The sequence below is a fragment of the Bidens hawaiensis genome, unplaced genomic scaffold (assembly GCF_021521415.1).
Source record: "Bidens hawaiensis isolate Kalapana, Puna unplaced genomic scaffold, B.hawaiensis_p1.1 tig00007515_1, whole genome shotgun sequence".
Lineage (NCBI taxonomy): Eukaryota > Viridiplantae > Streptophyta > Magnoliopsida > Asterales > Asteraceae > Bidens > Bidens hawaiensis.
This window is the reverse complement of record NW_027491526.1, coordinates 930,270-1,074,448: the sequence shown is the minus strand read 5'-3', so window position 1 is coordinate 1,074,448 and position 144,179 is coordinate 930,270.

Here is a 144,179-nt window from a genome sequence, read left to right as displayed (position 1 = left end):
TGTTGATCCGATTCTTTCTTAGGGTCATAATATATTGTATGGCAGTCTTCTAGACCCAATTTATGATCCGATTCAGCGGTTCGACCCATACTCAGTTTTTTTCTCCGGCTCGTGTACTACCCCCTTCGGCAATACTGGCAAATTTCGAACAGGCCACGGGATGGCGTGAGGGCATAATTGTTGATCCGATTCTTTCTTAGGGTCATAATATATTTTATGACCCTAAGAAAGAATAATCTGAGGATGGGTCGAACCACTGAATCGGATCATAAATTGGGTCTAGGAGACTGCCATACAATATATTATGACCCTAAGAAAGAATCGGATCAATAATTATGCCCTCACGCCACCCCGTGGCTTGTTCAATATTTTGCCAGTGTTGCCAAAGGGGGTAGTACACGAGCCGGAGGAAAAACTGAGGATGGGTCGGACCCCTGAATCGGATCATAAATTCGGTCTAGGAGACTGCCATACAATATATTATAACCCTAATAAATAATCGGATCAGTAATTATGCCCTCACGCCACCCCGTGGCTCGTTCGAAATTTTGCCAGTATTGCAAAAGCGGGTAGTACAAGAGCCGGAGGAAAAACTGAGGCTGGGTCGAACCACTGAATCGGATCATAAATTGGGTCTAGGAGACTGCCATACAATATGTTATGACCCTAAACAAGAATCGGATCAACAATTATGCCCTCACGCCATCCCGTGGCCCGTTCAAAATTTGCCAGTAATCCCGAAGGGGGTAGTACACGAGCCGGAGGAAAAAAACTGAGTATGGGTCGAACTACTGAATCGGATCATAAATTCGGTCTAGGAGACTGCCATACAATATATTATGACCCTAAGAAAGAATCGGATCAATAATTATGCCGTCACGCCACCCCGTGGCCCGTTCGAAATTTTGCCAGTATTGCCAAGGGGGTAGTACACGAGTCGGATGAAAAACTGCGTATGGGTCGATCCACTGAATCAGATCATTAATTCGGTCCAGGAGACTGCCATACAATATTTTATGACCCTAAGAAAGAATCATATCAATAATTATGCTCTCCCGCCACCCCCGTGGCCTCTTCGAAATTATGGTCGTATTGCCAAAGGGGGTAGTACACGAGTCGGATGAAAAACTGCGTATGGGTCGAACCACTTAATCGGATCATTAATTCGGTCTAGGAGACTGCCATACAATAGTTTATGACCCTAAGAAAGAATCGGATCAATAATTTTGCTCTCTCACCACCCCGAGGCCTGTTCGAAATTATGGTCGTATTGCCAAAGGGGGTTGTACACGAGCCGGAGGAAAAACTGAGTATGGGTCGAACCACTGAGTCGGATAATAAATTCGGTCATGGAGACTGCCATACAATATTTTATGACTCTAAGAATGAATCCGATTAATAATTATGCTCTCAAGCCACCCCGTGGAACGTTCGAAATTTTGCCAGTATTGCCAGAAGGAGTAGTACACGAGCCGGAGGAAAAACTAAGGATGGGTCAAATCACTAAATCGGATCATAAATTCAGCTATGGAGACTGCCATACAAAATTTTATGCCCTCACGCCACCCATTTCCAGTTCGAAATTGTGGTCGTATTGCCATAGGGGTAGTACACGAGCGGGAGGAAAAACTGTGTATGGGTCGAACCATTGAATCGGATCATAAATTCGGTCTTGGGGACAGCAATACAATATTTTATGACCCTAATTAAGATTCGGATCAATAATTATGCCATCACGCCACCCCGTGACCCGTTCGAAATTTTGCCAGAAATGCCAAAGAGGGTAGTACACGAGCCGGAGGAAAAACTGCGTATGGGTCGAACCACTGAATCGGATCATAAACACGGTCATGGATACTGCCATACAATATTTTAAGACCCTAATAAAGAATCGGATCAATAATTACGCTCTCACGCCGCCTCGTGGCCCGTTCGAAATTTTTGTCGTATTGCCAAAGGGGAGTACACGAGACGGAGGAAAAACTGCGTATGGTTCGAACAACTGAATTGGATCATAAATTCGGTCTACGAGACTGCCATACAATATTTTATGACCCTAAGAAAGAATCGGATCAATATTTATGCCCTCCGGCCACCCCGTAGCCTGTTCGAAATTTTGGTCGTATTGCCAAAGGGGGTAGTACACGAGCCGGAGGAAAAAACTGAGGATGGGTCGAACCACTGAACCGGATCATAAATTCGGTCTAGGAGACTGCCATTCAATATATTATGACCCTAAGAAAGAATCGGATCAACAATTATGCCCTTACACCATCCCGTGGCCCGTTCGAAATTTGCCAATATTGCCGAAGGGGGTAGTACACGAGCCGGAGGACAAAAAACTGAGTATGGTTCGAACCACTGAATCAGATCATAAATTCGGTCATGAAGACTGCCATACAATATTTTATGACCCTAAGAAAGAATCATATCAATAATAATGCCCTCACGCGACCCCGTGACCCGTTCGAAATTTTGCTAGTATGGCCAAAAGGGGTAGTACACGAGTCGAAGGAAAAACTAAGGATGGGTCAGACCACTGAATTGGAGCATAAATTCGGTCTAGGAGACTGCCATACATTGTATTATGACCCTAAGAATGAATCGGATCAGTAATTATGCCCACACGGCACCCCGTGGCCCGTTCGAAATTTTGCCAGTTTTTTAAAAGGGGGTAGTACACGAGCCGAAGGAAAAAACTGAGGATGGGTCGGACCACTGAACCGGATCATAAATTCGTCTAGGAGACTGCCATACAATATATTATTACCCTAATAATGAATCAGATCAACAATTATGCCCTCACGCCATCCCGTGGCCCGTTCGAAATTTGCCAGTATTGTCGAAGGGGGTAGTACACGAGCCGGAGGAAAAAAACTGAGTATGGGTTGAACCACTGAATCAGATCATAAATTCGGTCATGAAGACTGCCATACAATATTTTATGACCCTAAGAAAGAATCATATCATTAATAATGCCCTCACGCCACCCCGTGACCCGTTCGAAATTTTGCAAGTATTGCCAAAGGGGGTAGTACACGAGCCGGAGGAAAAACTAAGGATGGGTCGGACCACTGAATCGGATCATAAATTCGATATAGGAGACTGCCATACAATATATTATAACGCTAAGAAAGAATCGGATCAGTAATTATGCTCTCACGCCACCCCGTGGCCCGTTCGAAATTTTGCCAGTATTGCAAAAGAGGGTAGTACACGAGTCGGAGGAAAAACTGAGGATGGGTCGAACCATTGAATCAGATCATAAATTCGGTCTAGGAGACTGCCAAACAATATATTATAACCCTAAGAATGAATCGGATCAGTAATTATGCCCTCACGGCACCCCGTGGCCCGTTCGAAATTTTGCCAGTATTGCAAAAGGGGGTAGTACACGAGCCGAAGGAAAAACTGAGGATGGGTCGGACCACTGAACCAGATCATAAATTCGGTCTAGGAGACTGCCATTCAATATATTATGACCCTAAGAATGAATCGGATTAACAATTATGCCCTTACGCCGTCCCGTGGCCCGTTCGAAATTTGCCAGTGTTGCCGAAGGGGGTAGTACACGAGCCGGAGGAAAAAAACTGAGTATGGTTTGAACCACTGAATCAGATCATAAATTCGGTCATGAAGACTGCCATACATTATTTTATGACCCTACGAAAGAATCATATCAATAATAATGCCCTCACGCCACCCCGTGACCAGTTCGAAATTTTGCTAGTATTGCCAAAAGTGGTAGTACACGAGTCGGAGGAAAAACTAAGGATGGGTCGGACCACTGAATCGGATCATATATTCGGTCTATGAGACTGCCATACAATATAATATAACCCTAAGAATGAATCGGATCAATAATTATGTCCTTTCGGCACCCCGTGGCCCGTTCGAAATTTTGCAAGTATTGCAATAGGGGGTAGTACACGAGTCGAAGGAAAAACTGAGGATGGGTCGGACCACTGAACCGGATCATAAATTCGGTCTAGGAGACTGCCATACAATATATTATAACCCTAAGAATGAATCGGATCAGTAATTATGCCCTCACGGCACCCCGTGGCCCGTTCGAAATTTTGCCAGTATTGCAAAAAGGGGTAGTACACGAGCCTAAGGAAAAACTGAGGATGGGTCGGACCACTGAACCGGATCATAAATTCGGTCTAGGAGACTGCCATACAATATATTATGACCCTAAAAAAGAATCAGATCAACAATTATGCCCTCACGCCATCCCGTCGCCCGTTCGAAATTATGGTCGTATTGCCAAAGGGGGTAGTACACGAGCCGAAGGAAAAAAACTGAGTATGGGTCGAACCACTGAATCAGATCATAAATTCGGTCATGAAGACTGCCATACAATATTTTATGACCCTAAGAAAGAATCATATCAATAATAATGCCCTCACGCCACCCCGTGACCCGTTCGAAATTTTGCTAGTATTGCCAAAGGGGGTAGTACACGAGCCGGCGGAAAAACTGTGGATGGGTCGGACCACTGAATCGGATCATAAATTCGATTTAGGAGATTGCCATACAATATATTATAACGCTAAGAAAGAATCGGATCAGTAATTATGCGCTCACGCCACCCCGTGGCCCGTTCGAAATTTTGCCAGTATTGCAAAAGAGGGTAGTACACGAGCCGGAGGAAAAACTGAGGATGGGTCGAACCACTAAATCGGATCATAAGTTCTGTCTAGGAGACTGCCATACAATATATTATGACCCTAAGAAAGAATCGGATCAATAATTATGCCGTCACGCCACCCCGTGGCCCGTTCGAAATTTTGCCAGTATTGCCAAAGGGGGTAGTACACGAGCCGGATGAAAAAACTGAGTATGGGTCGAACCACTAAATCGGATCATAAGTTCTGTCTAGGAGACTGCCATACAATATATTATAACCCTAATAAAGAATCAGATCAACAATTATGCCCTAACGCCATCCCGTGGCCCGTTCGAAATTTGCCAGTATTGCCGAAGGGGGTAGTACACGAGCCGGAGGAAAAAAACTGAGTATGGTTCGAACCCCAGAATTAGATCATAAATTCGGTCATGAAGACAGCCATACAATATTTTATGACCCTAAGAAATAATCCTATCAATAATAATGCCCTCACGCCACCCCGTGACCCGTTCGAAATTTTGCTAGTATTGCCAAAAGGGGTAGTACACGAGCCGGAGGAAAAACTAAGGATGGGTCGGACCACTGAATCGGATCATAAATTCGGTCTAGGAGACTGCCATATAATATATTATAACCCTAAGAATGAATTTGATCAACAATTATGCCTTCACGGCACCCCGTGGCCCGTTCGAAATTTTGCCAGTATTGCAAAAGGGGGTAGTAAACGAGCCGAAGGAAAAACTGAGGATGGGTCGGACCACTGAATCGGATCATAAATTCGGTCTAGGAGACTGCCATACAATATATTATAACCCTAAGAATGAATCGGATCAGTAATTATGCCCTCAAGGCACCCCGTGGCCCGTTCGAAATTTAGCCAGTATTCCAAAAGGGGGTAGTACACGAGCCGGACGAAAAAATGAGGATGGGTCGAACCACTGAATCGGATCATAAATTCGGTCTAGGAGACTGCCATACAATATATTATAACCCTAAGAATGAATCGGATCAGTAATTATGCCCTCATGGCACCCCGTTGCCCGTTCGAAATTTGTCCAATATTGAAAAAGGGGGTAGTACACGAGCCGGTGGAAACCTTGAGGATGCGTCGAACCACTTAATCGGATCATAAATTGGGTCTAGGAGACTGCCTTACAATATATTATGACCCTAAGAAAGAATCGGATCAATATTTATGCCGTCACGCCACCCCGTGGCTTGTTCAATATTTTGCCAGTGTTGCCAAAGGGGGTAGTACACGAGCCGGAGGAAAAACTGAGGATGGGTCGGACCCCTGAATCGGATCATAAATTCGGTCTAGGAGACTGCCATACAATATATTATAACCCTAATAAATAATCGGATCAGTAATTATGCCCTCACGCCACCCCGTGGCTCGTTCGAAATTTTGCCAGTATTGCAAAAGCGGGTAGTACAAGAGCCGGAGGAAAAACTGAGGATGGGTCGAACCACAGAATCGGATCATAAATTCGGTCTAGGAGACTGCCATACAATATGTTATGACCCTAAACAAGAATCGGATCAACAATTATGCCCTCACGCCATCCCGTGGCCCGTTCAAAATTTGCCAGTAATCCCGAAGGGGGTAGTACACGAGCCGGAGGAAAAAAACTGAGTATGAGTCGAACTACTGAATCGGATCATAAATTCGGTCTAGGAGACTGCCATACAATATATTATGACCCTAAGAAAGAATCGGATCAATAATTATGCCGTCACGCCACCCCGTGGCCCGTTCGAAATTTTGCCAGTATTGCCAAGGGGGTAGTACACGAGTCGGATGAAAAACTGCGTATGGGTCGAACCACTGAATCAGATCATTAATTCGGTCCAGGAGATTGCCATACAATATTTTATGACCCTAATAAAGAATCGGATCAATAATTATGCTCTCCCGCCACCCCGTGGCCTGTTCGAAATTATGGTCGTATTGCCAAAGGGGGTAGTACACGAGTCGGATGAAAAACTGCGTATGGGTCGAGCCACTTAATCGGATCATTAATTCGGTCTAGGAGACTGCCATACAATAGTTTATGACCCTAAGAAAGAATCGGATCAATAATTATGCTCTCCCGCCACCCCGAGGCCTGTTCGAAATTATGGTCGTATTGCCAAAGGGGGTTGTACACGAGCCGGAGGAAAAGCTGAAGATGGGTCGAACCACTGAGTCGGATCATAAATTCGGTCATGGAGACTGCCATACAATATTTTATGACTCTAAGAATGAATCCGATTAATAATTATGCTCTCAAGCCACCCCGTGGCACGTTCGAAATTTTGCCAGTATTGCCAAAAGGAGTAGTACACGAGCCGGAGGAAAAACTAAGGATGGGTCAAATCACTAAATCGGATAATAAATTCAGCTATGGAGACTGCCATACAAAATTTTATGCCCTCACGCCACCCATTTCCCGTTCGAAATTGTGGTCGTATTGCCAAAGGGGTAGTACACGAGCGGGAGGAAAAACTGTGTATGGGTCGAATCATTGAATCGGATCATAAATTCGGTCTTGGGGACAGCAATACAATATTTTATGACCCTAATTAAGATTCGGATCAATAATTATGCCATCACGCCACCCCGTGGCCCGTTCGAAATTTTGCCAGAAATGCCAAAGAGGGTAGTACACGAGCCGGAGGAAAAACTGCGTATGGGTCGAACCACTGAACCGGATCATAAACACGGTCATGGATACTGCCATACAATATTTTAAGACCCTAATAAAGAATCGGATCAATAATTATGCTCTCACGCCGCCTCGTGGCACGTTCGAAATTTTTGTCGTATTGCCAAAGGGGAGTACACGAGACAGAGGAAAAACTGCGTATGGTTCGAACAACTGAATTGGATCATAAATTCGGTCTACGAGACTGCCATACAATATTTTATGACCCTAAGAAAGAATCGGATCAATATTTATGCCCTCCCGCCACCCCGTAGCCTGTTCGAAATTTTGGTCGTATTGCCAAAGGGGGTAGTACACGAGCCGGAGGAAAAAACTGAGGATTGGTCGAACCACTGAATCCGATCATAAATTCGGTCTAGGAGACTGCCATACAATATATTATGACCCTAAGAAAGAATCGGATCAACAATTATGCCCTCAAGCCATCCCGTGGCCCGTTCGAAATTTGCCAGTATTGTCGAAGGGGGTAGTACACGAGCCGGAGGAAAAAAACTTAGTATGGTTCGAACCACTGAATCAGATCATAAATTCAGTCATGAAGACTGCCTTACAATATTTTTTGACCCTAAGAAAGAATCATATCAATAATAATGCCCTCACGCCACCCCGTGACCCGTTCGAAATTTTGCTAGTATTGCCAAAAGGGGTAGTACACGAGCCGGAGGAAAAACCGAGGATGTGTCGAACCACTGAATCGGATCATAAATTCGGTCCAGGAGACTGCCATACAATATATTATAACCCTAAGAATGAATCGGATCAGTAATTATGCCCTCAAGGCACCGCGTGGCCCGTTCGAAATTTTGCCAGTATTGCAAAAGGGGGTAGTACACGAGCCGTAGGAAAAACAGAGGATGGGTCGAACCACTGAATCGGATCATAAATTCGGTGTAGGAGACTGCCATACAATATATTATGACCCTAAGAAAGAATCGGATCAATAATTATGCCCTCACGCCACCCGGTTGCCCGTTCGAAATTTGTCCAATATTGCAAAAGGGGGTAGTACACGAGCCGGTGGAAAAACTGAGGATACGTCGAACCACTGAATCGGATCATAAATTGGGTCTAGGAGACTGCCATACAATATATTATGACCCTAAGAAAGAATCGGATCAATAATTATGCCGTCACGCCACCCCGTGGCCCGTTCGAAATTTTGCCAGTATTGCCAAAGGGGTAGTACACGAGCCAGAGGAAAAACTGAGGATGGGTCGGACCACTGAATCGGATCATAAATTCGGTCTAGGAGACTGCCATACAATATATTACAACCCTAAGAAAGAATCGGATCAATAATTATGCTCTCCCGCCACCCCGTGGCCTGTACGAAATTATGGTCGTATTGCCAAAGGGGGTAGTACACGAGTCGGATGAAAAACTGCGTATGGGTCGAACCACTGAATCGGATCATTAATTCGGTCTAGGAGACTGCCATACAATATTTTATGACCCTAAGAAAGAATCGGATCAATAATTATGCTCTCCCGCCACCCCGTAGCCTGTTCGAAATTATGGTCGTATTGCCAAAGGGGGTAGTAGACGAGTCGGATGAAAAACTGCGTATGGGTCGAACCACTGAATCGGATCATAAATTGGGTCTAGGAGACTGCCATACAATATATTATGACCCTAAGAAAGAATCGGATCAATAATTATGCCGTCACGCCACCCCGTGGCACGTTCGAAATTTTGCAAGTATTGCCAAAAGGAGTAGTACACGAGCCGGAGGAAAAACTAAGGATGGGTCAAATCACTAAATCGGATCATAAATTCGGCCATGGAGACTGCCATACAAAATTTTATGCCCTCACGCCACCCATTTCCCTTTCGAAATTGTGGTCGTATTGCCAAAGGGGGTAGTACACGAGCGGAGGAAAAACTTTGTATGGGTCGAACCACTGAATCGGATCATTAATTCGGTCTAGGAGACTGCCATACAATATTTTATGACCCTAAGAAAGAATCGGATCAATAATTATGCTCTACCGCCACCCCGAGGCCTGTTCAAAATTATGGTCGTATTGCCAAAGGAGGTAGTACACGAGCCGGAGGAAAAACTGAGGATGGGTTGAACCACTGAATCGGATCATAAATTCGGTCATGGAGACTGCCTTACAATATTTTATGACTCTAAGAATGAATCAGATCAATAATTATGCTCTCTAGCCACCCCGTGGCACGTTCGAAATTTTGCCAGTATTGCTAAAAGGAGTAGTACACGAGCCGGAGGAAAAACTAAGGATGGGTCAAATCACTAAATCGGATCATAAATTCGGCCATGGAGACTGCCATACAAAATTTTATGCCCTCACGCCACCCATTTCCCTTTCGAAATTGTGGTCGTATTGCCAAAGGGGGTAGTACACGAGCGGAGGAAAAACTTTGTATGAGTCGAACCACTGAATCGGATCATAAATTCGGTCTTGGGGACAGCTATACAATATTGCATAATGTCAGTAGTTCAGTGTCAAGTGTCTGTAATCGTGTTAGTTGGATTTGTGTTATGTATGTATGCGAAGTTCTCACAAGTTCGCTTGATATAGGCGAACTTGTGGAACAAGCGAAGTTAGGGACAACTTCGCCTGAACATGCTAGGCGAAGTTTTCGTGTTATATATAGATTAGGTTACGGCTGAGTTTGTAGTTAACAGAGAATTCATTGTTAATCGAGTTGTAACGAGTCAGAGAGTTTGTGTAATCAGTGATCATTGTATCACGTGTTTCCAGTTGCAATACAACGTGTCTTTGTTTATTGTAACGTGTGTTCGATCGTGTTAGCTCGTATCGTCTTCTACGCTCGTAACGTCTTACGTAGGGATTCCGCACCTACGTAGAACGAGATATTCCGTGCAGATCCGGCTGGGAACCTACAATTGGTATCAGAGCATTTGCTCATGATTGTGTGGTTCGGGATTATCACGCGGGTGTAGAAATCGTTTCGTTTGACTATTCGCGGGACGAGTTTACCGAGTTTTTGTGTCCTACTCACCTCCCACCATCATAAACAACCCATAACACCTTCGCATACCTCGCAAAATCCAGAAATCAAACCTGCAAAATCATCGAGTTCATCAGGCGAAGTTGCCGTCACTGTTTGTAGGGTTTAGGCGAAGATATAAGGTTAAGCGAAGTTATCCACAACTTCTCCTACCTCTCAAGTTCGCTTATCTCAAGCGAAGTTATCCAGAACTTCGCCTACTTCACAAGTTCGCTTATCTCAAGCGAAGTTATCCACAACTTCGCCGAATCATGCGAATTTAAAAAGGGGAGCGAAGTTAAGAATTAGCGAAGTTAAGACTTAAGCGAAGTTATCCACAACTTCGCCTACAGTACTGTTAAGAATAAAATTTTTATTTTTCGAGTTTCTTTGTGTTTCGTGAAAGATGACTTCAATAAATATTATGGAACTGGTGAAGATGGAAGTGGAAGCGGGTTCAGCTACTAAGGCACCGAAGATGCTTAAGGGTACCGATTTCGTGGCTTGGAAGGATCGGTTTGAACAGTATGTTAAATACCAAGATGCTAAGATGTGGGTGTGCATTCAAGATGGTTACATTCCACCAACTGCCTTGTATGAGGGTCGTGAACAGATAAAGAAATACAATAAGATGGAAGTAGAAGAAAAGAAAATGTATGAGGCTGAAAGCAAAGCTCATGCAGCGATAACTATGGCTCTTCCACAAGAGATTCTTCACACATTCAGGAAGTATAAAAGTGCTAGAGAACTTTGGGAAGCGCTTGAAAGCCGATTTGATGGTAATGTGGGGATTCGTGCATCAAAGATTAAACTACTTAAAACCCAATTCCCGGTGTTCAAGTACTTAAAGAATGAATCACTTGATGATATCATCACTAGATATTATCATCTGACGACAGAACTAAGCAATTATTCCATTGCTTACAAAGAAGATGAGATCGTGGAAAAGCTTCTTGATGCTCTCCCACCGAAATGGGAGATGTACACTGTCTTGATGAGAGAAGACAAAGAGTTTGCCGACTATGACTTGGAAACAGCAGTCAACAAACTACGAACTTTTGAACTTAACATGGTTCGAAAAGAGACACCAACTGATCAGGTTCAGGATCCATGAATGTATGGTGCAAAAGTTAACTCAAGTTCAAGTTCGAAGTCTGAATCATCTGCTTACTACTCAAAGGGAGACTCGGGCGCTAACTCAACACATGAAGGTCATGTATCTCTCAACATGAATGGTGATGTGTGTTTTGTAGCTGGTGGATCAAATGCTTCTAAACCTCAAGCAACCAAGAGTAGTTTTTCCCCAAGTGTTTCGAACAACAACTACTCAAAGATGCCCATGAGTGTTAAATCTGCTGAACAGCAGTTTGCTCTCTATGCATCTTTCATTGCTTCATATGAAAATTACATTAAGGGTAAGATTGTTGATCCTGCAACTTTGGACGAAGACTATGATCAGATCGATGCTGATGATCTGGAAGAGATGGATCTGCAGTGGCAGATGGCGATGATTGTGAGAAGAGTTAAGAGGTTTATGAAGAAGACAGGTAGAAAGTTTGTTGGTGAAAGACCAGGTTTTGATAAGTCAAAGGTGCGATGTTATAACTGTCAACCAAATGGACACTTTGCTAAGGAGTGCACAAATTAACCAGTTGAACGTAGTCAGAACAGGTCTACACAACAGAGTGGGGGTGGTAATGAGAATAGAGCCATGATATCCAGACAAAACGAGGAGTACAACTGGAATCTGCATGTTGAGGAAGTGTTCGAACAGGCCAATTTAGCGAACATCGAAACTGCAGGAAGTGAGAAAGTAACTGGAGAAAATGAAGCTTACATGGCAGAAGTGGCAGACCAGCTCACCGAGGTAAGTACTAAACTCCCTTGTACGAAATGTGAAAATCTGTCTGAACAATTGACAACTATAACTGATCAGTTTGTTAGTTTGGATGCTCAATTTAAAACATTAAAAGAAGATCATCATTTCACTAAAGCTAGAGAAAATAGTTACAAGGTAAAAATAAAAGCTAGTGAGAAAGATATCAGAAGTCTTAAAGCAAGTCTAGCTGAAAAAATACAAGTAATTGATCTTAGCTATGAAGTGTTAGAAGAGAAAACCAAACTAATAGCTGAAAGGGATAAACAGATAGCTGATCACCAGGTGAAAGTGATGGAACTAAACAGAAAACTTGAGCAATTTAGAAATTCCTCCGCTATACTTGATCACCTCGTTAGTGATCAAGGTTCTCCAGTTAAAAGGGAAGGAATTGGATATCATGAAGTTCCACCACCTTACAATCATAACTATACTTATGATCCTAGTAATCAGAAATCTGTTGATGTTGATTTTGGTCAGACAGTTCTGGTTAAGGTTACTATTAAAGAACCAGAAGTTTGTAAAGGCGAAACAAGTAAGCCTGTTTCGAGTGTTAAGATTTCGGTTCCTAGTCCTGTCTCATCAAACTCGGACAAGTCATCCGAGTCGAGTGAGACAAAAGAAGAGGCAGTATTACCAAAACGTGGAGAGGAACATATATCAAATGAAAAGAATTCTCCACTAAACCCGTATGTCCCACCATATGTGAGAGAAACAGGCAGTAATGCAGCCTCAACATCTAAAACAACTATTGAAAAGAAAGTTGAACACAGGAGTTGTTTCAGATGTAATCAATTAGGACACCTAATTGCTGATTGCCCTCTGAAGTAGAGATTCAGAGGTATGAGGCCTTCAAAAACTGAGAACAGAACTAACAGTAATCACTATAATGGTAAAAATGAAAACTTATCAAAGTTCAGAAATTGGACTAATCCAGGTTTTCAAAGAAAACGATCTCAGTTTTTCATTGCTAACAACCAAACCATAAGTAATAATTCATTTAATTCACGAAGGTTTGGATGGCCTCATAGTCAATCTACAAGAAGGTATCCTTTTAGGACTTACAGAAATTATTCTGATAGTAACTTTAGACAGCAAAAGTACGGGATGTATCGATCCAAGACCAATAGGTCTTGGGTCCCCAGATTTTAATCCTCTGCTTTAATTGTGAAGGAACAGTTGAACAGGGCTGCAAACAATCTATGGGTTGTGGATAGCGGCTGTTCCCGGCACATGACGGGTAACAAGAATTTGTTACACGAATGGAAACCTGTTCAAGGAGGAAGAGTGAGTTTTCCTGGAGAAAGTGGTGGAAGGATTACTGGAATTGGGACGGTGACTAATGGTAAAATGACGTTAGAGAAAGTGAATTTCGTTGAAGAACTGAAGCATAATCTGCTGAGTGTATCGCAGATCTGTGACAAAGATTACACCGTGCACTTTACCAAGAATGAAGCGATCGTGCTGTATCCTGGTTTCAAGATACCAGAGGATTGGATAGTAATGAAGGCTCCAAGGGAAAAGAATACGTATATTATGGACATGAGGTCGACTGAGATGGCAACAGAAGAATCTTGTCTTCTGTCAGATGCAATCAGAATCGAAAGTCAACAACAGGTGGATGTCAGTTTCTTGGAGGCAGATTAGTGTCATGGCAATGCAAGAAGCAGACCTCAGTCGCCATTTCAACCTGTGAAGCAGAATACATGGCAGCATCGAATTGCTGCTCCCAGGTTCTTTGGATACAACAGCAATTGCGCGATTATGGTCTGAATTTCACTCATACTCCTATTTGCATAGATAACACTGCTGCTATCTCAGTAACTAACAATCCCGTAAAGCATAGCAAATCTAAACATATTGACATCCGTCATCATTTTATACGGGATTGTGCTGAGAAGAAATTGATTGTGCTCGAAAAGGTTGATACATTAGATAATTTCGCTGACTTGTTTACTAAAGCGTTTGACAAAAATCGTTTTCAAAACCTTGTTGAGCTAAATGGGATGATCAATCCCGAGTAACCGTGTTTTGTGTTTTTGTTTAAAAAAAAAAAAACGTCACTATCGCTTAGAATTATGTCGGTTGCCTCAGTTTGAAGGACATATCTTCGGATATGTTTGGTCCTCATTTGTACTTGTAGACTATGAGGATAGCCATTAACCAGATGACAGAAAGTGACCGGGGCGGTTTATGATGTGTTTTTATTCTTTCGCTGAAAATTAGTCGTTCATACTTAGTTAGAATGACACATACTCGTATGTGGTTGGTCCAGCTGATCCATTGGATATTCAGGATAGCTGTTTACCTGAAGACTTCGACTTGATCGTGGCGATAGAAGTTATAAAATTTTTTTTTGGGAGATGAAATTATTTTTCAAGTCTACTACTTCGTAAGAAGTTCCTTTACTATGTTTAACAGAAAATTGATCCAACCTTGGAAAGTGATAGATATACTGATTCTGTGTGCTTAACTAGTGAAGTTATTAGGCCTAAAAGACTTTAGAACAGTCATTGTATGTCATGGTAGCTTCTTATGGTGCGTAAAAGTAGAAGTGATACTAACTAAATCTACTCGATTTTACGTGGAAACTCCTTAAGAGTTGTGGATGTCTCCATATATATCTTTCCGAATGATAGGCAGAAAAACGATTACCCAGTCATACACGAGCCCGTGAGTGTTCTGATTCCCGTGAAGATAGCGTGTCATGAAACTGCAGTGATCCAGATTCGGGACTTGCAGTTGTTTACTACTCTGAAGTTGTGTAAATACTTAAAAAAAAAAAAGGTGTGTTATTGAGACATTATAGAGTTCATAATGTTCATACTTCTCAATCAAGATATAAGAAAGAGAACGGGATGAAGAGTCTAAAGATCGAAGAGTACTAACTTTTAATCAGACACTACGGGTCGAGGTCAACTCGGGGTGACTTGGGGAAAGCCAAATACGCTTTGAGAATAGATAGGAGGCATCATAATCTCTGAGTTGTTGCCCATTTAAGTTTTGAGCTTAAGTGAACCTAACCCGTATCACAGAAGCGATGAAAACCATTTTAAGTTATTTACCTGCTTACAACCTGTTTCTTTATGTCATAATACAGCTGAACACGGATCTTTGTGACAGTCACTTAATTAGTATGATTCCTGTTCGGATCTTTTCTAAAACATAGTGGTCCCTGTTGAGACTGAAATTTGATCCCGTGTACTTTATTGTTAAAATTCTTTTTTACTTATGTAGTTGTATGATTTTATACCTGGTTACTTGGTCTTGATCGTATCATTTAACTTTTTAAAGGATGTTTTAAAACTTAATTGCAAATTGTTCAAATTATAGGGGTTTGTTTTGTAAAGTTTAATATCGGCGAACTTGTGCATAACTTCGCCTGCAATAGGCGAAGTTATCCATAACTTCGCCGGTATAACTCTGACCCTATGCTTTGAAGGAGTTCTTGGCATCTCAGGGGGAGACAAGCTGTAAGGGCGATGAGCTGAGGACTAAGAAGCGAAATGATCGAGACGATGATCCCAATGCATCGAAAGTTGCAGGTGGAGAGTTGCCAAGAACTGAACAAGCTCTTGGGACTTCCACATCTCAGGGGGAGTCGACAAGTGCGGCTGGAGGTACAGGTGATGATGTGGTGGTCGTGGAAGTTGAGGAGATGGATGATGAGTTTATAGGTGATGATGATGTAGTACCAGTTGAAGAGATAGAGAAGATTGGCGCTGAGATTGTTATTGATAGTGAGATTGAAGAGGGAGAGATTGTAGAGGAGAATATTGAGCATGAGATTCCGGATGTTGATAAGGCAGATATGAGTAAAGATATGGGAAGTGATGAGACAGAATGGGAAGAGCAGCCAAGATGGAAAGAAGGCTATGCTCAGTGGTTTGTAAAAACGAAGAAACCGGCGGTCCCTACTATGTTCAAGAAGAGTTACAACATTAGAGGCTATGCTGAATCGAGAAAGGGGATTATTTGCTGGATATATGATGCGCAGTTGAGGCTCTTTGTGATTAAGAGATATGATGGTGTTCAGTACTTCAAGAGGCTGTTGAGATCATTGAATACATTGCCAGAATGTGAAGTGAAAGACTTAGCCAGATTGGGGTTAATAAACAGGAGTGATGATAATATGGCTAGAGTTATTGGGAAGATTGTTTGGAAAGAAAGTATAAAAGAGAAGAAGTTCGAGCTGTTGAAACCACAGAAAGGAAAACTTATTGAAGATAAAGATAGAGGGATGAGAGCAGATGGCAAGCCTTGGATGATTATGAAGTATAAGCCGATCCGGTGTTTAAAAGAAGTGCCGATGAAACAAATGCCCAAGGATGTGCTGAAAGATCTGAAGTGGTGGTACGTTGATTGTGAAACAGCTGAGGCAGTAATGGAGGATGAAGATGAATAAGAGCTGATGAGAGTATATGATCCTATGCATTTAGTAAACTTGTCTCAAGCTGATCTGCAGGTGCTGAACGAGAAGAAAATATTTTATATTCCTGCTTGGAAAGAAGAAGCGAAGAAATATCAAAGAGTTGTTTCGGTTTGTGTACGAGAAGGCGTTCATGCTTGAAGATGAAAGATACAAGATTGTTGAAGATTACAAGACACGTGCTTGAAAATAGAGATATGAAGCTACTGCCAAGGGGGAGTCTGTTGGTGCATGATGTCAGTAGTTCAGTGTCAAGTGTCTGTAATTGTGTTAGTTGGATTTGTGTTATGTATGTAAGCGAAGTTCTCACAAGTTCGCTTGATATAGGCGAACTTGTGGAACAAGCGAAGTTAGGGACAACTTCGCCTGAACATGCTAGGCGAAGTTGTCGTGTTATATATAGATTAGGTTACGGCTGAGTTTGTAGTTAACAGAGAATTCATTGTTAATCGAGTTGTAACGAGTCAGAGAGTTTGTGTAATCAGTGATCATTGTATCACGTGTTTCCAGTTGCAATACAACGTGTCTTTGTTTATTGTAACGTGTGTTCGATCGTGTTAGCTCATATCGTCTTCTACGCTCTTAACGTCTTACGTAGGGATTCCGCACCTACGTAGAACGAGATATTCCGTGTAGATCCGGCTGGGAACCTACATTATGCTATCACGACACCCCGTGGCTCGTTCGAAATTTTGCCAGAATTGCCAAAGAGGGTAGTACACGAGCCGGAGGAAAAACTGCGTATGGATCGAACCACTGAATCGGATCATAAACACGGTCATGGATACTGCCATACAATATTTTAAGACCCTAATAAAGAATCGGATCAATAATATGCACTCACGCCGCCTCGTGGCCCGTTCGAAATTTTGGTCGTATTGCTAATGGGGAGTACACGAGACGGAGGAAAAACTGCGTATGGTTCGAACCACTGAATTGGATCATAAATTCGGTCTAGGAGACTGCCATACAATATTTTATGACCCTAAGAAAGAATCGGATCAATATTTATGCCCTCCCGCCACCCCGTGGCCTGTTCGAAATTTTGGTCGTATTGCCAAAGGGGGTAGTACACGAGCCGGAGGAAAAAACTGAGGATTGGTCGAACCACTGAATCGGATCATAAATTCGGTCTAGGAGACTGCCATACAATATATTATGACCCTAAGAAAGAATCGGATCAACAATTATGCCCTCAAGCCATCCCGTGGCCCGTTCGAAATTTGCCAGTATTGCCGAAAGGGGTAGTACACGAGCCGGAGGAAAAAACTGAGTATGGTTCGAACCACTGAATCATATCTTAAATTCAGTCATGAAGACTGCCATACTATATTTTATGACCCTAAGAAAGAATCATATCAATAATAATGCCCTCACGCCACCCCGTGACCCGTTCGAAATTTTGCTAGTATTGCCAAAAGGGGTAGTACACGAGCCGGAGGAAAAACTGAGGATGGGTCGGACCACTGAATCGGATCATAAATTCGGTCTAGGGGACTGCCATACAATATATTATAACCCTAAGAATGAATCGGAACAGTAATTATGCCCTCACGGCACCCCGTGGCCCGTTCGAAAATTTTCCAGTATTGCAATAGGGGGTAGTACACGAGCCGGAGGAAAAACTGAGGATGGGTCGAACCACTGAATCGGATCATAAATTCGGTGTAGGAGACTGCCATACAATATATTATGACCCTAAGAAAGAATCAGATCAATAATTATGCCCTCACGCCACCACGTTGCCCGTTCGAAATTTGTCCAATATTGAAAAAGGGGGTAGTACACGAGCCGGTGGAAAAACTGAGGATGCGTCGAACCACTGAATCGGATCATAAATTGGGTCTAGGAGACTGCCATACAATATATTATGACCCTAAGAAAGAATCGGATCAATAATTATGCCGTCACGCCACCCCGTGGCTTGTTCAAAATTTTGCCAGTATTGCCAAAGTGGGTAGTACACGAGCCGGAGGAAAAACTGAGGATGGGTCGGACCACTGAATCGGATCATAAATTCCGTCTAGGAGACTGCCATACAATATATTATAACCCTAATAAATAATCGAATCAGTGATTATGCCCTGCGCCACCTCGTGGCCCGTTCGAAATTTTGCCAGTATTGCAAAAGGGGGTAGTACAAGAGCTGGAGGAAAAACTGAGGATGGGTCGAACCACTGAATCGGATCATAAATTGGGTCTAGGAGACTGCCATACAATATGTTATGACCCTAAGAAAGAATCGGATCAACAATTATGCCCTCACGCCATCCCGTGGCCCGTTCGAAAATTGCCTGTATTGCCGAAGGGGGTAGTACACGAACCGGAGGAAAAAAACTTATATAGGTCGAACCACTGAATCAGATCATAAATTCGGTCATGAAGACTGCCATACAATATTTTATGACCCTAAGAAAGAATCATATCAATAATAATTCCCTCACGCCACCCCGTGACCCGTTCGAAATTTTGCTAGTATCGCCAAAGGGGGTAGTTCACGAGTCGGAGGAATAACTGAGGTTGGGTCGGACCACTGAATCGGATCATAAATTCGGTCTAGGAGACTGCCATACAATATATTATAATCCTAAGAAAGTATCGGATCAGTAATTATGCCCGCACGCCACCCCGTGGCCCGTTCGAAATTTTGCCAGTATTGCAAAAGGGGGTAGTACACGAGCCGGCGGAAAAACTGAGGATGGGTCGAACCACTGAATCGGATCATAAATTCGGTCTAGGAGACTGCCATACAACATATTATGACCCTAAGAAAGAATCCGATCAATAATTATGCCCTCACGTCACCCCGTGGCCTGTTCGAAATTTTGGTCGTATTGCCAAAGGAGGTAGTACACGAGCCTGAGGAAAAACTGCGTATGGGTCGAACCACTGAATCGGATCATAGATTCGGTCTAGAAGACTGCCATACAATATTTTATGACCCTAAGAATGAATCGGATCAATAATTATGCCCCCACGCCACCCCGTCGCTCGTTCTAAATTTTGCCAGTATTGCCAAAAGGGGTAGTACACGAGCCGGAGGAAAAACTGATTATGGGTCGAATCACTAAATCGGATCATAAAATCAGTCATTGCCCGTTCGAAATTTTTCCACTATTGCAAAAGAGGGTAGTACACGAACCGGTGGAAAAACTGAGGATGCGTCGAACCACTGAATCGGATCATAAATTGGGTCTAGGAGACTGCCATACAATATATTATGACCCTAAGAAAGAATTGGATCAATAATTATGCCGTCACGCCACCCCGTGGCCCGTTCAAAATTTTGCCAGTATTACCAAGGGGGTAGTACACGAGTCGGATGAAAAACTGCGTATGGGTCGAACCACTGAATCGGATCATTAATTCGGTCTAGGAGACTGCCATACAATATTTTATGACCCTAAGAAAGAATCGGATCAATAATTATGCTCTCCCGCCATCCCCTGGCCTGTACGAAATTATGGACGTATTGCCAAAGGGGGTAGTACACGAGTCGGATGAAAAACTGCGTAAGGGTCGAACCACTGAATCGGATCATTAATTTGGTCTAGGAGACTGCTATACAATATTTTATGACCCTAAGAAAGAATCAGATCAATAATTATGCTCTCCTGCCACCCCGTGGCCTGTTCGAAATTATGGTCGTATTGCCAAAGGGGGTAGTACACGAGTCGGACGAAAAACTGCGTATGGGTCGATCCATTGAATCGGATCATTAATTCGGTCTAGGAGACTGCCATACAATATTTTATGACCCTAAGAAAGAATCGGATCAATAATTATCATCTACCGCCACCCCGAGGCCTGTTCGAAATTATGGTCGTATTGCCAAAGGAGGTAGTACACGAGCCGGAGGAAAAACTGAGGATGGGTCGAACCACTGAATCGGATCATAAATTCGGTCATGGAGACTGCCATACAATATTTTATAACTCTAAGAATGAATCAGATCAATAATTATGCTCTCAAGCCACCACGTGGCACGTTCGAAATTTTGCCAGTATTACCAAAAGGAGTAGTACACGAGCCGGAGGAAAAACTAAGGATGGGTCAAATCACTAAATCAGATCATAAATACGGCCATGGAGAATGCCATACAAAATTTTATGCCCTCACGCCACCCATTTCCCGTTCGAAATTGTGGTCGTATTGCCAAAGGGAGTAGTACACGAGCCGGAGGAAAAACTGCGTATGGGTCGAACCACTAAATCGGATCATCCATTCGGTCTAGGGAACAGCTATACAATATTTTATGACCTAAAGAAAGATTCGGATCAATAATTATGCCATCACGCCACCCCATGGCCCGTTCGAAATTTTGCCAGAATTCCCAAAGAGGGTAGTACACGAGCCGGAGGAAAAACTGCGTATGGGTCGAACCACTGAATCGGATCATAAACACGGTCATGGATACTTCCATACAATATTTTAAGACCCTAAGAAAGAATCGGATCAATAAATATGCTCTCACGCCGCCTCGTGGCCCGTTCGAAATTTTGGTCGTATTGCCCAAGGGGAGTACACGAGACGGAGGAAAAACTGCGTATGGTTCGAACCACTGAATTGGATCATAAATTCGGTCTACGAGACTGCCATTCAATATTTTATGACCCTAAGAAATAATCGGATCAATATTTATGCCCTCCCGCCACCCCGTGGTCCGTTCGAAATTTTGCCAGTATTGCAACAGGGGGTAGTACACAAGCCGGAGGAAAAACTGAGGATGGGTCGAACCACTGAATCGGATCATAAATTCGGTCTAGGAGACAGTCATACAATATAATATGACCCTATGAAAGAATCAGATCAACAATTTTGCCATCACGCCATCCCGTGGCCCGTTCGAAATTTGCCAGTATGGCCGGAGGAAAAAAACTGAGTATGGTTCGAACCACTGAATCAGATCATAAATTCGGTCATGAATACTGCCATACAATATTTTATGACCCTAAGAAAGAATCATATCAATAATAATGCACTCACGCCACCCCGTGACCCGTACGAAATTTTGCTAGTATTGCCAAAAGGGGTAGTACACAAGCCGGAGGAAAAACTGAGGATGGGTCGGACCACTGAATCGGATCATAAATTCGGTCTAGGAGACTGCCATACAATATATTATAACCTTAAGAATGAATCGGATCAGTAATTATGCCCTCACGGCACCCCGTGGACCGTTCGAAATTTTGCCAGTATTGCAAATGGGGGTAGTACACGAGCCGGAGGAAAAACTGAGGATGGGTCGAACCACTGAATCGGATCATAAATTCGGTCTAGGAGACTGCCATACAATATATTATGACCCTAAGAAAGAATCGGATCAATAATTATGCCCTCACGCCACCCCGTTGCCCGTTCGAAATTTGTCCAATATTGCAAAAGGGGGTAGTACACGAGCCGGTGGAAAAACTGAGGATGCGTCGAATCACTGAATCAGATCATAAATTGGGTCTAGGAGACTGCCATACAATATATTATAACCCTAAGAAAGATTCGGATCAATAATTATGACGTTACGCCACCCCGTAGCTTGTTCAAAATTTTTTCAGTATTGCCAAAGGGGGTAGTACACGAGCCGGAGGAAAAACTGAGGATGGGTCGAACCACTGAATGGGATCATAAATTCGGTCTAGGAGACTGCCATACAATATATTATAACCCTAATAAATAATAGGATCAGTAATTATGCCCTCACGCCACCCCGTGGCCCGTTCGAAATTTTGCCAGTATTGCAAAAGGAGGTAGTACAAGAGCCGGAGGATAAACTGAGGAAGGGTCGAACCACTGAATCGGATCATAAATTAGGTCTAGGAGACTGCCATACAATATGTTATGACCCTAAGAAAGAATCGGATCAACAATTATGCCCTCACGCCATCCCGTGGCCCGTTAGAAATTTGCCAGTATTGCCGAAGGGGGTAGTACACGAGCCGAAGGAAAAAAACAGAGTATTGGTCGAACCACTGAATCGGATCATAAATTCGGTAATGAAGACTGCCATACAATATTTTATGGCCCTAAGAAAGAATCATATCAATAATAATTCCCTCAAGCCACCCCGTGACCCGTTCGAAATTTTGCTAGTATCGCCAAAGGGGGTAGTACACGAGCCGGAGGAAAAACTGAGGATGGGTCGGACCACTGAATCAGATCATAAATTCGGTCAAGGAGACTACCATACAATATATTATAACCCTAAGAAAGAATCGGATCAGTAATTATGCCTTCACGCCACCGCGTGGCCCGTTCGAAATTTTGCCTGTATTGCAAAAGGGGGTAGTACACGAGCCGGAGGAAAAACTGAGGATGTGTCGAACCACTTTATCGGATCATAAATTCGTTCTAGGAGACTGCCATACAATATATTATGACCCTATGAAAAAATCGGATCAATAATTATTCCCTCACGCCACCCCGTGACCCGTTCGAAATTGTGGTCGTATTGCCAAAGGAGGTAGTACACGAGCCGGAGGAAAAACTGCGTACGGGTCGAACAACTGAATCGGATCATAGATTCGGTCTAGGAGACTGCCATACAATATTTTATGACCCTAAGAATCAATCGGATCAATAATTTGCCCCCACGCCACCCTGTGGCTCGTTCTAAATTTTGCCTGTATTGCCAAAAGGGGTAGTACACGAGCCGGAGGAAAAACTGAGTATGGGTCGAATCACTAAATCGGATCATAAATTCGGTCATTGCCCGTTCGAAATTTTCCCACAATTGCAAAAGGGGGTAGTACACGAGCCGGTGGAAAAACTGAGGATGCGTCGAACCACTGAATCGGATCATAAATTGGGTCTAGGAGACTACCATACAATATATTATGACCATAAGAAAGAATCGGATCAATAATTATGCCGTCACGCCACCCCGTGGCCCGTTCGAAATTTTGCCAGTATTGCCAAGGGGGTAGTACACGAGTCGGATGAAAAACTGCGTATGGGTCGAACCACTGAATCGGATCGTTAATTCGGTCTAGGAGACTGCCATACAATATTTTATGACCCTATGAAAGAATCGGATTAATAATTATGCCCTCCCACCACCCCGTGGCCTGTTCGAAATTATGGTCGTATTGCCAAAGGGGGTAGTACACGAGTCGGATAAAAACTGCTTATGGGTCGAACCACTGAATCAGATTATTAATTCGGTCTAGGAGACTGCCATACAACAGTTTATGACCCTAAGAAAGAATCGGATCAATAATTATGCTCTCCCGCCACCCCGAGGCCTGATCGAAATTATGGTCGTATTGCTAAAGGGGGTAGTACACGAGCCGGAGGAAAAACTGAGGATGGGTCGAACCACTGAATCGGATCATAAATTCGGTCATGGAGACTGCCATACAATATTTTATGACTCTAAGAATGAATCAGATCAATAATTATGCTCTCAAGCCACCCCGTGACACGTTCGAAATTTTGCCAGTATTGCAAAAAGGAGTAGTACACGAGCCGGAGGAAAAACTAAGGATGGGTCAAATCACTAAATCGGATCATAAATTCGGCCATGGAGACTGTCATACAAAATTTTATGCCCTCACGCCACCCATTTCCCGTTCAAAATTGTGGTCTTATTGCCAAAAGGGGTAGTACATGAGCCGGAGGAAAAACTGCGTACGGGTCGAACCACTGAATCGGATCATAAATTCGGTCTTGGGGACAGCTATACAATATTTTATGACCCTAAGAAAGATTCGGATCAATAATAATGCCATCACGCCACCCCGTGGCCCGTTCGAAATTTTGCCGCAATTGCCAAAGAGGGTAGTACACGAGCCGGAGGAAAAACTGCGTATGGGTCGAACCACTGAATCGGATCATAAACACGGTCATGGATACTGCCATACAATATTTTAAGACCCTAGGAAAGAATCGGATCAATAATTATGCTCTCACGCCGCCTCGTGGCCCGTTCGAAATTTTGGTCGTATTGCCAAAGGGGAGTACACGAGACGGAGGAAAAACTGCGTATGCTTCGAACCACTGAATTGGATCATAAATTTGGTCTACGAGACTGCCATACAATATTTTATGACCCAAAGAAAGAATGGGATCAATATTTATGCCCTCCCGCCACCCCGTGGCCTGTTCGAAATTTTGGTCGTATTGCCAAAGGGGGAAGTACACGAGCCGGAGAAAAAAACTGAGGATTGGTCGAACCACTGAATAGGATCATAAATTCGGTCTAGGAGACTGCCATACAATGTATTATGACCCTAAGAAAGAATCAGATCAACAATTATGCCCTCACGCCATCCCGTGGCCTGTTCGAAATTTTCCAGTATTGCCGAAGGTGTACACGAGCCGGAGGAAAAAAACTGAGTATGGTTCGAACCACTGAATCAGATAATAAATTCGGTCATGAAGACTGCCATACAGTATTTTATGACCCTAAGAACGAATCATATCAATAATAATGCCCTCACGCCACCCCTTGTCCCGTTCGAAATTTTGCTAGTATTGCCAAAAGGGGTAGTACACGAGCCGGAGGAAAAACTGAGGATGGGTCGGACCACTGAATCGGATCATAAATTCGGTCTAGGAGACTGCCATACAATATATTATAACCCTAAGAATGCATCGGATCAGTAATTATGCCCTCACGGCACCCCGTGGCCAGTTCGAAATTTTGCCAGTACGTGCCGGAGGAAAAACTGAGGATGGGTCGAACCACTGAATCGGATCATAAATTCGGTGTAGGAGACTGCCATACAATATATTATGACCCTAAGAAAGAATCGGATCAATAATTATGCTCTCACGCCACCCCGTTGCCCGTTCGAAATTTGTCCAATATTGCAAAAGGGGGTAGTACACGAGCCGGTGGAAAAACTGAGTATGCGTTGAACCACTGAATCAGATCATAAATTGGGTCTAGGAGACTGCCATACAATATATTATGACCCTAAGAAAGAATCGGATGAATAATTATCCCGTCACGCCACCCCGTGGCTTGTTCAAAATTTTGCCAGTATTGCCATAGGGGGTAGTACACGAGCCGGAGGAAAAACAGAGGATGGGTCGGACCACTGAATCAGATCATAAATTCGGTCTTGGAGACTGCCATACAATATATTATAACCCTAATAAATAATCGGATCAGTAATTATGGCCAGTTCGAAATTTTGCCAGTATTGCAAAAGGGGGTAGTACAAGTGCCGGAGGAAAAACTGAGGATGGGTCGAACCACTGAATCGGATCATAAATTGGGTCTAGGAGACTGCCATAAAATATGTTATGACCCTAAGAAAGAATCGGATCAACAATTATGCCCTCACGCCATCCCGTGGCCCGTTTGAAATTTGCCAGTATTGCCGAAGGGGGTAGTACACGAGCCGGAGGAAAAAAACTGATTTGGATTGAACCACTGAATCGGATCATAAATTCTGTCATGAAGACTGCCATACAATATTTTATGACCCTAAGAAAGAATCATATCAATAATAATGCCCTCACGCCACCCCGTGACCTGTTCGAAATTTTGCTAGTATCGCCAAAGGGGTAGTACACGAGCCGAAGGAAAAACTGAGGGTGGGTCGGACCACTGAATCGGATCATAAATTCGGTCTAGGAGACTGCCATACAAAATATTTTAACACTAAGAAAGAATCGGATCAGTAATTATGCCCTCACGCCCCCCGTGGCCCGTTCGAAATTTTGCCAGTATTGCAAAAGGGGGTAGTACACGAGCCGGAGGAAAAACTGAGGATGGGTCGAACCACTGAATCGGATCATAAATTCGGTCTAGGAGACTGCCATACAATATATTATGACCCTATGAAAGAATCGGATCAATAATTATGCCCTCACGCCACCCCGTGGCCCGTTCGAAATTGTGGTCGTATTGCCAAAGGAGGTAGTACACGAGATGGAGGAAAAACTGCGTATGGGTCGAACCGCTGAATCGGATCATAGATTCGGTTTAGAAGATTGCCATACAATATTTTATGACCCTAAGAATGAATCGGATCAATAATTATGCCCCCTCGCCACCCCGTGGCTCGTTCTAATTTTTGACAGTATTGCCAAATGGGGTGGTACACGAGTTGGAGGAAAAACTGAGTATGGGTCGAATCACTAAATCGGATCATAAATTCGGTCATTGCCCGTTCGAAATTTTTCCACATGATGTCAGTAGTTCAATGTATAGTGTCTGTAATCGAGTCAGTTGGACTAGTGTTTTGTAATAAGCGAAGTTAGCTCACAAGTTCGCTGATATAGGCGAACTTGTAGAGTAAGCGAAGTTAGGGACAACTTCGCCTGAACATGCCAGGCGAAGTTGTCGTGTTTATATAATCTGTTAGGTTACGGCAGAAAGAAAAAGATTCATTGTATCGAGTTTACGAGTTCTGTAATCGGTGATTGATATCACGTGTTTCCAGTTGCAATACAACGAGTCTTTGTTTATTGTAACGTGTGTTTAATCGTGTTAACGTATATCGTATTCTACGCTCGTAACGTCTTACGTAGGGATTCCGCACCTACGTAGAACGAGATATTCCGTGTAGATCCGGCTGGGAACCTACAGTTGGTATCAGAGCTTTTGCTCGTGATTGTGTGGTTCGGGATTATCACGCGGGTGTAGAAATCGTTCCGTTTGACTATTCGCGGGACGAGTTTACCGAGTTTTTGTGTCCTACTCACCTCCCACCATCATAAACAACCCATTACACCTTCACATACCTCGTAAAATCCAGAAATCACACCTATAAAATCATCGTGTTCATCAGGCGAAGTTGCCGTCACTGTTAGTAGGGTTTAGGCGAAGATATAAGGTTAAGCGAAGTTATCCACAACCTCGCCTACGTCACAAGTTCGCTTATCTCAAGCGAAGTTACCCACAACTTCGCCTACTTCACAAGTTCGCTTATCTCAAGCGAAGTTATCTACAACTTCGCCGAATCAGGTGAATTTAAAAAAGAGAGCGAAGTTCAGAATCAGGGAAGTTCAGACTTAAGCGAAGTTATCCACAACTTCGCCTACAGTACTGTTAAGAATCAAATTTTTGTTTTTCGGGTTTCTTTGTGTTTTGGGAAAGATGACTTCAATAAATATTACGGAACTGGTGAAGATGGAAGTGGAAGCGGGTTCAGCTACTAAGGCACCGAAGATGCTTAAGGGAACCGATTTTGTGGCGTGGAAGGATCGGTTTGAACAATATGTTAAGTACCAAGATGCTAAGATGTGGGTGTGCATACAAGATGGATAAATTCCACCAACTGCTTTGTATGAGGGTCGTGAACAGATAAAGAAATACAATAAGATGGAAGAAGAAGAAAAGAAAATATATGAGGCTGAAAGCAAAGCTCATGCAGCGATAACAATGGCTCTTCCACAAGAAATTCTTCACACCTTCAGGAAGTATAAAACTGCTAGAGAGCTATGGGAAGCACTTGAAAACCGTTTTGAGGGTAATGTGGGGATACGTGCGTCAAAGATTAAACTACTTAAAACCCAATTCTCGGTGTTCAAGTATCTGAAGAATGAATCACTTGATGATATCATCACGAGATATTATCATCTGATGACCGAACTCAGCAATTATTCCATTGCTTACAAAGAAGATGAGATCGTGGAAAAGCTTCTTGATGCTCTCCCACCGAAATGGGAGATGTACACTGTGTTGATGAGAGAAGACAAAGAGTTTGCCGACTATGACTTGGAAACAGCAGTCAACAAACTACGAACTTTTGAACCTAACATGGTTCGAAAAGAGACACCAACTGATCAGGTTCAAGATCCGGGAATGTATGGTGCAAAGGGTAATTCAAGTTCAAGTTCGAAGTCTGAATCAACTGCTTACTACTCAAAAGGAGACTCGGGCGCTAACCCAACACATGAAGGTCATGTATCTCTCAACATGAATGGTGATGTGTGTATTGTAGCTGGTGGATCAAACGCTTCTAAACCTCAAGCAACCAAGAGTAGTTTTTCCTCAAGTGTTCCAAACAACAACTACTCTAAGATGCCCATGAGTGTTAAATCTGCTGAACAGCAGTTTGCTCTCTATGCATCTTTCATTGCTTCGTATGAAAATTACATTAAGGGTAAGATTGTTGATCCTGCAACTTTGGACGAAGACTATGATCAGATCGATGCTGATGATCTGGAAGAGATGGATCTCCAGTGGCAGATGGCGATGATTGTGAGAAGAGTTAAGAGGTTTATGAAGAAGACAGGTAGAAAGTTTGTTGGTGAAAGACCAGATTTTGACAAGTCAAAGGTGCGGTGTTATAACTGTCAACAGAATGACCACTTTGCGAAGGAGTGCACAAATGAACGTGTAGAACGCAGTCAAAACAGGTCTACACAACAGAGTGGGGGTGGTAATGAGAATAGAGCCATGATATCCAGACAGAATGGAGAATACAACTGGAATCTGCATGTTGAGGAAGTGTTCGAACAGGCCAATTTAGCTAACATAGAAACTGCAGGAAGTGAGAAAGTAACTGGAGAAAATGAAGCTTACATGGCAGAAGTGACAGACCAGCTCACCGAGGTAAGTACTAAACTCCCTTGTACGAAATGTGAAAATCTGTCTGAACAATTGACAACTATAACTGATCAGTTTGTTAGTTTGGATGCTCAATTTAAAACATTAAAAGAAGATCATCATTTCACTAAAGCTAGAGAAAACAGTTATAAGGTAAAAATAAAAGCTAGTGAGAAAGATATTAGAAGTCTTAAAGCCAGTCTAGCTGAGAAAATACAAGTAATTGATCTTAGCTATGAAGTGTTAGAAGAGAAAACCAAACTAATAGCTGAAAGGGATAAACAGATAGCTGATCACCAGGTGAAAGTGGTGGAACTAAACAGGAAACTTGAGCAATTTAGAAATTCCTCCGCTATACTTGATCACCTCGTTAGTGATCAAGGTTCCCCAGTTAAAAGGGGAGGAATTGGATATCATGAAGTTCCACCACCTTACAATCATAATTACACTTATGATCCTAGTAATCAGAAATCTGTTGATGTTGATTTTGTTCAGACAGTTCCGGTTAAGGTTACTATTAAAGAACCAGAAGTTAGTAAAGGCGAAACAAGTAAGCCTGTTTCGAGTGTTAAGATTTCTGTACCTAGTCCGGTCTCATCAAACTCGGACAAGTCATCCGAGTCGAGCGAGACAAAAGAAGAGGCAGTGTTACCAAGAAGTGGAGAGAAACATAAATCATATGAAAAGAATTCTCCACTTAACCCGTATGTCCCACCATATGTGAGACAAACGGGCAGTAATGCAGCCTCAACATCTAAAACAACTATTGAGAAGAAAGTTGAACACAGGAGTTGTTTCAGATGCAATCAATTAGGACGCCTGATTGCTAATTGCCCTCTGAAGCAGAGATTCAGAGGTGTGAGGCCTTCGAAAACTGAGAACAGAACTAACAGTAATCACTATAATGGTAAAAATGAAAACTCATCAAAGTTCAGACATTGGACTAATCCAGGTTTTCAAAGAAATCGATCTCAATTTTTCACTGCTAACAACCAAACCATAAGTAATAATTCATTTAATTTACGAAGGTTTGGATGGCCTCATAGTCAATCTACAAGAAGGTATCCTTTTAGGACTTACAGAAATTATTCTGATACTAACTTTGGACAGCCAAAGTACGGGATGTATCGACCCAAGACCAATAGGTCTTGGGTCCCCAGATTTTAATCCTCTGCTTTAATCGTGCAGGAACAGTTGAACAGGGCTGCAAACAATCTATGGGTTGTGGATAGCGGCTGTTCCCGGCACATGACGGGTAACAAGAGTTTGTTACACGAATGGAAACCTGTTCAGGGAGGAAGAGTGAGTTTTGCTGGAGAAAGCGGTGGAAGGATTACTGGAATTGGGACGGTGACTAATGGAAAAATGACGTTAGAGAAAGTGAATTTCGTTGAAGAACTGAAGCATAATCTACTGAGTGTATCGCAGATCTGTGACAAAGACTACACCGTGCACTTTACCTAGAATGAAGCGATCGTGCTGTATCCTGGTTTCAAGATACCAGAGGACTGGATAGTTATGAAGGCTCCAAGAGAAAAGAATACGTATATTATGGACATGAGGTCGACTGAGATGGCAACAGAAGAATCGTGTCTTCTGTCAAAAGCAACTGAATCGGAGTCCGAGTTATGGCATAGAAGAATGGGGCATATTCATCTTCGGAAAATGAACTACATTGTCAAGAATGGGCTGGTGTTGGGTGTTCCCTTGAAGAATTTCAACTTTGAAGACCAATGCTTATCGTGCAAAAAGGGAAAGCAACACAAGAAATCCCATCACACCAAGAAGGTTAATTCAATAGTCAGTACCCTAGACCTACTTCACATGGATCTCTTCGGTCCCGTGAATGTAAAAAGCCTAAGTGGAACATCATACTGCTTGGTGATCACTGATGATTTCTCTCGATACTCTTGGGTATATTTCCTGAAGTCAAAGGATGAAACGGTTCAGATGATAATAAATTTGATTACCAAAGTTGAGAATATTATGGGGAAAAGAGTTAAATACATCAGGAGTGACAATGGGACTGAGTTCAAGAACTATCAGATGGAGATCTTCTGCTTACAGAAAGGGATAGAACACCAGTACAGCGCTCCGTATACTCCGCAACAAAATGGAGTGGCTGAGAGGAAGAACAAAACGTTAATTGAAGGAGCCAGAACCATGCTGGCTGATTCGAAACTTCCTGTGGTGTTCTGGGCTGAAGCTGTTGCAACAGCCTGTTATATCCTTAATAGAGTTTTAACTGTTAAAAGACTGAATAAAACATGTTATGAACTTATGCATGGGAGAAAGCCCAACTTGAGTGGTCTTGAACCATTCGGGTCCCCGTGTTCGATATTAAAGACAAATTCTAAATTTGGTGAAATAGCCGACGAAGGTATTGTAGTCGGATATGTTGTTGGGACTCCCAACAGACGAGTCTTTAATACATCGACCAGCAAGGTTGAGGTGGTGTGTAACACTGATATCATAAGTTACAAATCACCAAAACCAAGCACGGGACCCTCTGGGGTTTTCAACTATGATAGGCTCTTTAAATCTTTTAACATACCTTACTTGGATTGTGCAGAAGTTGATGAAAGAATAGCTACGAAGATGCTTTACGATGAGGAAGACAATGTTGTGCAAAGACCGCTGTATGATGAATGTCAACCTTCCTCGTCAAATGCTGTCGATACCCCTGCTGCCTCTACTGAAGAGGAATTCTTCAATCCTTTTCACTCTCAACAACAATCACCCATTGATGAGCTATCTTCGAACCTGGAAGACAATCTGCAAGTCAGTGCGGTTCCGACTACGAGAGTTCATAAAAATCACCCTTTGGAGAACGTGATAGGTGATCTGTCCGACGGTGTACAAACAAGACAAAGCTTGAATGAGCACACCTGTGTTTACACAAGCATTAAAGATACAGGAATCATAAACGAATGTTTGTACACTTGCCTCATCAGCCAGATTGAACCAAAGAACTATCAAATGGCTCTTAAGGACAGCTCGTGGGTCGAAGCCATGCAAGAAGAGTTAGCCCAGTTCAAAAAGATGGAGGTATGGAACTTGGTTGCAAAACCGAAGAATGTGCATGCGATTGGCACCAAATGGGTTTTCAAATGCAATTGAGATGAGAAAGGGATTATTATCAGGAAAAAGGTGAGGCTGGTTGTAAAAGGTTTTAATCAGCAAGAGGGGATCGATTACAATGAGGTGTTTGCTCCTGTGGCGAGATTGGAAGCCATTCGATTGTTTTTGCATTTGCTGCACAAAAGGAGATGACGGTGTTCCAGTTAGATGTGAAGAGTGCGTTTCTTAACGGTAAGGTCGATGAGGTTGTGTACGTTGAGCAACCTCCGGGTTTTCCTGACCCAGACTTTCCTGATCACGTATACAAGCTAAGTAAAGCACTGTATGTGCTACATCAGGCCCCTCGTGCCTGGTACTCAACACTATCCGACTACTTGCTTGAGAATGAGTTTGAAAGGGGAAAGATTGATAGCACACTGTTCTTTAAGAGAAAAGGGAGCGACTTTCTTCTGGTGCAAGTCTACGTGGACGACATCATCTTTGCTGCATCAAAAGTCGCCATGTGCCAGGAGTTTGAGGCCGTCATGAAAAAGAGGTTTGAAATGAGTGCTATGGGTGAACTAACTTTCTTTTTAGGACTGCAGGTTGATCAGAAGAAAGATGGGATGTTCATTCATCAGACTAAGTATGTCCATGATGTACTCAAACGCTTCAAGATGGAGGACAGCACTCCATTTGATACTCCAGTCTGCGTCAACCATAAATTGGGTGCTGATTCAGACAACGATGCAGACGTGGACCCAACCCAATATCGGGCAATCATAGGTTCTTTAATGTACTTAAATGCTTCTAGACCTGATATTATGTTTGCAGTTTGTCTTTGTGCACGCTTTCAGGCAAACCCAAAGGAATCTCACTTGAAGGGTGCGAAGAGGATATTGCGCTATCTCAAAGGCAAACCTAAGCTGGGGTTGTGGTACACGAAAGGAGGAGACTTGGAGTTGGTCGCCTACAAGGATTCTGATTATGGAGGGTGCAATCAGAATCGGAAGTCAACAACAGGTGGATGTCAGTTTCTTGGAGACAGATTAGTGTCATGGCAATGCAAGAAGCAGACCTCAGTCGCCATTTCAACCTGTGAAGCAGAATACATGGAAGCATCCAACTGCTGCTCCCAGGTTCTTTGGATACAACAGCAATTGCGCGATTATGGTCTGAATTTCACTCATACTCCAATTTGCATAGATAACACTGCTGCTATCTCAGTAACTAACAATCCCGTAAAGCATAGCAAAACTAAACATATTGACATCCGTCATCATTTTATACAGGATTGTGCTGAGAAGAAACTGATTGTGCTCGAAAAGGTTGATACGTTAGATAATTTCGCTGACTTGTTTACTAAAGCGTTTGACAAAAATCGTTTTCAAAACCTTGTTGAGCTGAATGGGATGATCAATCCCGAGTAACCGTATTTTGTGTTTTTGTTTAAAAAAAAAAAAAACGTCACTATCGCTTAGAATTATGTCGGTTGCCTCAGTTTGAAGGACATATCTTCGGATATGTTTGGTCCTCATTTCTACTTGTAGAATATGAGGATAGCCATTAACTAGATAACTGAAAGTGACCGGGGTGGTTTATGATGTGTTTTTATTCTTTCGCTGAAAATTAGTCGTTCAAACTTAGTTAGAAGGACACATACTTGTATGTGGTCGGTCCAGCTGATCAATTGGATCTTCAGGATAGCCGTTAACCTGAAGACTTTGACTTGATCGGGGCGATAGAAGTTAAATTTTTTTCGGGAGATGAAATTATTTTCAAGTCTACTACTTTGTAAGAAGTTCCTTTACTATGTTAAAAGAAAATTGATCCAACCTTGGAAAGTGATTGATATACTGATTCTGTGTACTTAACTAGTGAAGTTATTAGGCCTAAAAGGCTTTAGAACAGTCATTGTATGTCATGGTAGCTTTTTATTGTGCGTAAAAGTAGAAGTGATACTAACTAAATCTACTCGATTTTACGTGGAAACTCCTTCAGAGTTGTGTATGTCTCCATATATATCTTTCCGAATGATAGGCAGAAAAGCGATTACCCAGTCATACACGAGCCCGTGAGTGTTCTGATTCCCGTGAAGATAGCGTGTCAAGAAACTGCAGTGATCCAGATTCGGGACTTGCAGTTGTTTACTACTCTGAAGTTGTGTAAATACTTAAAAAAATAAAAAAAAAATGTGTGTGTGTTATTGAGACATTCTAGAGTTTATAATGTTAATACTTCTCAATCAAGATGTAAGAAAGAGAACGGGAAGAAGACTCTACAGAGATGTGTACTTACTATTTAATCAGACACTACGGGTCGAGGTCAACTCGGGGTGACTTGGGGAAAGCTAAATACGCTTTGAGAATAGATAGGAGACATCACAATCTCTGAGTTGTTGCCCATTTATATTTTGAGCTTAATTGAACCTAACCCGTATCACAGAAACGATGAAGACCATTTTAAGTTATTTACCTGCTTACAACCTGTTTCTTTATGTCATAATACAGCTGAACACGGATCTGTGTGACAGTCACGTAATTAGTATGATTCCTGTTCGGATCTTTTCTAAAAACATGGTAGTCCCTGTCGAGACTGAAATTTGATCCCGTGTACTTTATAGTTAAAATATTTTTCTACTTATGTGGTTGTTTGATTTTATACCTGGTTACTTGGTCTTGATCGTATCATTTAACTCTTTAAAGGATGTTTTAAAACTTAATTGCAAATTGTTCAAATTATAGGGGTTTGTTTTGTAAATTTTAATATCGGCGAAGTTGTGCATAACTTCGTTTGCAATAGGCGAAGTTATCCATAACTTCGCCTGTATAACTTTGACCCTATATATAAGGATTTTTAAGGTCAAACAGTTCTTTATTTTCAAACAACCAGCGAACTTGTCTTCCTGTAACCCGGTGAACTTATCGTAACCCTAAGCGAACATATAGTCTCGATCAATCTGTGTTTTCATTCTCGATTACTATTCCGATTTAAAGGTGTGTACGGCTGTAGTATCATATTATCGCCATCATTGACGTTAATCATCGGTCGTTTCGACCCGTTTCATAACCTCCATATTTCGAAACCTAACCACCCGATTTTCAAACCTTTTTCACGTGGTCGTAATCACACTAATAGTCTAGATCGTCTCAAAAACATGTGTTTAAAGGCGATGAGCTGAGGACTAAGAAGCGAAATGATAGAGACGATGATCCCAATGCATCGAAAGGTGCAGGTGGAGAGTTGCCAAGAACTGAACAAGCTCTTTGGACTTCCACAACTCAGGGGGAGTCAACAAGTGCAGGGGGCGGTACAGGTGATGAGGTGGTGGTCGTGGATGTTGAGGAGATGGATGATGAGTTTATAGGTGATGATGATGTATTACCAGTTGAAGAGATAGAGAAGATTGGTGCAGATATTGTTATTGATAATGATATTGAAGAGGGAGAGATAGTAGAGGAGAATGTAGAGCACGAGATCCCGGATGTTGATAAGGCAGATATGAGTAAAGATATGGGAAATGATGAGACAGAATGGGAAGAGCAGCCTAGGTGGAAAGAAGGCTACGCTCAGTGGTTCGTAAAAACGAAGAAACCGGCGGTCCCTACTATGTTCAAGAAGAGTTACAACATTAGAGGTTATGCTGAATCGAGAAAGGGGATTATATGCTGGATATATGATGAGCAGCTGAGGCTCTTTGTGATTAAAAGGTATGATGGTGTTCAGTACTTCAAAAGGCTGTTGAGATCATTGAATACATTGCCAGAATGTGAAGTGAAAGACTTAGCCAGATTGGGGTTAATAAACAGGAGTGATGATAACATGGCTAGAGTCATTGGGAAGATTGTTTGGAAGGAAAGTATAAAAGAGAAGAAGTTCGAGCTGTTGAAACCACAAAAGGGAAAACTTATTGAATACAAAGATAGAGGATTGAGAGCAGATGGCAAGCCTTGGATGATTATGAAGTATAAGCCGATCCGGTGTTTAAAAGAAGTGCCGATGAAACAAATGCCCAAGGACGTGCTGAAAGACCTGAAGTGGTGGTATGTAGATTGTGAAACAGCTGAAGCAGTAATGGAGGACGAAGATGAACAAGAGCTGCTGAGAGTATATTATCCGATGCATCTAGTGAACTTGTCTCAAGCTGATCTGCAGGTGCTGAATGAGAAGAAAATATTTTATATTCCTGCTTGGAAAGACGAAGCGAAGAAGTATCAAAGAGTTGTTTCGGTATGTGTATGAGAAGGAGTGCATGCTTGAAGACGAAAGATACGAGATTGTTGAAGATTACAAGACACGTGCTTGAAGATAAAGATATGAAGCTACTGCCAAGGGGGAGTCTGTTGGTAGATGATGTCAGTAGTTCAGTGTATAGTGTCTGTAATCGAGTCAGTTGGATTAGTGTTTTGTAATAAGCGAAGTTAGCTCACAAGTTCGCTGATATAGGCGAACTTGTAGAGTAAGCGAAGTTAGGGACAACTTCGCCTGAACATGCCAGGCGAAGTTGTCGTGTTTATATAACCTGTTAGGTTACGGCAGAAGAAAAAGATTCATTGTATCGAGTTTACGAGTTCTGTAATCGGTGATTGATATCACGTGTTTCCACTTGCAATACAACGAGTCTTTGTTTATTGTAACGTGTGTTTAATCGTGTTAACGTATATCGTCTTCTACGCTCGTAACGTCTTACGTAGGGATTCCGCACCTACGTAGAACGAGATATTCCGTGTAGATCCGGCTGGGAACCTACAACGAGCCGGTGGAAAAACTGAGGATGCGTCGAACCACTGAATAGGATCATAAATTGGGTCTAGGAGACTGCCATACAATATATTATGACCCTAAGAAAGAATCGGATCAATAATTATGCCGTCACGCCACCCCGTGGCCCATTCGAAATTTTGCCAGTATTGCCAAGGGGGTAATACACGAGTCGGATGAAAAACTGCGTATGGGTCGAACCACTGAATCGGATCATTAATTCGGTCTAGGAGACTGCCATACAATATTTTATGACCCTAAGAAAGAATCGGATCAATAATTATGCTCTATCGCCACCCCGTGGCCTGTTCGAAATTATGGTCGTATTGCCAAAGGGGGTAGTACACGAGTCGGATGAAAAACTGCGTATGGGTCGAACCACTGAATCGGATCATTAATTCGGTCTAGGAGACTGCCATACAAAATTTTATGACCCTAAGAAAGAATCGGATCAATAATTATGCTCTCCCGCCACCCCGAGGCCTGTTCGAAATTATGGTCGTATTGCCAAAGGGGGTAGTACAAGAGCCGGAGGAAAAACTGAGGATGGGTCGAACAGAATCGGATCATAAATTCGGTCATGGAGACTGCCATACAATATTTTATGACTCTAAGAATGAATCAGATCAATAATTATGCTCTCAAGCCACCCCGTGGCACGTTCGAAATTTTGCCAGTATTGCCAAAAGAAGTAGTACACGAGCCGGAGGAAAAATTAAGGATGGGTCAAATCACTAAATCGGATCAAAAATTAGGCCATGGAGACTGCCATACAAAATTTTATGCCCACACGCCACCCATTTTCCGTTCGAAATTGTGGTCGTATTGCCAAAGGGGGTAGTACACGAGCCGGAGGAAAAACTGCGTATGAGTCGAACCACTGAATCGGATCATAAATTCGGTCTTGGGGACAGCTATACAATATTTTATGACCTAAGAAAGATTCGGATCAATAAATATGCCATCAAGCCACCCCGTGGCCCGTTCGAAATTTTGCCAGAATTGCAAAAGAGAGTAGTACACGAGCCGGAGGAAAAACCGCGTATGGGTCGAAACACTGAATCGGATCATAAACACGGTTAGGGATACTGCCATACAATATTTTAAGACCCTAAGAAAGAATCGGAACAATAATTATGCTCTCACCCCACCTCGTGGCCCGTTCGAAATTTTGGTCGTATTGCCAAAGGAGAGTACACGAGACGGAGGAAAAACTGCGTATGGTTTGAACCACAGAATTGGATCATAAATTCAGTCTACGAGACTGCCATACAATATTTTATGACCCTATGAAAGAATCGGAACAATATTTATGCCCTCCCGCCACCCCGTGGCCTGTTCGAAATTTTGGTCGTATTGCCAAAGGGGGTAATACACGAGCCGGAGGAAAAAACTGAGGATTGGTCGAACCACTGAATCGAATCATAAATTCGGTCTAGGAGACTGCCATAAAATATATTATGACCCTAAGATAGAATCGAATAAAAAATTATGCCCTCACGACATCTCGTGGCCCGTTCGAAATTTGCTAGTATTGCCGAAGGGGGTAGTACACGAGCCGGAGGAAAAAAACTGAGTATGGTTCGAACCACTGAATCAGATCATAAATTCGGTCATGAAGACTGCCATACAATATTTTATGACCCTAAGAAAGAATAATATCAATAATAATGCCCTCACGCCACCCCGTGACCCGTTCGAAATTTTGCTAGTATTGCCAAAAGGGGTAGTACACGAGCCGGAGGAAAAACTGAGGATGGGTCGGACCACTGAATCGGATCATAAATTCGGTCTAGGAGACTGCCATACAATATATTATAACCCTAAGAAAGAATCGGATCAGTAATTATGCCCTCACGTCACATCGTGGCCCGTTCGAAATTTTGCCAGTACTGCAAAAGGGGGTAATACACGAGGCGGAGGAAAAACTGAGGATGGGTCAAACCACTGAATCAGATTATAAATTCGGCGTAGGAGACTGCCATACAATATATTATGACCCTAAGAATGAATCGGATCAATAATTATGCCCTCACGCCACCCCCGTTGCCCGTTCGAAATTTGTCCAATATTGCAAAAGGGGTAGTAAACGAGCCGGTGGAAAAACTGAGGATGCGTCGAACCACTGAATCAGATCATAAATTGGGTCTAGGAGACTGTCATACAATATATTATGACCCTAAGAAAGAATCGGATCAATAATTATGCCGTCACGCCACCTCGTGGCTTGTTCAAAATTTTGCCAGTATTGCCAAAGGGGGTAGTACACGAGCCGGAGGAAAAACTGAGGATGGGTCGGACCACTGAATCGGATCATAAATTCAGTCTAGGAGACTGCCATACAATATATTATAACCCTAATAAATAATCGGATCAGTAATTATGCCCTCACGCCACCCCGTGGCCTGTTCGAAATTTTGCCAATATTGCAAAAGGGGTTAGTACAAGAGCCGGAGGAAAAACTGAGGATGGGTCGAACCACGGAATCGGATCATAAATTGGGTCTAGGAGAATGCCATACAATATGTTATGACCCTAAGAAAGAATCAGATCAACAATTATGCCCTCACGCCATCCCGTGGCCCGTTCGAAATTTTTTGTATTGCCGAAGAGGGTAGTACACGAGCCGGAGGAAAAAAACTGAGTATGGGTCGAACCACGGAATCGGACCATAAATTCGGTCATGAAGACTGCCATACAATATTTTATGACCCTAAGAAAGAATCGTATCAATAATAATGCCCTCACGCCACCCCGTGACCCGTTCGAAATTTTGCTAGTATCGCCAAAAGGGGTAGTACACGAGCCGGAGGAAAAACTGAGGATGGGTCGGACCACTGAATCGGAACATAAATTCGGTCTAGGAAACTGCCATACATTATATTATAACACTAAGAAAGAATCGGATCAGTAATTATGCCCTCACGCCACCCCGTGGCCCGTTCGAAATTTTGCCAGTATTGCAAAAGGGGGTAGTACACGAGCCGGAGGAAAGACTGGTGATGGGTCGAACCACTGAATCGGATCATAAATTCGGTTTAGGAGACTGCCATACAATATATTCTGACCCTAAGAAAGAATCGGATCAATAATTATGCCCTCACGCCAAGCCGTGGCCCTTTCGAAATTGTGGTCGTATTGCCAAAGGAGGTAGTACACGAGCCGGAGGAAAAACTGCGTATGGGTCGAACCACTGAATCGGATCATTAATTCGGTCTAGGAGACTGCCATACAATATTTTATGACCCTAAGAAAGAACTGGATCAATAATTATGCCCCCACGCCACCCCGTGGCCTGTTCGAAATTATGGTCGTATTGCCAAAGGGGGTAGTACACGAGCCGGAGGAAAAACTGAGGATGGGTCGAATCACTAAATCGGATCATAAATTTGGTCATTTCCGGTTCGAAATTTTTCCACAATTGCAAAAGGGGGTAGTACACAAGCCGGTGGAAAAACTGAGGATGCGTCGAACCACTGAATCGGATCATAAATTAGGTCTAGGAGACTGCCATACAATATATAATGACCATAAGAAAGAATCGGATCAATAATTATGCCGTCACGCCACCCCGTGGCCCGTTCGAAATTTTGCTAGTATTGCCAAGGGGGTAGTATACGAGTCGGATGAAAAACTGCGTCGAACCACTGAATCGGATCATTAATTCGGTCTAGGAGACTGCCATACAATATTTTAGGATCCTAAGAAAGAATCGGATCAATAATTATGCTCTCCTGCCACCCCGTGGCCTGTTCGAAATTATGCTCGTATTGCCAAAGGGGGTAGTACACGAGTCGGATGAAAAACTGCGTATGGGTTGAACCACTGAATCGGATCATAAATTCGGTCTAGGAGACTGCCATACAATATTTTATGACCCTAAGAAAGAATCGGATCAATAATTATGCTCTCCCGCCACCCCGTGGCCTGTTCAAAATTATGGTAGTATTGCCAAAGGGGGTAGTACGCGAGCCGGAGGAAAAACTGAGGATGGGTCGAACCACTGAATCGGATCATAAATTCGGTCATGTTAACTGCCATAAAATATTTTATGACTCTAAGAATGAATCAGATCAATAATTATGCTCTCAAGCCACCCCGTGGCACGTTCGAAATTTTGCCAGTATTGCCAAAAGGAGTAGTACACGAGTCGGAGGAAAAACTAAGGATGGGTCAAATCACTAAATCGGATCATAAATTCGGCCATGGAGACTGCCATACAAAATTTTATGCCCTCACGCCACCCATTTCTCGTTCGAAATTGTGGTCGTATTTCCAAAGGGGGTAGTACACGAGCCGGAGGAAAGACTGCGTATGGGTCGAACCACTGAATCGGATCATAAATTCAGTCTTGGGGACAGCTATACAATATTTTATGACCCTAAGAAAGATTCGGATCAATAATAATGCCATCACGCCACCCCGTGGCCCGTTCGAAATTTTGCCAGAATTGCCAAAGAGGGTAGTACACGAGCCGGAGGAAAAACTGCGTATGGGTCGAACCACTGAATCGGATCATAAACACGGTCATGGATACTGCCATACAATATTTTAAGACCCTAGGAAACAATCGGATCAATAATTATGCTCTCACGCCGCCTCGTGGCCCGTTCGAAATTTTGGTCGTATTGCCAAAGGGGAGTACACGAGACGGAGGTAAAACTGCGTATGGTTCGAACCACTGAATTGGATCATAAATTCGGTCTACGAGACTGCCTTACAATATTTTATGACCTAAAGAAAGAATCGGATCAATATTTATGCCCTCCCGCCACCCCGTGGCCTGTTCGAAATTTTGGTCGTATTGCCAAAGGGGGTAGTACACGAGCCGGAGAAAAAAACTGAGGATTGGTCGAACCACTGAATCGGATCATAAATTCGGTCTAGGAGACTGCCATACAATATATTATGACCCTAAGAAAGAATCAGATCAACAATTATGTCCTCACGCCCTCCCGTGGCCCGTTCGAAATTTGCCAGCATTGCCGAAGGTGTACACGAGCCGGAGGAAAAAAACTGAGTATGGTTCGAACCACTGAATCAGATAATAAATTCGGTCATGAAGACTGCCATACAGTATTTTATGACCCTAAGAACGAATCATATCAATAATAATGCCCTCACGCCACCCTGTGTCCCGTTCGAAATTTTTTTAGTATTGCCAAAAGGGGTAGTACACGAGCCGGACGAAAAACTGAGGATGGGTCGGACCACTGAATCGGATCATAAATTCGGTTTAGGAGACTGCCATACAATATATTATAACCCTAAGAATGAATCGGATCATAAATTCAGTCTTGTGGACAGCTATACAATATTTTATGACCCTAAGAAAGATTCGGATCAATAATTATGCCATCATGCCACCCCGTGGCCCGTTCGAAATTTTGCCAGAATTGCCAATGAGGGTAGTACACGAGCCGGAGGAAAAACTGCGTATGGGTCGAACCACTGAATCGGATCTTAAACACGGTCATGGATACTGCCATACAATATTTTAAGACCCTAAGAAAGAATCGGATCAATAATTATGCTCTCACACCGCCTCGTGGCCCGTTCGAAATTTTGGTTGTATTGCCAAAGGGGAGTACACGAGACGGAGGAAATATTGCGTATGGTTCGAACCACTGAATTGGATCATAAATTCGGTCTACGAAACTGCCATACAATATTTTAAGACCCTAAGAAAGAATCGGATAAATATTTATGCCCTCCCGCCACCCCGTGGCCTGTTGGAAATTTGTTCGTATTGCCAAAGGGGGTAGTACACGAGACGGAGGAAAAATTGAGGATGGGTCGAACCACTGAATCGGATCATAAATTCGATCACGTAGACTGCCATACAATATTTTATGACTCTAAAAAAGAATCAGATCAATAATTATGCTCTCACGCCACCTCGTGGCCCGTTCGATATTTTGCCAGAATTCCAAAGGGGGTAGTACACGAGACGAAGGAAAAACTGCGTATGGGTCGAACCACTGAATCGGATCATAAACTAGATCATGGAGACTGCAATACATTATTTTATAACCCTACGAAAGAATCAGATCAATAATTATGCCCTCAAGCCACCTCGTGGCCCGTTCAAAATTTTTGCTAGTATTGCCAAAGGGGGTAGTACACGAGCCGGAGGAAAAACTGCGTATGGGTCGAACCACTGAATCGGATCATAAACTCGGTCATAGAGGCTTCCATAAAATATTTTATGACCCTAAGAAAGAATCGGATCAATAATTATGCTCTCACGCCACCTCGTGGCCCTTTCGAAATTTTGGTCGTATTGCCAAAGGGTGTAGTACACGAGCCGGAGGAAAAACTACGTATGGGTCGAACCACTAAATCGGATCATAAATTCGGTCTAGGAGACTTCCATACAATATTTTATGACCCTAAGAAAGAATTGGATAAATAATTATACCCTCACGCCACCCCATGGCTCGCTCGAAATTGTTGTCATAATGCCAAAGGGGGTAGTACACGAGCCGGAGGAAAAACTAAGGACGGGTCGAACCACTTTAACGGATCATAAATTGGGTCATGGAGACTGTCATACAATAATTTATGACCCTAAGAAATAATCGTATCAATAATTATGCCCTCACTCCACCCCGTGGCCCGTTCGAAATTTTGCTAGTATTGCCAAAGGGGGTAGCACACGAGTTAGAGGAAAAACTGAGTATTGGTCGAACTACTGAATCGGATCATAAATTCGGTCATGGAGACTACCATACAATATTTTATGACTCTAAGAAAGAATCAGATCAATAATTATGCTCTCACGCCACCTCGTGGCCCGTTCGATATTTTGCCTTAATTGCCAATGGGGGTAGTACACGAGCCGGAGGAAAAACTGCGTATGGGTCGAACCACTGAATCGTATCATAAACTAGGTCATGGGGACTGGCATACAATATTTTATAACCCTATGAAAGAATCGGATCAATAAATATGCCCACACGCCACCTCATGCCCGTTCGAAATTTTGTCAGTATTGCCAAAGGGGGTATTACACGAGCCGGAGGAAAAACTGCGTATGGGTCGAACCACTGAATTGGATCATTAACTCGGTCATGGAGACTGACATACAATATTTTATGACCTTTAGAAAGAATCAGATCAATAATTATGCTCTCACGCCACCTCGTGGCGCGTTCGAAATTTTGGTCGTATTGCCAAAGGAGGTAGTACACGAGCCGGAGGAAAAACTGCCTAAGGGTCGAACCACTGAATTGGATCATAAATTCGGTCTAGGAGACTGCCATACAATATTTTTTTACCCTATGAAAGAATCGGATCAATAACTATGCCCTACCGCCACCCCGTGGCCCGTTCGAAATTTTGCCAGTATTGCCAAAGGGGGTAGTACACGAGTCGGAGGAAAAACTGAGTATTGGTCGAACCACTAAATCGGATCATAAATCGGTCATTGAGACTACCATTCAATATTTTATGACCCTAAGAAAGAATAATATCAATAATTATGCTCTCACGCCACCTTTGGCCCGTTCGAAATTTTGGTCGTATTGCCAAAGGGGGTAGTACACGAGTCAGATGAAAAACAGCGTATGGGTCGAACCAATGAATCGGATCATTAATTCGGTCTAGAAGACTGCCATACAATATTTTATGACCCTAAGAAAGAACCAGATCAATAATTATGCTCTCCCGCCACCCCGCGGCCTGTTCGAAATTTTGGTCGTATTGCCAAAGGGGGTAGTACACGAGCCGGAGGAAAAACAGAGGATGGGTCGAACCACTGAATCGGATCATAAATTCGGTCATGGAGACTGCCATACAATATTTTATGACTCCAAGAAAGAATCAGAACAATAATTATGCTCTCACGCCACCTCGTGGCCCGTTTGATATTTTGCCAGAATTGCCAAAGGGGGTATTTCACGAGCCGGAGGAAAAACTGCGTAAGGGTCGAACCACTGAATCGGATCCTAAACTAGGTCATGGAGACTGCCATACAATATTTTATAACCCTAAGAAAGAATCAGATCAATAATTATGCTCTCGCATCACCTTTGGCCCGTTCGAAATTTTGGTCGTATTGCTAGAGGGGGTAGTACACGAGTCGGATGAAAAACTGCGTATGGGTCGAACCACTGAATCAGATCATTAATTCGGTCTAGGAGACTGCCATACAATATTTTATGACCCTAAGAATGAATCAGATCAATAATTGTGCTCTCCCGCCACCCAGTGGCCTGTTTAAAATTTTGGTCGTATTGCCAAACGGGGTAGTACACGAGCTGGAGGAAAAACAGAGGATGGGTGGAACCACTGAATCGGATCATAAATTCGGTCATGGAGACTGCCATACAGTATTTTATGACTCAAAAAAGAATCAGATCAATAATTATGCTATCACGCCACCTCGTGGCCCGTTCGATATTTAGCCAGAATTGCCATAGGAGGTGGTACACGAGCCGGAGGAAAAACTGCGTATGGGTCGAATCACTGAATCGGATCATAAACTAGGTCATGTAGACTGCCATACAATATTTTATGACCATATGAAAGAATCGGATCAATAATTATGCCCTCACGCCACCTCGTGGCCCGTTCGAAATTTTGCTAGTATTGCCAAAGGGGGTAGTACACGAGCCGGAGGAAAAAGTGAGAAATGGTCAAATCACTAAATCGGATCATAAATTCGGTTATGGAGCCTGTCATACAAAATTTTATGACCCTAAGAAAGAATCGGATCAATAATTATGCCCTCACGCCACCCATTTCCCGTTCGAAATTGTGGTCTTATTGCCATAGGGGGTAGTACACAAGCCGGAGAAAAAACTGCGTATGAGTCGAACCACTGAATCGGATCATAATATCGGTCTAGGAGACTGCCATGCAATGTTTTATGACCCTAAGAATCAGATCAATAATTATGCCCTCACTTCATCGCGTGGCACGTTCAAAATTTTGCCAGTATTGCCAAAAGGAGTAGTACACTAGCCGGAGGAAAAACTGAGTATGGTTCGAACCACTGAATCGGGTCATAAATTCGGTCATGTAGACTTCCATACAATATTTTATGACCCCAAGAAAGAATCAGATCAATAATTATGCCCTCAAGCCACCCCGTGGCCCGTTCGAAATTTTACCAGTATTGCCAAAGGGGGTAATGCACGAGCCGAAGGAAAAACTGAGTATGGGTCAAACGACTCAAATCATAAATTCGGTCTAGGAGACTGCCATACAATATTTAATGACCCTAAGAAAGAATCGGATCAATAATTATGCCCTCATGCCACCCCGTGGCCCATTCGAAATTTTTCCAATATTGCCAAAGGTGGTAGTACACGAGCCGGAGGAAAAACTTTGTATGGGTTGAACCATTGAATCGGATCATAAATTCAATCATGGAGAATGCCATACAATATTTTATGACCTTAAGGACGAATCGGATCAATAATTATGCTCACGGAACCCCGTGTCTCGTTCGAAATTTTGGTCATATTGCCAAAGGGGGTAGTACACGAACCGGAGGAAAAACTGCGTATGGGTAGAACCACTGAATCGGATCAAAAATTCGGTCTAGGAGACTCCCATACAATCTTTTATCACCCTAATAAAGAATTCGATCAATAATTATGCCCTCACAAAACCCCGTGCCCCGTTCGAAATTTTGGTCGTATTGCCAAAGGGAGGAAAAACTGAGTACGGGTCGAACTGCTGAATCAGATCTTAAATTCGTTCATGGATACTGCCATACAATATTTATGACCCCAAGAAAGAATCGGATCAATACTTATGCCCTCACACCACCCCGTGACCCGTTCGAAATTTTGCCAGTGTTGTCAAAAGGGGTAGTACACGAGCCGGAGAAAAACTGAGTATGGGTCTAATCACTTAATCGGATCATAAATTCGGTCATGGAGACTGCCATACAATATTTTATTACCCTAAGAAAGAATCGGATAATTAATTATGCCCTCACGCCACCCCGTGGCCCGCTCGAAATTGTTGTCGTATTGCCAAAGGGGGTAGTACACGAGCCAAAGGAAAAACTGCGTATGGGTCGAACCACTGAATCAGATCATAAATTCGGTCTAAGGGACTACCATACAATATTTTATGACCCTAAGAGAGAATCGGATCAGTAATTATGCCCTCCCGCCACCCCGTGGCCTGTTCGAAATTGTGGTCGTATTGCCAAAGAGGGTAGTACACGAGCCGGAAGAAAAACTGCGTATGGGTCGAACCACTGCATCGGATCATAAATTCGATCATGGAGACTGCCATACAATATTTTATGACTCTAAGAAAGAATCAGGTCAATAATTATGCTCTCAAGCCACCTCGTGGCCCGTTCGATATTTTGCCAGAATTGCCAAAGGGGTAGTACACGAGCCGGAGGAAAAACTCCGTATGGGTCGAACCACTTAATCGGATCATAAAGTATGTCATGGAGACTGCAATACAATATTTTATGACCCTATGAAAGAATCAGATCACTAATTATGCCCTCACGCCACCTCGTGGCCCGTTCGAAATTTTGCTAGTATTGCCAAATGGGGTAGTACACGAGCCGGAGGAAAAACTTCGTATGGGTCGAACCACTGAATTGGATCATAAACACGGTCATGAAGGCGGCCATACAATATTTTATAACCCTTAGAAAAAATCGGATCAATAATTATGCTCTCATGCCACTTCGTGGCCCGTTCGAAATTTTGGTCGTATTGCCAAAGGGTGTAGTACACGAGACGGAGGAAAAACTGTGTATGGGTCGAACCACTGAATCGGATCATAAACTAGGTCATGGAGACTGCTATACAATATTTTATGACCCTATGAAAGAATCGGATCAATAATTATGCCCTCACGCCACCTTGTGGCCCGTTTGAAATTTTGCTAGTATTCCCAAAGGGGGTAGTACACGAGCCGGAGGAAAAACTGCGTATGGGTCGAGTCACTGAATCGGATCATAAATTCGGTCATGGAGACTGCCATACAATATTTTATTACCCTAAGAAAGAATCGGATAAATAATTATGCCCTCACGCCACCCCGTGCCCGCTCGAAATTGTGGTCGTATTGCCAAAGGGGCTAGTACACGAGCCGGAGGAAAAACTGCGTATGGGTCGAACCCCTGAATCGGATCATAAATTCGGTCTAGGAGACTGCCATACAGTATTTTATGACCCTAAGAAAGAATCTGATCAATAATTATGCCCTCACGCTACCCCGTGGCCCGTTCGAAATTTTGCCAGTATTGCCAAAGAGGGTAATACACGTGCCGGAGGAAAAACTGCGTATGGGTCGAACCACTGAATCGGCTCATTAATTCGGTCTAGGAGACTGTCATACAATATTTTATGACCCTAAGAATGAATCAGATCAATAATTATGCTCTCCCGCCACCCAGTGGCCTGTTCAAAATTTTGGTCGTATTGCCAAACGGAGTTGTACACGAGCCGGAGGAAAAACAGAGGATGGGTGGAACCACTGAATCAGATCATAAATTCGGTTATGGAGACTGCCATACAATATTTTATGACTCAAAAAAGAATCAGATCAATAATTATGCTCTCACGCCACCTCGTGGCCCGTTCGATATTTTGCCAGAATTGCCAAAGGGGGTAGTACACGAGCCGGAGGAAAAACTGCTTATGGGTCGAACCACTGAATCGGATCATAAACTAGGTCATAGAGACTGCCATACAATATTTTATGACCATATGAAAGAATCGGATCAATAATTATGCCCTCACGCCACCTCGTGGCCCGTTCGAAATTTTGCTAGTATTGCCAAAGGGGGTATTACACGAGCCGGAGGAAAAACTGAGAAAAGGGTCAAATCACTAAATCGGATCATTAATTCGGTCATGGAGACTGCCATAAAAAATATTATGACCCTAAGAAAGAATCGGATCAATAATTATGCCCTCACGCCACCCATTTCCAGTTCGAAATTGTGGTCTTATTGCCAAAGGGGGTAGTACACAAGCCGGAGAAAAAACTGCGTATGGGTCGAACCACTGAATCGGATCATAATATCGGTCTAGGAGACTGCCATGAAATATTTTATGACCCTAAGAATCAGATCAATAATTATGCCCTCACTCCACCGCGTGGCACGTTCGAAATTTTGCCAGTAATGCCAAAAGGAGTATTACACTTGCTTGAGGAAAAACTGAGTATGGTTCGAACAACTGAATCGGATCATAAATTCGGTCATGTAAACTTCCATACAATATTTTATGACCCCAAGAAAGAATCAGATAAATAATTATACCCTCAAGCCACCCCGTGGCCTGTTCGACACTTTGCCAGTATTGCCAAAGGGGGTAATGCACGAGCCGAAGGAAAAATTGAGTATGGGTCAAACGACTCAAATCTTAAATTCGGTCTAGGAGACTGCCAAACAATATTTTATGACCCTAAGAAAGAATCGGATCAATAATTTTGCCCTCACGCCACCCCGTGGCCCATTCGAAATTTTTCCAATATTGCCAAAGGGGGTAGTACACGAGCCGGAAGAAAAACTTTGTATGGGTCGAACCATTGAATCGGATCATAAATTCGGTCATGGAGAATGCCATACAATATTTTATGACCTTAAGGACGAATCGGATGAATAATTATGCTCACGGAACCCTTGTCTCGTTCGAAATTTTGGTCATATTGCCAAAGGAGGTAGTACAAGAACCGGAGGAAAAACTGCGGATGGGTAGAACCACTTAATCGGATCAAAAATTCGGTCTAGGAGACTCTCATACAATCTTTTATTACCCTAATAAAGAATTCGATCAATAATTATGCCCTCACACCACCCCGTGGCCCGTTCGAAATTTTGGTCGTATTGCCAAAGGGAGGAAAAACTGAGTACGGGTCGAACCGCTGAATCAGATCTTAAATTCGTTCATGGATACTGCCATACAATATTTATGACCCCAAGAAAGAATCGGATCAATACTTATGCCCTCACACCACCCCGTGGCCCATTCGAAATTTTGCCAGTATTGTCAAATGGTGTAGTACACGAGCCGGAGGAAAAACTGAGTATGGGTCTAATCACTTAATCGGATCATATATTCGGTCATGGAGACTGCCATACAATATTTTATTACCCTAAGAAAGAATCGGATAATTAATTATGCCCTCACGCCACCCCGTGGCCTGCTCGAAATTGTTGTCGTATTGCCAAAGGGGGTAGTACACGAGCCAAAGGAAAAACTGCGTATGGGTCGAACCACTGAATCGGATCATTAATTCGGTCTAGGAGACTGCCATACAATATTTTATGACCCTAAGAGAGAATCGGATCAGTAATTATGCCCTCCCGCCACCCCGTGGCCTGTTCGAAATTGTGGTCGTATTGCCAAAGGGGGTAGTACACGAGCCGGAAGAAAAACTGCGTATGGGTCGAACCACTGCATCGGATCATAAATTCGATCATGGAGACTGCCATACAATATTTTATGACCCTAAGAAAGAATCGGATCAATAATTTTGCCCTCACGCCACCCCGTGGCCCATTCGAAATTTTTCCAATATTGCCAAAGGGGGTAGTACACGAGCCGGAAGAAAAACTTTGTATGGGTCGAACCATTGAATCGGATCATAAATTCGGTCATGGAGAATGCCATACAATATTTTATGACCTTAAGGACGAATCGGATCAATAATTATGCTCACGGCACCCCGTGTCTCGTTCGAAATTTTGGTCATATTGCCAAAGGGGGTTGTACAAGAACCGGAGGAAAAACTGCGGATGGGTAGAACCACTTAATCGGATCAAAAATTCGGTCTAGGAGACTCCCATACAATCTTTTATTACCCTAATAAAGAATTCGATCAATAATTATGCCCTCACACCACCCCGTGGTCCGTTCGAAATTTTGGTCGTATTACCAAAGGGAGGAAAAACTGAGTACGGGTCGAACCTCTGAATCAGATCTTAAATTCGTTCTTGGATACTGCCATACAATATTTATGACCACAAGAAAGAATCGGATCAATACTTATGCCCTCACACCACCCCGTGGCCCATTCGAAATTTTGCCAGTATTGTCAAAAGGTGTAGTACACGAGCCGGAGGAAAAACTGAATATGGGTCTAATCACTTAATCGGATCATAAATTCGGTCATGGAGACTGCCATACAATATTTTATTACCCTAAAAAAGAATCGGATAATTAATTATGCCCTCACGCCATACCGTAGCCCGCTCGAAATTGTTGTCGAATTGCCAAAGGGGGTAGTACACGAGGCAAAGGAAAAACTGCGTATGGGTCGAACCACTGAATCGGATCATAAATTCGGTCTAAGGGACTACCATACAATATTTTATGACCCTAAGAAAGAATCGGATCAATAATTATGCCCTCACGTCACCCCGTGCCCTGTTCGAAATTTTGCCAGTATTGCCAAAGAGGGAAGTACACGAGCCGGAGGAAAAACTGCGTATGGGTCGAACAACTGAATCGGATCATAAACACGGTCATGGATACTGCCATACAATATTTTAAGACCCTAAGAAAGAATCGGATCAATAATTATGCTCTCACGAGATGGAGGAAAAACTACGTATGGGTCGAACCACTGAATCGGATTATAAATTCGGTCTAGGAGACTGCCATATAATATTTTATGACCCTAAGAAAGAATCGGATCAATAATTATGGCCTCCCGCCACCCCGTGGCCTGTTCGAAATTTTGGTCGTATTACCAAAGGGGGTAGTACACGAGCCGGAGGAAAAAACTGAGGATGGGTCGAACCACTGAATCGGATCAAAAATTCGATCATGGAGACTGCCATACAATATTTTATGACTCTAAGAAAGAATCAGATCAATAATTATGCTCTCACGCCACCTCGTGGCCCGTTCGATATTTTGCCAGAATTGCCAAAGGGGTAGTACACGAGCCGGAGGAAAAACTGCGTATGGGTCGAACCACTGAATCGGATCATAAACTAGGTCATGGAGACTGCTATACAATATTTTATGACCCTATGAAAGAATCGGATCAATAATTATGCCCTCAAGCCACCTCGTGGCCCGTTCGAAATTTTGCTAGTATTGCCAAATGGGGTAGTACACGAGCCGGAGGAAAAACTTCGTATGGGTCGAACCACTGAATTGGATCATAAACTCGGTCATGAAGGCCGCCATACAATATTTTATGACCCTTAGAAAGAATCGGATCAATAATTATGCTCTCACGACACTTCGTGGCCCGTTCGAAATTTTGGTCGTATTGCCAAAGGGTGTAGTACACGAGACGGAGGAAAAACTGCGTATGGGTCGAACCACTGAATCGGATCATAAACTAGGTCATCGAGACTGCTATACAATATTTTATGACCCTATGAAAGAATCGGATCAATAATTATGCCCTCACGCCACCTTGTTGCCCGTTCGAAATTTTGCTAGTATTGCCAAAGGGGGTAGTACACGAGCCGGAGGAAAAACTGCGTATGGGTTGAATCACTGAATCGGATCATAAATTCGGTCATGGAGACTGCCATACAATATTTTATTACCCTAAGAAAGAATCGGATAAATAATTATGCCCTCACGCCACCCCGTGCCCGCTCGAAATTGTGGTCGTATTGCCAAAGGTGGTAGTACACGAGCCGGAGGAAAAACTGCGTATGGGTCGAACCACTGAATCGGATCATAAATTCGGTCTAGGGGACTGCCATACAGTATTTTATGACCCTAAGAAAGAATTGGATCAATAATTATGCCCTCACGCCACCCCGTGACCCGTTCGAAATTTTGCCAGAATTGCCAAAGAGGGTAATACACGTGCCGGAGGAAAAACTGCTTATGGGTCGAACCACTGAATCGGATCATAAACACGGTCATGGAGGCTGCCATACAATACTTTATAACCCTAAGAAAGAATCGGATGAATAATTATGCCCTCACGCCACCCCGTGGCCCGCTCGAAATTGTGGTCGTATTGCCAAAGGGGGTAGTACACAAGCCGGAGGAAAAACTGCGTATGGGTTGAACCACTGAATCAGATCATAAACTCGGTCTAGGGGACTGCCATACAGTATTTTATGACCCTAATGAAGAATGGGATCAATAATTATGCCTTCACGCCACCCCGTGGCCCGTTCGAAATTTTGCCAGTATTGCCAAAGAGGGTAATACACGTGCCGGAGGAAAAACTGCGTATGGGTCGAACCACTGAATCAGATCATAAACACGGTCATGGATACTGCCATACAATATTTTATGACTCTTAGAAAGAATCAGATCAATAATTATGCTCTCACGCCACCTCGTGGCCCGTTCGATATTTTGCCATAATTACAAAAGGGGGTAGTACACGAGTCGGAGGAAAAACTGCGTATGGGTCGAACCACTGAATCGCATCATAAACTCGGTCATGAAGGCTGCCATACAATATTTTATAACCCTAAGAAAGAATCGAATCAATAATTATGCTCTCACGCCACTTCGTGGCTCGTTCAAAATTTTGGTCGTAATGCCAAAGGGTGTAGTACATGAGACGAAGGAAAAACTGTGTATAGGTCGAACCACTGAATCGAATCCTAAATTCAGTCTAGGAGACTGCCATACAATATTTTTTGACCCTAAGAAAGAATCGGATCAATATTTATGCCCTCACGCCACCCCGTGGCCCGTTCTAAATTTTGCCAGTATTGCCAAAGGGGGTAGTACACGAGTCGGAGGAAAAACTGAGTATTGGTCGAACCACTAAATCGAATCATAAATCGGTCATTGAGACTGCCATACAATATTTTATGACCCTAAGAAAGAATCGGATCAATAGTTATGCCCTCACGCCACCCCGTGGCCCGTTCGATATTTTTCCAGAATTGCCAAAGGGGGCAGTACACAAGCCGGAGGAAAAACTGCGTATGGGTCGAACCACTGAATCAGATCATAAACTCGGTCATGGAGGCTGCCATACAATATTTTATGACCCTAAGAAAGAATCGATTCAATATTTATACTCTCACGCCTCCCCGTGGCCCGTTCAAAATTTTTGCTAGTATTGCCAAGGGGGTAGTACACGAGCCGGAGGAAAAACTGAGGATGGGTCGAACCACTTTATCGGATCAGAAATTCGGTCAAGGAGACTACCATAAAATAATTTATGACCCTATGAAATAATCGTATCAATAATTATGCCCTCACTCCACCCCGTGGCCCGTTCGAAATTTTGCCAGTATTGCCAAAGGGGGTAGTACACGAGTTAGAGGAAAAACTGAGTATTGGTCGAACCACTGAATCGCATCATGAACTCGGTCATGGAGACTGTATTACAATATTTTATAACCCTAAAAAAGAATCGGATCAATAATTATGCCATCTCGCCACCCTGTGGCCTGTTCAAAATTTTGGTCGTATTGCGAAAAGGGTAGTACATGAGCCGGGGAAAAAAAACTGAGGATGGGTCGAACCACTGAATCGGATCATAAATTCGATCATGGAGACTGCCATACAATATTTTATGACTTTAAGAAAGAATCAGTTCAATAATTATGCTCTCACGCCACCTCGTGGCCCGTTCTATATTTTGCCATAATTGACAAAGGGGGTAGTACACGAGCCGGAGGAAAAACTGCGTATGGGTCGAACCACTGAATCGGATCATAAACTAGGTCATGAAGACTGCTATTCAATATATTATAACCCTATGAAAGAATTGGATCAATAATTAATGCCCTCATGCCACCTCGTGCCCCGTTCGAAATTTTTCTAGAATTACCAAAGGGGGTAGTACACGAGTCGGAGGAAAAACTGCGTATGGGTCGAACCATTGAATCGTATTATAAACTCGGTCATGGAGGCTGCCATACAATATTTTATGACCCTAAGAAAGAATCGGATAAATAATTATGCTCTCACGCCACTTCGTGGCCTGTTCGAAATTTTGGTCGTAATGCCAAAGGGTGTAGTACATGAGACGAAGGAAAAACTGCGTATGTGTCGAACCAGTGAATCGGATCATAAATTCGGTCTAGGAGACTGCCATACAATATCTTTTGACCCTAAGAAAGAATCGGATCAATAATTATGCCCTCCCTCCACCCCGTGGCCCATTCGAAATTTTGGTCGTATTGCCCAAAGGGTAGTACAGGAGCCGGAGGAAAAACTGAGGATTGGTCGAACCACTGAATCGGATCATAAATCGGTTATTGTGACTGCCATACAAAATTTTATGACCCTAAGAAAGAATCGGATCAATATTTATGCCCTCACGCCACCCCGTGGCCCGTTTGAAATTTTGCCAGTATTGCCAAAGGTGGTAGTACACGAGTCGGTGGAAAAACTGAGGATGGGTCGGACCACTGAATCGGGTCATAAATTCGGTCTAGGAGACTGCCATACAATATATTATGACCCTAAGAAAGAATCGGATAAATAGTTATGCCCTCACGCCACCCCGTGGCCCGTTCGATATTTTTCCAGAATTGCCAAAGGGGGCAGTACACAAGCCGGAGGAAAAACTGCGTATGGGTCGAACCACTGAATCAGATCATAAACTCGGTCATGGAGGCTGCCATACAATATTTTATGACCTTAAGAAAGAATCGGATCAATAATTATGCTCTCACCCCCCCCCCCCCCCCCGTGGCCCGTTCAAAATTTTTGCTAGTATTGCCAAAGGGGGTAGTACACGAGCCGGAGGAAAAACTGAGGATGGGTCGAACCACTTTATCGGATCATAAATTCGGTCATGAAGACTACCATAAAATAATTTATGACCCTAAGAAATAATCGTATCAATAATTATGCCCTCACTCTACCCCGTGGCCCGTTCGAAATTCTGCCAGTATTGCCAAAGGGGGTAGTACACGAGTTAGAGGAAAAACTGAGTATTGGTCTAACCACTGAATCGGATCATAAACTCGGTCATGGAGACTGCATTACAATACTTTATGACCCTAAGAAAGAATCGGATCAATAATTATGCCCTCCCGCCACCACGTGGCATGTTCGAAATTTTGGTCATATTACCAAAGGGGGTAGTACACGAGCCGGAGGAAAAAACTGAGGATGGGTCGAACCACTGAATCGGATCATAAATTCGGTTTAGGAGACTTCCATACAATATATTATGACCCTAAGAAAGAATCAGATCAACAATTATGTTTGATCCCCTGATTATCACTCGCTCTAATCAATAACTTAGATCTGATTCAGATCTATATGTTTATATCGATTATACGGATCTAACTCTTATATACCTTAGTTTGATTGTGATGTGATATATATTATCAATATAAGATTAACGTGAAGCTTGAGAGAGAGAGAATACTTTAAATATTTCTGAATAACATTAATTCTCTCAAAATTTCCACATGTACAAGTGAACAGTGGTTCACTATTTATAGAAGACGATCTGGTTCGCTAACATCCCCTAGCGAACCAGCTTCCCCTTCGTTAACTAAAATAACTTAACGAACCACCCCCTGATTCGTTAACATCCCATAACGAATCAGGAGGGAATACATTATAAAGTCCTAGTTCGCTAACATTCCTAGCGAACTAGACTTAACCTTAACGAACTAGTCTTAGTTCGCTAACATTCCTAGCGAACTAGACCGAACATAACGAATTAGATAAATAAACATTAAATATTACATTAAAATAATCAAATAAACATTAACGATAATTACAAAGACTCGAGACGCAAAACGTGCACTAACAGACACCCCCTCGTCTTGAGCTCTTTGTCTTTAACTTATTTGAAGCGCTTGGACTGCCAGTCTCTGTGTAGGTTCCTGAACGGATCGTACACGGGATGTCGCTATCTGCGCAGGTGCGGAATCCCTGCGTAGGTAGATACGAGCGTAGAATACGTATAAAACAAACACACGAGCAATAACCGAAACACGTTATATTGATAACCCGAACACGTGACACGAGGTCACTATTACAGACTGACTTGTAAACACGTAACTCTCGAACTAATCAACTGAAACGAACCCTAACCAACCTCACCAAACTTTTCTCAACTGTTACGGTGAACAGTATATATAAACACGACAACTTCGCCTCAGGCGAAGTTGTCCATAACTTCGCTTGTTCAACAAGTTCGCCTGAGCGAACTTGTTAACAACTTCGCTTGTTCAACAAGTTCGCCTAAGCGAACTTGTTGACAACTTCACTCGTTACATAAACATAAACATAATCAAAAACATAATTACATTACAGACTCGATTACAAACGTTAGACTATGAACTACTGACATACATGTACCAACAGACTCCCCCTTGGCAGTAGCTTCATATCTTGATCTTCAAAGCTTGAGTCTTGTAATCTTGTATCTTTACGCGTGCGCTCCTTCTCTAACACATACCGACACCACCCTTTGATATTTCCTTGCTTGATCCTTCCAAGCAGGAATGTAGAAGATCTTCTTTTCGTTGAGCATCTTCAGATCAGCTTGCGATAGATTAACAAGATGCATCGGGTCGTAAACCCTAAGCACTTCTTGTTCATCCTCATCTTCCATTACCGCCTCCGCTGTTTCACAATCCACGAACCACCATTTCAGGTCTTTGAGCACGTCCTTGGGCATAAGCTTCATCGGTACTTCTTTAAGGCACCGGATCGGTTTATACTTCATAACCATCCAAGGCTTTCCATCAGCTCTCAAACCTCTATCCTTGTATTCGACAAGTTTCCCCTTTTGTGGTTTCAGCAGCTCAAACTTCTTCTCCTTAATGCTCTCTTTCCATACGATCTTTCCGATGACTCTAGCCATGTTATTGTCACTTCGATTTATCAACCCCAATCTGGCTAAGTCTTTAACCTCACATTCAGGCAGTGTGTTTAATGATCTCAAAGTTCTCCTGAAGTACTGAATCCCGTCATATCTTTTGATCACGAAGAGCCGCAGCTGCTCATCATATATCCAGCAGATAATACCTTTCTTTGCTTCAGCGTATCCCTTAATATTGTAACTCTTTTTGAACATTTTAGGGACCGCCGGTTTCTTCGTCTTTACGAACCATTGAGCACAACCTTCCTTCCAATTCGGCTGCTCTTCCCATTCAGTATCTTCCACAACTGTCTCATCACCCATATCGGGCATCTCAACCTCTGGAATCTCGTGTTCAATATCTTCATCTACTATCTCCCCTTCTTCTATCACATTTTCAACAATAATTTGCTCACCGATCTTCTCAATCTCATCACTCGGCAGCACATCTTCTTCAAGCATAAAATCATCATCATCATCTAGCTCTTTCAACGCGTCGATTACATCATCAACATCATCATCATCATCAATATCTACCACATCATCACCAGCTGCGCTTGTAGACTCCCCCTCGGCTGTGGAAGTACCAAGAGCTATAGAAGTTCTTGGCAGCTCACCACCTGCACCTTCCGGTGCATTGGGATCATCGTCATGATCTTCTCTCCGTTTTGTCCTCAACTCATCTCCCCTACAGCTCATCTCCCCCTGAGATGCCAAGAACGCTTTCATAGCGTCTATGATCTTCCCATGCTCGACCAGGAGGGAGGCCTGTAGTTGGTTTGCTTCCACTAGGCTTTGAATAGTCTTGGACTGCTCAGCTACGATCCGCTCTAGTGAAGCTATCCTTTCGGAGTCTGAAGTAGGCGTTGGAGTTGGCGGGACATCAGCAGCAGAAGTGACCGCAGGTGGTACACTTGGTAACCCTGCAGTAGTAGTGACTGTAGACTCAACAAATCGTGCTACTACCACCGATGGAGTAAGCGATTGAGGTGGTAGAGACACAATTGTTGGAGTCGACGTCTGGACGGCAGTAACCTGTGCTGTAGAAGGAATAAGAGACATACCAGACAAGGCAGGTGGAGCAAAACGTACCAGCCTTGAAGTTTCTCCAGCTCCCGAACCCATACCTGTCCGTTCTCTTCTTGAACGTCTGAGCACTAGCTGAACTGCTTCTTCTTCATCATCTTCCTCGTCATCGTCGTCAACCGTTCTCATCCTCTTCCCAATCGTTCTCTCCCTAGACACCATCAATCGTCTAGCTTCAGCAAATGTCTCATCAAGATCGGAGTCAGCTACCGAAGTAACTGCTCTAGTAACATCCATGGCCTGAGAACCCGAGACATCCATATCAAACAATCCTTGGCCGCTAAAAGCAGCATCAAGGTCGACGTCTTCAGCAGTAGGCACAGCAGGCGCAGCTGATACAGCATGAGGTGCTGCCGCCTGTTGTGGTCTTGGGTCTCTGAACTCATCCCCACCAGCAGGAACATACTCCGGGTTGACAAGATACCCGAACAGTGGAGTATGCCTGGGACGCAGCTCAGGCTTGCTTCGTGCGCTAGAAGTGCGACACTGAGCAAAGATACGCTTCGTCACACATTCAACGTATCTAATAGGGCGTCTCTGAGGTAGCAACGGAGCCACATGATTGAGAATCATTTGTAAGAATCGAGGATACATAATAAATCGCTCACGCGCCACAGCCCTCCTCTGACGATCAATCTCGTAAAATATCAGCTGACTAAATGAATATCTTCTGTTGTAAGTCAGGGCAGTCATGGCAGACTGCATCGTCGCGCCCATTCCATCAGTTCCTGCCTTCCTCCCAGACATGCACACAATCAAGACGTGCATTAGGAAGCGCCACTGATCTAACAAAAATCCTTTTCTCCTCTGCGTGTCCCCCAACGGACCTGAATAACCCATCCTGAGATATGCCCCATCACGAAAAGGAGCGACGAACTCCGTTGGGTCATCCCTCGTTTCTTCTCCAAACTGCAAAGCCAACCGTATATCTTCTGAAGAGAACTGCACAACATGACCATTTACGGTTGCTCGCATCACCGGGGGCTCAACCCGGCAATCATACTCTACCGACTGCCAAAAGTCTTCAATGTTAGGTAGTGAAATAGGCAGGGTATTCGTGATCGCATGGAAGATCCTTGAGCGCAGGAGAAATGTGATTATTTCCCTGTAGTCCTCCACGCCACTTGCGTCTGGGTCTAACATGATGTACTGGTTATGCGCTGGAAAGAACTGTCTTTGATCATTACCGTCATCACCACCAGCACAGCCAACAGCAGCCATATCTGCACTAAACGAACCAAGTTAGATAACTGTTAAGCAACTCACAAGTTCGTGTTATACCATGAGCGAAGTTGTGATTAAAACTGTATAGGCGAACTTAAAGGTGAGGCGAAGTTGGGAACAACTTCGCTTCATCTGTAAGTTCGTCTAACTAACTGTTAAACAAATTGGTTTAGGCGAAGTTGAAGATAACTTCGCCTTATCACAACATCGCCTCAGGCGAAGATAAGTGTTAGGCGAAATTAAGGGTCAGACGCAGTTGTGGATAACTTCGCCTTAGGCGAAATTAAGCCCCAGGCGAAGTTGTGGATAACTTCGCCTAAACCCTAACTTCGCCTGGACTTAATCGGCGACTGTTAGGATTCCAACACCGGAAATCCGGTGTTTTCGGCTAAGTTCGACGATCAAGGACATCAATACACATGATATTAAGGATGTGAAGTTGAAAAGGATGTCCATGCACACGTTAACACAAGTTTTTAAGATTTCGGTTTTGAAGGTCTGACGACCCGAGGTCTCGAACCGGGTAAAAACGATCAAGAACGAACAAGTTTGTGAGAGATATCGACAACACATACCCTCAATGATAATAGAAACTAGAAGCAAAGATAGAAAACGGAGATAAACACAAGTTCGCCGGAAATCTCTTAAGTTCGCCGGAAAATCAAGTTCGCTGATATTATAATGAAGTTTACTGTTAAAAAATCACCTTATATAGGGTCAGAGTTGGCCTAGGCGAAGTTAAGCACAAGTTCGCCTGATTCAACAACTTCGCCTATATTTTCAGAATCAACCCTTTAAGTTTGAACATTTTGCAATTAACATTTGAAAGTTTCATAAAGAGTTAAACAAAAATGATCAAGTCTAAGTAACCAGATATAAAATAATACAACTACAAAAATAGAAAAACTTATAAAAATTTAACGAAATAAGGGATCAAATTTCAGTCTAGTCAGGGACCACTATGTTTTAGAAAAGATCCTAACAGGAATCACACTCACTACGTGACTGTCATATAGATCCGTGTTTAGCCGTATTATGACATAGAGAAACAGGTTGTAAGCATGTAAATAACTTAAATGGTTTTCATCGTTTCTGTGATACGGATTAAGGTTCAATTTAGCTCAAAATTTAAGTGGGCAACAACTCAGAGATAATGAAGCCTTCTATCTATTCTCAAAGCGTATTTGGCTATACCCAAGTCACCCCGAATTGACTTCGACCCATAGTGTCTGATTAACTTGTAGATACTCGTTGTCTGCTTCCCGTTCTCTTCTTACTCCAGAATTGAGAAGTCTTGATTGTTACAATAACTCATAAGTACTTAAATTTTTTTTATTTTTTTATTTTTTTTTTATTTTTTATTTATTTATTTTTTTTTATCCACACATACTTATAGACTTCGGAGTACTAAACCACTGCAAGTCCCGAATCTGGATCACTGCAGTGTCTTGAAATGCTTTCTTCACGGGAATCAGAACACTTACGGGCTCGTGTATGACTGGGTAGTCGCTTTTCTGCCTATCATTCGGAAAGAAATGCATGAAGACATTCAAAACACTTAAGGAGTTTCCACGTAAAATCGAGTAATTTAAGTTAATATCACATACAATTTTACGCACCATAAAAAATTACCATGACATACAATGACTGTCCTAAAGTCTTTTAAGCCTAATAACTTCACTAGTTAAGCACACACAATCAGTATATATATCATTTTCCAAGGTTGGATCAACTTTCTGTTAAACATAGCACATTTACTTCATACGAAGTAATAGACTTGAAAAGTAATTTCATTTCCCTAAAAAAAAATTTTTGACTTCAGTCACCCCGATCACGTCAAAGTCTTCAGGTAAACGGCAATCCTGATGATCCAATGGATCAACTGGACCGACCACATACAAGTATGTGTCCTTCTAACTATGTATGAACGACAAATTTTCAGCGATAGAAAGAAAACACATCATAAATCGCCCCGGTCACTTTCAGTCATCTGGTTAATGGCTATCCTCAAAATCTACAAGTAGAAGATGAGGACCAAAACATATCCTAAGACATGTCCTTCCAACTGAGATAACCGACATAATTTTAAGCGATTAGTGACGTTTTTTTTTTTTTTTTTTTAAGACACAAAAGAAAAGCATGGTTACTCGGGATTGATCATCCCGTTTAGCTCAATTAGGTTTTGAAATCTGGATTTATCAAACGCTTTTGTAAATAAATCAGCGAAATTCTCGAGCGTATCGACTTTTTCGATCTTAATCAGTTTCTTCTCAGCACAATCCCGTATGAAATGATGACGAATGTCAATATGTTTGGTTTTACTATGTTTCACGGGATTGTTAATTACTGAGATGGCTGCAGTGTTATCAATTAAAATAGGAGTGAGTAAGAAATTCAGACCATAGTCGCGCAATTGTTGCTGAATCCACAAAACCTGTGAACAGCAGTTGGATGCTGCCATATATTCAGCTTCACATGTTGAGATTGCAACTGACGTCTGTTTCTTGCACTGCCAGGAAACTAATCTTCCACCGAGAAACTGACATCCTCCTGTTGTCGACTTCCGACTCTGATTGCACCCTCCATAATCAGAATCAGTATAAGCAACCAGTTCCACGTCTCCTCCCTTCGGGTACCACAACCCTAACTTCGGCTTGCCCTTGAGATACCGTAGTATCCTCTTTGCACCTTTCAAATGAGATTCTTTCGGATTTGCCTGAAAACGTGCACAAAGACAAACAGCAAACATTATATCAGGCCTAGAAGCAGTTAAATACATTAATGAACCTATTATCGCCCGATACAGAGTTGGGTCCACATCTGCGTCACCATCTGATTCAGCGCCCAATTTGTGATTGACGCAGATTGGAGTGTCATATGGAGAACTGTCCTCCATCTTGAATTGCTTGAGCACATCATGAACGTACTTCGTCTGATGAATGAACATCCTGTCCTTCTTCTGATCAACCTGCAATCCTAGAAAGAAAGTTAGTTCACCCATAGCACTCATTTCGAACCTTTTCTTCATGACATCCTCAAAATCTTGACACATGGAGACTCTTGATGCAGCAAATATGATGTCATCCACGTAGACTTGAACTAGCAGGAAGTCACTTCCTTCTCTCTTCACAAACAAAGTACTGTCGATCAAACCCCTTTCAAAACCATTCTCAAGCAAGTAGTCCGATAACGTTGAATACCAGGCACGAGGTGCCTGATGTAATCCATACAGCGCCTTGCTCAACTTGTATACGTGATCAGGAAAGTCTGGGTCAGGAAAACCCGGAGGTTGCTCAACATACACAACCTCATCAACTTTCCCATTGAGGAACGCACTCTTCACGTCCAACTGAAACACTTTCATCTTCTTGAACGCAGCAAACGCCAAAAACAATCTTATCGCTTCCAACCGGGCGACAGGAGCGAACACCTCATTGTAATCAATACCCTCTTGCTGATTAAAACCTTTAACAACCAGCCTTGTCTTGTTTCTAATGATAATCCCCTTTTCATCCCTCTTGCACTTAAACACCCATTTTGTGCCTATAGCATGCACATTCCTTGGTTTTTCAACCAAAGTCCAGACTTGCATCTTCTCGAATTGAGCCAACTCTTCTTGCATGGCCTCGACCCACGAGCTGTCCTTAAGAGCCATTTGATAATTTTTCGGTTCAATCTGGCTAATAAAGCAGGAGTACAAACATTCGTTCATTATACCCGTTTCTTTAATGCTTGTATAAACACAGGTGTGATGATTCAAGCTACTTCTGGTTTGTACACTGGAGGACACATCACCTATAATATTCTCCAATGGGTGATCTTTGTGAATTCTCGTGGTCGGAACAGCACCGACATGCAAATTATCTTCCAAATTTGAAGAGATCTCATCAATGGTTGTTTCTGGCTGAGAGTGAAATGGATTGATAAACTCATCTTCAGGTAAGGCAACAGGGGTATCAATAGTGTTTGATGTGGAAGGTTGACTTTTCTCAATAAGCTGTCGTTGCAATAGATTCTCTTCCTCATCAAGTATCATCTTCGACGCAATTCTTTCTTCTTCTTCAGAAATTTCCAAATTAGGGATGTTAAATGACTTAAACAGCTTAACATAGTCGAAAAGCTCAGCAGGTCCATTGCTTGGTTTTGGCGATTGGTAACTAGTAATGTCGGTGTTACACACCACCTCCACCTTGCAAGTCGACGTATTGAAGACCCGTCTGTTGGGAGTCCCAACAACATAACCGACTAAGATTCCTTCATTGGCTACTTCACCAAATTTCGAATTAGTCTTCAAAATCGAACAAGGAGACCCGAATGGTTCAAGACCGCTCAAGTTGGGCTTCCTTCCATGCATAAGCTCGTAACATGTTTTTCCAAGTCTCTTAACGGTTAACACCCTATTCAGAACATAGCAGGCTGTAGCAACTGCTTCAGCCCAGAATATCACAGGAAGTTTTGAATCTGCCAGCATAGTTCTGGCTCCTTCAATTAAAGTTCGGTTCTTCCTTTCAGCCACTCCATTCTGTTGCGGAGTATACGGAGCGCTGTATTGATGTTCAATTCCTTTCTGAAGACAGAAGATTTCCATTTCAAAGTTCTTGAACTCTGTTCCATTGTCACTTCTGATGTATTTAACTGATTTACTCATGACGTTCTCAACTTTTGTAATTAGATTCTTCACCATTTGAGCCGTCTCATCTTTCGATTTCAGAAAATATACCCACGAATATCGCGAGTAGTCATCAGTGATCACCAAGCAGTAAGAAGTACCTCCTAGACTTTTTACATTCACGGGACCGAAGAGATCCATGTGAAGTAGTTCTAGAGTACCGGCAATAGAGTTAACCTTCTTGGTGAGATGGGATTTCTTGTGTTGCTTTCCCTTCTTGCATGCTATACATTTGTCTTCAAAGTTAAAACTTTTTAAGGGAACGCCCATCACAAGCCCATTCTTGACAATGAAGTTCATCTTCCGAAGATGAATGTGCCCCATTCTCCTGTGCCACAATTCAGATTCTGATTCGCTTGCTTTCGTCATTAAACAAGATTCTCCCGTGGCCATTTCAGTAGACCTCATATCCATCACATATGTATTTGTTTCACGTGGAGCTTTCATTACTATCCACTCGTCTGGTATCTGGAAACCAAGCTTCAACACGATCGCTTCATTCTTCGTGAAATGGACAGTGTAATCTTTATCACAAATCTGCGACACACTCAGCAGATTGTGCTTCAATTCCTCCACAAAATTCACATTCTCAAGTGTCATCCTTCCATTTGACACTGTACCTATACCAGTAATTCTTCCTCCGCTTTCACCAGCAAAACTAACTCTCGCTCCCTGAACAGGTTTTAAGTCTTGTAACAAGTGTTTGTTGCCCGTCATGTGCCGGGAACAGCCGCTATCTACAATCCAAAGACTGTGGGCAGCCCTGTTCAACTGTTCCTGCACAATAAAACAGAGAATTAGAATCTTGGGACCCAAGACCAATTGGTCTTGGATCGATACGTCCCGTACCCTGGCTTTCCAAAGTTAGCATCAGGATAATTCCTGTAAGTCCTATTAGGAAATCTCCTTGAAGATTGTGTGTGATGCCTTCCAAACCTATGTGAATTGAAAGTGTTATATCTTGTGGTTTGGTTGAAAAACTGAGGTTTGTTTTTATGAAAACTTGAATTAGTTACATTTTGGCATTTTGAAAAGTTTTCATTTTTAGCTGTATCAAACTGATGCTTATTCTCAGTTTTATTTGGCCTCACACCTCTGTATCTCGGCGTCAGAGGGCAATCTGCAACAAGATGTCCTAATTTATTACATCTAAAGCAACACCTACTCTCCATTTTCTTTTCAAATGTTGGTTTGGATGTAGAGGCAGTGTTACCAGCCGTTCGTCTCACATAAGGTGGGACATACGGGTTGAGTGGAGTACTCTTTTTAGAAGATTTATTTTTATCTCCACCAGTGGGTAACACTACCTTCTCTTTCGTCTTACCTGATTCGGACAACTTATCCGAATCCGATGAGACTGGACTCGTAACAGAAATATTTACACTAGAAACAGGCGAACTCGTTTCGCCATTACTAACAGTTGGTTCTTTACATGTAACCTTGATTGGAACTGTCCGAGGAACTTCAAAATCCACAGATTTCTGAATACTAGGGTTGAAAGTGTAGTTGTGGTTATAAGGTGGTGGCACCTCGTGATAACCAATTCCTCCCCTCTTTGCAGAGGTACCTTGATCACTAACGAGGTGATCTAGAATAGCTGAGGAATTTCGGAACTGCTCGAGTTTTCGGTTCAGTTCCACCACTTTCACCTGGTGGTCAGCAATCTGCTTTTCTCGTTCAGCAATAAGTTTAGTCTTTTCTTCTAAAACCTCATAACTTAGGTCAATTACATCAATTTTTTCAGCAAGTTTAGTTTTTAAGCTTTTGACATCTTTTTCACATGCTTTTATTTTAACTTTGTAACTGTTTTCTCTTGCCTTAGTAAAATGATGATCTTCTTTAAGAGTTTTAAATTCAGCATCTAAACGAACATACTGATCAGTTATGGTAGCAAGTTGCTCAGACAAATTCTCACATTTTGTACAAACAGGTTTAGAACTTACCTCGGAGGGTTGACCATCGTTATCTGCCATGAAAGCTTTCTCCTTACCAGTAGCTTTCTCCTCTCCAGTCATCTTCTCACAATCTTCATTTTCTACCTTAGCCATATTCGCCTGCTCACCAGTTTCATTCGCATGCAGGTTCCAGTTGTATTCACCGGCTTCTCTAGACAACATGACATTGACTTCTTTACTAATCCCAGTAGGCTGTGCAGACCGGCCTTGACCCCGTTCAACTCTCTCGTTTCTGCATTCTTTAGCAAAGTGCCCATACTGTTGACGGTTATAGCACCTCACTTTAGACTTGTCGAATCCGGGCCTACCACCAACAAACTTTCTCCCCGTCTTATTCATGAAACGCTTGACTCGCCTCACTATCATGGCCATTTGCCATTGCAAATCCATCTCCTCCAGATCATCAGCATCGATCTGGTCATAATCCTCATCCAAAACAGCAGGGTCCACAATCTTCCCTTGTATGTAGTTCTCATATGAAGCAATAAAAGATGCATAGACTGCAAACTGCTCTTCAGCAGATTTGACACTCATTGGCATCTTGGAATAGTTATTGCTTGAGGCACTGGGAGAGAAACTACTGTTGGATGTTTGAGGTTTCGAAGCACTTGAACCTCCAGCAACAAAGCAAACATCACCGTTCATGTTTACTGAAACGTTTCCTTCATGAGAAGAGTTAGAACCTGACTCTCCTTTGGAGTAGTAAGCAGCAGATTCAGGCTTCGAACTTGAGCCTGAGTTAAGTTTGGCACCATACATACCAGGGTCTTTTATCTGATCAGTTGGTGTCTCTTTACGAACCATATTAAGCTCAAAGGTTCTGAGCTTGTTTACTGCTGTCTCCAAATCATAATTAGGAAAGTCTCTGTCTTCCCTCATCAGAACTGTGTACATTTCCCACTTCGGTGGGAGAGCATCGAGAAGCTTTTCAACTATCTCCTCTTCTCTGTAAGCAATCGAATAGTTGTTTAGCTCTGTCATTAGATGATAATATCGAGTGATAATATCATCCAGAGATTCGTTCTTCAAATATTTGAAGACAGAGAACTGAGTCTTCAACAGTTTAATCTTCGAGGCACGAATACCCACGTTCCCTTCGAATCTATTTTCAAGAGCATCCCAAAGCTCTCGAGCCGATGTATACTTTCTGAAAGTATGAAGGATCTCCTGTGGAAGAGCCATAGTGATAGCTGCGTGAGCCTTGCTTTCGGCTTCGTACATCTTCTTCTCCTCTTCCTCCATCTTGCTGTACTTCTTTATCACATCCCGACCTTCGTATTCCATGGTCGGTGGAATATATCCATCCTGGATGCACACCCACATCTTTGCATCCTGGTATTTAATATACTGAATAAACCGATCCTTCCATGCAACAAAGTCGGTTCCTTTTAACAGCCTTGGGGCCTTAGTGGCTGACCCCGCTTCGACTTCCATTTTCATCAATTCAGAGATGTTAATTTGCGACATCTTCTCAAAAACCCAAAAAATTCAAAAATTTGTCCAAACAGTACTAAAGGCGAAGTTAAGAATAACTTCGCTTAAGTGTTAACTTCGCTGAAAAAATTCTTAAATTCGTGTGACTCGGCGAAGTTGAGAATAACTTCGCTTATGGTAAGCGAACTTATCAGGTAAGCGAAGTTGAGGATAACTTCGCTTAGGTGAACTTAGCAGGTAAGCGAAGTTGAGGATAACTTCGCTTAGGCGAACTTATGAGGCAGGCGAAGTTGTGAATAACTTCGCTTAACCTTATATCTTCGCCGAAACCCTACTTTCAGTGACGGCAACTTCGCCTGAAGAACAGTAACTTCGCCCGATGAACACTGAAAATATTCAGATCTGTTGTCGACGATTCTGCAGTTTCCGGTCGTTGTAAAGGCTTGAAAATGACTGTATATAGTGATTAGAACTCAATACGAACAAAAACTCGTCCCGTGAATAGGTCAAACGAGACGTTTTCTACACCCGCGTGAAATCCCGAACCTCACAATCGAGCCGATGGCTCTGATACCAATTGTAGGTTCCTGAACGGATCGTACACGGGATGTCGCTATCTGCGCAGGTGCGGAATCCCTGCGTAGGTAGATACGAGCGTAGAATACGTATAAAACAAACACACGAGCAATAACCGAAACACGTTATATTGATAACCCGAACACGTGACACGAGGTCACTATTACAGACTGACTTGTAAACACGTAACTCTCGAACTAATCAACTGAAACGAACCCTAACCAACCTCACCAAACTTTTCTCAACTGTTACGGTGAACAGTATATATAAACATGACAACTTCGCCTCAGGCGAAGTTGTCCATAACTTCGCTTGTTCAACAATTTCGCCTGAGCGAACTTGTTAACAACTTCGATTGTTCAACAAGTTCGCCTAAGCGAACTTGTTGACAACTTCACTCGTTACATAAACATAAACATAATCAAAAACATAATTACATTACAGACTCGATTACAAACGTTAGACTATGAACTACTGACATACATGTACCAACACTCTGCAACTATGAATCCCATGTTCATGGCATACACGAACGACACGTTGGAATTGCATAGCCAGGTCGTAATCTTCTTGGCGTTAAAACAAAATCTGCTTCCTGTGTAGCACGTCATTGTCTGTCTCTGATAAATTAACCAACCACATCGGGTCGATTATCTTGATGAGCTCAGTCTGTAGTCCTCGACCACGAACAATAACGGCATCGCCAGTACGATTGTCGTAGTACCAACGGTTGAAAGACAGATGAATATCTTGCGGCATTGTCTTCACAGGAACTCTTATCATTGTCTTAGGTGGCTTCACTTTCAAAACAAGTAAAATCGAGATTTTCTCCCTTGTCAAAGATCTAACCACAAACTCACCGATCGGTATCTCATATTTGTTCACCATACTTCTAACTATCCCCAATTCATCAATACATATCACCGTGTTAGCCTCAATCATCTCTATCGGCTTGGCCGCTGTTGGATCTTGAAATGAAATTATCTGTTTGTTTGAATCATCAGCGCCACTCACACCGGCACCAGAGGATGAACCGTGTGATTGTTTAGGCTCACCTCCTGCATCAGACTCGTCAGGATCATCATCATTATTTTTGAGTTTCTTGAGTGCATCTTCTTTACAAGTTAATTGTAAAATTAACTCATCTTGTTCTTTTAATTTCACCCCCTGAGACTCAACAATCGCACGCAGCAACTTGGTCTCCTTCTGACAGAACGAAATGTAACTCATCATTTTTCTTTGATTCTCCATGAGTCGTTCTTGATTGAGTCGGTCAGCTGCCATTTGATTTTCATATAAGTGTAACAGATTAAGCAGCATTTCTGTTTGACGTCCAGGTGACAAATTGTATAATGATGGATGAACTGGTTGAATAGGTCCCTGAGGTCTAGTGATTCTCATGAAAGAGACATCACTAGGCAGAGGCGGAGGAAAAGTAGTTGTTGGAAGAGGAGGAGGTCCCATTGGAGTGGTGGAAGAAACAGTTGACAACACAGCAGGAGGCCTCGGCATCTCGGTCAACGCCGTTTGAGGAATCAAGCCGAGCCTCTCATGTGACACCATCGTCGTTGTTAATGTGAGCATCGGGGTGCTAGTAGTTAGCGGCACCTCCGAGCTTTGAGTAGTTGATTGACGAGGTGGTGGTGATCCAATAATTACACCAGCCCCAGAGGATACACGGGGCTTCTTAGGTGGCTCATCAGTAGCTACAGCCTTACCTTTTCGTTTTCGTTCTTGCTGAGCTTTCATGGTGGCAGCTAGAGCAGCATCAACTGCATCTTGTTGTTCTTTCAGAGCTCGCTCACCAGCTCCATCATCACCATCACCATTGTTATCATCATCATCCCCACCATCATTGTTCCCACCTTCTCCCCCTTCACGCTCAGAATCCGAATCATCATGGATCCAGCGCTCATTAGGAGGACATACATAATCTGGATTGATTATATGACCAATCATCCTTTTGTCCTGTGGCTTATCCTTCCGATAGATCAACATCCGCTGCACCGTTTCAGCTTTCATATGTTCCATATCAAGAACATCGTTCACCAACGATCTATCAATCACCAAATCCGGTATCAAATCTTGAATAATTAATTGTAGAAAGCGTGGATACATCAAGAACTTCTTTGTCGGTAGAGTTTGCTGAACTTGCTCTTTCAAATGATCAAAGATGAGTTTTGAATAGTTGAACGGCTTGTTCAGGAATTAAGCAACAAATGCTGATTGTAGGCTCAGTCTACATTCATCGAAACCACCGCGACGTCCACTCAAGCAACGAAGCAAGACATGCAGCAAATACTTGTAAGGTGGACATAAACCGTTCTTGTTCAACATGGACCGACGAATATCACCCCCATAACTTAATCTTGTGAATAGACCCCGAACCAGCGTCCTGTCAAATTCACTTGGGTAATCATCACTATCGTCAAATTGTAGTACCCGACGAATGACCTCAACATCGATCGTGATCGGAAGCTGATTAATTGTAGCTTGAACCCAATTACTTTCCTCAACATATACTGCCGTGTTCCAGAACTGCCTGATAATACTAAGATACACCTTAGGTTTAGCAGTGATTGCATAGTGTATCTTCGAACGGCGTAAGAAATTTAACATCGCTCCGAACGTCCTTAAATCAGCCACATCATGATCGACATAAGCACAGATGTCGTGCTTCTTATCGAACGGTAATAAGACCATTTCTGCTTGTTGTGGTGGTTGTACTTGTGGTTGTTCTTGACGAGGTTGTTCCTGTGGTTGTTCTTGTTCAGCCATGATTTACTGTATAAATAAAACGTATATGAGAATAGATATCACCATATATATTCAAAAGATATATGTATTTAATCTAGTTACACGTATTTGATAATTAAAAATCTTTAATTAAATTAATTGAATATGCAATTTAGTTAATTAATTTTAAAAAGAAATTTTTTTTTAAATGTCATTCGTTGTCAATCACACTGATTCGTTATACAAGGATAACGAATCAGGCGATTCGCCATCATGTAAATATCTTAACGAACTGGACCTAGCAAATCACTAAATGATTGTAACGAACTAAACTCTAGTTCTTTATATTTTAAGCGAATCGAACTCTGATTCGTATGACGTCTTATTCGCTAAGCTAGTTCGTATGAAATCTTAACGAATTGGACACGAAACAGTTCCAATTTGCTAAGACTAACGAATGGTCAAAATTATGACTTTTTCTTTGACTTCACAAAATCAAGGTCAAAATTATCAAGAACAATAATAGTCAACATTGTAACCCAGATTCAATTCGGCCATAATAATCGTTGAACTATCGCAATAATCAGCTCGTTGAGCTCGGAAACACCTTCGTTAATGTAGGTGAATGAGATTGAGACTCATTACCTATATGTACTCAGGATCAACGAACCAACAGAAATCATCAAGAACACACAACCATAATTAACCCAGCAAACAATAATCAAAAGATGATTAGAGTCCACCAAGGGTATCGGAAAGGGATTCCGATCAAAATTATATCAAAATCAGACAATCAAGAACATAAATTATACACAAAATGGTTTCAGAAGTTCAAAACCCTTAAACCTCTAAAATTGCATAATTAAACAGTTAAATCAATGTCATTTTTGACGAAAATGATATCACCATAGATATGTATACCTTAGAAACTCAAATTAATCTTTGAAATGTTCAAACACAAAGATTGAAAATATCAGAGAATTTGAATAGTTTCTGAAGAATGAAGAAAGAAGACGAACAGTGAAATGCTTATTCGTTATCTTGTCTTATATAGCAGTGCACGAAACCCTAGATACAGCTTGCACGAATCAAACGATTCATTTAACTTAAAGTTAGCGAATTAGCCCATTCGCTAACTCAATTCGTTACCTTATGTTAGCGAATCACAATATGATTCGTTAAATTAAAGATAGCGAATCAAGACACGAATCGTTTCATGATTCGTTAAATATTTATAACGAAGAGATGATTCGTTACAGAGTGCGGAAGCGAATTAGGTTAGCGAACCAGAAGCTAGTTCGCTAAAGAATCATCTAATTCGTTAACCATACATAACGAATGGATTTTAACGAATTAAACCTTTTTATTTAATTCTAAATTAAATAAATAAATGAATAAATTAATGAAATAAATTAAGAAGTTAAATTAGATCAATAAGTTAAATTATCGAGAAACCCTTATATCCCGACAACCTAATATGTTAACATTGTTTCAGATTACCGAAACTTAACTTAAATTTTATTTAAATATTTTGAATAAAGAGAACGAAAATATTTTTGGTATTCTGTAAAAATTTAAGAATTAAAGAATGTATTTACAGAAAATATCCGAACTATTAAAAAAATAGACAATCTTTTTGTATTTTTCAACGATTTTACCAAAAGCAGTACATATTTTTGTAATTTTGTCGATTTTGAGCAGAGAATCATATTGACCAAATTGCCCTTCCATCACAGTTTTATATTTCAGCGATATTATGACTAGCGATAAGTCGGTCATTGGTATTGTTCACATAAATCTAATAACACACATTCAAGTATTTTTGTGATATGATTAAATAGTTCAATTAGAGCACAGAATATCAGAGATTATCAGCCTCTAATCTCGGTTCAAGCGTAATTTGGTTTTTTGCCAAATCACCCCAACTTGACTTAAACCATTATATTGTTGATCAAAACTTATGATACCAATTGAGAAATTTTGAGCAATGCATCAAGTTTCTTTTACTGTGAGTGAGTATGCACGAGTCCATCTGTCGGCTTACATATATTGTATCCCCTGGGGTCCGTTTCTTAATGGTATTAAGACGCAGGCAAGGGAGGAACAATTGTATGACTAACAGCGGATTTTGATCAAGTCAGTAATGTAAATTGTACGAGGTACAGCGGTGATCAAGTTTAATGACTTTGGGTTTGCTCTAGAAAGCAAGTGAAATATTCATGCATATGAATACCCAGATGATTAAGCCGCATAAAGACTCACAATGTCCAGAATCTTAACGCTTGTTATTTGCTTTATTTGATTTTTGGGTGATCAACACATATAAGGCTTGAGTATGACTGGTTATTACATTTCTGCCATCCTCACCAAGACTCTTGCTCGAGACTAACACCCCTTTCAATTTGGCGTTTTCTTTATGTTTATATCACATACTTTACTCTACTGGGTTGTTTTAAGACCTACCAATGCACCAATGCAATTAAGCACACAGTCTTTTAAACTTATTTTTTTGCTGAACTTGGGGTAAAAATAATCAATGTACTATCATTTTCTCTTTTTGCTTCAAAAACTCAAAATTTGAGGAGCATAAAAACAAAATAAAGATAAATTTAATCGCCCCAGTTAACTTAAGATAATAAATAAATGGCTGACCATCAATTCACAAGTGAATCACAGGACCAAGACATGCAAGCATGCTTCACAAACTTAAATAACTGACATAATTTTCAGAGAGAAAATAATCTAAAAATCTTTTTGGTTTTTCTCTGTACAAACTTTAAAACACAATATTTTTTGACTTTTTCGGATCTTTCTGTACAAAAACATAAAACACATTCTTTTTGGTTTTTCAAAATTTTAAAATGTTTTTTGTTTTTCTAGATATTTAAAGGGAAAACATTAAAGAACAGAAATCACAATATTTTTGAATTTTGAAAGTTTTTTAATGTTTTTGGATTTTATCTATACAAACGAAAGCACATTCTTTTTGTATTTTCTATACTTTTCACCCCCTAAAATCTAAAACATAAAAAAATAAGACTAAATCTATAAAGCAATTAAAAGATAAATATCCTAATTTTAGGATCTCAGCAAGGGTCTTCAATCCATTTAAACCAAGCAAAAAAGTAAAACGTTTTTTATCAAACGCTTTGGTAAATAGATCGGCTTTTTGAAAATCTGTGTGCACTTTCTCAAGGTCAATTAATTTCTTTTCATAACAATCCCGTATAAAATGATATCGAATCTCGATATGTTTCGTTTTAGAATGTTGTACGGGATTCTTGGTGATACTTATAGCAGCAGAATTATCAATCAAGATCGGAGTAGTAAGAAACTTCAAACCGTAGTCACGAAGATGTTGTTGTATCCATAGAACCTGGGAACAGCAACTCGAGGCTGCAACATATTCAGCTTCGGCGGTTGAAGTAGAGACCGTTGTCTGCTTCTTACAGTGCCAGGAAACAAGCCGGTTTCCTAAGAATTGACATCCTGCAGTCGTTGATTTGAAGTTGATCTTGCATCCTCCATAATCTGAGTCTGAATTGGCGGTAAAATCGAAAGTATTATCTTTAGGGTACCATAACCCGATGTCAGGATTTCCCCGTAGATATTGCAAAATACGCTTGACCGCTGCCAGGTGAGTCACTCGGGGACTAGCTTGGTACCTAGCACACACATAAACAGCAAACATTATATCGGGTCGAGAAGCAGTTAAATACATTAGAGAACCAATCATAGCACGATAAGGGTCAGATCAACAGTATCCTCCAATTCATCCGGTGATAAATTGTGACCCACTGGAAAAGGAGTTGAAGGGATTTTTCCGGCAGTTATCTTGAATCGGCTCAAGACGTCGTTCACATATTTAGTCTGATGAATGAAGATTCCCTTATCAGATTGATGAACCTGCAGCCCTAAAAAGAAATTCATCTCTCCCATCGAGCTAATTTCGAATTTTGTTTGCATGGACTTCTCGAACTCCTTACATAAAGTGTCGTTTGTAGACCCAAATATAATATCATCAACATAAATCTGGACTAGAAGAAGATCATCACCAACAGTTTTATGAAATAAAGTGCAGTCAACAGTTCCTCGTTTGAAGCCATTATCCGTCAGATGATCGGCGAGTGTGCCATACCAAGCTCTCGGGGCTTAATGTAGACCATACAGGGCCTTGTTTAAACGGTAAACACTGTCAGAATAATCAGGATCTTCAAAACCAGGTGGTTGTTGAACAAACACTTCCTCATGTAGTTCACCATTGAGAAAAGCACTTTTAACATCCATTTGATAAACCTTGATATTCTTGTAAGTAGCATAAGCCAGGAAGATTCGAATCGACTCTAATCTTGCAACTGGAGCATATACCTCAGTATAATCAATAACCTCTTGCTGATGAAAACCTTGCACCACTAAACGTGCTTTGTTTCTGACAATCACCCCTCGATCGTCCTTTTTACATTTAAATACCTACTTAGTCGGAATAGCTTTCTTGACTCTAGCAGGTTTGTCTATTAAATCCCAAACACCCAATCGTGCAAACTGCTGTAATTCCTCTTGCATAGCTTCTATCCAAAAAGGATCTTCAAGTGCCTTACGAGCTGTCGTTGGCTCAACTTGAGATAGAAAGCAATTGAATTTAGCAATATTCACAATTCCCGAAGAGTGTAAATTAGTGTAAGCACACAATACGTTATTGTCGCTTGACGGAGCAACTTGATGACGTGTACGAACGCCCACATCAAGTTCTCCAATGATATTGTCCTGTGGATGATATCCATGAATCCAAAGAGTAGGATTTTTAGGAACAACAACATTATCAAATAAATTAGTGTAATGTTCACCCAACTCTGGAGATGGAACATTATCACTATCAAGATCAATAACTTGAATCTCAGCTTGATCATCATCGGAAGAAGTAGACGCACTATCAATAACAACTGGAGGAATAACTTGAGATTCTTCAGTCGTAACATCGGGTTGAACTTCTTCTACATGAGAATTTGAAGAGCTTGGAATGTTCAAGTGTTCTTCAAAGTAAGCTCTAACTAGATCTTCATCAATGTGATCAGTCAAAGGAGTAAAAGAATTAAATAAACTATCGTAGTCAAACATCCAGTCTGGACCTTTCCCTTGAGGAGGAGTTGTGTACTTTTGACAGTCCACATGGTACCATTCTTCAACACAGCCAGATGTAAAATTAAATACTCTTTTCTTTGAAGACGCATATCCCAAAAAATATCCTTCGATAGCCTTTTCATCAAATTTACCCGAATCCTTCTTTAACATTGTACACGGACACCCAAATGGTTCCAGGTACTTTAAATTAGGTTTTCTGGTATTCAAAATTTCATAGCTTGTCTTCTTGAGTCGTTTTACTGTTAGAACCCGATTAAGTGTATAACAAGCTGTGTTCACTGCTTAACTCTAAAATTGAATAGGAAGCTTTAAATCAGCAAGCATTGTACGTGCAGCTTCAATCAGAGTTCTATTTTTCCTTTCAGCAACACCGTTTTGTTGTGGTACATAAGGTGCACTATATTCTCGGTGAATTCCCTTTTGAATACAAAAGAAATCCAAAATAGTGTTTTTGAATTCAGTACCATTATCACATCGGATTCTCCTCACTTTTTGTTTTTACAGTGATTCTATCTTGGTAATAAGGTTTTGTACCAAAACAGGTGTTTGATCTTTTGAACTCATAAATAACACCCATGAATATCTTGAATAATCATCTGTCACTACAAGACAATACCAGTCTCCAGAAATACTCGCACGATTCACTGGACCAAACAAATCCATCTGAAGTCGTTCAAGAGGAGTATTAATGGAATTCAATAACTTAGAAGGATGTGTCGTCTTCTTCTGTTTGCCCTTCTTGCATGCAACACAGTGATCAGATAACTTAAAGTTCTTTAACAAGACACCGTCAACTAAATTATTGGCCATTAAATAATTCATCTTTCTAACATGAATGTGACCCATTCTTCGATGCCATAGAATCGAGTCTTTCTCGGTTGCTTTCGAGACAAAACATGTTTCGATTGATGTTGATATCTTAGAACTCATGTTTAAGACATAAATATCATTTGATCGTGGTGATCGCATGACAATCATGTCCTCGGGAATAATAAAACCCGGTTTCAAGATAAGACACTCTTTGTCAGTAAATATTGTAGTATACTTTTTATCACAAATCTGCGATACATTCAATAAGTTATGATCAACCTTGTCACAATAATTTACTTTTTCAAATGTAGTATGACCATTTGAAACGTCACCCTCTTGTGTGATCATGCCCCCAGAATTCCCAGCAAATGCTACATAACCACCTTGAATATTTCTTACGTTGGTTAATAGGTCGAGATTTCCGGTGATATGACGAGAACATCCGCTATCCATGATCCAGTTTTCACCAGAAATGGTCTTGGATGAACCCTACACATAAACAAAAGTGATTAGTTCAAAAAGGCTGCCCAGGCCTCAGTATTGGGCACCTTTTGGTTTTCTCTTTGATTATTAACTTTAACAGTTTTCAATTGTTGTTCAGCCACTTGTGAATAAGTTACTGGCTTCTTAGACTTTCGTCTTAAATAAGCTGCTTGAACAATGTTTGAATTCCTGTTTTGATATAAAGGTTCAGTTGGAATGAATTTTGGTTTCACTTGACCGTGTGTCTCATTGATCTCAAACACCTTCCAAGGATTCACATCAGAGAACAAAATATGAGTATCATCAGCATACGACACTGGTCGTTTCAAAATCTCCTTAACCACTGGAATTGGTTTAGATTTGTCCTTGATAAAAGGATGAAGATTCTGATAGTTTTGCTGATTACAATTTCTCACAACATGACCTTGTTGACCGCATAAAAAAACAAGTTCGCATGTCCACATGATGATGTTTAGAAGAAATTGGAATAGATGATGCCAATGGTTGATGATGACTCACATTTTTAGTCATGCTCTTAGCAAACTCATCAGATATTTCAAATTTCTTCTTTAAATAAAAAACTAAATTAGAACTGTTTGAAAAACTTTTTAGTGTATCTGTTCCAGTTGACTTAACAAAGTTAATCTTCTTAGCTTGTTTTAAAAATTGTTTTGCCTTAGTCAATGGATCACACTGAACTGATGTTTTTGTTTGAGAATACACACGTTCAAGTTCTTGAATTTTTGAAGTTTCATTGACAAAGACACTCTCAATAAGTTCAGGTTTGATAATACTTATTGGAATGTCTTTTCCAGTGAACATTGTGTCCATTCCTTTTAACTTAAAAACTCTAGCAGCAGATGGCTTAGAATTAGAAGAATTAATGAAACGCATTAGATCCTCATTAGAAATTTTCGGTTTAACTGACTTCTTTGCCTTTATAGAGTTCACTTTCTTTGAATTTTCCTTTGTCTTGAGGTTCGCACAGAATATGATTAGAACTGGGAAAGTTCTTATTCTTGTGTATAATCTCTGGTTCAAACACATCCTCAATAATGACTCGTCATTGTGTTCAACAAACACCTTTTTGCTTTGAATATGAGATTTTTGAGGAGCAACTTGGGATTTAACAATTTCAGGTTTAACTATTTTAGGTTTCTCAGAAATCACATATTCCTTTTGAATCAAATCCTCTTCTTTTCTTGCAAAAGGATTAATTTTATAATCATTATGAAAAGGTGGTGGAATTTCAACAAAACCAATACCTTTCTTAGAATCTTTTTGTTTTCCAGAAACTTCAATAATTTCATTCAACAAAAATGAAGAATTTCGAAATTTACCCAACTTGTTCTTCAACTCAAGAACCTCATTCTCAAGCTCAGTTATCATAGAACGATGTTTCAAGATTTCCTAAAACTTTTGGTCATTAATGGTCATTTTTACAGATAACTCGGCTTTGAGATCATGATTACTTGTCGACAATGCTTCAATCTTTTCTCGAGATTTCATTTGAGACTCAAGAGATTGTCGATAAGTGTCCTTAAGAGAAGCAATTTCTCTTATAAGATTATCATTTTGACTTTTCAAAGCTTCTAACTTAGAGTTGTTAGATTCACAATCAACACATGATGCTTTAACAAATGAAGTAAAAGAAATAGAATTACTAACCTCATTGATCTTAGCCATGCAAGCAAACATTGATTCAGAAGACTTGTCGCATGAATCGTCAGAATCAGATCCAGAATCATTATCTGAAGACATCACACTAGCAGTAGCATCTTGACAATCTTCATGTAACCCAAACATAGCTAAATTTGCTTGAACATCATTGCACAGTAGCCGTTGTGACCAATCAGTCCCGTCTGCTAACATTGCTTGTGTTGTTGAAGAAGATGGTTTCTTTTCAGCATCACTACCTCGTGGTGAAGAAGCATTTTGACTTTGACCACGAGGTCCAGTGTATTCTTTTCTTGGTTTGTCACATTCCTTCGCGAAATGCCCGAATTCTTGACAATTATAACACTTCACCTTCAATTTGTCAAAACCCAACTTCTTGTTTAACGCTGGAAGATCTTTTCCAGTTCTCTGCATGAATCTTTTAACCTTACGAACGATCATGGCCATATTCCATTTCAAATCCATGATCTCTAGATCATCCGGATCTATCTGATCATAATCCTCATCTGTTAACTCACTTGTGGCAATTTTACTACTCACCAAGTTTTCATATGAGGAAATAAATGCCGACAGAAAAACAAAGTTTTGCTCAGCTTCCTTCATATTCACACTAGGAGGTGTAGCAAATGGATTGGTACTAGTAGAACTTCCTGAACTACCTGAATTACCAGCAGAGTAGAAACAAACTTTTGGATCATTAAATATAGCAGATTCTTTTTCACTTGCGGCATGAGTAAGAAAAGCAGTGATTGGTGAGATTGTTGAACTCAGAGGCATACTTCCACCATAGAAAGCCGGATCTTGATTTTCTTTGGAAGATTTTTAACACTTAAGATCATATTCTCTAGTTTCGATCTTTTGTAGAAATTCAAGTGCTGTCAAATCTTCATTCAGAAAATAATCATTCTCTTTCAAAACCATGAGAAATGTTGAATAGGAACTAGGAAGCACATTCTTGATAGTGTCAATTTTATCTCTTTCAGAAATTTCCATTTTCATCTTGTCCATTTCAGCAATTAAGTGACTAAATCTTGTAGTCATCTCTTCAACTGTTTCTCCTTTCAATAAGTTAAAGTTTCGAAATTGAAACTTGAGCATCACTTTCTTACTCTCAGCTGTGTTTCCCATGCTTCTCATACGCAGATGTTGAAACAAAGATGCACATCTCTTGATACTTCCAACTTGATGAAAAATATTCTCTGGTAAAGCCATAGTCAAAGTAGAATATGCTTTTATCTCGATTTCTAAAGCTTTCTTCTCTTCTTGTGAGTATTGAGAGACAGCTTTAGGAGTATACCCAATAGTATCATCACCAATCATTGGTGCAACATAAACCTCATCAAGACAATATGAACAGTCAGGATGAACAGATCCCAAATGTGCACGAAACCGAGGTTCCCATTTGGCAAAGTCACTGAACTTCATCAATCTTGGACATTTAGAATGTGAACCTATCTCGGTATCAAGTTGCAACATCTGTTGCATCAACATATTTTGAGATGCCAATGCATACATACCAGCCATAGTTGAAAATAAACAAGTAATAAAATATCTTAACGAATCAGTGAACAGTAGTAGCGAATGGTGAACAGTTGTAGCGAATCAAGACTTAACGAATCAAGTCTTAACGAATGAGGAGAATAGGTTAACGAATCAAAAGTCAACTAAGCGAGTCAACTTTAACGAATCACAACTAAGTTTAACGAATCACCCAAATGGCGAAACAGATGACGAATGTGATAAAGTCTTAACGAATCACAAGTCAACTTAACGAATTGACTAAACGAATTGACCAAGTCAACTTAGCGAATTGAACAAGCGAATTGACCAAGTCAACTTAACGAATTGATCACACGAATTGACCAAGTCAACTTAACGAATTGATCAAGCGAATTGACCAAGTCAACTTAACGAATTGATCACATGAATTGACCAAGTCAACTTAATGAATTGATCAAGCGAATTAAGATAACGAATCAGCTACAGTTGATAGCGAATCAACACTATAGCGAATTATAATATAACGAATCAGGTTGTTACAACCGTTTGTAACAAACTTGATTCCTTTCTGCCACGTGGCAAAAAGTTGTTAGAGCATAAATTCCAAGACAAACACGTGTCAAACGAATCAGTTATCTAGTTAACGAACTAGATGACACGAATTAGTTAACTCACACGAATCAGCTAGCGAACTGATTAGCGAATGGCAAGAATTGATAGCGAATCAAGTTAAAGACATAGCGAATCGCCTAGAATTTTATAACGAATCGCATTCATCTTCAAATCTTCAAACATTCAAGAACAAATTTCCAGAAATATAAAACTCAAACCCAGAAACATATCAATTCCAGATCTGTAATACACACTCAATTGTCAACCAAAACTAACAAATAATATACCAAAATGCTCATAATCGCAAAGCGATTTCAATCCAACACATCTCGTATCTGATTAACACCATACACAAACCAATTTCGACAAAAACAAAACCCCTGTTCACGGACTCAAACCGAAAACACAATACACATCACAAATCCAATTAACAATCCAATTCCACACAATTGAACCTTAATAATACCTAAACTAAACCAAAATCACTCTAATCCATCCATATTAAATCCAAATCAACCCAAATTGATTCAAATTCAATCAAAACAGAAAAATAACATAAATACTATAATAATAACAATCAAACAAAGTGAATTGAGCCCCGAAAGCTCTGATACCACTTGTTTGTTCCCCTGATTATCACTCGCTCTAATCAATAACTTAGATCTGATTCAGATCTATATGTTGATATCGATTATACGGATCTAACTCTTATATACCTTAGTTTGATTGTTATGTGATATATATATTATCAATATAAGATTAACGTGAAGCTTGAGAGAGAGAGAGAATACTTTAAATATTTCTGAATAACATTAATTCTCTCAAAACTTCCACATGTACAAGTGAACAGTGGTTCACTATTTATAGAAGACGATCTGGTTCGCTAACATCCCCTAGCGAACCAGCTTCCCCTTCGTTAACTAAAATAACTTAACGAACCACCCCCTGATTCGTTAACATCCCCTAACGAATCAGGAGGGAATACATTATAAATTCCTAGTTCGCTAACGTCCCTAGCGAACTAGACTTAACCTTAACGAACTAGTCTTAGTTCGCTAACATTCATAGCGAACTAGACCGAACATAACGAATTAGATAAATAAATATTAAATATTACATTAAAATAATCAAATAAACATTAACGATAATTACAAATACTCGAGACACAAAACCGTGCACTAACAAATTATGCCCTCACGCCATCCCGTGGCCCGTTCGAAATTTGCCAGTATTGCCGAAGGGGGTAGTACACGAGCCGGAGGAAAAAAACTGAGTATGGTTCGAACCACTGAATAAAATCATAAATTCGGTCATGAAGATTGCATACAATATTTTATGACCCTAAGAAAGAATCATATCAACAATAATGTCCTCACGCCACCCCGTGACCCGTTCGAATTTTTGCTAGTATTGCCAAAAGGGGTAGTACACGAGCCGGAGGAAAAACTGAGGATGGGTCGGACCACTGAATCGGATCATAAATTCAGTCTAGGAGACTGCCATACAATATATTATAACCCTAAGAATGAATTGGATCAGTAATTATGCCCTCACGGCACCCCGTGGCCCGTTCGAAATTTTGCCCGTATTGCAAAAGGGGGTAGTACACGAGCCGGAGTAAAAACTGAGGATAGGTCGAACCACAGAATCGAATCATAAGTTCAGTCTAGGAGACTGCCATACAATATATTATAACCCTAAGAAAGAATCGGATCAATAATTATGCCCTCACGCCACCCCGTTGCCCGTTCGAAATTTGTCCAATATTGCAAAAGGGGGTAGTACACGAGCCGGTGGAAAAACTGAGGATGCGTCGAACCACTGAATCGGATCATAAATTGGGTCTAGGAGACTGCCATACAATATATTATGACCCTAAGAAAGAATCGGATCAATAATTATGCCGTCACGCCACCCCGTAGCTTGTTCAAAGTTTTGCCAGTATTGCCAAAGGGAGTAGTACACGAGCCGGAGGAAAAACTAAGGATGGGTCTGTAGGTTCCCTGGACGGATCGCACGAGATATCTCGGTCTACTCAGGTGCGGAATCCCTGCGTAGATCGTTACGAGTATAGAACACGAATCAAACGAACACACGAAACACGAACACACGTTATATTATAACTCAAACACGTGATGTAATATCACCGTTACAGACTCTCGTCCTCACGTTACAATGAACTCGAACCACTGACACGAACTTAAACAACGATTACAAACCAAGCCGTAAACTAGGACTATAAATACACGACAACTTCGCCTGGCATGTTCAGGCGAAGTTGTCCATAACTTCGCTTGACTAACAAGTTCGCCTGTTAAGCGAACTTGTCAGTAACTTCGCTTAAACATACAAAACATAATTAAACATTACAGACTCGATTACAGACACTAGACTATGAACTACTGACATTATGCACCAACAGACACCCCCTTGGCAGTAGCTTTATATCTTGATCTTTAAGCACTTGTCTTGTAATCTTCAACCTTGTATCTTCACGCATGCACTCCTTCTCTGACACAAACTGATACAACTCTTTGATACTTCCTCGCTTCGTCCTTCCAAGCAGGAATATAAAAGATTTTCTTCTCATTAAGCACCTTCAGATCAGCTTGCGATAAGTTTACCAAATGCATCGGATCGTAAACTCTTAGGAGCTCTTGTTCATACTCGTCTTCCATCACCGCCTCTACTGTCTCACAATCCACATACCACCACTTTAGGTCTTTAAGCACATCCTTGGGCATTAGCTTCATCGGTACTTCTTTAAGGCACCGGATCGGTTTATACTTCATGACCATCCAAGGTTTTCCATCAGCTCTCAAACCTCTATCCTTGTCTTCAACAAGTTTTCCCTTCTGCGGTTTCAACAGCTCAAACTTCTTTTCTTTTATACTCTCTCTCCATACAATTTTCTCAATGACTCTAGCCATATTATCGTCATTTCGATTGATTAACCCCAATCTGGCTAAGTCTTTCACTTCACATTCCGGCAGTGTATTCAACGACCTTAACATTCTTTTAAAATACTGAACGCCGTCATACCGTTTAATCACAAAGAGCTTCAACTGCTCATCATAGATCCAGCAAATAATCCCTTTCTTCGCTTCAGCATAGCCTTTAATATTGTAACTCTTCTTAAACATTGTAGGGACCGCTGGTTTCTTCGTTTTGACGAACCACTGAGCATAGCCTTCCTTCCACCTAGGCTGCTCTTCCCATTCAATCTCATCATTTTCCATCTCATTACCCATATCGGCTTTCTCAATATCTGGGATCTCGTGTTCAACATTTTCTTCTACTATTTCACCTTCTTCAACATCTTCTTCAATCACAATCTGTGCGCCAATCTTCTCAATCTCCTCAATAGGCAGCACATCATCATCAAACATCACATCGTCATCTAGCATATCATCATCTAATTCTTTCAAAGCATCAATCACATCATCTTCATCATCAACCATCACCACCTCATCACCACCAACTGCACTTGCAGACTCCCCCTGAGCTGTGGAAGTCCCAAGAGCTTGAGTAGTTCTTGGAAACTCACCACCTGCACCTTTCGATGCATTGGGATCATCGTCTCTATCATTTCTCTTCTTTGTCCTTAACTCGTCGCCTCTACAGCTTGTCTCCCTCTGAGATGCCAAGAACTCCTTCATAGCATCTATAATTCGCCCATGTTCAACCAGGAGGAACGACTGTAGTTGATTCTCTGCTACAAGGCGCTGAATAGCCTGGGTCTGGATAAAGTTTATCCTCGATTGCTCTGCCACGACCCGTTCAAGTGCAGCTATTTTCTCCGAGTCTGAGAGGGTGCATCGAAATCAAACCTCATGTTAGATGTGTCTTGAGTATACTCAGCAGGGATCTCGAATGTAACCGGGACATCAGAAGCAGTTGTGGACGTAACCGCGGGTGGTATCGTGACCGACAACCCTGCAGTTGCAACGACTGTCGACTCTACAAATTGTGCCACCACCTCTGAAGGAGTAACCGTTGGAGGTGGTAAAGACAAAATCTCCGGAGTCGTCAGCTGGATAGTAGTGATTGATGGGATGCCGACAGCTGATGTAGCCACCACGGGAACATCCGCGGCGCTTAAACCTGTGACCTGTAGTGATGTAGGAACAATCGACATACCTGACAGTGCGGATGGAGCAAAACGTATAACTCTTGAAGTCTCTCCAGCTCCCATACCTGCACCTGTCCTTTCCCGTCTTGAACGTCTAATCAACTTGTGAATATCCTCTTCTTCTTCTTCTGACTCAGTATCATCAACTGTCCTCTTTCTCTTCCCTAACGTCCTTTCTCGTGTCACCAACATCCTTCTCGCCTCATCCATAACATCATCAAGATCTGAGTCAGCCACCGTCGTAGCTGCTCTAGTAACATTCACTTCCCGAACCTGTGCAGCAGAGACCTGCACCTCTTCTTGCGGATCAAACCGGTCCATGTCGAAGAATCCTTGGCCGCCAAATGCAGCATCAAGGTCTACATCCTCCTCAGCCGACACAACAGGCACAGCAGGTACATCTCGAGTTGCTCCTGCCTGTCGTGGTTGAGGGTCTCTGAACTCATCCCCAGTAGCAGGAACATATTCCGGGTTAATTAAATACCCAAACAGTGGAGTATGCCTCGGACGCAGCTCAGGCTTGCTCCTCGCACTGGATGTGCGGCATTGAGCGAAGATACGTTTGCTCACATTCGCCACGTATCGTATTGGACGTCGTTGAGGCAACGTGGGAGCAACATGATTCAAGATCATCTGAATGAATCTTGGATACATGATGAACCTTTCACGAGCCATCGCTCTCCTCTGTCTATCGATCTCATAAAAGACCATCTGACTGAAGCTATAATGTTTGTTATAATTAAGAGCAGTCATTGCGGACTGCATGGTCGGACCCATCCCGTCAGTGCCCGACTTCCTCCCTGACATGCAGACAATCATTACGTGCATGAGGAAGCACCACTGATCGAGTAGGAAACCCTTCCTCCTCTGAGTATCACCTAATGGACCAGAATAGCCCATTCGGAGAAACGCTCCATCACGGAACGGAGCCACAAACTCTGTAGGGTCATCCCTAGTCTCCTCACCGAACCGTAAAGCCACCCGTATTTGTTCAGATGAGAACTGAACCTCCTGATTGTTGACGGTTGCTCGCATAACCGGGGGCTCAACGCGGCAATCGTATTCCACGGTCTGCCAGAAATCATTGATATTGGGTAAGGAAATCGGCAGAGTCGTAGTGATTGCGTGGAATATCCTCGAGCGAAGGAGGAATGTGATTATCTCGCGGTAATCCTCCACACCACTCGCTTCCGGGTCTAAGGTGATGAACATGTTGTGACCTGGGAAGAATTACCTCTGATTATCTCCATCGTCACCTCCAGCACCTCCAGCACCTGCTACTGCAGCCATATCTGCAACAAACGAACCAAGTTAGATAAACGTTAAGGCATACCACAAGTTCGCTTGTTACCATGTGCAAAGTTGTGATAAATTTTGTATAGGCGAAGTTAAAGTTGGGGCGAAGTTGGGAACAACTTCGCTTCATCTTTAAGTTCGTCTAATAATTAAAAAATTAAAAGGTCCAGGCGAAGTTAATGATAACTTCACCTCACCACAACATCGCCTCAGGCGAAGTTTAGACTCAGGCGAAGTTACGGATAACTTCGCCTAAACCTTAAGTTCGCCTGAATCTGAAACGGCGACAGTAAGCAGAATCTAAGTCGGAAAATCTGATGTTTCGGTCAATTTTGACGATTGAGGAGCCTAAAACACATGATATTAATAGTATCTGGACGATCGTTTTGTTCATGACCACGTAAAAACAAGCTTTGAAATCGGGTATAAGGTTCGAACGTTCGAGGTCGCTAACCGGGTGTCGAAACAACCTAGGGTTAACAACATTGAACATCGATTATAAGATATAGAACCCAAACACACCTTGAATACTGATTGAAATCGGAAAAAAGGATAATCAGATGATAATCGATTAAGTTCGCTGTGATAGTCGAGAATAAGTTCTCTGATAATGAAAATAATGAACGAATGACTTTAAGTATTCTTTATATAGGGGCGGAGTTATACAGGCGAAGTTACGGTTAACTTCGCCTAGGGCGAAGTTATTCACAAGTTCGCCTGTTTAACAACTTCGCCTATATTTACAAAATCAAACCTTATAATTTGAACATTTTTCAATTAACTTTTAAAACTTCCCTTTAAGAATTAAATGACACGATCAAGTCCAAGTAACCAGATACAAAATTATAAATCTACCTAAGTACAAGAAACTTTTAAAAAATAAAGTATAAGGGATCAAATTTCAGTCTCGATAGGGACTACTACGTTTTAGAAATGATCCGAACAGGAATCATACTAATTACGTGACTGTCACATAGATCCGTGTTTAGCTGTATTATGACATAAAGAAACTGGTTGTAAGCAGGTAAATAACTTAAGATGGTTTTCATCGTTTATGTGATACGAGTTAGGTTCAATTAAGCCTCAAAATTTAAGTGGGCAACAACTCAGAAATTATGATGCCTCCTATCTATTCTCAAAGCGTATTTGGCTTTCCCCAAGTCACCCCGAATTGACTTCGACCCTTAGTGTCTGATTAAGTTTGTAATTACTCTTCATCTGCTTCCCGTTCTCTTTCTTACTCCATGATTGAGAAGTCTTGATATTTTGAACTCTAGAATGTTTTCATAACTCATAATTTTTTTTTTTTTTTTAATGATAAACATTTACATAGACTTCAGAGTAGTAAACAACTACAAGTCCCGAATCTGGATCACTGCAGTTTCTTGAAACGCTATCGTCACGGGAATCAGAACACTTACGGGCTCGTGTATGACTGGGTAATCGTTTTTCTACCTATCATGAAGACATGCAAAACTCGTAAGGAGTTTCCACGTAAAATCAAGTAGATTTAGTTTGTATCACATCTACTTTTACGCACCATAAAAAGCTACCATGACATTCAATGACTGTTCTAAAGCCTTTTAAGCCTAATAACTTCACTAGTTAAGCACACAGAATCAGTATAACTATCATTTTCCAAGGTTGGATCAATTTTCTATTAAACGTAGCAAATGAACTTCTTACTAAGTAGTAGACTTGAAAAGTAATTTCATTTCCCATCTCTTTCAAAATTTTAACATTAATCGCCCCGACCAAAACAAAGTCTTCAGGTAAACGGCTATCCCAAAGATCCAATGGATCAGCTGGACCGACCACATACTAGTATGTGTCCTTCTAACTAAGTATGGTCGACTAATTTTAAGCGAAAGAATGAAGACTCATCATAAACCGCCCCGGTCATTTTCAGTCATCTGGTTAATGGCTATCCTCATATTCTACAAGTAGAATTGAGGACCAAACATATCCTAAGACATGTCCTTCAAACTGAGGTAACTGACATAATTTTAAGCGTTAGTGACGTTTTTTTTTTTTTTTTTTTTAAATATAACAAGAAAAGCATGGTTACTCGGGATTGATCATCCCATTCAGCTCGATAAGGTTTTGAAATCTTGTTTTGTCAAACGCTTTAGTATAAAGATCAGCGAAATTATCAAGCGTATCCACCTTTTCAAGCACAATCAGTTTCTTCTCAGCACAATCCCGTATAAAATGATGACGTATGTCAATATGTTTAGTTTTACTGTGCTTCACGGGATTGTTAGTTACTGAGATAGCAGCTGTGTTATCAATGCAAATAAGAGTAAGTAAGAAATTCAGACCATAGTCGCGCAACTGTTGTTGAATCCAAAGAACCTGGGAGCAGCAGTTGGATGCTGCCATGTATTCTGCTTCACAGGTTGAAATTGCGACTGAAGTCTGCTTCTTGCATTGCCACGACACCAATCTGCCACCAAGAAACTGACATCCTCTAGTTGTTGACTTCCGACTCTGATTGCACCCTCCATAATCAGAATCTGTGTAAGCGACTAGCTCCAAGTCTCCTCCTCTCGGGTACCACAACCCCAGCTTCGGTTTGCCCTTGAGATACCTCAGTATCCTCTTCACACCCTTCAGATGAGATTCTTTTGGGTTTGCCTGAAAGCGTGCACAAAGACAAACAGAAAACATTATATCAGGCCTAGAAGCAGTTAAGTACATTAAAGAACCTATAATAGCCCGATATTGAGTTGGGTCCACATCTGCATCACCGTCTGACTCAGCACCCAATTTGTGATTGACGCAGATTGGAGTGTCGAATGGAGTGCTGTCCTCCATCTTGAAGCGTTTGAGCACATCATGGACATACTTGGTCTGATGAATGAACATCCCATCCTTCTTCTGATCAACCTGCAATCCTAAAAAGAAAGTTAGTTCACCCATAGCACTCATTTCAAACCTCTTTTTCATGACGGCCTCAAAATCTTGACACATGGAGACTCTTGATGCAGCAAAGATAATGTCATCCACGTAGACTTGCACCAGCATGAAGTCGCTTCCATCTCTCTTGAAGAACAACGTGCTATCTATCTTCCCTCTTTCAAACCCATTTTCAAGCAAGTAATCTGATAAAGTTGAATACCAGGCACGAGGTGCCTGATGTGGTCCATACAATGCCTTGCTTAACTTGTACACGTGATCAGGAAAGTCTGGGTCAGGAAAACCCGGAGGTTGCTCAACATACACTACCTCATCAGCACTCTTCACATCCAACTGAAATACCTTCATCTTCTTATAAGCAGCAAACGCCAAAAACAATCTAATGGCTTCCAACCTTGCGACAGGAGCGAACACTTCATTATAATCAATCCCCTCTTGTTAATTAAAACCTTTAACGACTAGCCTCGCCTTGTTTCTTTTGATAATCCCTTTCTCATCTCTCTTGCACTTAAACACCCATTTTATGCCTATCGCATGCACATGCTTCGGTTTTTCAACCAAAGTCCAAACTTCCATTTTCTTGAATTGAGCCAACTCTTCTTGCATAGCTTCGACCCACGAGCTGTCCTTGAGAGCCATTTGATAATTCTTCGGTTCAATCTGGCTGATAAAGCAGGTGTACAAGCATTCGTTGATTATCCCTGTCTCCTTGATGCTTGTGTAAACACAGGTGTGCTCATTCAAACTACGTTTTGTTTGTACACCGGAGGACACATCACCAATCAAATTCTCCAAAGGGTGATCTTTATGAATTCTCGTGGTCGGAACAGAACCAACATGCAAATTGTCTTCCAAGTTAGAAGAGAGCTCGTCAATGGTTGTTTCATGCTGAGACTGAAATGGATTGAAAAATTCTTCTTCAGTCGAGGTAGCAGGGGTATCGATAGCATTTGATGAGGAAGGTTGACATTTATCGATCAGCTGTCTTTGTAATAGGTTTTCTTCCTCATCAAGGTTCATCTTCGTAGCAACTCTCTCTTCTTCTTCAGCAATATCCAAATACGGTATGTTAAAAGACTTAAAAAGTTTAACATAGTCGAAAAACTCAGCAGGTCCGTTGCTTGGTTTTGGCGGTTGGTAACTTGTGATATCGGTGTTACACACCACCTCAACCTTGCTGGTCGATGTATTAAAGACACGTCTGTTGGGAGTCCCAACAACATAACCGACTAAGATTCCTTCATCGGCTACTTCACCAAATTTACAATTTGTCTTTAAAATCGAACAAGGGGACCCGAATGGTTCAAGACCACTCAAGTTGGGCTTTCTCCCATGCATAAGCTCATAGCACGTTTTACCAAGTCTTTTAACAGTTAAGACTCTATTCAGAACATAACAGGCTGTAGCAACAGCTTCAGCCCAAAACACCACAGGAAGCTTCGAATCAGCCAGCATTGTTCTGGCTCCTTCAATTAATGTTCTGTTCTTCCTTTCAGCCACTCCATTCTGTTGCAGTGTATACGGAGCGCTGTATTGGTGTTCAATCCCTTTCTGAAGGCAGAAGATCTCCATCTCAAAATTCTTGAACTCCGTTCCATTCACTCCTGATGAACTTAACCCTTTTATCCATAACGTTCTCAACTTTGGTAATCAAATTCTTCACCATCTGAGCCGTTTCGTCTTTTGATTTCAGGAAATACACCCACGAATATCGTGAGTAGTCATCAGTGATCACCAAGCAATAAGAAGTACCTCCTAGACTTTTTGCATTCACGGGACCGAAGAGATCCATGTGAAGCAACTCTAGAGTACTGGCAATTGAATTGACTTTCTTGGTGAGATGGGATTTCTTGTGCTGCTTTCCCTTCTTGCACGCTATACATTTATCTTCAAAATTGAAATTCTTCAAGGGAACACCCAGCACAAGTCCATTCCTGACAATGTGGTTCATCTTCCGAAGATGAATGTGTCCCATTCTCCTATGCCACAATTCGGACTCCGATTCGCTCGCTTTTGTCATAAGGCATGATTCTTCCGTGGCCATTTCAGTCGACCTCATATCCATAATATATGTATTCCTTTCACGTGGAGCCTTCATCACAATCCACTCCTCTGGTATCTGAAAACCAGGTTGCAACACAATCGCCTCATTCTTTGTAAAATGAACGGTGTACTCCTTATCACAGATCTGCGACACACTCAGCAGATTGTGCTTCAATTCTTCCACAAAGTTAACTTTCTCCAATGTCATCTTTCCATTCGACACCGTTCCCATTCCTGTAATTTTGCCACCACTTTCACCGGCAAAGCTCACTCTCCCTCCTTGAACAGGTTTCAAGTCGTGTAACAAGAATTTGTTACCCGTCATGTGTCGGGAACAGCCGCTATCTACAACCCAAAGATTGTTGGCAGCCCTGTTCAACTATTCCTGCACAATAAAGCAAAAGATTAGAATTTAGGGACCCAAGACCAATTGGTCTTGGATCTATACATCCCAAACTTTGGTTTTCCAAAGTTAGTATCTTGATAATTCCTGTAAGTCCTATTAGGATACCTCCTTGAAGATTGATTGTGAGGCCTTCCAAACCTTTGTGAATTGAAAGAATTATAGCTTGTGGTTTGGTTATTAGCAGTGTAAAACTGAGATTTGTTTCTATGAAAACCTGAATTAGTCACATTTTTGAATTTTAAATGGTTTTCATTTTTAACAGTATGATAATTACTATTAGGCTTATTCTCAGTTTTAGTAGGCCTTACACCTCTGAATCGCTGCTTCAGAGGGCAATCTGCAACTAGGTGCCCTAATTGATTACATCTAAAACAACACCTATGCACAACTTTTTTATCAACCGGTGTTTAAGATGTCGAGGCTTTATTACCGCCCGTTCGTCTCACATATGGTGGGACGTACGGGTTTAGTGGAGTACTCTTTTTATTCGTCTTTTCTTTCTCTCCACCATTGGTTAATACCACCTCCTCTTTTGCCTTACCAGACTCGGATGACTTATCCGAATCCGATGAGACTGGACTTGGATCAGAAATTTAAACACTTGAAACAGGCGAACTTGTTTCGCTTCCACTAACATTTGGTTCTTTACAAGTTACTTTAACTGGTACTGTCTGAGCAACCTCAATGTCAACAGATTTCTGAACACTAGGGTTAAAAGTGTAATTGTGATTATAAGGTGGTGGAACCTCATGATAACCGATTCCTCCTCTCTTAGCAGAGGAACCTTGATCACTAACAAGGTGATCAAGAATAGCAGAGGAATTTCTGAACTGCTCTAGTTTTCTATTCAGTTCCACCACTTTTACCTGGTGATCAGCAATCTGTTTTTCTCTATCAGCAATTAGTTTGGTTTTTTCCTCCAAAACTTCATAGCTTTAATCAATCACTTCAATTTTTTCAGCAAGTTTTGTTTTTAGACTTTTAACATCTTTTTCACAAGCTTTTATTTTGACTTATAGCTATTTTCTCTTGCTTTTGTAAAATGATGATCTTCTTTTAGGGTTTTAAATTCAGCATCCAACCTAACATACTGATCGGTTATAGTCGCTAATTGCTCAGACAAGTTTTCACATTTAGAGCATGTAGGTTTAGAACATACCTCGGAGAGCTGGTCATTAACGTCTGCCATAAGAGCGTTTTCTTCTCCGGTAACCTTCTCATTATCTTCAGTTTCAACCTTCGCCAAATTTGCCTGCTCAAAAGTTTCTTTAGAATGCAGGTTCCAGTTGTATTCACCATCTTCTCTGGACATCATTGCACTATAATCTTTAGAACCCCCACTTTGCTATGGAGACCTGCCCTGACTTCGTTCCAAACGCTCATTCCTGCATTCCTTTGCAAAGTGACCGTTTTGCTGACAATTGTAGCATCTCACCTTCGTCTTGTCAAACCCTGGCTTTCCACCGACAAACTTTCTCCAGGTCTTCCTCATAAACCGCTTCACTCTTCTTACAATCATGGCCATCTGCCATTGAAGATCCATTTCCTCCAGATCATCAGCATCAATCTGGTCATAGTCTTCATCCAACATAGCTGGATCAACAACCTTACCTTGAATGTAGTTCTCATAGGAAGCAATAAAAGAGGCATAGAGACCAAACTGCTCTTCAGCAGACTTGACACTCATAGGCATCTTGGAGTAGTTGTTGCTGGGAATACTTTGAGAGCAACTACTCTTGCTTACCTGGGGTTGAGAACCACTCGATCCACCTGCTACATAGCAAACATCACCATTTGTGTTGACTGACAAATGACCCTCATGTGATGAGTTTGCACCCGACTCTCCCTTCGAGTAGTAGGCAGCAGATTCAGTCTTCGATCCTGAGCTAGTGTTGACTTTAGCTCCATACATACTTGGATCTTGAACCTGATCCATAGGTGTCTCTTTTCTGACCATGTTAAGCTCAAAGGTTCTGAGCTTGTTGACTGCCGTTTCTAGATCATATGTGGGAAAGTCTTTGTCTTCCCTCATCAGCACAGTGTACATCTCCCATTTTGGTGGGAGAGCATCTAGAAGCTTCTCAACTATTTCTTCTTCTCGGTAGGAAATTGAATAGTTGCTCAATTCAGTCATCAGATGGTAATATCGAGTGATAATATCATCTAAAGATTCATTCTTCAAATACTTGAAGACTGAGAACTGGGTTTTGAGCAATTTTATCTTTGAAGCACGGATTCCTACATTCCCTTCAAATCTATTCTCAAGAGCTTCCCAAAGCTCTCTTGCTGATGTGTACTTTCTAAACGTATGAAGGATCTCTTGTGGAAGAGCCATAGTAATAGCAGCATGAGCCTTGCTCTCGGCCTCATACATCTTTTTCTCTTCTTCTTCCATTTTGCTATATTTTTTTATTTGATCACGACCTTCATACTCCATAACTGGTGGAATATAACCATCCTGGATGCATACCCACATCTTCGCATCCTGGTATTTGACGTATTGTATGAACCGGTCCTTCCATGCAACGAAATCGGTTCCCTTCAGCAATCTTGGGGCCTTAGTAGCTGACCCTGCTTCAACTTCCATCTTCACTAACTCAGAGATGTTAATCGATGACATCTTTCCCGAAAAGTAAGAAACCCGAAAAAATCAAAAAAAATTTCTGAAAAGTACTGTAGGCGAAGTTACGGATAACTTCGCTTAAGCCTTAACTTCGCCGCTGATTAACTTCGCTGAAGAACTTCGCTGATGATTAACTTCGCTTAAGGTAAGCGAACTTAGGAGATAGGCGAAGTTGTAGAGAACTTCGCTGAGTTAGGCGAACTTGAGAAGGTAGGCGAAGTTGTGGATAACTTCGCTTAACCTTATATCCCCGAAACCCTACGTATCCTGACGGCAACTTCGCCTGATGAACACGGACGTTTTTGCAGATCTGGAATCTGGATTTTACGAGGTTTTTGACGGTGCAAAGGCTTGAACACGATGGTAGGAGGTAAGATTGACACAAAAACACAGAAAACACGTCCCGCGAATAGTCGAAACGGGACGATTTCTATACCCGCGTGAATATCCCGAACCACACAATCGAGCAAATGCTCTGATACCAATTGTAGGTTCCCTGGACGGATCGCATGAGATATCTCGGTCTACTCAGGTGCGGAATCCCTGCGTAGATCGTTACGAGTATAGAACACGAATCACACGAACACACGAAACACGAACACACGTTATATTATAACTCAAACACGTGATGTAATATCACCGTTACAGACTCTCGTCCTCACGTTACAATGAACTCGAACCACTGACACGAACTTAAACAACGATTACAAACCAAGCCGTAAACTAGGACTATAAATACACGACAACTTCGCCTGGCATGTTCAGGCGAAGTTGTCCATAACTTCGCTTGACTAACAAGTTCGCCTGTTAAGCGAACTTGTCAGTAACTTCGCTTAAACATACAAAACATAATTAAACATTACAGACTCGATTACATACACTAGACTATGAACTACTGACATTATGCACCAACAGGGTCGGACCACTGAATCGGATCATAAATTAGGTCTAGGAGACTGCCATACAATATATTATAACCCTAATAAATAATCGGATCAGTAATTATGCCCTCACGACACCCCGTGGCCCGTTCGAAATTTTGCCAGTATTGCAAAAGGGGGTAGAACAAGAGCCGGAGGAAAAACTGAGGATGGGTCAAACCACTGAATCGGATCATAAATCGGTTATTGAGACTGCCATACAATATGTTATGCCCCTAAGAAAGAATCGAATCAACAATTATGCCCTCACGCCATCCCGTGGTCCGTTCGAAATTTGCCAGTATTGCCGAAGGGGTAGTACACGAGCCAGAGGAAAAAAACTGAGTATGGGTCGAACCACTGAATCGGTTCATAAATTCGGTCATCAAGACTGCCATACAATATTTTATGACCCTAAGAAAGAATCATATCAATAATAATGCCCTCACGCCACCCCGTGACCCGTTCGAAATTTTGCTAGTATTGCCAAAGGGGGTAGTACACGAACCGGAGGAAAAACTGAGGATGGGTCGGACCACTGAATCGGATCATAAATTCGGTCTAGGAGATTTCCATACAATATATTATAACCATAAGAAAGAATCTGATCAGTAATTATGCCTTCATGCCACCCCGTGGCCCGTTCGAAATTTTGCCAGTATTGCAAAAGGGGGTAGTACACGAGCCGGAGGAAAAACTGAGGATGGGTCGAACCACTGAATCGGATCATAAATTCGGTCTAGGAGACTGCCATACAATATATTATGACCCTAAGAAACAATCGGATCAATAATTATGTCCTCACGCCACCCCGTGGCCTGTTCGAAATTGTGGTCGTATTGCCAAAGGAGGTAGTACACGAGCCGGAGGAAAAACTGCGTATGGTTCGAACCACTGAATCGGATCATAGATTCGGTCTAAAAGACTGCCATACAATATTTTATGACCCTAAGAATGAATAGGATCAATAATTATGCCCCCACGCCACCCCGTGGCTCGTTCTAAATGTTACCAGTATTGCCAAAAGGGGTAGCATACGAGCCGGAGGAAAAACTGAGTATGGGTCGAATCACTAAATCGGATCATAAATTCGGTCATTGCCAGTTTGAAATTTTTCCACTATTGCAAAAGGGGGTAGTACACGAGCTGGTGGAAAAACTGAGGAAGCGTCGAACCACTGAATCGGATCATAAATTGGGTCTAGGAGACTGCCATACAATATATTATGACCCTAAAAAATAATCGGATCAATAATTATGCCGTCACGCCACACCGTGGCCCGTTCGAAATTTTGCCAGTATTTCCAAGGGGGTAGTACACGAGTCGGATGAAAAACTGCGTATGGGTCGAACCACTGAATTGGATCATTAATTCGGTCTAGGAGACTGCCATACAATATTTTATGACCCTAAGAAAGAATCGGATCAATAATTATACTCTCCTGCCACCCCGTGGCCTGTTCGAAATTATGGTCGTATTGCCAAAGGGGGTAGTACACGAGTCGGATGAAAAAACTGCGTATGGGTCGAACCACTGAATCGAATCATTAATTCGGTCTAGGAGACTGCCATACAATATTTTATGACCCTAAGAAAGAATCGGATCAATATTTATGCTCTCCCACCACCCCGAGGCCTGTTCGAAATTATGGTCGTATTGCCAAAGGGGGTAGTACACGAGCCGGAGGAAAAACTAAGGATGGGTCAAATCACTAAATCGGATCATAAATTCGGCCATGGAGACTGCCATATAAAATTTTATGCCCTCACGCCACCCATTTCCCGTTCGAAATTGTGGTCGTATTGCCAAAGGGGGTAGTACACGAGCCGGAGGAAAAACTGCGTATGGGTCGAACCACTGAATCGGATCATAAATTCGGTCTTGGGGACAGCTATACAATATTTTATGACCCTAAGAAAGATTCGGATCAATAATTATGCCATCACACCACCCCGTGGCCCGTTCGAAATTTTGCCAGAATTGCCAAAGAGGGTAGTACACGAGCCGGAGGAAAAACTGCGTATGGGTCGAACCACTGAATCGGATCATAAAAACGGTCATGGATACTGCCATACAATATTTTAAGACCCTAAGAATGAATCGGATCAATAATTATGCTCTACGCCGCCTCGTTGCCCGTTCAAATTTTGGTCGTATTGCAAAAGAGGAGTACACGAGACGGAGGAAAAACTGCTTATGGTTCGAACCACTGAATTGGATCATAAATTCGGTCTACGAGACTGCCATACTATATTTTATGACCCTAAGAAAGAATCGGATCAATATTTATGCCCTCCCGCCACCACGTGGCCTGTCCGAAATTTTTGTCGTATTGCCAAAGAGGGTATTACACGAGCCGGATGAAAAAACTGCGTATGGGTCGAACCACTGAATTGAATCATTAATTCGGTCTAGGAGACTGCCATACAATATTTTATGACCCTAAGAAGGAATCGGATCAATATTTATGCTCTCCCACCACCCCGAGGCCTGTTCGAAATTATGGTCGTATTGCCAAAGGGGGTAGTACACGAGCCGGAGGAAAAACTAAGGATGGGTCAAATCACTAAATCGGATCATAAATTCGGCCATGGAGACTGCCATATAAAATTTTATGCCCTCACGCCACCCATTTCCCGTTCGAAATTGTGGTCGTATTGCCAAAGGGGGTAGTACACGAGCCGGAGGAAAAACTGCGTATGGGTCGAACCACTGAATCGGATCATAAATTCGGTCTTGGGGACAGCTATACAATATTTTATGACCTTAAGAAAGATTCGGATCAATAATTATGCCATCACACCACCCCGTGGCCCGTTCGAAATTTTGCCAGAATTGCCAAAGAGGGTAGTACACGAGCCGGAGGAAAAACTGCGTATGGGTCGAACCACTGAATCGGATCATAAAAACGGTCATGGATACTGCCATACAATATTTTAAGACCCTAAGAATGAATCGGATCAATAATTATGCTCTACGCCGCCTCGTTGCCCGTTCAAATTTTGGTCGTATTGCAAAAAAGGAGTACACGAGACGGAGGAAAAACTGCTTATGGTTCGAACCGCTGAATTGGATCATAAATAAGGTCTACGAGACTGCCATACTATATTTTATGACCCTAAGAAAGAATCGGATCAATATTTATGCCCTCCCGCCACCACGTGGCCTGTCCGAAATTTTGGTCGTATTGCCAAAGAGGGTATTACACGAGCCGGAGGAAAAAACTGAGGATGGGTCAAACCACTGAATCGAATCATAAATTCGATCATGTAGACTGCCATACAATATATTATGACCCTAAGAAAGAATCGGATCAACAATTATGCCCTCACGCCATCCCGTGGCCCGTTCGAAATTTGCCAATATTGCCGAAGGGGGTAGTACACGAGCCGGAGGAAAAACTGAGGATGGGTTGAACCACTGAATCAGATCATAAATTCGGTCTAGGAGACTGCCATACAATATATTATGACCCTAAGAAAGAATCGGATCAATAATTATGCCCTCACGCCACCCCGTTGCCCGTTCGAAATTTATCCGATATTGCAAAAGGGGGTAGTACACGAGCCGGTGGAAAAACTGAGGATGCGTCGAACCACTGAATCGGATCATAAATTGGGTCTAGGAGACTGCCATACAATATATTATGACCTTAAGAAAAAATCGGATAAATAATTATGCCGTCACGCCACCCCGTGGCTTGTTCAAAATTTTGCCAGTATTGCCAAAGGGGGTAGTACACGAGCCGGAGGAAAAACTGAGGATGGGTCGGACCACTGAATCGGATCATAAATTTGGTCTAGGAGACTGCCATACAATATATTATAACCCTAATAAATAATCGGATCAGTAATTATGCCCTCACGCCACCCCGTGGCCCGTTCGAAATTTTGCCAGTATTGCAAAAGAGGGTAGTACAAGAGCCGGAGGAAAAACTGAGGATGGGTCGAACCACTAAATAGGATCATAAATTCGGTCTAGGAGACTGCCATACAATATATTATGACCCTAAGAAAGAATCGGATCAATAATTATGCCCTCACGCCACCCCGTGGCCCGTTCGAAATTGTGGTCGTATTGCCAAATGAGGTAGTACACGAGCCGGAGGAAAAACTGCGTATGGTTCGAACCACTAAATTGGATCATAGATTCGGTCTAAAAGACTGCCATGCAATATTTTATGACCCTAAGAATGAATCGGATCAATAATTATGCCCCCACGCCACCCCGTGGCTCGTTCTAAATGTTACCAGTATTGCCAAAAGGGGTAGTATACGAGCCGGAGGAAAAACTGAGTATGGGTCGAATCACTAAATCGGGTCATAAATTCAGTCATTGCCAGTTCGAAATTTTGCCAGTATTGCCAAGGGGGTAGTACACGAGTCGGATGAAAAACTGCGTATGGGTCGAACCACTGAATCGGATCATTAATTCGGTCTAGGAGACTGCCATACAATATTTTATGACCCTAAGAAAGAATCGGATCAATAATTATGCTCTCCTGCGACCCCGTGGCCTGTTCGAAATTATGGTCGTATTGCCAAAGGGGGTAGTACACGAGTCGGATGAAAAACTGCGTATGGGTCGAACCACTGAATCGGATCATTAATTCGGTCTAGGAGACTGCCATACAATATTTTATGACCCTAAGAAAGAATCGGATCAACAATTATGGTCGTATTGCCAACGGGGGTAGTACACGAGCCGGAGGAAAAACTGAGGATGGGTCGAACCACTGAATCGGATCATAAATTCGGTCATGGAGACTGCCATACAATATTTTATGACTTTAAGAATGAATCAGATCAATAATTATACTCTCAAGCCACCCCGCGGCACGTTTGAAATTTTGCCAGTAGTGCCAAAAGGAGTACTACACGAGCCGGAGGAAGAACTAAGGATGGGTCAAATCACTAAATTGGATCATAAATTCGGCCATGGAGACTGCCATACAAAATTTTATGCCCTCACGCCACCCATTTCCCGTTCGAAATTGTGGTCGTATTGCCAAAGGGGGTAGTACACGAGCCGGAGGAAAAACTGCGTATGGGTCGAACCACTGAATCGGATCATAAATTCGGTCTTGGGGACAGCTATACAATATTTTATGACCCTAAGAAAGATTCGGATCAATAATTATGCAATCACACCACCCCGTGGCCCGTTCGAAATTTTGCCAGAATTGCCAAAGAGGATAGTACACGAGCCGGAGGAAAAACTGCGTATGGGTCGAACCACTGAATCGGATCATAAAAACGGTCATGGATACTGCCATACAATATTTTAAGACCCTATGAAAGAATCGGATCAATAATTATGCTCTCACGCCGCCTCGTGGCCCGTTCGAAATTTTGGTCGTATTGCCAAAGAGGAGTACACGAGACGGAGGAAAAACTGCGTATGGTTCGAACCACTGAATTGGATCATAAATTCGGTCTACGAGACTGCCATACAATATTTTATAACCCTAAGAAAGAATCGGATCAATATTTATGCCCTCCCGCCACCCCGTGGCGTGTTCGAAATTTTGGTCGTATTGCCAAAAGGGGTAGTACACGACCCGGAGAAAAAACTGAGGATGGGTCGGAACACTGAATCGGATCTTAAATACGGTCTAGGAGACTGCCAAACAATATATTATGACCCTAAGAAAGAATCGGATCAACAATTATGCCCTCACGCCATCCCGTGGCCCGTTCGAAATTTGCCAGTATTGCCGAAGGGGGTAGTACACGAGCCGGAGGAAAAGCTGAGGATGGGTTGAACCACTTAATCGTATCATAAATTCGGTCTAGGAGACTGCCATACAATATATTATGACCCTAAGAAAGAATCGGATCAATAATTATGCCCTCACGCCACCCCGTTGCCCGTTCAAAATTTATCCAATATTGCAAAAGGGGGTAGTACACGAGCCGGTGGAAAAACTGAGGATGCGTCGACCCACTGAATCGGATCATAAATTGGGTCTAGGAGACTGCCATACAATATATTATGACCCTAAGAAAAAATCGGATCAATAATTATGCCCTCACGCCACCCCGTGGCTTGTTCAAAATTTTGCCAGTATTGCCAAAGGGGTAGTACACGAGCCGGAGGAAAAACTGAGGATGGGTCGGACCACTGAATCGGATCATAAATTCGGTCAAGGAGACTGCCATACAATATATTATAAACCTAATAAATAATCAGATCAGTAATTTTACCCTCACGCCACCCCGTGGCCCGTTCGAAATTTTGCCAGTATTGCAAAAGGGGGTAGTACAAGAGCCGGAGGAAAAACTGAGGATGGGTCGAACCACTGAATCGGATCATAAATTGGGTCTAGGAGCATGCCATACAATATGTTATGACCCTAAGAAATAATCGGATCAACAATTATGCCCTCACGCCATTCCATGGGCCGTTCGAAATTTCCCAGTATTGCCGAAGGGGGTAGTACACGAGCCGGAGGAAAAAAACTGAGTATGGGTCGAACCACTGAATCAGATCATAAATTCGGTCATGAAGACTGCCATACAATATTTTATGACCCTAAGAAAGATTCATATCAATAATAATGCCCTCACGCCACCCCTTGAGCCGTTCGAAATTTTGCTAGTATTGCCAAAGGGTGTAGCTCACGAGCCGGAGGAAAAGCTGAGGATGGGTCGGACCACTGAATCGGATCATAAATTCGGTCTAGGAGACTGCCATACAATATATTATAACCCTAAGAAAGAATAGGTTCAGTAATTATGCCCTCACGTCACACCGTGGCCCGTTCAAAATTTTGCCGGTATTGCAAAAGGGGGTAGTACACGAGCCGGAGAAAAAATTGAGGATGGGTCGAACCACTGAACCGGATCATAAATTCGGTCTAAGAGACTGCCTTACAATATATTATGACCCGAAGAAAGAATAGGATCAATAATTATGCCCTCACGCCACCCCGTGGCCCGTTCGAAATTGTGGTCGTATTGCCAAATGAGGTAGTACACGAGCCGGAGGAAAAACTGCGTATGGGTCGAACCACTGAATCGGATCATAGATTCGGTCTAGAAGACTGTCATACATTATTTTATGACCCTAAGAATGAATCGGATCAATAATTATGCCCCCACGCCACCCCGTGGCTCGTTCAAAATTTTGCCAGTATTGCCAAAAGGGGTGGTACACGAGCCGGAGGAAAAACTGAGTATGGGTCGAATCACTAAATCGGATCATAAATCCGGTCATTGCCCGTTCGAAATTTTCCACCATTGAAAAAGGGGGTAGTACACGAGCCGGTGGAAAAACTGAGGATGCGTCGAACCACTGAATCGGATCATTAATTGGGTCTAGTTGACTGCCGTACAATATATTATGACCAAAGAAAGAATCGGATCAATAATTATGCCGTCACGCCACCCCGTGGCCCGTTCAAAATTTTGCCAGTATTGCCATGGGGCTAGTACACGAGTCGGATGAAAAACTGCGTATGGGTCGAACCACTGAATCGGATCATTAATTCGGTCTATGAGACTGCCATACAATATTTTATGACCCAAAGAAAGATTCGGATCAATAATTATGCTCTCCCGCCACCCCGTGGCCTGTTCGAAATTATGGTTGTATTGCCTAAGGGGGTAGTACACGAGTCGGATGAAAAACTGCGTATGGGTCGAACCACTGAATCGGATCATTAATTCGGTCTAGGAGGCTGCCATACAATATTTTATGACCCTAAGAAAGAATCGGATCAACAATTATGGTCGTATTGCCAACGGTGGTAGTACACGAGCCGGAGGAAAAACTGAGGATGGGTCGAACCACTGAATCGGATCATAAATTCGGTCATGGAGACTGCCATACAATATTTTATGACTTTAAGAATGAATCAGATCAATAATTATACTCTCAAGCCACCCCGCGGCACGTTTGAAATTTTGCCAGTAGTGCCAAAAGGAGTACTACACGAGCCGGAGGAAGAACTAAGGATGGGTCAAATCACTAAATTGGATCATAAATTCGGCCATGGAGACTGCCATACAAAATTTTATGCCCTCACGCCACCCATTTCCCGTTCGAAATTGTGGTCGTATTGCCAAAGGGGGTAGTACACGAGCGGGGGAAAAACTGCGTATGGGTCGAACCACTGAATCGGATCATAAATTCGGTCTTGGGGACAGCTATACAATATTTTATGACCCTAAGAAAGATTCGGATCAATAATTATGCAATCACACCACCCCGTGGCCCGTTCGAAATTTTGCCAGAATTGCCAAAGAGGATAGTACACGAGCCGGAGGAAAAACTGCGTATGGGTCGAACCACTAAATCGGATCATAAAAACGGTCATGGATACTGCCATACAATATTTTAAGACCCTATGAAAGAATCGGATCAATAATTATGCTCTCACGCCGCCTCGTGGCCCGTTCGAAATTTTGGTCGTATTGCCAAAGAGGAGTACACGAGACGGAGGAAAAACAGCGTATGGTTCGAACCACTGAATTGGATCATAAATTCGGTCTACGAGACTGCCATACAATATTTTATGACCCAAAGAAAGATTCGGATCAATAATTATGATCTCCCGCCACCCCGTGGCCTGTTCGAAATTATGATTGTATTGCCTAAGGGGGTAGTACACGAGTCGGATGAAAAACTGCGTATGGGTCGAACCACTGAATCGGATCATTAATTCGGTCTAGGAGACTGCCATACAATATTTTATGACCCTAAGAAAGAATCGGATCAATAATTATGCTCTCCCGCCACCCCGTGGCCTTTTCGAAATTATGGTCGTATTGCCAAAGGGGGTAGTACACGAGCCGGAGGAAAAACTGAGGATGGGTCGAACCACTGAATCGGATCATAAATTCGGTCATGAAGACTGCCATACATTATTTTATGACTCAAAGAATGAATCAGATCAATAATTATGCTCTCAAGCCACCCCGTGGCACGTTCGAAATTTTGCCAGTATTGCCAAAAGGAGTAGTATACGAGCCAGAGGAAAAACTAAGGATGGGTCAAATCACTAAATCTAATCATAAATTCGGCCATGGAGACTGCCATACAAAATTTAATGCCCTCACGCCACCCATTTCCCGTTCGAAATTGTGGTCGTATTGCCAAAGGGGATAGTACACGAGCCGTAGGAAAAACTGCGTATGGGTCGAACCACTGAATCGGATCATAAATTCGGTCTTGGGGACAGCTATACAATATTTTATGACCCTAAGAAAGATTCGGATCAATAATTATGCAATCACACCACCCCGTGGCCCGTTCGAAATTTTGCCAGAATTGCCAAAGAGGATAGTACACGAGCCGGAGGAAAAACTGCGTATGGGTCGAACCACTGAATCGGATCATAAAAACGGTCATGGATACTGCCATACAATATTTTAAGACCCTATGAAAGAATCGGATCAATAATTATGCTCTCACGCCGCCTCGTGGCCCGTTCGAAATTTTGGTCGTATTGCCAAAGAGGAGTACACGAGACGGAGGAAAAACTGCGTATGGTTCGAACCACTGAATTGGATCATAAATTCGGTCTACGAGACTGCCATACAATATTTTATAACCCTAAGAAAGAATCGGATCAATATTTATGCCCTCCCGCCACCCCGTGGCGTGTTCGAAATTTTGGTCGTATTGCCAAAAGGGGTAGTACACGACCCGGAGAAAAAACTGAGGATGGGTCGGACCACTGAATCAGATCATAAATTCGATCATGAAGACTGCCATACAATATTTTAGGACCCTAAAAAAGATTCATATCAATAATAATGCCCTCACGCCACCCCGTGACCCGTTCGAAATTTTGCTAATATTGCCAAAGGGGGTAGTTCACGAGCCGGAGGAAAAACTGAGGATGGGTCGGACCACTGAATCGGATCATAAATTCGGTCTAGTAGACTGCCATACAATATGTTATAACCCTAAGAAAGAATCGGATCAGTAATTATGCCCTCACGTCACACCGTGGCCCGTTCAAAATTTTGCCAGTATTGCAAAAGGGGGTAGTACACGAGTCGGAGAAAAAATTGTGGATGGGTCGAACCACTGAACCGGATCATAAATTCGGTCTAGGAGACTGCCATACAATATTTTATGACCCTAAGAAAGAACAGGATCAATAATTATGCCCTCACGCCACCCCGTGGCCCGTTCGAAATTGTGGTCGTATTGCCAAATGAGGTAGTACACGAGCCGGAGGAAAAACTGCGTATGGGTCGAACCACTGAATCGGATCATAGATTCGGTCTAGAAGACTGCCATACAATATTTTATGACCCTAAGAATGAATCGGATCAATAATTATGCCCCCACGCCACCCCGTGGCTCGTTCTAAATTTTGCCAGTATTGCCAAAAGGGGTGGTACACGAGCCGGAGGAAAAACTTAGTATGGGTCGAATCACTAAATCGGATCATAAATCCGGTCATTGCCCGTTCTAAATTTTTCCACCATTGCAAAAGGGGGTAGTACACGAGCCGGTGGAAAAAATGAGGATGCGTCGAACCACTGAATCGGATCATAAATTGGGTCTAGGAGACTGCCATACAATATATTATGACCTAAGAAAGATTCGGATCAATAATTATGCCGTCACGCCACCACGTGGCCCGTTCGAAATTTTGCCAGTATTGCCATGGGGGTAGTACACGAGTCGGATGAAAAACTGCGTATGGGTCGAACCACTGAATCGGATCATTAATTCGGTCTAAGAGACTGCCATACAATATTTTATGACCCAAAGAAAGATTCGGATCAATAATTATGCTCTCCCGTCACCCCGTGGCCTGTTCGAAATTATGGTTGTATTGCCGAAGGGGGTAGTACACGAGTCGGATGAAAAACTTCGTATGGGTCGAACCACTGAATCGGATCATTAATTCGGTCTAGGAGACTGCCATACAATATTTTATGACCCTAAGAATGAATCGGATCAATAATTATGCTCTCCCGCCACCCCGTGGCCTATTCGAAATTATGGTCGTATTGCCAAAGGGGGTAGTACACTAGCCGGAGGAAAAACAGAGGATGGGTCGAACCACTGAATCGGATCGTAAATTCGGTCATGGAAACTGCCATACAGTATTTTATGACTCAATGAATGAATCAGATCAATAATTATGCTCTCAAGCCACCCCGTGGCACGTTCGAAATTTTGCCAGTATTACCAAAAGGAGTATTACACGAGCCGGAGGAAAAACTAAGGATGGGTCAAATTACTAAATCTAATCATAAATTCGGCCATGGAGACTGCCATACAAAATTTTATGCCCTCACGCCACCCATTTCCCGTTCGAAATTGTGGTCGTATTGCCAAAGGGGTTAGTACACGAGCCGGAGGAAAAACTGCGTATGGGTCGAACCACTGAATCGGATCATAAATTCGGTCTTGGGGACAGCTATACAATATTTTATGACCCTAAGAAAGATTCGGATCAATAATTATGCCATCACGCCACCCCGTGGCCCGTTCGAAATTTTGCCTAAATTGCCAAAGAGAGTACACGAGCCGGAGGAAAAACTGCATATGGGTCAAACCACTGAATCGGATCATAAACACGGTCATGGATACTGCCATACAATATTTTAAGACCCTAAGAAAGAATCGTATCAATAATTATGCTCTCACGCCGCCTCGTGGCCCGTTCCAAATTTTGGTTGTATTGCGAAAGGAGAGTACACGAGACGGAGGAAAAACAGCGTATGGTTCGAACCACTGAATTGGATCATAAATTCGGTCTACGAGACTACCATACATTATTTTATGACCCTAAGAAAGAATCGGATCAACAATTATGCCCTCACGCCATTCCATGGCCCGTTCGAAATTTGTCTGTATTGCCGTAGGGGGTAGTACACGAGCCGGAGGAAAAAAACTGAGTATGGGTCGAACCACTGAATCAGATCATAAATTCGGTCATGAAGACTGCCATACAATATTTTATGACCCTAAGAAAGATTCATATCAATAATAATACCCTCACGCCACCCCGTGGCCCGTTCGAAATTTTGCCTAAATTGCCAAAGAGAGTACACGAGCCGGAGGAAAAACTGCATATGGGTCAAACCACTGAATCGGATCATAAACACGGTCATGGATACTGCCATACAATATTTTAAGACCCTAAGAAAGAATCGTATCAATAATTATGCTCTCACGCCGCCTCGTGGCCCGTTCCAAATTTTGGTTGTATTGCGAAAGGAGAGTACACGAGACGGAGGAAAAACAGCGTATGGTTCGAACCACTGAATTGGATCATAAATTCGGTCTACGAGACTACCATACATTATTTTATGACCCTAAGAAAGAATCGGATCAACAATTATGCCCTCACGCCATTCCATGGCCCGTTCGAAATTTGTCTGTATTGCCGTAGGGGGTAGTACACGAGCCGGAGGAAAAAAACTGAGTATGGGTCGAACCACTGAATCAGATCATAAATTCGGTCATGAAGACTGCCATACAATATTTTATGACCCTAAGAAAGATTCATATCAATAATAATACCCTCACGCCACCCCGTGACCCGTTCGAAATTTTGCTAGTATTGCCAAAGGGGGTAGTTCACGAGCCGGAGGAAAAACTGAGGATGGGTCGGACCACTGAATCGGATCATAAATTCGGTCTAGGAGACTGCCATACAATATGTAATAACCCTAAGAAAGAATCGGATCAGTAATTATGCCCTCACGTCACACCGTGGCCCGTTCAAAATTTTGCCAGTATTGCAAAAGGAGGTAGTACACGAACCGGAGAAAAAATTGAGGATGGGTCGAACCACTGAACCGGATCATAAATTCGGTCTAGGAGACTGCCATACAATATTTTATGACCCTAAGAAAGAACAGGATCAATAATTATGCCCTCACGCCACCCCGTGGCCCGTTCGAAATTGTGGTCGTATTGCCAAATGAGGTAGTACGCGAGCCGGAGGAAAAACTGCGTACGGGTCGAACCACTGAATCGGATCATAGATTCGGTCTAGAAGACTGCCATACAATATTTATGACCCTAAGAATGAATCGGATCAATAATTATGCCCCCACGCCACCCCGTGGCTCGTTCTAAATTTTGCCAAAATTGCCAAAAGGGGTGGTACACGAGCCGGAGGAAAAACTTAGTATGGGTCGAATCACTAAATCGGATCATAAATCCGGTCATTGCCCGTTCGAAATTTTTCCACCATTGCAAAAGGGGGTAGTACACGAGTCGGTGGAAAAACTGAGGATCCGTCGAACCACTGAATCGGATCATAAATTGGGTCTAGGAGACTGCCATACAATATATTATGACCTAAGAAAGATTCGGATCAATAATTATGCCGTCACGCCACCCCGTGGCCCGTTCGAAATTTTGCTAGTATTGCCATGGGGGTAGTACACGAGTCGGATGAAAAACTGCGTATGGGTCGAACCACTGAATCGGATCATTAATTCGGTCTAGGAGACTGCCATACAATATTTTATGACCAAAAGAAAGATTCGGATCAATAATTATGCTCTCCCGCCACCCCGTGGCCTGTTCGAAATTATGGTTGTATTGCCAAAGGGGGTAGTACACGAGTCGGATGAAAAACTGCGAATGGGTCGAACCACTGAATCGGATCATTAATTCGGTTTAGGAGACTGCCATACAATATTTTATGATCCTAAGAAAGAATTGGATCAATAATTTTGCTCTCCCGCCACCCCGTGGCCTATTCGAAATTACGGTCGTATTGCCAAAGGGGGTAGTACACGAGCCGGAGGAAAAACTGAGGATGGGTCGAACCACTGAATCGGATCATAAATTCGGTCATGGAGACTGCCATACAATATTTTATGACTCAAAGAATGAATCAGATCAATAATTATGCTCTCAAGCCACCCCGTGGCACGTTCGAAATTTTGCCAGTATTGCCAAAAGGAGTAATACACGAGCCGGAGGAAAAACTAAGGATGGGTCAAATCACTAAATTTAATCATAAATTCGGCCATAGAGACTTCCATACAAAATTTTATGCCCTCACGCCACCCATTTCCCGTTCGAAATTGTGGTCGTATTGCCAAAGGGGGTAGTACACGAGCCGGAGGAAAAACTGCGTATGGGTCGAACCACTGAATCGAATCATAAATTCGGTCTTGGGGACAGCTATACAATATTTTATGACCCTAAGAAAGATTCGAATCAATAATTATGCCATCACGCCACCCCGTGGCCCGTTCGAAATTTTGCCAGAATTGCCAAAGAGAGTACACGAGCCGGAGGAAAAACTGCGTATGGGTCAAACCACTGAATCGGATCATAAACACGGTCATGGATACTGCCATACAATATTTTAAGTCCCTAAGAAAGAATCGTATCAATAATTAGGAGACTGCCATACAATATTTTATGATCCTAAGAAAGAATTGGATCAATAATTTTGCTCTCCCGCCACCCCGTGGCCTATTCGAAATTACGGTCGTATTGCCAAAGGGGGTAGTACACGAGCCGGAGGAAAAACTGAGGATGGGTCGAACCACTGAATCGGATCATAAATTCGGTCATGGAGACTGCCATACAATATTTTATGACTCAAAGAATGAATCAGATCAATAATTATGCTCTCAAGCCACCCCGTGGCACGTTCGAAATTTTGCCAGTATTGCCAAAAGGAGTAATACACGAGCCGGAGGAAAAACTAAGGATGGGTCAAATCACTAAATCTAATCATAAATTCGGCCATGGAGACTTCCATACAAAATTTTATGCCCTCAAGCCACCCATTTCCCGTTCGAAATTGTGGTCGTATTGCCAAAGGGGGTAGTACACGAGCCGGAGGAAAAACTGCGTATGGGTCGAACCACTGAATCGGATCATAAATTCGGTCTTGGGGACAGCTATACAATATTTTATGACCCTAAGAATGATTCGGATCAATAATTATGCCATCACGCCACCCCGTGGCCCGTTCGAAATTTTGCCAGAATTGCCAAAGAGAGTACACGAGCCGGAGGAAAAACTGCGTATGGGTCAAACCACTGAATCGGATCATAAACACGGTCATGGATACGGCCATACAATTTTTAAGTCCCTAAGAAAGAATCGTATCAATAATTATGCTCTCACGCCGCCTCGTGGCCCGTTCCAAATTTTGGTTGTATTGCGAAAGGAGAGTACATGAGACGGAGGAAAAACAGCGTATGGTTCGAACCACTGAATTGGATCATAAATTCGGTCTACGAGACTGCCATACAATATTTTATGACCCTAAGAAAGAATCGGATCAACAATTATGCCCTCACGCCATTCCATGGCCCGTTCGAAATTTGCCAGTATTGCCGAAGGGGGTAGTACACGAGCCGGATGAAAAAAACTGAGTATGGGTCGAACCACTGAATCAGATCATAAATTCGGTCATGAAGACTGCCATACAATATTTTATGACCCTAAGAAAGATTCATATCAATAATAATACCCTCACGCCACCCCGTGACCCGTTCGAAATTTTGCTAGTATTGCCAAAGGGGGTAGTTCACGAGCCGGAGGAAAAACTGAGGATGGGTCGGACCACTGAATCGGATCATAAATTCGGTCTAGGAGACTGCCATACAATATATTATAACCCTAAGAAAGAATCGGATCAGTAATTATGCCCTCACGTCACACCGTGGCCCGTTCAAAATTTTGCCAGTATTGCAAAAGGGGGTAGTACACGAGCCGGAGAAAAAATTGAGGATGGGTCGAACCACTGAACCGGATCATAAATTCGGTCTAGGAGACTGCCATACAATATTTTATGACCCTAAGAAAGAACAGGATCAATAATTATGCCCTCACGCCACCTCGTGGCCCGTTCGAAATTGTGGTCGTATTGCCAAATAAGGTAGTACACGAACCGGAGGAAAAACTGCGTATGGGTCGAACCACTGAATCGGATCATAGATTCGGTCTAGAAGACTGCCATACAATATTTTATGACCCTAAGAATGAATCGGATCAATAATTATGCCCCCACGCCACCCCGTGGTTCGTTCTAAATTTTGCCAGTATTGCCAAAAGGGGTGGTACACGAGCCGGAGGAAAGACTGAGTATGGGTCGAATCACTAAATCGGATCATAAATCCGGTCATTGCCCGTTTGAAATTTTTCCACCATTGCAAAAGGGGGTAGTACACGAGTCGGTGGAAAAACTGAGGATCCGTCGAACCACTGAATCGGATCATAAATTGGGTCTAGGAGACTGCCATACAATATATTATGACCTAAGAAAGAATCGGATCAATAATTATGCCGTCACGCCACCCCGTGGCCTGTTCGAAATTTCGCCAGTATTGCCATGGGGGTAGTACACGAGTCGGATGAAAAACTGCGTATGGGTCGAACCACTGAATCGGATCATTAATTCGGTCTAGGAGACTGCCATACAATATTTTATGACCCAAAGAAAGATTCGGATCAATAATTATGCTCTCCCGCCACCCCGTGGCCTGTTCGAAATTATGGTTGTATTGCCTAAGGGGGTAGTACACGAGTCGGATGAAAAACTGCGTATGGGTCGAACCACTGAATCGGATCATTAATTCGGTCTAGGAGACTGCCATACAATATTTTATGACCGTAAGAAAGAATCGGATCAATAATTATGCTCTCCCGCCACCCCGTGGCCTATTCGAAATTATGGTCGTATTGCCAAAGGGGGTAGTACACGAGCCGGAGGAAAAACTGAGGTTGGGTCGAACCACTGAATCGGATCATAAATTCGGTCATGGAGACTGCCATACAATATTTTATGACTCAAAGAATGAATCAGATCAATAATTATGCTCTCAAGCCACCCCGTGGCACGTTCGAAATTTTGCCAGTATTGCAAAATGGAGTAGTACACGAGCCGGAGGAAAAACTAAGGATGGGTCAAATCACTAAATCTAATCATAAATTCGGCCATGGAGACTGCCATACAAAATTTTATGCCCTCACACCACCCATTTCCCGTTCGAAATTGTGGTCGTATTGCCAAAGGGGGTAGTACACGAGCCGGAGGAAAAACTGCGTATGGGTCGAACCACTGAATCGGATCATAAATTCGGTCTTGGGACAGCTATACAATATTTTATGACCCTAAGAAAGATTCGGATCAATAATTATTGTAGGTTCCCTGGATGGATCTGCACGGGATATCTCGATCTACGTAGGTGCGGAATCCCTGCGTAGGTCGTTACGAGCGTAGAAGACACGAATAGATCAAACACGATACGATAAACAAACACGTTATATTATAACCAAAACACATGATACAATATCACTATTACAGACACGAACTCTCGTCCTCACGTTACAGCTCTCGTAACTTCGATAATGATCACACGAACTCCTTTTCTAAGCTAAGCCGTAACCTATATAAATACACGACAACTTTGCCTAGAATGTTCAGGCGAAGTTGTTCATAACTTCGCTTGACTAACAAGTTCGCCTAAACAGCGAACTTGTTAGTAACTTCGCTTAAGACATATAAAACATAATTAATCATTACAGACTCGATTACAGACACTAGACTATGAACTACTGACATTATGCACCAACAGACTCCCCCTTGGCAGTAGCTTCATGTCTTTATCTTTAAGCACTTGTCTTGTAATCTTCATTCTCTTGGTCTTCATGCATGTACTCCTTCTCTCACGCATACCGTGACTACTCGCTGATATTTCCTCGCTTCGTCTTTCCAAACAGGAATATAAAATATCTTCTTTTCATTTAACACCTGCAGATCAGCTTTCGATAAATTAACAAGATGCATCGGATCATACACTCTTAGCACTTCTTGTTCGTCTTCGTCTTCCATCACGGCTTCAGCAGTCTGGCAATCTACATACCACCATTTAAGATCTTTCAACACATCTTGAGGCATAGTCTTCATTGGAACCTCTTTCATGCATCGAATCGGTTTGTACTTCATTACCATCCATGGCTTGCCATCTGCTCTCATTCCTCTTTTCTTATCTTCCACTAGCTTTCCCTTCTGTGGCTTTAATAACTCAAACTTCTTTTCTTTAATACTTTCTTTCCACACGATCTTCCCAATAACTTTGGCCATGTTGTCGTCGCTTCTATTAATCAACCCCAATCTAGCCAAATCCTTCACCTCACATTCAGGCAATGTATTGAGAGATCTCAACGTCCTCTTAAAGTATTGGATCCCATCATATCTTTTCACCATGAACACTTTTAACTGTTCATCATATAGCCAACAGATAATTCCTTTCTTTGATTCAGCATAGCCTTTGATATTATAACTTTTCTTGAACATGGTTGGAACAGCAGGCTTCTTAGTTTTGATAAACCAATGAGCATAGCCTTCCTTCCATCTAGGCTGCTCCTCCCATTCTGTATCATCATCTACTGTATCTTGACATACATCTGACTTTTCAACTTCAGGGATCTCGTGTTCAACATTCTCCTCAACTATTTCACCTTCTTCAACATCATCTTCTATCACAATTTCTGCACCAATCTTTTCAATCTCTTCGACTGGTAGAACATCATCTTCACACATAAATTCATCATCCAACATATCATCATCCAACTCCTTCAAGGCATCGATCACATCATCTCCCATCTCCTCGTCATCTACCATCACCACCTCATTACCACCAGAACCGCCAGCTGCACCTGCAGACTCCCCCTGAGCTGTGGAAGTCCCAAGAGCTTGAGTAGTTCTTGGCAACTCACCACCTGCACCTTTCGATGCATTGGGATCATCGTCTCTGTCATTCTTCTTCTTTGTCCTGAGCTCGTCGCCTTTACAGCTCGTCTCCCCCTGAGATGCCAAGAACTCCTTCATAGCATCTATAATTTTCAATCTCGACACAGTCGAAACACCTTTGTTAAACATCAAAGAACATGATATACGATGTATCGACACTACGAACCTTGAATACGAATCGGAAACTGAAAGAAAAGAACAAAGATTGAAATCGGAAAACAAGTTCGCCCGAAACTGGATAAGTTCGCTGGAATTTCGGAATAAGTTCGCTGTGTTCTTGGAATAATGAAACGTTTGACTTTTAAAAACCTTTATATAGGGTCTGGGTTATACAGGCGAAGTTACGGTTAACTTCGCCTAGGCGAAGTTATTCACAAGTTCGCCTGTTTAACAACTTCGCCTATATTTACAAAATCAAACCTCATAATTTGAACATTTTGCAATTAACTTTTAAAAGTTCCTTTAAAGAGTTAAAAGATACAATCAAGACCAAGTAACCAGTTATAAAATCATAAAACTACCTAAGTACGAAAAACTTTTAAAAATTAAAGTACAAGGGATCAAATTTCAGTCTCGACAGGGACTATTACGTTTTAGAAAAGATCCGAACAGGAATCATACTAATTACGTGACTGTCACATAGATCCGTGTGTAGCTGTATTATGACATAAAGAAACAGGTTGTAAGCAGGTAAATAACTTAAGATGGTTTTCATCGTTTCTGTGATACGAGTTAGGTTCAATTATGCCTCAAAATTTAAGTGGGCAACAACTCAGAAATTATGATGCCTCCTATCTATTCTCAAAGCGTATTTGGCTTTCCCCAAGACACCCAGAATTAACCTCGACCCATAGTGTCTGATTAAGTTTGTAAGTACTCTTCATCTGCTTCCCGTTCTCTTTCTTACTCCATGATTGAGAAGTCTTGACATTGTCAGCTCTAGAATGTTTCAATAACTTATAAGGTTTTTTTTTTTTTTTTTTTTTTCGAATAAACATTTACATAGACTTCAGAGTAGTAAACAACTGCAAGTCCCGAATCTGGATCACTGCAGTTTCTTCACACACTATTTTTACGGGAATCAGAACACTTACGGGCTCGTGTATGACTGGGTAATCGCTTTTCTGCCTATCATTCGGAAAGATATATATGAAGACATGCAAAACTCTTAAGGAGTTTCCACATAAAATCGAGTAGATTTAGTTTGTATCACATCTACTTTTACGCACCATAAAAAACTACCATGACATACAATGACTGTTCTAAAGCCTTTTAAGCCTAATAACTTCACTAGTTAAGTACACAGAATCAGTATATCTATCATTTTCCAAGGTTGGATCAATTTTCTGTTAAACATAGCAAACGAACTTCTTACGAAGTAGTAGACTTGAAAAATAATTTCATTTCCCTTAAAGAAAAATTTAACTTCTATCGCCCCGACCAAATCAAAGTCTTCAGGTCAACGGCTATCCCGAAGATCCAATGGATCAGCTGGACCGACCACATACTAGTATGTGTCCTTCTAACTAAGTATGATCGACTAATTTTAAGCGAAAGAATGAAAACTCATCATAAACCGCCCCGGTCACTTTCAGTCGTCTGGTTAATGGCTATCCTCATATTCTACAAGTAGAAATGAGGACCAAAGATATCCTAAGACATGTCCATCAAACTGAGGTAACCGACATTGTTCTAAGCGATAGTGACGTTTTTTTTTTTTTTTTTTTTTATTATGCACAAAAAGCATGGTTACTCGGGATTGATCATCCCATTCAACTCAACAAGGTTTTGAAATCTTGATTTGTCAAACGCTTTAGTATATAAATCAGCGAAATTATCAAGCGTATCCACCTTTTCAAGCACAATCAATTTCTTCTCAGCACAATCCCGTATAAAATGATGACGTATGTCAATATGTTTAGTTTTACTATGTTTTACGGGATTATTAGTTACTGAGATCGCAGCAGTGTTATCAATATAAATTGGAGTAAATGAGAAATTCAGACCATAGTCGCGTAACTGTTGTTGAATCCACAGAACCTGGGAGCAGCAGTTGGATGCTGCCATGTATTCTGCCTCACATGTTGAAATGGCGACTGAAGTCTGCTTCTTGCATTGCCACGACACCAATCTGCCACCAAGAAACTGACATCCTCCAGTTGTTGACTTCCGACTCTGATTGCACCCTCCATAATCAGAATCTTTGTAAGCGACCAACTCCAAGTCTCCTCCTCTTGCGTACCACAACCCCAGCTTCGGTTTGCTTTTGAGATACCGCAAGATCCTCTTCACACCCTTCATGTGAGATTCCTTTGGGTTTGCCTGAAAACGAGCACAAAGACAAACTGCAAACATAATATCAGGCCTAGAAGCAGTTAAGTACATTAAAGAACCTATAATAGCCCGATACTGAGTTGGGTCAACATCTGCGTCATTGTCTGTCTCAGCACCCAACTTATGGTTGACGCAGATTGGAGTATCAAATGGAGTGCTGTCCTCCATCTTGAAACGTTTGAGCACATCATGGACATACTTGGTCTGATGAATGAACATCCCATCCTTCTTCTGATCAACCTGCAATCCTAAAAAGAAAGTTAGTTCACCCATAGCACTCATTTCAAACCTTTTCTTCATGACGGCCTCAAACTGCTGACACATGGAGACTTTTGATGCAGCAAAGATAATGTCATCCACGTAGACTTGCACCAGCAGGAAGTCGCTTCCTTCTCTCTTGAAGAACAGTGTGCTATCTATCTTTCCTCTTTCAAACCCATTTTCAAGCAAGTAATCTGATAAAGTTGAGTACCAGGCACGAGGTGCCTGATGTAGTCCATACAACGCCTTGCTTAACTTGTACACGTGGTCTGGAAAGTCTGGGTCAGGAAAACCCGGAGGTTGCTCAACATACACAACCTCATCAACTTTCCCATTTAGAAACGCACTTTTCACATCCAACTGAAATACCTTCATCTTCTTATAAGCAGCAAATGCCAAAAACAATCTAATGGCTTCCAATCTTGCCACAAAAGCGAACACTTCATTATAATCTATCCCCTCTTGTTGATTAAAACCTTTAACGACTAGCCTCGCCTTGTTTCTTATAATAATCCCTTTTTCATCTCTCTTGCACTTAAAAACCCATTTTGTGCCTATCGCATGCACATGCTTCGGTTTTTCAACCAAAGTCCAAACTTCCATTTTCTTGAATTGAGCCAGCTCTTCTTGCATGGCTTCGACCCACGAGCTGTCCTTTAGAGCCATTTGATAATTCTTTGGTTCAATCTGGCTGATAAAGCAGGTGTACAAGCATTCGTTGATTATGCCTGTCTTCTTAATGCTTGTGTAAACACAGGTGTGCTCATTCAAGCTACGTCTTGTTTGTACACCGGAGGACACATCACCAATCACATTCTCCAAAGGGTGATCTTTATGAATTCTCGTGGTCGGAACAGAACCGACATGCAAATTGTCTTCCAAGTTAGAAGAGAGCTCGTCAATGGTTGTTTCTTGCTGAGAGTGAAACGGATTGAAAAATTCTTCTTCAGGAGAGGCAGCAGGGGTATCGATAGCATTTGATGAGGAAGGTTGACATTTATCAAACAGCTGTCTTTGCACTAGATTTTCTTCTTCATCAAGGATCATCTTCGTAGCAACTCTCTCTTCTTCTTCTGCACTATCCAAATACGGTATATTAAAAGACTTAAAAAGTCTATCATAGTCGAAAAACTCAGCAGGTCCGTTGCTTGGTTTTGGCGGTTTGTAACTTGTGATATCGGTGTTACACACCACCTCAACCTTACCGGTCGATGTATTAAAGACACGTCTGTTGGGAGTCCCAACAACATAACCGACTAAGATTCCTTCATCGGCTACTTCACCAAATTTAGAATTTGTCTTTAAAATCGAACAAGGGGACCCGAATGGTTCAAGACCACTCAAGTTGGGCTTCCTCCCATGCATAAGCTCATAACACGTTTTATTAAGTCTTTTAACAGTCAAGACTCCATTAAGGATATAGCAGGCTGTAGCAAGAGCTTCAGCCCAAAACACCACATGTAGCTTTGAATCAGCCAGCATAGTTCTGGCTCCTTCAATTAACGTTCTATTCTTCCTTTCAGCCACTCCATTCTGTTGCGGTGTATACGGAGCGCTGTATTGGTGTTCAATCCCTTTCTGAAGGCAGAAGATCTCCATCTCAAAATTTTTGAACTCAGTTCCATTGTCACTCCTGATGAACTTAACCCTTTTATCCATAACGTTCTCAACTTTGGTAATCAAATTCTTCACCATCTGAGCCGTTTCATCTTTTGATTTCAGGAAATATACCCACGAATATCGTGAGTAATCATCAGTGATCACCAAGCAATAAGAAGTACCTCCTAGACTTTTTGCATTCACGGGACCGAAGAGATCCATGTGAAGCAATTCTAGAGTACTGACAATAGAATTGACCTTCTTGGTGTGATGGGATTTCTTGTGCTGCTTTCCCTTCTTGCACGCTAGACATTTGTCTTCAAAGTTGAAACTTTTCAAGGGAACTCCCAGCACAAGTCCATTCTTGACAATGTGGTTCAGCTTCCAAAGATGAATGTGCCCCATTCTCCTATGCCACAATTCGGACTCCGATTCGCTCGCTTTTGTCATAAGGCATGATTCTTTCGTGGCCATTTCAGTCGACCTCATATCCATAATATACGTATTCCTCTCACGTGGAGCCTTCATCACAATCCACTCCTCTGGTATCTGAAAACCAGGATGTAACACAATCGCCTCATTCTTTGTAAAATGTACAGTGTACTCCTTATCACAGATCTGCGACACACTCAGCAGATTGTGCTTCAATTCTTCGACAAAGTTTACTTTTTCTAGAGTCATCTTTCCATTAGACACCGTTCCCATTCCTGTAATCTTGCCTCCACTTTCTCCTGCAAAGCTCACTCTCCCTCCTTGAACAGGTTTCAAATAGTGTAACAAGTTTTTGTTACCCGTCATGTGCCGGGAACAGCCGCTATCCACAACCCAAAGATTATTGGCAGCCCTGTTCAACTGTTCCTGCACGATTAAAGCAAAAGATTAGAATCTAGGGACACAAGACCAATTGGTCTTGGATCTATACATCCCGAACTTTGGCTTTCCAAAGTTAGTCTCTGTATAATTCCTGTAAGTCCTATTAGTATACCTCCTTGTAGATTGATTGTGAGGCCTTCCAAACCTTTGTGAATTGAAAGAATTATAGCTTGTGGTTTGGTTATTAGCAGTGTAAAACTGAGATTGGTTTCTTTGAAAACCTGAATTAGTCACATTTCTGAATTTTGAATGGTTTTCATTTTTACCAGTATTATGATTACCATTAGACTTATTCTCAGTTTTAGTAGGCCTCACACCTCTGAATATCTGCTTCAGAGGGCAATCTGCAACTAGGTGCCCTAATTGATTACACCTAAAACAACACCTATGTTCAACCTTTTTATCAACAGGTGTTTTAGATGTCGAGGCATTATTACCGCCCGTTTGTCTCACATAAGGTGGGACATACGGGTTTAGCGGAGAACTCTTTTTAGTTGTTTTATCTTTCTCTCCACTATCTGGCAATACCGCCTCCTCTTTTGCCTTACCAGGCTCGGATGACTTATCCGAACTTGATGAGACTGGACTCGGATCAGAAATTTTAACACTTGAAACAGGCGAACTTGTTTCTCCTCTACTAACATCTGGTTCTTTACTAGTTACTTTAATTGGAACTGTCTGAACAACCTCAAAGTCAACAGATTTCTAAACACTAGGATTAAAAGTGTAATTGTGATTATAAGGTGGTGGAACCTCATGATAACCAATTCCTCCCCTCTTAACAGAGGAACCTTGATCACTAACAAGGTGATCAAGAATAGCAGAGGAATTTCTGAACTGCTCAAGTTTTCTATTCAGTTCCACCACTTTCACCTGGTGATCAGCAATCTGTTTTTCTCTTTCAGCTATTAGCTTGGTTTTTTCTTCCAAAACTTCATAGCTTAGATCAATCACTTGTATTTTTTCAGCAAGTTTTGCTTTTAGACTTTTAATATCCTTTTCACAAGCTTTTATTTTAACTTTATAGCTATTTTCTCTTGCTTTAGTAAAGTGATGATCTTCTTTTAAAGTTTTAAACTCAGCATCCAAACCAACATACTGATCAGTTATAGTTGCTAATTGCTCAGACAAGTTTTCACATTTAGAACAAGTAGGTTTAGAACATACCTCGGAGAGCTGGTCTTTAACATCTGCCATGAGAGCTTTTTCTTCTCCGGTAACCTTCTCATTTCCTTCAGTTTCAACCTTCACCAAATTGGCCTGTTCGAAAGTTTCTTCAGAATGCAGGTTCTAGTTGTATTCACCATCTTCTCTGGAAATCATGGCACTATAATCTTTAGAACCCCCATTATGCTGTGTAGACTTGCCTTGACCACGTTCTACACGCTCATTTCTGCACTCCTTAGCAAAGTGGCCGTTTTGCTGACAGTTGTAGCATCTTACCTTCGTCTTGTCAAACCCTGGCCTTCCACCGACAAACTTTCTTCCGGTCTTTTTCATAAACCGTTTCACTCTTCTCACGATCATAGCCATCTGCCATTGCAGATCCATTTCTTCCAGATCATCAGCATCAATCTGGTCATAGTCTTCATCCAACATAGCTGGATCAACAATCTTCCCCTGAATGTAGTTCTCATAGGAAGCAATAAAAGAAGCATAGAGAGCAAACTGCTCTTCAGCAGATTTGACACTCATAGGCATCTTAGAGTAGTTGTTGCTAGGAATACTTGGAGAGCAACTATTCTTGCTTGCTTGCGGTTTAGAAGCACTAGATCCACCTGCTACAAAGCAAACATCACCATTCGTGTTGACTGACACATGCCCCTCATGTGATGAGTTGGCACCCGACTCTCCCTTCGAGTAGTAGGCAGCTGATTCAGTCTTCGAACCTGAACTAGAGTTGACTTTAGCACCATACATACCTGGATCTTGAACCTGATCCGTAGGTGTCTCCTTTCTAACCATGTTAAGCTCAAAGGTTCGGAGCTTGTTGACTGCCGTTTCCAGATCATATTGGGGAAAGTCTTTGTCTTCCCTCATCAGCACCGTGTACATCTCCCATTTTGGTGGGAGAGCATCAAGAAGCTTCTCAACTATCTCTTCTTCTCGGTAAGAAATTGAATAGTTGCTCAGTTCAGTCATCAGATGATAATATCGGGTGATGATATCATCTAGAGATTCATTCTTCAAATACTTGAAGACTGAGAACTGGGTTTTGAGCAATTTGATCTTCGAAGCACGGATTCCCACATTTCCTTCAAACCGGTTCTCAAGAGCTTCCCAAAGCTCTCTTGCTGTCTTGTACTTTCTAAACGTATGTGTAGGTTCCTGGACGGATCGTACACGGGATATCGCTATCTACGCAGGTGCGGAATCCCTGCGTGGGTAGATACGAGCGTAGAATACTAATAACAAACACACGCGATACAAACGAACACGTTATGTATTATAACCTGAAACACGTCTATTACAGACTCTCGACACGTTCACTCGAACTACTGGATTACACGTGAACAAACAAAACGCTAACTGACCAACTTATCAACTCCTAAACAGTTAACCCGTAAACTGTTTAAATACACGACAACTTCGCCTCAGGCGAAGTTGTCTATAACTTCGCTCGTTGAACAAGTTCGCCTAGGCGAACTTGTCGACAACTTCGCTTGTTCAACAAGTTCGCCTAAGCGAACTTGTTGACAACTTCGCTTACATACAAAATCATAAACTTAAACATAATTACATTACAGACTCGATTACAAACGCTAGACTATGAACTACTGACATCTATGTACCAACAGACTCCCCCTTGGTAGTAGCTTCATATCTTGATCTTCAAAGCTTGTGTCTTGTAATCTTTCGTCTTCTCTCTTCATCTCTTCAAGCATGCACTCCCTGTCTAACACATACAGAAACCAACTTCTGGTACTTCTTAGCTTCCTCTTTCCAAGCAGGAATGTAGAAAATCTTCTTAGCGTGTAGTACCTGCAAGTCAGCTTGAGACAGATTGACCAAGTGCATAGGATCATACACTCTCATGATCTCTTGCTCATCTTCATCCTCCATGACCGCTTCAGCAGTTTCACAATCCACGTACCACCACTTCAAGTCTTTCAAGACGTTCTTGGGCATCACCTTCATCGGCACTTCTTTTAAATGACGGACTGGTTTATACTTCATAACCATCCATGGTTTGCCGTCTGCCCGCATCCCTCTTTCTTTGTCTTCTACTAACTTCCCTTTCTGCGGCTTCAGAAGTTCAAACTTTTTGTCTTTAATGGCCTCCTTCCAAACAATTTTCCCAATTACTCTCGCCATGTTATCGTCACTTCTGTTTATCAGCCCCAGTCTCGCTAAGTCTTTCACCTCACACTCCGGTAAGGTATTCAGGGATCTCAACATCTTCTTGAAGTACTGAATGCCGTCGTACCGTTTGATCACAAATAACTTCAACTCTTCATCGTACAACCAGCATATGATTCCCTTCTTTGATTCTGCATATCCCTTTATATTATACGACTTTTTGAACATCGTAGGTACTGCTGGCTTCTTTGTCTTTACAAACCACTGAGCGCAGCTTCCTTCCATTTTGGCTGATCTTCCCACTCAGTGTTGTCAACTGCAGCATCTTCACATATAGTCGACTGTTCAACCACAGGGATCTCATGCTCTACATTTTCTTCAACAATCTCCCCTTCTTCTATCACATTCTCTACCACAATTTCTGCACCAATCTTTTCAATAACATCGATTGGCAGAACATCATCTTCATTCATCAACTCATCATCCTCTAACATCTCGTCTAACTCTTTCAGTGCATCAATCATATCATCAACATCTTCAACATCATCACCAACAGCTACCACATCATCACCAGATGCAGACTCCCCCTCAGCTGTGGAAGCCCCAAGAGCTATAGAAGTTCTTGGCAACTCACCACCTGCACCTTCCGGTGCATTGGGATCATCGTCTTGATCGTTTCGTCGCTTGGTCCTCAACTCATCTCCTCTACAGCTCATCTCCCCCTGAGATGCCAAGAACACCTTCGCCGGAAACCTATATATCTTCGCCTAAAATTTCGTATAAGTTCGCCTGATAATCTGATGAACAGTTTGACTCTTAAAATCCTTTATATAGAGGCGGAGTTATACAGGCGAAGTTACGGATAACTTCGCCTAGGCGAAGTTATTCACAACTTCGCCTATTCAACAACATCGCCTAAAATTTTCAAATTTAACCCTTAAGATTTTAAACAGTTGTCCTTTAAGAAGTAAACGACATGATCAATTCTAAGTAACCAGATAAACAATCATAAAACTATCTAAGTACAAAAACTTAAAAATTTAAAGTATAAGGGATCAAATTTCAGTCTCGGTAGGGACTGCTATGTTTTAGAAAGGATCCTAACAGGAATCATACTAACTACGTGACTGTCACATAGATCCGTGTTTAGCTGTATTATGACATATAGAGACAGGTTGTAAGCAGGTATAACTTAAAGTGGTTTTCATCGTTTCTGTGATACGAGTTAGGTTCAATTAATCCTTAAAATTTAAGTGGGCAACAACTCAGAAATATTGATGCCTCCTATCTATCCTCAAAGCGTATTTGGCTTTCCCCAAGTCACCCCGAATTGACTTCGACCCATAGTGTCTGATTAACTTGTATGTACTCTCCTTCTGGTTCCCGTTCTTCTTCTTACTCTAAGATAGAGAAATCTTGATTTTATGATCACTAATATGTTACAATAACTTCTAATTTTTTTTTTTTTTTTTTCAAACAACATAGACTTCAAAGTAGAAATTAACTGCAAGTCCCGAATCTGGATCACTGCAGTGACTTGAAACGCTTTCTTCACGGGAATCAGAACACACATGGGCTCGTGTATGACTGGGTAATCGCTTTTTTGCCTATCATTCGAAAAGATATATATGAAGACACGCAAAACTCTTAAGGAGTTTCCACGTAAAATCAAGTAAAATTAGTTTGTATCACATCTACTTTTACGCACCATAAAAAGTTACCATGACATACAATGATTGTTCTAAAGCCTTTTAAGCCTAATAACTTCACTAGTTAAGCACACAAAGTTAGTATATCTATCATTTTCCATGGTTGGATCAATTTTCCGTTTAACATAGCAAAGGTACTTCATACGAAGTAGTAGACTTGAAAAGTAATTTCATTTCCCACTAAAAAAAATTTTGACTTCAATCGCCCCGATCACGTCAAAGTCTTCAGGTAAACGGCAATCCTGAAGATCCAATGGATCAACTGGACCGACCACATACAAGTATGTGTCCTTCTAACTAAGTATGACCGACTAATTTTCAGCGACAGAAAGAAAACACATCATAACCGCCCCGGTCACTTTCAGTCGTCTGGTTAATGGCGACCCTCATTCTCTACAAGTAGAAACGAGGACCAAAACATATCCGAGGATATGTCCATCAAACTGAGGTAACCGACTAATTTTAAGCAATAGTGATTTTTTTTTTTAAACGAATAAAAACATGGTTACTCGGGATTGATCATCCCGTTCAGCTCAATTAGGTTTTGAAATCTGGATTTATCAAACGCTTTTGTAAATAAATCAGCGAAATTTTCTAGCGTATCGACCTTTTCGACCTTAATCAGTTTCTTCTCAGCACAATCCCGTATGAAATGATGACGAATGTCAATATGTTTAGTTTTACTATGTTTCACGGGATTGTTAATTACTGAGATGGCAGCAGTGTTATCAATTAAAATAGGAGTGAGTAAGAAATTCAGACCATAGTCGCGCAATTGTTGCTGAATCCACAAAACCTGAGAGCAGCAGTTGGATGCTGCCATATATTCAGCTTCGCACGTTGAGATTGCGACTGATGTCTGTTTCTTGCACTGCCAGGAAACTAATCTTCCACCGAGAAACTGACATCCTCCTGTAGTCGACTTCCGACTCTGATTGCACCCTCCATAATCAGAATCCGTATACGCAACCAGTTCCACGTCTCCTCCCTTCGGGTACCACAACCCTAGCTTCGGCTTGCCTTTGAGATACCGCAAAATCCTCTTCACACCCTTCATGTAGATTCCTTTGGGTTTGCCTCGGAGTTCCGGTCATCAGCCATGAAAGCCTTTTCATTCTCAGCGGCTTTCATACACTCTTCAGCTGCAACCTTTGCCATGTGTGCCTGCTCAAAGAGTTCTCCAGAGAACATGTTCCAGTTGTATTCACCAGCATCAGACATCATGGCATTATTCCCATTGTTATTCCCACTTTGCTGTGTAGTCCTCCCCTGACTACGTTCTACCCGTGCATTAGTGCACTCCTTTGCAAAGTGTCCATTTTGTTGACAATTGTAACACCTCACCCTTGACTTATCAAATCCTGGCTTTCCACCTACGAACTTTCTGCCAGTCTTCTTCATGAAACGCTTCACTCTTCTAACTATCATCGCCATTTGCCACTGCAGATCCATCTCCTCCAGATCATCAGGATCGATCTGGTCATAGTCTTCTTCCAAAGCAGCAGGGTCCACAATCTTCCCTTGTATGTAGTTCTCGTAAGAAGCAATAAAAGATGCATAGAGTGCAAACTGCTCTTCAGCAGATTTGACACTCATTGGCATCTTAGTGTAGTTATTGCTTGAAGCACTGGGAGAGAAACTACTCTTGGATGCTTGAGGTTTCGAAGCACTTGATCCTCCAGCAACAAAGCAAACATCACCGTTCATGTTTACTGACACATTTCCTTCATGAGAAGAGTTAGAACCTGACTCTCCTTTGGAGTAGTAAGCAGCAGATTCAGACTTCGAACTTGAGCCTGAGTTAACTTTGGCACCATACATACCAGGGTCTTGAACCTGATCCGTTGGTGTCTCTTTACGAACCATATTAAGCTCAAAGGTTCTGAGCTTGTTAACTGCAATTTCCAAGTCAAAATTAGGAAAGTCTTTGTCTTCCCTCATTAGAACAGTGTACATTTCCCACTTCGGTGGGAGAGCATCGAGAAGCTTCTCAACTATTTCCTCCTCTTTGTAAGCAATAGAATAGTTGTTCAGCTCTGTCATCAGATGATAATATCGGGTGATAATATCATCGAGCGATTCGTTCTTCAAATACTTGAAGACAGAGAACTGGGTCTTTAACAGCTTAATCTTCGAGGCACGAATACCCACGTTCCCTTCGAATCTATTCTCAAGAGCATCCCAAAGCTCTCGTGCAGAAGTGTACTTCCGAAATGTATGGAGAATCTCTTGAGGAAGAGCCATAGTAATTGCGGCATGGGCCTTGCTCTCGGCCTCATACATCTTCTTCTCTTCTTCCTCCATCTTGCTGTACTTCTTTATCACATCCCGACCTTCGTATTCCATTGTCGGTGGAATATATCCATCCTGGATGAACACCCACATCTTTGCATCCTGGTATTTAATATACTGAATGAATCTATCTTTCCACGCTACGAAGTCTGTTCCTTTCATCAACCTTGGGGCCTTAGTAGCCGACCCCGCTTCTACTTCCATTTTGACTAACTCTGAGATGTTAATCGGCGACATCTTCTCGAAAACACGAAAAACCCGAAAAAATCAAAAATTCTTCCAAACAGTACTATAGGCGAAGTTAAGGATAACTTCGCTTAAGTGTTAACTTCGCTGGAAAAACCTTAAATTCGCGTGACTTGGCGAAGTTGAGAATAACTTCGCTTAAGGTAAGCGAAATTAGGAGGTAAGCGAAGTTGAGGATAACTTCGCTTAGGCGAACTTATGAGGTAGGCGAAGTTGTGGATAACTTCGCTCAACCTTATATCTTCGCCGAAACCCTACTTCCAGTGACGGCAACTTCGCCTGAAGAACAACAACTTCGCCCGAAGAACACTGAAAATATTCAGATCTGTTTTCGACGATTTAGCAGATTCCGGTCGGTGTAACAGCTTGAATATGACTGTATAAGGTGAGTATAACACAATATCAACGAAAACGCGTCCCGCGAATAGGTCAAACGAGACATTTTCTACACCCGCGTGAAATCCCGAACCACACAATCGAGCCTAAAGCTCTGATACCAATTGTAGGTTCCTGGACGGATCGTACACGGGATATCGCTATCTACGCAGGTGCGGAATCCCTGCGTGGGTAGATACGAGCGTAGAATACTAATAACAAACACACGCGATACAAACGAACACGTTATGTATTATAACCTGAAACACGTCTATTACAGACTCTCGACACGTTCACTCGAACTACTGGATTACACGTGAACAAACAAAACGCTAACTGACCAACTTATCAACTCATAAACAGTTAACCCGTAAACTGTTTAAATACATGACAACTTCGCCTCAGGCGAAGTTGTCTATAACTTCGCTCGTTGAACAAGTTCGCCTAGGCGAACTTGTCGACAACTTCGCTTGTTCAACAAGTTCGCCTAAGCGAACTTGTTGACAACTTCGCTTACATACAAAATCATAAACTTAAACATAATTACATTACAGACTCGATTACAAACGCTAGACTATGAACTACTGACATCTATGTATCAACAGTATGAAGGATCTCTTGTGGAAGAGCCATAGTGATAGCAGCATGAGCCTTGCTCTCGGCCTCATACATCTTTTTCTCTTCATCTTCCATTTTGCTGTACTTCTTGATCTGATCACGACCTTCGTACTCCATAGTTGGTGGAATATAACCATCCTGGATGCATACCCACATCTTTGCATCCTGGTACTTGACATATTGTTCGAACCGATCCTTCCATGCAACGAAATTGGTTCCCTTCAGCAACCTTGGTGCTTTTGTAGCTGAGCCTGCTTCTACTTTCCATCTTTACTAACTCAGAGATGTTAATTGATGACATCTTTCTCGAAAACTAAGAAACCCGAAAAAATCAAAAAAAATTTCTTCTGAAAAGTACTGTAGGCGAAGTTACGGATAACTTCGCTTAGACTTAACTTCGCTGGATCTTTCTTAAATTCTTCTGAAAAGTACTGTAGGCGAAGTTACGGATAACTTCGCTTAGACTTAACTTCGCTGGATCTTTCTTAAATTCGCGTGACTTGGCGAAGTTGAGTGTAACTTCGCTTAGGGTAAGCGAACTTAGGAAGTAGGCGAGGTTGTAGAGAACTTCGCTTGAGTCAGGCGAACTTGAGAAGGTAGGCGAAGTTGTTGATAACTTCGCTTAACCTTATATCTTCGCCGAAAACCTACGAACAGTGACGGCAACTTCGCCTGATGAACACGAAGTTTCTGCAGATCGGATTTCTGGGCTTTTCGAGGTTTTTGACGGTGTAAAGGATTGAATACGATGGTAGGAGGTAAGAATGACACAAAAACACAGAAAACACGTCCCGCGAATAGTCGAAACGGGACGATTTCTACACCTGCGTGAATATCCCGAACCACACAATCGAGCCGAAGCTCTGATACCAATTGTAGGTTCCCTGGATGGATCTGCACGGGGTATCTCGATCTACGTAGGTGCGGAATCCCTGCGTAGGTCGTTACGAGCGTAGAAGACACGAATAGATCAAACACGATACGATAAACAAACACGTTATATTATAACCAAAACACGTGATACAATATCACTATTACAGACACGAACTCTCGTCCTCACGTTACAGCTCTCGTAACTTCGATAATGATCACCCGAACTCCTTTTCTAAGCTAAGCCGTAACCTATATAAATACACGAAAACTTCGCCTGGCATGTTCAGGCGAAGTTGTCCATAACTTCGCTTGACTAACAAGTTCGCCTAAACAGCGAACTTGTTAGTAACTTCGCTTAAGACATATAAAACATAATTAATCATTATAGGCTCGATTACAGACACTAGACTATGAACTACTGACATTATGCACCAACAATTATGCCATCACGCCACCCCGTGGCCCGTTCAAAATTTTGCAAGAATTGCCAAAGAGAGTACACGAGCCGGAGGAAAAACTGCGTATGGGTCAAACCACTGAATCGGATCATAAACACGGTCATGGATACAGCCATACAATATTTTAAGACCCTAAGAAAGAATCGGATCAATAATTATGCTCTCACGCCGCCTCGTGGCCCGTTCCAAATTTTGGTTGTATTGCGAAAGGGGAGTACACGAGACGGAGGAAAAACTGCGTATGGTTCGAACCACTGAATTGGATCATAAATTCGGTCTACGAGACTGCCATACAATATTTTATGACCCTAAGAAAGAATTGGGTCAATATTTATGCCCTCCCGCCACCCCGTGGCCTGGTCGAAATTTTGGTCGTATTGCCAAAGGGGGTAGTACACAAGCCGGAGGAAAAAACTGATGATGGGTCGAACCACTGAATCGGATCATAAATTCGATCATGTAGACTGCCATACAATATTTTATGACTCTAAGAAAGAATCACATCAATAATTATGCTCTCACGCCACCACGTGGCCCGTTCGATATTTTGCCAGAATTGCCAAAGGGGGTAGTACACGAGACGGAGGAAAAACTGCGTATGGTTCGAACCACTGAATCGGATCATAAACTAGGTCATGGAGACTGCTAAACAATATTTTATAACCCTATGAAAGAATCAGATCAATAATTATGCCCTCATGCCACCTCGTGGCCGGTTCAAAATTTTGCTAGTATTGCAAAAGGGGGTAGTACACGAGCCGGAGGAACAACTGCGTATGGTTCGAACCACTGAATCGGATCATAAACTCGGTCATAGAGGCTGCCATAAAATATTTTATGACCCTAAGAAAGAATCGGATCAATAATTATGCTCTCACGCCACCTCGTGGCCCGTTCGAAATTTTGGTCGTATTGCCAAAGGGTGTAGTACACGAGCCGGAGGAAAAACTGCGTATGGGTCGAACCACTAAATCGGATCATAAATTCGGTCTAGGAGACTTTCATACAATATTTTATGACCCTAAGAAAGAATCGGATAAATAATTATGCCCTCACGCCACCCCATGGCTCGCTTGAAATTGTTGTCATATTGCCAAAGGGGGTATTACACGAGCCTGAGCAAAAACTGAGGGTGGGTTGAACCACTTTATCGGATCATAAATCGGGTCATGGAGACTGTCATACAATAATTTATAACCCTAAGAAATAATCGTATCAATAATTATGCCCTCACTCCACCCCGTGGCCCGTTCGAAATTTTGCCAGTATTGCCAAAGGGGGTAGTACACAAGTTAGAGGAAAAACTGAGTATTGGTCGAACTACTGAACCGGATCATAAATTCAGACATGGAGACTGCCATAGAATATTTTATGACTCTAAGAAAGAATCACATCAATAATTATGCTCTCACGCCACCTCGTGGCCCGTTCGATATTTTGCCATAATTGCCAAAGGGGGTAGTTCACGAGCCGGAGGAAAAACTGCGTATGGGTCGAACCACTGAATCGTATCATAAACTAGGTTATGGAGACTGACATACAATATTTTATAACCCTATGAAAGAATCGGATCAATAATTATGCCCTCACGCCACCTCATTCCCGTTCGAAATTTTGCCAGTATTGCCAAAGGGGGTAGTACCCGAGCCGGAGGAAAAACTGCGTATTGGTCGAACCACTGAATCGGATCATTAACTCGGTCATGGAGACTGACATGCAATATTTTATGACCATAAGAAAGAATCAAATCAATAATTATGCCCTAACGCCACCCCGTGGCCCGTTCGAAATTTTCTAGTATTGCTAAAGGTGGTAGTACACGAGTCGGAGGAAAAACTGACAATGTGTCGAACCAATAAATCGGATCATAAATTCGGTTTAGGAGACTGCCATACAATATTTTTTGACCCTAAGAAAGAATCGGATCAATAACTATGCCCTCCCGCCACCCCGTGGCCCGTTCGAAATTTTGCCAGTATTGACAAAGGGGGTAGTACACGAGTCGGAGGAAAAACTGAGTATTGGTCGAACCACTAAATCGGATCATAAATTGGTCATTGAGACTGCCATTCATTATTTTATGACCCTAAGAAAGAATCATATCAATAATTATGCTCTCACTCCACCTTTGGCCCGTTCGAAATTTTGGTCGTATTGCCAAAGGGGGTAGTACACGAGTCGGATGAAAAACTGCGTATGGGTCGAACCACTGAATCGGATCATTAATTCGGTCTAGGAGACTGCCATACAATATTTTATGACCCTAAGAAAGAATCGGATCAATAATTATGCTCTCCCGCCACCCCGCGGCCTGTTCAAAATTTTGGTCGTATTGCCAAAGGGGGTAGTACACGAGCCGGAGGAAAAACAGAGGATGGGTCGAACCACTGAATCGGATCATAAATTCGGTCATGGAGAATGCCATACAATATCTTATGACTCAAAGAAAGAATCAGATCAATAATTATGCTCTCACACCACCTCGTGGCCCGTTCGATATTTTGCCAGAATTGCCAAAGGGGGTATTTCACGAGCCGGAGGAAAAACTGCGTATGGGTCGAACCACTGAATCGGATAATAAATTAGGTCATGGAGACTGCCATACAATATTTTATAACTGTAGATTCCTAGCCGGATCTACACGAGATATCTCGTTCTACGTAGGTGCGGAATCCCTACGTAAGACGTTACGAGCGTAGAAGACGATACGATTAAACACACGTTACAATAAACACAAACACGTTATATTGCAACCGGAAAACACGTGATATCTATCACTAATACTGGACTCGTTACACGTAAACTGAATACACTGATTGAATTAATAAACTCTAAGCCGTAACCTAGGACATATATATCACGACAACTTCGCCTGGCATGTTCAGGCGAAGTTGTCACTAACTTCGCTTGTCTAACAAGTTCGCCTATATCAACGAACTTGTTAGCAACTTCGCTTACATACAAACTCAAATCCAAACGACTCGATTACAGACACTACACACTGAACTACTGACATCATGTACCAACAGACTCCCCCTTGGCAGTAGCTTCATCTCTTTATCTTCAAGCACGTGTCTTGTAATCTTCAACAATCCTGAATCTTCATCTTTAAGCACTCACTCCTTCTCGTACACATACCGAAACAACTCTTTGATATTTCCTCGCTTCGTCTTTCCAAGCAGGAATATAAAAGATTTTTTTCTCATTCAGCACCTGCAGATCAGCTCGAGACAGGTTCACTAGATGCATCGGATCATAGACTCTCAGCAGCTCTTGTTCATCTTCGTCTTCCATCACTGCTTCAGCTGTCTCACAATCTACATACCACCACTTCAACTATTTGAGCACAACCTTGGGCATTTGTTTCATCGACACTTCTTTCAAACACCGGATCGGTTTATACTTCATAATCATCCAAGGCTTGCCATCTGCTCTCAACCCTCTATCTTTGTCTTCGATAAGTTTACCCTTCTGTGGTTTCAACAGCTCGAACTTCTTTTCCTTTATACTTTCCTTCCAAACTATCTTCCCGATGACTCTAGCCATATTATCATCACTTCTCTTTCTTTTCCCATGAGTCCGTTCATGTGTTACCAAAATCCGTCTTGCTTCGGCCAATTCATCATCAGAATCCGAGTCAGCCACCGTTGTAGCTGCCCTAGTAACATTCACACCTGAAGCTCGTTCAACCGAGACCTGTATATTCTCCTCTGGATCAATCCTCTCCATGTCAAAAAATCCCTGACCGCCAAACTCTGCGTCAAGATCTATGTTATCCTCCGGTGACACAACAGGAGCAGCAGGTATAGCTTGAGGTGCTCCTGCCTGTTGTGGTGCCGGGTCCCGAAACTCGTCCCCTTGAGCAGGCACATACTCCGGGTTGATCAAGTACCCGAATAGTGGAGTATGTCGAGAACGGAGCTCAGGTTTGCTCCTCGCACTGGAGGATCTGCATTGGGCAAAGATCCTTTTGCTCACACTTTCTACGTATCGGATTGGGCGGCGCTGAGGTAGCGTTGGAGCAACATGATTCAAGATCATTTGGAGAAATCTTGGATACATGATAAATCTCTCACGCGCCACTGCTCTTCGTTGTCGATCTATCTCGTAGAAGACCATCTGACTAAAGCTGTAACGCTTATTATAAGTCAGAGCAGTCATCGCCGACTGCATGGTCGCGCCCATGCCATCAGTGCCCGCCTTTCTCCCTGACATGCATACAATCATGACATGCATGAGAAAGCGCCACTGGTCAAGTAAGAACCCCTTCCTTCTCTGGGTATCTCCCAAGGGAGCAGAGTATCCCATCCTTAGAAACGCTCCATCACGGATAGGAGCCACAAAATCTGTCGGGTCATCCCTTGTCTCATCTCCAAAACGTAAAGCCGCCCGGATTTGTTCAGATGAGAACTGAACAATGTGATTGTTGACTGTTGCTCGCATCACCGGCGGCTCGACCCTACAATCATATTCCACGGTCTGCCAAAAATCCTCAATGTCTGGCAAGGATATTGGCAGTGTTGTCGTAATCGCGTGGAATATACGCGAGCGTAGTAGGAATGTGATGATTTCACGGAAATCATCAACTCCGCTCGCCTCTAGGTCTAATGTTATATACATGTTGTGACCCGGGAAGAACTGTCTTTGGTTGTCTCCAACGTCATCACCGCCTGCACCACCTATAGCAGCCATATCTGCATCAAACAGACTAAGTTAGATAAACGTTAAGGCAAATCACAAGTTCGCCTGTTACCATGAGCGAAGTTGTGAGTTATTCTATATAGGCGAAGTTAAAGGTGGGGCGAAGTTGGGAACAACTTCGCCTCAACTTGAACTTCGTCTAATGAATGTTAAGTAAAAAGGTCCAGGCGAAGTTAATGATAACTTCGCCTAACCACAACATCGCCTCATAAACTGTTTCAAAAATAATTATCAGGCGAAGTTAAACCTCAGGCGAAGTTACGGGTAACTTCGCCTAAACTGTAACTTCGCCGAATATGAAACGGCATCAGCTAGGTTTTCGAACGACGTGATTTGGTCAATTTTGAGCTTGCGGATTTCGGAAAACCAGGTTTTAAGATGATCTATATGATTAATTTGATTATGAACACGTAAAGATACGTTTGAAAATCGGTTGTTAAGGGTTCGAAAAACGAGGACGTGAAACGGGTCGAATCGACCGATGATAAACGTTAATGAACATGATTAATCGATTCGATTACCCTACACACCTTTAAACACGGATTAGAAACTAGAATAAGAACACAGATCGAAATCAAACGATAAGTTCGCTGAGGGTTTAGAGGTTAAGTTCGCTGGCTAAGTTCGCTGGGTTTTGAAAATAATGAACCAGTTTGACCTTTAATTTCCTTTATATAGGGTCAAAATTATACAGGCGAAGTTGTGGATAACTTCGCCTATTGCAGGAGAAGTTATGTACAACTTCGCCGGTATTAAAATTTTCAAAACAAACCCCTATAATTTGAACAATTTGCAATTAAGTTTTAAAACAACCTTTAAAGTGTTAAATGATACGATCAAGACCAAGTAACCAGGTATAAAATCATACAACTACATAAGTAGAAAAAATTTTAAAATTAAAGTACACGGGATCAAATTTCAGTCTCGATAGGGACTACCATGTTTTAGAAAAGATCCGAACAGGAATCATACTAACTACGTGACTGTCACACAGATCCGTGTTAAGCTTTATTATGACATAAAGAAACAGGTTGTAAGCAGGTAAATGACTTAGAATGGTTTTCATCGTTTCTGTGATACAGGTTAGGTTCAATTAAGCTCAAAATTTAAGTGGGCAACAACTCAGAGATTATGATGCCTCCTATCTATTCTCAAAGCGTATTTGGCTTTCCCCAAGTCACCCCGAGTTGACCTCGACCCGTAGTGTCTGATTAAATAGTAGGAACTCTTCGATCTTTGGACTCTTAATCCCGTGCTCTATCTTGCATCTTGATTGAGAAGTCTTATCATTATGAACTCTATAATGTCTCAATAACTCACACAGTTTTGGATTTTTTTTTTAAGTATTTACTCAGACTTCATATAAACTACTTCAACCTGAATCTGGATCACTGCAGTTTCTTGACACGCTATCTTTACAGGAATCAGAACACTCACGGGCTCGTGTATGACTGGGTAATCACTTTTCTGCCTATCATTCGGAAAGATATATATGGAGACATGCACAACTGTTAAGAAGTTTCCACGTAAAATCGAGTAGATTTAGTTAGTATCACTTCAATTTTTACGCACCATAAAAAGCTACCATGACATACAATGACTGTTCTAAAGTCTTTTAGGCCTAATAACTTCACTAGTTAAGCACACAGAATCAGTTTATCTATCACTTTCCAAGGTTGGATCAATTTTCTGTTAAACATAATAAAGGAACTTCTTACGAAGTAGTAGACTTGAAAAATAATTTCATCTCCCGAAAAAAATTTTTAACTTCAATCGCCCCGATCAATTCAAAGTCTTCAGGTAAACGGCTATCCTGAAGATCGAATGGATCAGCTGGACCGACCACATACGAGTATGTGTCCCTCTAACTAAGTATGATCGACTAATTTTCAGCAAAAGAATAGAAACACATCATAAACCGCCCCGGTCACTTTCAGTCATCTGGTTAATGGATATCCTTATATTCTACAAGTAGAAATGAGGACCAAACATATCCGAAGATATGTCCTTCAAACTGAGGTAACCGACATAATTCTAAGCGATAATGACGTTTTTTTTTTTTTTTTTAAGACAAAAAGCAGGGTTACTCGGGATTGATCATCCCATTCAGCTCAACAAGGTTTTGAAATCTGGTTTTGTCAAACGCTTTAGTAAACATGTCAGCGAAATTATCTAGCGTATCAACCTTTTCGAGCACAATCAGTTTTTTCTCAGCACAATCCCGTATAAAATGATGACGGATGTCAATATGTTTAGTTTTACTATGTTTGACGGGATTGTTAGTTACTGAGATAGCAGCAGTATTATCAATGCAAATAGGAGTATGAGTGAAATTCAGACCGTAATCGCGCAACTGTTGTTGAATCCAAAGAACCTGGGAGCAGCAGTTGGATGCTGCTATGTATTCTGCTTCACAGGTTGAAATGGCCACTGAGGTCTGCTTCTTGCATTGCCATGACACTAATCTGCCTCCGAGAAACTGACAACCACCTGTTGTTGACTTCCGACTCTGATTGCACCCTCCATAATCAGAATCTGTGTAGGCGACCAACTCCAAGTCTCCTCCTCTCGTGTACCACAACCCCAGCTTAGGCTTGCCTTTGAGATACCGTAGAATCCTCTTAGCACCCTTCAAGTGAGATTCCTTTGGGTTTGCCTGAAAGCGAGCACAAAGACAAACTGCAAACATTATATCAGGCCTAGAAGCAGTTAAGTACATTAAAGAACCTATTATTGCCCGATATTGGGTTGGGTCCACGTCTGCATCGTTGTCTGAATCAGCACCCAATTTGTGGTTGACACGCAGACTGGAGTATCGTATGGAGTGATGTCCTCCATCTTGAAGCGTTTGAGAACATCATGGACATACTTAGTCTGATGAATGAACATCCCATCTTTCTTCTTATCAACCTGCAGTCCTAAAAAGAAAGTTAGCTCACCCATAGCACTCATTTCGAATCTCTTCTTCATGACGGCCTCAAACTCCTGACACATGGCGACTTTTGATGCAGCAAAGATGATGTCGTCCACGTAGACTTGCACCAGTAGAAAGTCGCTCCCTTTTCTCTTGAAGAACAATGTGCTATCAATCTTTCCCCTTTCAAAACCATTCTCAAGCAAGTAGTCGGATAGTGTTGAGTACCAGGCACGAGGGGCCTGATGTATCCCATACAGTGCTTTACTTAGCTTGTATACGTGATCAGGAAAGTCGGGATCAGGAAAACCAGGAGGTTGCTCAATGTACACAACCTCATCGACTTTACCGTTTAGGAACGCACTCTTCACGTCTAACTGAAATACCTTCATCTCCTTATGAGCAGCAAATACTAAAAACAATCGAATGGCTTCCAATCTTGCCACAGGAGCAAACACCTCATTGTAATCAATCCCCTCTTGCTGATTAAAACCTTTTACAACCAGCCTCGCTTTGTTTCTGATAATAATCCCTTTCTCATCTCTCTTGCATTTGAAGACCCATTTTGTGCCAATCGCATGCACATTCTTTGGTTTTGCAACCAAGTTCCATACCTCCATCTTCTTAAACTGGGCTAATTCTTCTTGCATGGCTTCGACCCACGAGCTGTCCTTGAGAGCCATTTGATAGTTCTTTGGTTCAATCTGGCTGATGAAGCAGTTGTACAAGCATTCGTTGATTATGCCTGAATCTTTAATGCTTGTATAAACACAGGTGTGCTCATTCAAGCTTTGTCTAGTTTGTACACCGTCGGACAGATCACCTATCACATTCTCCAATGGGTGATTTTTGTGAACTCTCGTAGTCAGAACCGCACTGACTTGCAGATTGTCTTCCAGATTCGAAGATAGCTCATCAGTGGGTGATTGTTGTTGAGAGTGAAATGGATTGAAGAATTCCTCTTCAGTAGCGGCAGCAGGGGTATCGACATCATTTGACGAGGAAGGCTGACATTCATCATACTTAGGTCGTTGCACATAATTGTCTTCCTCATCATAAATCATCTTCGAAGCAATTCTTTCATCTACTTCTGCATAATCCAAATAAGGTATATTAAAAGATTTGAAAAGTCTATCATAGTCGAAAACCCCAGCGGGTCCCGTGCTTGGTTTTGGTGATTTGTAACTTGTAATATCAGTGTTACAGACCACCTCAACCTTGCTGGTCGATGTATTAAAGACTCGTCTGTTGGGAGTCTCAACAACGTATCCGACCAAAATTCCTTCGTCGGCTACTTCACCAAATTTAGAATTTGTCTTTAATATCGAACACGGGGACCCGAATGGTTCAAGACCACTCAAGTTGGGTTTTCTCCCATGCATAAGTTCATAACATGTTTTATTTAATCTTTTAACGGTTAACCCTCGATTAAGGATATAACAGGCTGTTGCAACAGCTTCAGCCCAGAACACCACAGGAAGTTTCGAATCAGCCAGCATGGTTCTGGCTCCTTCAATTAACGTTCTGTTCTTCCTCTCAGCCACTCCATTTTGTTGCGGAGTATACGGAGCGCTGTACTGATGTTCTATTCCTTTCTGTAAGCAGAAGAGCTCCATCTGATAGTTCTTGAACTCAGTCCCATTGTCACTCCTGATGTATTTAACTCTTTTTCCCATAATGTTCTCAACTTTGGTAATCAAATTTATTACCATCTGAACAGTTTCATCCTTTGACTTCAGGAAATATACCCAAGAGTATCGAGAGAAATCATCAGTGATCACCAAGCAGTAAGATATTCCTCCTAGGCTTTTTACATTCACGGGACCAAAGAGATCCATGTGAAGTAGGTCTAGGGCACTGACTATTGAGTTAACCTTCTTGGTGCGATGGGATTTCTTGTGTTGCTTTCCCTTTTTGCACGATAAGCATTGTAGGATCCCTGGATGGATCTGCACGGGATATCTCGATCTACACAGGTGCGGAATCCCTGCGTAGGTCGTTACGAGCGTAGAACACGAATCAAACAAACACACGATACGAATAAACACACGTTATATTATAACCGAAACACGCGATATAATCACTGAATACAGACTCAATACTCTCTGGTTCTCACGTCTCTCGACTCACACACGCTGTATACGATTACTTTCAACAACTCTTAAACAATCCGTGACCTATCTTATAAATACACGACAACTTCGCCTTATATGTTCAGGCGAAGTTGTTGCTAACTTCGCTTGACTAACAAGTTCGCCTGATAAGCGAACTTGTCAGTAACTTCGCTTAAACATAAACAAAACACAAATAACATTACAGACTGGATTACAGACACTAGACTATGAACTACTAACATTATGCACCAACAGACTCCCCCTTGGCAGTAGCTTCATATCTTTATCTTTAAGCACTTGTCTTGTAATCTTCATGCATGCACTCCCTCTCTTACACAGACCGTGACTACTCGCTGATATTTCCTCGCTTCGTCTTTTCAAGCAAAAATATAGAATACCTTCTTCTCATTTAACACCTGCAGATCAGCTTTAGATAAATTAACGAGATGCATCGGATCATACACTCTTAGCACTTCTTGTTCGTCTTCGTCTTTCATCACGGCTTCAGCAGTCTGGCAATCCACATACCACCATTTCAGATCTTTCAGCACATCTTGAGGCATAGTCTTCATTGGAACCTCTTTCAAACACCGAATCGGCTTATATTTCATCACCATCCAAGGTTTGCCATCTGCTCTCATTCCTCTTTCAGTATCTTCAACTAATTTCCCTTTCTGTGGTTTTAACAACTCAAACTTTTTCTCTTTAATACTTTCTTTCCATACTATCTTCCCAATAACTCTGGCCATATTATCATCACTTCTATTAATCAACCCCAGTCTGGCCAAATCCTTTACCTCACACTCAGGTAAGGTATTTAGAGATCTCAACGTCCTCTTAAAGTATTGGATCCCATCATATCTTTTCACCACGAACACTTTTAGCTGTTCATCATATAACCAACAGATAATGCCTTTCTTTGACTCAGCGTACCCTTTAATATTATAACTTTTCTTGAACATTGTAGGTACCACTGGCTTCTTCGTTTTGATAAACCAATGAGCATAGCCTTCCTTCCATCTAGGCTGCTCCTCCAATTCTGTATCATCAACTACTGTATCTTCACATACATTCGACTTCTCAACGGTTGGAAGCTCGTGTTCAACATTCTCCTCTACAATTTCACCTTCTTAAACATCATCTTCTATCACTATCTGTTCACCAATCTTCTCAATTTCTTCTAATGGCAGCACATCATCATCCCACACATCATCATCATCTAACATATCATCATCCAACTCCTTCAAGGCATCGATCACATCATCTCCCATCTCCTCGTCATCTACCATCACCACCTCATCACCACCAGAACCGCCAGCTGCACCTGCAGACTCCCCCTGAGCTGTGGTTGTCCCAAGAGCTTGAGTAGTTCTTGGTAACTCACCACCTGCACCTTTCGATGCATTGGGATCATCGTCTCTGTCATTCTTCTTCTTTGTCCTGAACTCGTCGCCTTTACAGCTCGTCTCCCCCTGAGATGCCAAGAACTCCTTCATAGCATCTATAATTTTTCCATGTTCAACCAGGAGGGACGACTGTAGTTGATTTTCTGCTACTAGGCGCTGAATAGTCTGGGTCTGGATAAGATTCACCCTTGATTGTTCTGCCACGACCCGTTCAAGTGCAGCTATTCTTTCCGAGTCTGATAGGGTTGCATCGAAATCGAACCTCATGTGAGATATGGCTTGAGTATACTGAGGAGGGATTTCGAATGAAACCGGGACATCAGAAGTAGCTGTGGACGTAACCGCAGGTGGTATCGTGACCGACAACCCTGCAGTGTGAACCACTGTCGACTCAATAACCTGTGCAACAACCTCCGACGGAGTAAGCGTTGGAGGCGGCAACGATACAATATCTGGAGTCGTCAGCTGGAGTGTGATGGATGGGAGGCCAACAGATGATGATGTAGCCACCACGGGAACGTCCGTGGCGCTTGGCCTTGTGACCTGTAATGGTGTAGGGACAATTGACATACCGGACAGTGCGGGCGGAGCGAAACGTATCACCCTAGAGCTCTCACCGGCTCCTGATCCTGCACCTATCCGTTCCCTTCTTGACCGTCTGATCAACTTATGAATGTCTTCTTCTTCTTCTGACTCACTGTCGTCATCTGTCCTCTTTCTCTTCCCATACGTCCTCTCTTGAGTCACCATCATACGTCTTGCCTCATCCATTACATCATCAAAATCTGAGTCATCCATTGTCGTAGCTGCTCTAGTAACATTTACTCCCGTACTCTGTGGAACCGAGACCTGTATATTTTCTTGAATATCAACTCGGTCCATGTCAAAAAATCCTTGGCCGCCAAAAGCAGCGTCAAGGTCTACCTCTTCTGCAGCTGACACAACAGGCGTAGCAGGTACAGCTTGAGGTGCTCCCGCCTGTTGTGTTTGAGGATCTCTAAACTCGTCCCCATTAGCAGGAACATACTCCGGGTTGATTAAATACCCAAACAGTGGAGTATGCCTAGGACGCAGTTCAGGCTTGCTTCTAGCACTCGAAGTTCTACATTGAGCAAAGATACGCTTGTTCACACTCTCCACATATCTGATAGGGCGACGTTGAGGCAACGTGGGAGCAACATGATTCAAGATCATTTGGAGAAATCTTGGATACATGATGAATCTCTCACGCCCCATTGCCCTTCGCTGTCGATCAATTTCATAGAAGACCATCTGACTCAAGCTGTAACGCTTGTTATAAGTCAGAGCAGTCATCGCCGACTGCAAGGTCGCGCCCATCCCGTCAGTGCCTGCCTTCCTCCCTGACATGCAGACAATCATTACGTGCATGAGGAAGCGCCACTGATCGAGCAAGAAACCTTTCCTTCTTTGTGTATCCCCCAAGGGACCAGAATATCCCATTCGTAGAAATGCTCCATCACGGAACGGAGCAACAAACTCTGTCGGGTCGTCCCTCGTCTCCTCTTCGAATTGCAAAGCCACCCGGATTTGTTCAGACGAGAACTGAACATTCTGACCATTTACCGTTGCACGCATCACCGGGGGGTCGACGCGGCAGTTATATTCCACCGTCTGCCAGAAATCCTCAATGTTGGGCAAGGAAATCGGCAGAGTTGTCGTAATGGCGTGGAATATCCTCGAGCGTAACAGGAAGGTGATGATTTCGCGGAAATCATCAACTCCGCTCGCTTCCGGGTCTAAGGTGATATACATGTTGTGACCCGGGAAGAACTGTCTTTGTTGATCACCTCCGTCATCGCCACCAGCACCTCCAGCACCAGCAACAGCAGCCATATCTGTAACAAACGAACCAAGTTAGATAAACGTTAAAGCATAACACAAGTTCGCTTGTTACCATGAGCGAAGTTGTGATAAAATCTGTATAGGCGAAGTTAAAGGTGGGGCGAAGTTGGGAACAACTTCGCTTCATCTTTAAGTTCGTCTAATAACTAATAAGTAAAAAGGTCCAGGCGAAGTTAATGATAACTTCGCCTCACCACAACATCGCCTCATGCGAAGTTAAACCTCAGGCGAAGTTACGGATAACTTCGCCCAAACTGTAAATTCGCCTGAATCTGAATCGGCGACAGTAAGGCGATTCGAACGACGTGCAGTTGGCGATTTTGGAGATCGAGGACTCAAAAACGCAAGATTCTAAGAACCTCTGGACGATTAGTTTGTTCATGACCACGTAAAAACAATGTTTGAAATCGGTTTTAAGGTCCGACCGACCGAGGTCACGACAGAGATCGAAACGACCGTCGATAAACAAGAATGAACAGATAACACGAAGTACCGACACCACATACCGTGAATCGATAATCGAAACTGAGAAAGAAAAAAGAAGAAGGATTCGAAAATGATAAGTTCGCCTGAATCTGAATCGTGAGGATAAGTTCGCTGAAATCAGAAAATAATAAACTGTTTGACCTTAAAAATTCCTTTATATAGGAGCGGAGTTATACAGGCGAAGTTGTGGATAACTTCGCCTAGGGCGAAGTTATTCACAAGTTCGCCGATATATCAAAATAAACCCCTATAGTTTGAACATTTTGCAATTATGTTTTAAAAACTTCCCTTTAAGAATTAAATGACACGATCAAGTCCAAGTAACCAGTTATAAAATCATAAACTACCTAAGTACGAAAAACTTTTAAAAATTAAAGTACAAGGGATCAAATTTCAGTCTCGACAGGGACTACTACGTTTTAGAAAAGATCCAAACAGGAATCATACTAACTACGTGACTGTCACATAGATCCGTGTTTAGCTGTATTATGACATAAAGAAACAGGTTGTAGGCAGGTAAATAACTTAAGATGGTTTTCATCGTTTTTGTGATACGAGTTAAGTTCAATTAAGCTCAAAAATTAAGTGGGCAACAACTCAGAGATTATGATGCCTCCTATCTATTCTCAAAGCGTATTTGGCTTTCCCCAAGTCACCCCGAATTGACTTCAACCCATAGTGTCTGATTAAGTTTGTAAGTACTCTTCATCTGCTTCCCGTTCTCTTTCTTACTCCATGATTGGGAAGTCTTGACATTGTCAGCTCTAGAATGTTTCAATAACTCATAAGGTTTTTTTTTTTTTTAATAAACATTTACATAGACTTCAGAGTAGTAAACAACTGCAAGTCCCGAATCTGGATCACTGCAGTTTCTTCACACACTATCTTTACGGGAATCAGAACACTTACGGGCTCGTGTATGACTAGGTAATCGCTTTTCTGCCTATCATTCGGAAAGATATATATGAAGACATGCAAAACTCTTAAGGAGTTTCCACGTAAAATCGAGTAGATTTAGTTTGTATCACATCTACTTTTACGCACCATAAAAAGCTACCATGACATACAATGACTGTTCTAAAGCCTTTTAAGCCTAATAACTTTACTAGTTAAGCACACAGAATCAGTAAATCTAT